This window comes from Styela clava, chromosome 2, assembly GCF_964204865.1.
Source record: "Styela clava chromosome 2, kaStyClav1.hap1.2, whole genome shotgun sequence".
Lineage (NCBI taxonomy): Eukaryota > Metazoa > Chordata > Ascidiacea > Stolidobranchia > Styelidae > Styela > Styela clava.
In genome coordinates, this window is record NC_135251.1 from 18,929,501 (window position 1) to 19,073,679 (window position 144,179).

The 144,179-nt window shown below is 34.7% G+C and overlaps 9 protein-coding genes and 2 long non-coding RNA genes across 15 annotated transcripts; 6 read left to right on the forward strand and 5 right to left on the reverse strand.

Annotated features, from left to right (window-relative positions):
* Window positions 1-1,511: 1,511 nt before the first annotated feature.
* LOC120336300 (voltage-gated inwardly rectifying potassium channel KCNH7-like) lies at window positions 1,512-32,611 on the forward strand. 4 transcript variants are annotated; one of them, XM_078109969.1, is made up of 27 exons: window positions 1,512-1,530; window positions 2,723-2,855; window positions 12,513-12,613; window positions 13,052-13,184; window positions 14,114-14,287; window positions 15,476-15,633; window positions 15,714-15,884; window positions 17,660-17,795; window positions 18,210-18,370; window positions 19,109-19,331; window positions 19,592-19,786; window positions 20,358-20,475; window positions 20,826-20,907; window positions 21,476-21,571; window positions 22,468-22,621; window positions 22,881-23,046; window positions 23,590-23,639; window positions 23,910-24,134; window positions 24,282-24,449; window positions 24,812-24,878; window positions 24,988-25,077; window positions 25,516-25,578; window positions 26,034-26,452; window positions 27,117-27,251; window positions 28,633-28,767; window positions 29,954-30,144; window positions 30,573-32,611. In XM_078109969.1, the coding sequence occupies exons 2-27, from the start codon at window positions 2,780-2,782 to the stop codon at window positions 31,551-31,553; spliced, it is 4,668 nt and encodes a 1,555-aa protein (XP_077966095.1). In that variant the 5' UTR covers window positions 1,512-1,530; window positions 2,723-2,779; the 3' UTR covers window positions 31,554-32,611. The 4 variants fall into 4 exon arrangements, with proteins under 4 accessions (XP_077966095.1, XP_039259883.2, XP_039259885.2 ...); XM_039403949.2 differs by lacking the exon at window positions 1,512-1,530 and having other exon boundaries at window positions 2,709-2,855; XM_039403951.2 differs by lacking the exon at window positions 1,512-1,530 and having other exon boundaries at window positions 2,709-2,855; window positions 26,034-26,383.
* Window positions 32,612-33,633: 1,022 nt separating this feature from the next.
* Window positions 33,634-35,997, reverse strand: LOC120336511 (uncharacterized). Its single transcript, XM_039404201.2, has 3 exons — window positions 35,851-35,997; window positions 35,277-35,406; window positions 33,634-34,236 (listed from the first exon to the last, which is right to left on the reverse strand). The coding sequence occupies exons 1-3, from the start codon at window positions 35,948-35,950 to the stop codon at window positions 34,149-34,151; spliced, it is 318 nt and encodes a 105-aa protein (XP_039260135.1). The 5' UTR covers window positions 35,951-35,997; the 3' UTR covers window positions 33,634-34,148.
* A 2,474-nt stretch (window positions 35,998-38,471) lies between these two features.
* LOC120336083 (uncharacterized) lies at window positions 38,472-43,705 on the forward strand. Its single transcript, XM_039403684.2, has 8 exons — window positions 38,472-38,719; window positions 38,926-39,002; window positions 39,381-39,557; window positions 40,809-41,000; window positions 41,395-41,505; window positions 41,671-41,817; window positions 42,026-42,119; window positions 42,929-43,705. The coding sequence occupies exons 2-8, from the start codon at window positions 38,960-38,962 to the stop codon at window positions 43,452-43,454; spliced, it is 1,290 nt and encodes a 429-aa protein (XP_039259618.2). The 5' UTR covers window positions 38,472-38,719; window positions 38,926-38,959; the 3' UTR covers window positions 43,455-43,705.
* Window positions 43,706-48,434: 4,729 nt separating this feature from the next.
* On the reverse strand, window positions 48,435-50,081 carry LOC120346997 (zinc finger BED domain-containing protein 5-like). The gene has a single exon (XM_039416797.2). The coding sequence runs from the start codon at window positions 50,079-50,081 to the stop codon at window positions 48,435-48,437; it is 1,647 nt and encodes a 548-aa protein (XP_039272731.2).
* A 1,956-nt stretch (window positions 50,082-52,037) lies between these two features.
* LOC120335262 (membrane-bound glycerophospholipid O-acyltransferase 2-like) lies at window positions 52,038-77,159 on the forward strand. The gene is made up of 16 exons (XM_039402747.2): window positions 52,038-52,376; window positions 54,333-54,472; window positions 55,939-56,016; window positions 56,632-56,733; window positions 60,768-60,823; window positions 61,424-61,478; window positions 62,785-62,911; window positions 63,620-63,655; window positions 64,309-64,399; window positions 65,304-65,405; window positions 67,840-67,946; window positions 68,896-68,960; window positions 69,537-69,672; window positions 71,358-71,509; window positions 72,048-72,190; window positions 73,652-77,159. The coding sequence occupies exons 1-16, from the start codon at window positions 52,308-52,310 to the stop codon at window positions 73,738-73,740; spliced, it is 1,548 nt and encodes a 515-aa protein (XP_039258681.2). The 5' UTR covers window positions 52,038-52,307; the 3' UTR covers window positions 73,741-77,159.
* Window positions 77,160-79,485: 2,326 nt separating this feature from the next.
* On the forward strand, window positions 79,486-84,002 carry LOC120336225 (uncharacterized). 2 transcript variants are annotated; one of them, XR_013474289.1, is made up of 8 exons: window positions 79,486-79,768; window positions 79,908-80,038; window positions 81,236-81,314; window positions 81,384-81,453; window positions 81,547-81,658; window positions 81,975-82,097; window positions 82,784-82,837; window positions 83,562-84,002. It is a non-coding gene; the product is annotated as an uncharacterized LOC120336225 (long non-coding RNA). The 2 variants fall into 2 exon arrangements; XR_013474290.1 differs by lacking the exons at window positions 79,486-79,768; window positions 79,908-80,038; window positions 81,384-81,453 and adding an exon at window positions 80,396-80,838 and having other exon boundaries at window positions 81,972-82,097.
* A 24,199-nt stretch (window positions 84,003-108,201) lies between these two features.
* Window positions 108,202-114,549, forward strand: LOC120348164 (uncharacterized). Its single transcript, XM_078110150.1, has 5 exons — window positions 108,202-108,941; window positions 110,560-110,727; window positions 111,128-111,563; window positions 111,654-111,951; window positions 112,085-114,549. The coding sequence occupies exons 3-5, from the start codon at window positions 111,368-111,370 to the stop codon at window positions 112,185-112,187; spliced, it is 597 nt and encodes a 198-aa protein (XP_077966276.1). The 5' UTR covers window positions 108,202-108,941; window positions 110,560-110,727; window positions 111,128-111,367; the 3' UTR covers window positions 112,188-114,549.
* A 2-nt stretch (window positions 114,550-114,551) lies between these two features.
* On the reverse strand, window positions 114,552-119,423 carry LOC144419921 (uncharacterized). The gene is made up of 3 exons (XR_013474378.1): window positions 118,154-119,423; window positions 115,589-115,662; window positions 114,552-114,840 (listed from the first exon to the last, which is right to left on the reverse strand). It is a non-coding gene; the product is annotated as an uncharacterized LOC144419921 (long non-coding RNA).
* A 6,215-nt stretch (window positions 119,424-125,638) lies between these two features.
* On the reverse strand, window positions 125,639-128,923 carry LOC120335903 (uncharacterized). Its single transcript, XM_039403523.2, has 3 exons — window positions 128,580-128,923; window positions 126,616-127,367; window positions 125,639-126,066 (listed from the first exon to the last, which is right to left on the reverse strand). Exons 2-3 carry the CDS (start codon window positions 127,339-127,341, stop codon window positions 125,911-125,913), a joined length of 882 nt encoding a protein of 293 aa, XP_039259457.2. The 5' UTR covers window positions 127,342-127,367; window positions 128,580-128,923; the 3' UTR covers window positions 125,639-125,910.
* A 1,550-nt stretch (window positions 128,924-130,473) lies between these two features.
* Window positions 130,474-133,880, forward strand: LOC120335869 (5,6-dihydroxyindole-2-carboxylic acid oxidase-like). The gene is made up of 9 exons (XM_039403489.2): window positions 130,474-130,774; window positions 130,989-131,201; window positions 131,312-131,439; window positions 131,657-131,791; window positions 131,870-132,009; window positions 132,089-132,266; window positions 132,581-132,749; window positions 132,949-133,103; window positions 133,526-133,880. Exons 1-9 carry the CDS (start codon window positions 130,500-130,502, stop codon window positions 133,717-133,719), a joined length of 1,587 nt encoding a protein of 528 aa, XP_039259423.2. The 5' UTR covers window positions 130,474-130,499; the 3' UTR covers window positions 133,720-133,880.
* A 468-nt stretch (window positions 133,881-134,348) lies between these two features.
* Window positions 134,349-137,370, reverse strand: LOC120335907 (lactadherin-like). The gene is made up of 5 exons (XM_039403527.2): window positions 137,010-137,370; window positions 136,388-136,423; window positions 135,931-136,128; window positions 135,406-135,590; window positions 134,349-134,731 (listed from the first exon to the last, which is right to left on the reverse strand). The coding sequence occupies exons 1-5, from the start codon at window positions 137,326-137,328 to the stop codon at window positions 134,576-134,578; spliced, it is 894 nt and encodes a 297-aa protein (XP_039259461.2). The 5' UTR covers window positions 137,329-137,370; the 3' UTR covers window positions 134,349-134,575.
* Window positions 137,371-144,179: the final 6,809 nt, after the last annotated feature.

Consider the following 144,179-nt stretch of genomic DNA (forward strand, 5'->3'; position numbering starts at 1 on the left):
TGGTAAAGTATCCAGAAAATTTTTTTGGGGTCAAGGATCTGGAAAACGTATATCATGTGAACAGTAAACTATCATTTCTGCCGTATATAACATCCTAATCGTTTTGGTTGAATTTCTGCATCGCTTTATTTAACATTGTTTTATTGATTTACCTCGCATGCGGATGCTTGTTTAAGAACTCCGAGTTACCAGCTTAATGAGTGGCGCCTGTCAAATGCTTATTGATTCTTTTCTAAGAATACTTCCTGGAAACATCGATATCTATCACCGCTATATTTGCTAGTTAGTGGCTGTCAAAATTTACTCCACACCATTGGTCAAAGGGGCTGAATTAAAATTTCCGAAGATAGAAAATCAGTAATTGAAGACGAGCAAAGTTTATATTATTTATGATTTATGGGTTTTTTAAATTCGAATTTGCGAAGGTAGTACAGGTATTTCGAAGCACTGGTACGATTTTGTGGAAGTCAGTTTGCAAGGTTCCGTTGAGAGCAATCTATACAGGTGAAGAGCTTACTGCAGTGAAGGTTTCCAGGCCGTTGATGCTAGTATTGGTGTTTTGTTTTGTCAAGGACATGTCTTTTTGCGCGGTGCTTGGAACTTGATCTTCATACTTGTGATGTTAAATTGGATAAAAATATGAATGACGTTTAAAAATGAAAATACAAGAATGCAATTATATTACATTAGCGTGACGACCCGTGTTAATAAATAAAATAATATTTTCGACTGAGCAGAACAAAACAATTAGGAAACATACAATAAACATAATTATGAATATGTTAAATTCTTTTAAAAAATGTGATGAGAACCAAAACAGTTTCGTAAACTGATGCATTTATTCAGGGCAGCAAATTTTAAATACATTTAAAAAAATTTGGGTTTGGTATGGTTTATGGAAGAGTAGGCTTTCGTAGTTAAGGAACTCGACTTGATAAACATCAATTTCGTTTCCTCTACAAGTCTCCAAAGCAAGGTAGACCTAAATTTAGTTAAGATATTTTGTAATCGTCGGATTCGTACAATAAAGGACTGTTTGTCTCGGTTACACAATATCGTATCAACATGAACCGGAAATAATAATAACGAAGGTAACTGGATTTTTAATTAAAGTAATATAAAATTTAGCTTTCCACGACAGTACGTTTAATCCTACATTACGCAATAAATTGTTTTCTCATTTAATTAATACCGTTTGACATTTGACTCTTACGTAGATCACCGGTTACAAGATTTTTTCCAATAAGAATTAGTCAGTTTAAACTCATCAATATAACATTTTATGGTCATGTTTTTGAAAAACGATTATGTGACTAGTAATTGATGAACCACATTGCAAACTGCTACAAAAAGTTGTAAAATCATATATTTTGGATTGTAAATTAAAACAAAATATTTGCGGCAATGTTCCAAAATAGCTCACTAACATAATTGTCAACATTGGGATACAGGGTAATTTGTCTAATGGTACACCAATTTATCGATGGATTTAGTGAAACGAGCGAAATTACGGATAACACAATTTTTCAGGTAAATTATATGCTACTTTTGTTGAAAAGTGCTAAGATTAACTTCAAAATTTAATTATTAGTTTTAACTGTGGATTGCAAGATTATGTCGAGTGTATGAAAATTCTTTGGCCAGACGCTAAAATAGCAGTTTAAAAAAAGTGCAAATTTGAGTTATTGTTTGGTGAAAATTGGACGTAACTTTACATTATTATACAATTTGGGAGGGCTGTAGTGCGTACTGCATTAGTTTGCCGTCGAAATGAGAGATCATAATGAACTAACTAAAAATAAAATAAAACAAACAATCAAATACAAAGTTGTAACTATAAAGACAGGAACTATGTGAATTTGTACGCACAACTGGTAATCGATTTCTTTTTTTCATGAAGCTTTTCACGCTTTTACTTGTGATGAGGGGTTACGGCAAAGAGCCATTGATTCGCGGCGTTCGGTATAGTTCAGTTCGGTATAGCCTAAAAATTGTTTATCTTTTAAGTAAACTGAAGTTCGTGAGTTTCGAACACGAGATATCTTAATAAAAAAACACATGTTAATACTAAACAACCATTTGCCGTCGATTTCAAACTGACACATGCTGAAATTTTATATTTTGTTAACGATATTAAAAAGGACTGTTTTGAAATTACGAGGTCTATTCAAGTTTTCTATTTATTGCTTACTTTATATTCTGTATTTTCGTCATTTGTAGTTCCCCTATTGCGATATGAAGACGTTTCACTGAGACATTGATATGTTGATTGGCGGTGATTTTAAAGCTGTTTTGAATTCAGCCTTTTACTATAGATTGGAATATACCTGCTTACTCTATCATAATAAACGTAATAACATTGATTTATTCATGCCGAGTGTAGTATAATCATTAGGTATTTGAATCATAGTTGGCGAGTCGAATTCTTTGTGACGTTTGGGCCCTTATGTCTGACGCTGCCCAATCATAAATGAGGTGAAATTTCATGATTTGATAAATACGAAGTTAGTTATTTGTATGAATAATTAATTTATGTATATGTTACGACAATAGTGACCGACTGCCATATTATGAATATTGGTCCAGGCAATAAAAAAATGACAAGAAAAACTAATACAATCTGTATTCTTGCGTCATATTTATACGTACTGTGAACTATACCTTTTTTAATTTTTTGCGTTTTAGAATTGTAATTTAATATATAACAATAACATATTCTTAGGCTAGTTCTATAGGTTCTTTACTCGTCGCGTGATACTACCGAGAACAATCATTCAATATGCGGGGAAGAAAAGGCGTATTGGCACCGCAGAATTCATTCTTGAACACGATAGCAACTAGGTTTTATGGAACCCGTGAGTAAATTTGTACATATGTACTCTCGTATGACAAATCGATATATCTGTTGATTGTCAAAAATGTATTGATATTTTCTGGATAAATTAGCTTTGATTTTTTTTGTTAAAATGACAGATTTCTCGTGAATTTGTTCATTCACATTTTATTCGGTGGTTTCATAGTGAAAATTGCGGGGATTCAGTTTTGCAGTGATGATCCGTATCTATTAATCTGCTTTCACTGGTTCAATAGGTATCGTAATCAATATTCATTTTTTCAATTAAATTGGCCACTTTGATACTCAGAGATTCTATTCACCTTAGACTAGATTTAGAATCTTGTTTATTCATTTTCGTTACACCTGAGAGCTGTTCTGTTTTTGTCCCACATTTTTGGCCCAACATAATCCTTACCTTATATAGATTTGTTTTGTCTTGTTTTTTTATGATAAGTCGTTGTACTCTTGAATTGGAGTTCTATTCTTGTATAGTGTGCCTTGTCATCATCCATAAATAAACATTAATACTATTTTGTTTGGTACTATGACATGAAATGTGCTTTGTTTGATATACAATGCAATTGACTTGTGGCGTAACATGCCATAAATTTCAATATTAACATGTAGATATGTTCGAAGCATTCAGAAATCTATCTCATATTCAATATTTTCGTCAATAAAGTTTAAAGAGAATAATAATGAAATTGTAATGCTGTCGTCATGAGAATAAATACCTGGAGTTCGAACCTCCCCACCACCGTTAGACGTCATAATAAAAAAAGCCATACGTTTTAATTCGAGAATGTCGTTATTTACGGGAGTATTACAGTGGGTGGACTATAACGGAGACCCTGATCTGGTTGAAAATATAGCAGTCCGTTGGGTATTGATGACATATCAAGAGTCTTGTTCAATATGATGCACCGCCATGCTTTCTCTTAATTTTGGTAATCATAAATGACCGATTTTAATAATTCCTTAAAATCGTCTTGATGATGGGTGCAAAATCGTTTTTTAATTTTACATAAAAAAGGGGTTTTAATTTTGAAGATGAGCATTGAAAATTTAAAACACTTTACTTTAAATTAGACTTGACTTCGCTTTGGAAACGTTTCGCTAGTAGCGATGGAAAATTTCTTTGAGTTTGAAATGAATTCTAAAGAGTATTGTTTTCTTCGCACACGGCGCTTCGAGAAACAGGATAAAGTACCTAAAACATTTCGATATTCACGCCCATGGTACGAACCCATAGTATTTACTGATTCCAGATATTACGTATTATTACTGAGTGAAGTGTGTTTCAATGAAAAAGAAACAAATTAAGAAGTATATTCATAATTTATGAGCATAAACAATGACACGATTATGTCATATCGCCACACGCACTGCAGGGTGGATGCGTCGAATAGAGGCGTCAAATAGTTATGTAATATACTGAGTTGCTATTAAAACAAAACTAAAATTCTATCGATTTTCACGTAATTTCAATTACTGACATGTTCTGTTAAAAAATGCGAGGTATTTACTGTTTTTTTGGGGTTATCCAATCTGATTCACAACCCACAAAATATATTTTAACAGTCAACAGATCCTGTATGTTGGCCCTTTTACCACCTTCATGTGCGTTTTAGTTAAGAATATTTATTTATTTAATTTGTATTATTTTACTACGATTGAGTCACCCGAGTCAAGTTGTCCACTAAAATAGTGTGAATTTACTTTTTTTTCTATATTGTATTAAATAAAATTGGATTTCTCCGATCCATACTCAGACAATTTGATGCTCAATACTTGTATCCAAGTTAAGCCTTGTATTCATAAATCTAATCCCCCTTAATCCTAGGACATGAAAAGTGTTTTTCCAAATTGATATTTTTAATTCGACAATAAACTTTACGTGGTACTTTATAAAGTATTACCCTCTATTGAAAATAAATGGATGATGATGTACAACGATTGAAGTACTTTAAATTCAAGTCACTGTTAGAATTTTATTCGATACAATAAATGTCATTAATTCGTAATATTTACACAATTGACGAAGCAGCATAAAAAAATATAGGAGGCACTTATAACATAAAATTTTGAAAACGCTCATTATGAAACTTATATTTTATATACACGAAGATGAGGCATTCGTTTCAAACATCTTTAGGCGGCATTAGGCTTTGATGAGCAAATATTAACGTTAGCGACCACCACCAATTGTACAAAAAAGAAGTGAAATGGAAAAGGATGTACTTCGTTTAGTTGGCTTAAAACTTTGTAGTAAGCGTTCAGAAAATTTGCGCTGACGATCACCGCTAAGGTGCTTATAAATTCGCAAAAAATAAACCGTATAAATATATATTTCCTCCTATCAAACAACTTCAGACTGAGCAATAGACGACGATACCTCCGATTCACCATCCGCGACTCAGAACAGGTCTTATGTCGTCACGTGTTCTGGTACAACGAGATGTGGTATTTATTGTAAAAACTCTGATGATGACTTCATGTTGAGACGGCCCAACTTTCAATTGGCTTCCCAACGATCCTTCCCGTTTGTGGCACCATATGATAAATAATTAAAATATGCAAATGCATTTTTTATTTACCATTATTTCTCGGCACTTTTAAATCTCCAATAATTACTTGTATTCATCAATATCTCCCCGCCTAAAAATAACTCAAACTCTAAGAAACAGAGTCATAACAATTGAAAATCGATGTTTCTCATTAACAATTGTCAGTAAAACTTTAAATAGTTTCCCACAAGAGTTGTGGCGCGGCCTACAACTAGGCTACTTATGAATAATAAAACAATGAAAATAGGATAAAAAAAAGGAGATGGATACTTCCATAAGTAATGACCATTTTATTTTTATGCATTTGGTCTATTATTGTACGGTCCATTAATAATAAAATTTCATGAGAAATAAAATGCCATTATTCATTGTCTGAAATGACTGGTTTTATATAAAAAACATCAGACGACTCTAAATGCAAATTTCAAACGGCACGAAAAATCCAAGACCTAACCCGGCCCTGTCATAATTGTAAGATTAAATCGCTTAAAACAACGAATACAAACTTGGGGGAAAAGAGGGCTAAAAGCAAAGCGAATGCATTTTGTAGTATACATAAGTATATATGATGATCAATTTTGATGAGCTTATTCAAAATTTAATGTTATTTCTATTTATAGATACTTTTGTTAACACACGCATATAAAATGTGAAGTAAAAATTAATTTAAAAACTTCAACTATAAAGTGTTTCATTGCTACAACCTGAAGATATTCTTGTCTTGTTTTTGCATACACACTTTTTTCAAAGTCTAGTGCAAATTGGCGAATGTTTTTTTACTCTAACCTGCAACAAACAAAAGAAAACGTTCAACCAAATATTATCTAATCACCATAAACTTGAAATTGATAAGTGGATCTGTAATATTCGTGTTTGCTGTTTAAGGAATGTATTACAAGACTCGTGAATATAAATATGAAAAATTGTAGCGATGTTTTACACCATTGGATTGCGCTTCTGAAGGCTGCGTGTCCTAAAATATTTTGATGCGCTGGACCGTGGCAATAAATCAATATACCTTTACCAGTTTATAATGTTATTGAGATAAATTGTATGTTATTAAATTGTTCGGATTGTTTTGTGAATTTAGTCGTTTTCAGTTCACTGTTCGTCTTTTTAATTCCAACTGACATTACACAAAGCAGCTAGTGTGAGCCCATGCCCTAATACAGTAACATTTTATACATCCTTTGAAAATAGAATTTTTATGTTCAACCATAAAATTTGATTGTTCAAATCGTCTTAAAATTAAAAATTTATGCGGTTTAATCGAGTATAAAATATTTTTTTATTAGTTTTTTTACATTAACTGTGTTATACATCAAAATTAAACTGTCTGAAAAAAAAAAAATGAAATTCATACTTTGGTAGTTCTGTACAGAAAAGCAAGATATATGCGTTTATAGATTTATATTTCTAGCCATTAATCCCACGTCAAGAAATTAACTTTAGTGTGACCAGATAAAAACATTCTATACGCAAAAGTATTTATTAAATCGTATTTCCACCAAATGTTAATGGTTTTGAACGTAAACATCATTTGTATATACTATCATTCAAACACAAATAGGAACATGAATATACGTATATATAAAATTGGACACAAGAAGGGGTTCTCATATAGCTTCCTTTCATAATATTTGCTATGATACAGACAATGCCGACATTTATTCAACATTACCTAATCTTTTAAATACAATGTGAAAATATACAGTGATTGTCGTATGTCCATCGAATAATTGATTGTGCCACTATATGACCGCCGCGCTTATGTCCCTTGGGATCGATTTCGACTTTTATAACGGACCTGAATTTTAAATTTAAGATTATGAAGCCTCGAGAAAATCACAAAAAACTGAATGCAGATAAATGAGATGATGTAAGTTACTTCAGTGAATATTTCACAATTGTCTAAGAAGATGAAAAATATTTTAAAGATATTGAATATTATTTAATTTATTTTCTTATATTGGTTTATCGAATTAACAAACTCAAATCAGGCATAGAGGTTTTCGTTCTTTAGTTTCAACAAATGCAGTTTGGAATTTCGTATTTGATAATTAGCACTAAGTAGGCGAATTGTATGTAGGTGATCATTTTTCAGAAATATCATACCAACTATAATTCTGTGAAAAATCTTTAAATCACAAATTTGAATTTATTTTTCATTACCCATTGCTTTTTAACGGACAACAAATCATTTTATAAACCTGGTATCGGGTAACATGAATTTTAAATAGTTTTGAGATACTTAAGTTTAACTGTATTTATCCACAAATAAAGTGTGGATAGTCTTCACTATCAACGATCCTAAATATCGACATTTTGTTAAAACCATTGTTGTATAAACGATGCCCAAATCGACCTCTGGTAAAGAAAATTTTCAAAGTAAAATCGATGGCGATAGGAACGGGTGGTAAATTCCGTTTTCGCTGTAAAATTGCTATTGTTACTGATCGTTCTAACTGGCATTTGCATTAATTATTCACCGCCGTGAATCAATAAACATACCACAAAATCTGGTATAGATAGGTAATTGTCTTAACTATTGCTTTACATAACGTCGATCTTTAACCTCTACACACTGGTATAGAAAATAGGTGTGAGGCACCTCTGGGAGGTTTTCCTAATTCGGAAATAATGTCAAAAACTCTCCCGTATACAAAACTGCAAAGTTGGCGGGACCGCATGATATTGCCCCCCCATGATCACTCTATCAAATGTAATAACATGACAGCAATATATTCCGAACAGCTCCCAACATATCACCGACTGCTGTCCTGGCAGGTTATCTCAAATCAGTATAGTAAGTATAACAGTGAGTTGTAATCGACTCCATAAAGTATACGCTATGCGTGATGTCAATCGTTTGATTAATATACGACTCAAGTAATCGTCCAATTCACAATTTATAGTTATAGAATATAAATCATTATAAACGTGATTGAAAACGTAAGAATTTGATAATTCATCTTCTTCGAGTTTTTTAAAATTATCAAAATAATTTTTCATTTATCTCATTGGTTTTTCAAAATAGGAACTAAGAATAACATGGATATTCTTGGGTCACAAACACGTGTTTTTTATCACAATCAAAAATTTCATGACAAAATATGTTCGTGATATCAACTCTACAATAGTTATTTATTATAAAAAATACATAGGCGGTGTTCACGATAAAAGACATGGGGCACATCTGGTACATCACATGGGTAATTACCGGAAAACGCGGTGTAATCACGCGGAGAATAAATTGTAGATTCATAATCAAAAATAGAAGCTTACGAGGCTGATGGGGAAGTAATCTTCCTACGGAAGAAGAATAAAATCACCGTGTATACATAGTTAACCAACGAAATCATGAGATAAAAATAACCGAAATATTTGATATCAGGTGGGAATTCTGCCGTCATTTGAGTACTCCATAATAGGTACAATATTAATTCAATTTGAATATTTCTTGTTTGTCAGAATGTAATTTTAGCTTTCTCTGATCAATTCATGATTTTTCAAAGTAATAGCGCGGGGTGCGATCACAGCGCAATATTTTTCCAGAGTAGTGATTACGATATTCTTGTCATTTATCAAAATCTTAACAAGATGCTCATGTGCAGCATACTATGACGTAATGACCTAATCAGTACGTGACGTCATAGTATGGAGAAACATTGAGTTGTGAGCAACTGAATACGTCACATTCTTATGAATTTCACCCAAATTTAAACCTGACTGAAATTTTGATTAACTTGTTTACGATACATGAATTTTTATATTAATGGCCGTGAAATGAATCATCAAAAAAGTGTTTTTATGTTTATGTATGTGCTATACACGTTCCTGGTACTAATTAGTTTAGTCTGAAATTTGAAATACTCATTTTTCGTTGGGTTTTCAATTAGCGCCTATTAGGTGTACTTCGCATTAGCTCACTTAAATAACGCCGTTTGTGCAATCAACGGAAAAATACATTACTTCGTGTGGAAAATAAATTAGACCATTCACGCTCGCTATAATTGCCTTTATTGTATTTTCGATTTGACTTCTCTTCCCTAGGGCTTATATCAACACAAAGGGAGGGATATATAAACTGATTGTTTTTGGTTATTGTCGACGAAATGCGTTTCTTTGTTTGATTTTCTTGAAAAATCGATCAAATTAAAATCCTAAATATGTGTGATTTCCCCCTGTGGGAGATTATTAGAAGCGGGGTGACTGCATTTGAGACAATCATTGACAAAAAAAATCTATTTTACTGAAGTCGTGTCGTTAAATATTATTACTGAAATTGCCAAGGTTGTTTTGAGGTTATAAGGCTTATAATATTAAGTCTTTTTTCGCAACCAATGGACTAACATAGATTTCACTTTTTCGATACCTAAAAGTAGAAAAAATTGCTAGAAGTTCTAGTCTCGCATTCCGCCGGGAATTTTGTTGCTTTTTCGTATAAACGGGCACATACGAAAAATTTTTCAACATTAGCCTGGGATTTCCACGAACATAGGGGCGTATTAGTCATTTGGCATTCGTGTCCTTTTATTTGAGCATTGCTATCTTGTTATTATACACATAACATCAGGATTATTAATTCATTTAATATTTTTTGTTAATTCAGTGATCTTCCGATAGAAAGGACGAAATTCAAATACTGATTTTCATAATTATGAACTAATGCACAAACTAAAAACACGAATAATCGGTGACGTACATTTGAACCCATACATTTGCACCCGTATATCCGCGGGTTCAATTTATATGAGGGTGCTAAAATCCATGGGTTAAGGTTAGTTTGGGTTCAAATATCCATAGGTGCAATAGTATGCAGGTGCAACTGTCGGGGGTTCAAATTACGGATTCAAATGTACGTGGGTTCAAAAGGAATGAAACCGAATAATCGAATGGTCACCATTATACTTGTTGGTGCCACTTGTTGCACAAAATTGATTGATTATAACGTTGTTTTTTCTTAATTTAACCAGGTTTAAAGTTAACACAAAAGTCTAACCCAACCTAAAATTTCTTTGTAATCTTGTATCAAGACGTTGAAAGTATTGCACCGTACAGGAGGGGGTGTGTATAGCAAATATTCCATGGTCTAACCCAGGGGTTCTCAAACTTTTGATGTTGCGGAGCCCTTGAAAAGGTTGACCATTATTCACGAAGCCCCAAAATAAATGTTAAAATTGTTACTTTCCAATTAATATTCCTGAGTAAGTTAAAAGTACTTTACTTAATTTGAATGCAACACCTTTTTAATAGGGTTAATACAAGTCATAAATGAATCTAAATTTCAAAGATAAATTATATATACTAAAGCTATAAATTTGACACTTGACAAACATATTAATAAATTAGGGGTCGAATCTTTTCCCTTTTGACATTTTTGGAAGACTTAAAAGGCGCTAAAAACGCGCGCGATTGCATTTTGTTACAATCGCCGATTGTTTTCGTCAGTATGGCGTGTTTTAAACCTTAAACCTCTTTACGCCGATGTTTATTCTTCCTAAATCAAAAATTTCCATTGACATATACGTGTATTGTTCCACAATGACAACGATAATTGCTTTTTTGTTCTCGTGGGGAATTATGAGTTCAATGTAAAAAAACATGTTATCATATTATAGTCATCGGCGACGAAATACTAAAAATAATAATTAATAAAGAGGTAAATCCGCAACTCGAATTTCTTGATTGGAAAGCGGCATTCTAAAATATTAAAACTGAAACTTAAATGGGAGATAACACTATAAGTGTTGTTTCAGCAGACTTTTATAGACATTGTGAATCACAAAATTTAGTTTTATGTTTACTTTGGTTATTCATCGTAGTAACTGCGAAATCGAAACACAGGCAATTGTGCATGCGTTGTACCTTTTAGCCGCATGCAATAAAATAAATTACAATCGTTCATATTTTGCCCAGACCTTGGGTATTTTATGTTATTGGACACGTTTAGTGGCCATAACGATCGTTTCAATATTATGTTGTTGTTGTTGTTGTTCTTGTTCTTTGACACGTTTATAAAAAATCGCTTTTCTCTTCGAATACTGGACCAATTGCTGTGAAATTTTCAGTGGTTAAAGATTAATTTCTTCGCTAGAAGGCTATTACTTTTATTTATTTCAAAATTTTGCGTGAATTCTATGAAATTTGATATTTCGTCTAAAATTTTGCTGTATTATTTTTTATCTATGGGAACACGGATTTTAGTCAGTGTCATGACTGGCTGTACGTTTTGATTCGGCAAAATTCTTGCTACTGGAAATTCAGAACTTTTTTGAGGGTACCGGTAGCGTCAAAGGTACCGGTAAAGACTGATTCGCTCTGGTCTAACGTGTCCATATATTTATGCGTAGCTCTCTTGTTTTAGAATAGTATTCTTTCATTTTAGTAATCTTAATAGTAATCTCGAATCAAACGTGAGTGACGATGAGCACAATTAGAATTATTACGACAAGACACTTTAAATGCAATTTAAATGAAGAATGTTGCGTAGAAATTTCCAATTCCAATTTTGAACCCCTCCCTCTTAAGAATCCTGGCTGTGCTCCTACTTATAAATAATGTCATTTTTTAATTCCGCCTTTTTGCCATATTTCGAGGCTATATTGTTGTCCAATTTTATCAAAGCTGTTATTGCTTCTTTGAACCGTTACAAAATTAGCCAAGTCAGTATTTTGAAAAGTAACCGAATAGCTCGCGGAGCCCCTGGGTTTCTCTCGCGGAGCCCTGGGGCTCCGTACGGAGCACTTTGAGAACCTATGGTCTAACCCCGTCATTTTTAATACTTTCTAACAATGATAATAATATAACCAGCAATTGAAGTGACATTTCATAGTACCAAGTACCATGCCCTGATTTTGACAACATCGCATTGATTTAGCTAAGAAGCGATCAAGCCTTGGCGCTTGACAAGTTTGTGAAACTTGTGTATTGGATACTCGAGAGCACAATGTTATGTGTTTAGGTTGAACTTCCAAACTACTATACTGCGAGAATAAAACTTAGTTAGACATATTTTTAAATTATATAAAATTAATTTTTATTGTCCAGAATTTCCGATATGCTTTTGAAAACTTCAACTGAGGGTGACTGGTATTTTTGCGTTTCAGAAAGTTGTTTTATTCTCGGAAGTGCACAGATACCTGGTGTATATCGCATCGTATATTGTTCAGATGGATTCTGCAAACTAACTGGTCATCCACAGGCGCAGGTAAATATATAAATTACTTACTGTATTTAAAATGAGTAGCAAAATATGTATGATATGCATGTTATGTATTGGTGTCTCAAAAACGTCATGTCCCACGTGTCCCCCTCGTACCACTTCTCACACTTATCCCCCCTGTCCCATTGGGGCAAGTGGGACACGACAATTTCGAGACCGGGTATGTATGATACAATTTGATGTCGTGAGGAAATTTGCCCTTTGCTTTGTTTAAATGAGGAGCATTCTGCTGCTTGGGTGGTTGAATAAGATACAATTACGTTATAAAAGTCATATGATTTGATTAATTCTCATTGTAATTTGGATAAAAATAAGCAATTGTTATCATACTATCACCTCCAATTGCAAATATTATAATAAATGATTATGAATAAAAACGTCAAAATATTGCCTAAGATGTAATATTATTTACCTGTATTGCAGGTCATGCAAAAAAGTTGCACTTGCAGTTTTTTGTACGGAAAAAAGACGAACGATGATGACAAAAAAGCTATTTGGGATTCATTGAATAAAAAGAAGGAATTTCACACAAAAATAATGCTTTATAGAAAAGATGGTAAGACTGGTAATTGAAAACCTAGCTTTCGTTTCTGGATTTTCGGCGGTTTCCTACTTGACAACCGAACCCATCGATTTCAAATGTTCAGTAGTTTATCTCCAAAATTAATCTCCATATTTTGACAAACTTTTTTTCTTCGCGGGTGAGCGAGTTTTGGATTTTGAGAAGACTGACGCTACTACATCGAATTTTTGCCAATCGAATTTGGCTCAAAAACTCGACTCGGTTTTTGTACCGTGTCTATTTGTGAATAGCCCTCTTGTCCAATGACTTATTTTACAACGACGCTTATTAATGTTGGTTTTACCTTATTGACAATCTCAAATAAGCATAGCAAATCACTCGGCATTAATCAAACTTTCCTGCTATTCGTTGGCTTACGTCTGATTCCATCAACATTCACCTTCAACAGCGACAGATAGCCCTGTATGTGGGTCTAACGTCATTGCATCACTCGCATGACACCTAGAACTTACATTCAACCGACACACAACCCATATTCATAATTACTCGGTCGGTCTGGCAATATCTTAATTGTAACGTCCTTACAAGTTAGTCTAACGTGGCGTGCCATAGGTTGCCGACCACTGATATTATTAAGCATCTACTAAAACAACATAAATCTTTTGAATATTAAAAAACATTTTTCTTTAAACGATTATGTTTTTATTTGAGATATTTTGTTTAACAAAATGTTTGCAAGGCTGGAAAAAATAGGAGACAACCTGACTACCCCGCACAGGTACTACGGTGGCGACGACGCTGGCCCATCACATCAGACTTTAGGATTTATGCATGTTATATAATTATAATTTATAATGTCTCGATATAGCGTTGGATAAAGCTGAAGATGTATGATATTGTTAACCGGGGTTCGCAGATCAACAATTTTTATTTTAACGTCTTAACAGTTTTATAAATTACAGGATCCATGTTCGAATGCTTACTTGATATCGATCCAATCCGTGATAAGAGCAAAAATGTTATTTGGTTCATGGTGTGTCTTAAAAACCAGAGTCCTGAAAAAGTTACAGAAGAAGATGCATCGGAGCTCGAAAAAAGCCTCATGGAATCGTCGAAAACTTTGTCTAGTCTTAAAAGTATGGCTATGGTTAATTGAACAGCTACAAATCTTTATCCAATGAGTTTTTGGGAAGGATTTTTTCGGTATTGGTTAGCGAGATCAATACATCAAAGATTTCGAATTTTATTCTAGTATGAAGCATTTTCATTAATAATAATGATTTATATATTGCACATTATATATAATACACCGTTCATTGTGGACCCGATAAATACCCTGAGGATTAGTGAATATCTTCCCATGCCTGCGATTAAAATTCCCATGGTATTAAGCGTGGTGAACCTTCTCTCTTTTCTCTCTCAATATCAGTTTGTTCGGTTCAATTAACTTATATAATTCGAACCGAATCCACCAATTGTTGCTTGCCAATCTTGTCTTCGCCACTAAGCCGTATCCAATATTGACAAGTATGGAATGGATATGGTTTATTAAAATAGACGATGCTGTTTCGATTCCAATTATTCGCAGAAGGAAAATTTTTCGATTCATGATATTTGTTCGGTGTATAGATATTAAAGTTTGAACCACGATTTAACATTTCGCTAACTCTGCTATCGATCGAATTACTACGGGACTAATTACTTATCCTTCTTCCATTCTTTTGTGCCGGTGTATGCATATAATATAAGGATGCTGATTAAGAGTAACTTTATATACTAAGCGATTTAAGAGTCTTGTTGTAAATTAACACAAACATATTTGTCACAAACTCTGCATGGTGTTTTCATTCATTCAAAAAAGTTTTAGAATGAATTTTATTGAATTTTTATTTTTAGGAAAATTTAAAATACTAATTACATGGCTTAAAACATGCAGAACTAATACAACTGATACTGCAGTAAATAATTGTCGACCTAGAAAGTAGAAACTACTATATCAATTTGTATACGATAATATCACATTCCACATTATTGCACGAAGGAAATGTGCAGATCGTTTTGCTATATTTCTTACGGTAGTTATCCTTGTCGTTTGAAAAAAAAATACTTTTCTCTAAAACTAATAGGTCAATCGATTACAGTAGCCAAAGAATTCTATTGCTTGAATTAACTTTTTTTTTTCAATTTACCATGTCCTATTTTACCAAAGATATTTGTTCGCCGATTATTTCAGCAAACCCTGTCCTTTCAGGCATTCCGTACCTGTACCATTTTGCGACCTTAGTATCAATATATTTGAGTATTGTATTTTTATTGATTCGCAGAAGATTCTGATTGCACTTCGTTGGGAGAAATTGAAAATTCATCATGTATGCCTCATCAGAGACGACGAAGTAGAGCAGTTCTTTATAGTTTATCAGGCCATATTGAAAGAAAAGATTTGACCTCATCAAGAATAAACAGTTGTGCGTCAACTAGCAACGTATGGATTTTAAATCTTCCATTTATTTTTCTATCTTTCCTATTCTGTGATGAATTTAATGTTTTAACATTGTTTTAAAGCTGTTTACAAGCAATGGACATCGTGCTTTAGAATATGAAGCTTTCACAGACATCAAAAAGTCGGTATTCATCGTATTGCACTACAGTATAACAAAAATATTATGGGATTGGATTATTTTTTTATGTACGTTATACGTAGCAGCCACTGTTCCGTACTATGCAGCGTTGCAGGTAAAGCATTTAGTTGTATGTTTGCCCCGCCCCCCTTTTCACTTATACGGTAAAAGTTATATTAAGGTGAATTTGAACCATTATGGTATATATAGCTCAGCAGTTGATGATTGACCGTTGAAAATATTTATGTTCAATAACAGTCAATCAGGTGTTTGTGACTCGTTGAATCCAAATCCCAAAGTTTCAAATTCATATAGCCTATTGCCTTTTGATATATAAATTCAATGCATTTGAGGGATTCTATTATGCATAATTACTTATCGATTTTAATCGGTAAGTATGTTGATAGGTATTTGTCTGTCTGTATGTGTGTTTGTCTGTTAGATGCACGCAATATCTCACGAAAGCGAGATTGAATCTGCTCCAGATTTTGCATGTGCATTCATCATATCTCGGACCAGAAGCATATTGATTTTGGGTGAATTATGTCGTATAATTAGCGAGTTATTAATTAATTAGTGATGGGACACAAGGTGTCACTATGAAGTAAGAGCGCTGTTTTGGGGGATCCCCTAACTTTCGATCGATAAGTCATCGGTCTCTGACCGATATTCTCGTTTTATATTTATACGCGTGCTGGTTTGCTAGTTGTCGTCTCTAGCACACATCTCACTCCAATTCATTTTCTCATAATTCCTGCCCAGTTAGCGACATATACAGGGTGACCCAAAAGAAAAACAGAACCCAGGTAATTTGGAACATATTCTAGAGCAGGGTCGGTCAACCTTTTTGGCCGACGGGCCACATTTAGTTTACTAATATTTGCGCGGGCCACTTAACATGGTAATTATTTTCTAGTTTTGCTACATTGACTAAAAGTTGATGAATAAACAAACAAAACCCTCGCATCAAACTTTCTCAATAATAAGAACAATAAAAAAAAAAACGAAGATACTGTAGAGTCAACGAAGGTCCTTCTACGCGTAGATATTTTGGTGTGAAGTTTGGCAAAATTTCAATATTCGCTGAAATGGACGATGTAGCAATGCGAAGCCAATTTTTCATATGACTGTCAGAAATTAGTGATCTCACAGGGGATTCAAAGCGCCAAAGCAATCCAAAGTTGTCAACTCATTAATATTTTGCTTCATTGCCAAAACATCAAGGATTTTATGCATGTACATACCACGCCTAAACACATAGCATTGGCAATTATCATTTATGCCCCCAGCAGATTTGACCAAGTAATATTTGGTTGGTGCTACATTTGAACGAAAGACCACGTGATAAAATAAAAGAAGATTGTCTCACAGATGAGATACAGTTAAAGAGAGTAGTAGAAGACCCAAGTGTGTAAGCGACTATTTAAGTATCGATATCTTCCAGTTGGTTTCGATTCAAAATGGCACTCATCGCTCGTTTGAAAGGGCTAGCAGAGCGCATTTCAGGAAACTGAATAAATTTTTTGTATCAAATCTTTATATTAACTACATCACTTGAAAAATAGAAGTTTTACGCACTTTTTTTTTTTATTTATTTCCGAAAATACAGCGCGGGCCACTCGAAACTCCTCGGCGGGCCACATGTAGCCCGCGGGCCAGGGGTTGGACGACCCTGTTCTAGAGAGAACATAGCTTCTGTGAAGACCGTCCTGGATTATTGAAACGTTTGGGTACAATCATATGCGAACAGAAGCTAAAACATTGAATAAAAATGTTTCATTTTTGTAGAAGTAATAAAGAAATGATGGGTTCTGGTTTTGGTGGGTCATTCTGTGCAATTTTCCGAAATTTCTAACCTTAAACGAATAATTTGTATTCCCATATCAACAGACTTGGCCAGGACTTCAACACTTATCAACGAACGCAAGCAACAATACCAATGGAACCATCACAAATTCATACAGCATACACGACCACTGTCCAACTTACGTATTTGACGTTTTTCTAGAATTTATATTTATATTTGGTGAGCAAATAATTCATTTTTTTTTTCATAATTTTTTTAATAATGTTTCTCTTCTAATTATTGAAAACGATTTGGACCTATACATCAGTGTGCTAAGTTGTTGTTATTTTCAAAGACAAAATCCTTTTTCGCTCAAGCTACTGGACCAATTACTGTGGGATGTTAAGTAGGTAAATAAGGGTCAGTTTTAGAGCTATATATAAAATGCTATTCCATTTTTACATAATAAAACGGAATGTCTGCCGTTGCTCAGTTATGGTATTTTACAAAATGCTCAACATTGATTTTTATTGACTAGTTTTTGGCGAGCAAGTATGTATGTTTTTGTTGGTAGAACCGGTGCTACCTAAGTGTTTTGTATTCGAGCATTGCTTTCTTCTACCACTTCAAAATTTTTTCAATTTCTATTTTAAGATATACTTTTATCTTTTCGAACAACCTTTGTGGACAAGATGGGCCAGATCGTTTCTCTGCCAAAACAAATAGCGATTAACTATGTGAAGTCAACTTTTATTGTGGATTTAATCACAGCTATACCTTTTGACTTTATAAGTCATCTTCTATCTACCTCATGGGTAAGTGGGTGGTGGAAAATTTCCAAATATTTTATTATTTAACCAGTAGATGTTACGCGAGACCAACTCCGTCTTTGTCAATGCTTTTGCGCTAGTAGTTCCGCAGTCGTATAATACACGGTTGCTGCAGCGGGATTTGACATGACCAGATTATGCTATGCTTGTCTGCTGAAATTTGACTTTAGCCGGAAGAAACGTTACAGAAACATTTGTGTTAGTGGGCAGCATGACTCTTGAATTGCTCGTATTCAAATTTGACATTTGTAACAGATGTGGCCGATTTTTATCATCACGTTTAGTCATTTTCACTATTGCATTTTTATCGTATGCATATGGATTTTTATTCGACGTTTTTATGCGTCTATAGGGCCAAACAAGGCTCTCAACGCAGCCTTTGCTAAGTAAAGATTCCCAGGTTTATGATTATTCCAATTGGCATCCGTCACCCAATTTATTATAGTGTGTGAGATAATGAGCATTGGATTTGAGCCGGAGATTATTGACCTGTGATGCAAACATATAGTTACGTCCAACACTTTAACCACAAGGTCACACCTTTGCTACAAGTTTATTTTTTTAAGCTCAATATTTTTCGTCTCATGTAGACAGCAGCTTTGTCATTGACAGTTTGTCTGGTGTCTTGTCTATAGAAAAAGTGTGAAAACATCACATCCGTATATGCATTACATCATCTAAGTTTTTCCCAAATCTGCATTAACATTGTTTTATTCTGACCAGAAGATTTCAGCTCGAACCCCAATTGCCATGTTGAAAACTGTGCGACTTGCGAGGGTTCTCAAACTTTACAAAAAGATTGACAATTGGTCTCAATATCGAATTGTCGTTTTGTTTATGCTAATGTTCATGTTTGGCATGGTGGCACATTGGATGGCTTGCATATGGTTTGGTATAGGATGGTCCGAATTCCAGAATCAAGAATTTGTCTCTTCTGGAGGGACAGGTCAGTACTCCTTCTATTTATGAAATTATTCAATTTTTAATGTTATTCGTCATATTTTATTACTTGTCAACTTTTTTAATGATGAAAAACCTAATGAAAAGCTATTGGGATGAAAAAAATTCAAGTTTCAATTTCATATGTACTAATTTACTAACAGCTAATAATAAGTAAAACAAGTTTTTAAACAATTGATGAATTTATTTCATTTTGTTTAATTGTATTCAACATGTTGCTTTATACAACATATTCTTTACTCACAGGTTGGGTTTATGAATTGAGCGACGCGATGCATTTACCTTTCTATGCAAATAATACGGGAGGTCCTGGAGTTCAAAGTGCATATTTGACTTCACTGTATTTTACATTGAGCAGCTTGACAAGTGTCGGATTTGGAAATGTTTCAGCCAATACCAACGTGGAGAAAATCTTTTCAATTTGCGTCATGATTATCGGAGGTGTGAGAAAATTTATAAAATGAATCATGTAATGAATATTAATATATTTGAGCGTAAACGCCAGTTGACGCACAAATTTCATGCACTGCATACGAATGGCAATCTGATACTGAATAATGTATCTCGCTTCCGTTTTCTGAGATTAGGCGTCTTATTTTAAGAAATTGTTTATGCAAAGCAGTTTTCATTCCAATGCATCCAAAACGTGTTTATTTATTATACCACACGCGCAAAAGCATAGGTCGAGATTATCATTATAATGAGCGATTGTAATTCGATATTAGCACTAATGAAGCCACAATAAAGCACTTTACAGCATCTCTATCGATTGTATAGGAAAAAACAAATGTCTCACTCATTATTAACTCGCGTACGTGACAACACAACGATAGTTTATTATACAACAGTACTGCATTAATTGTGTGGTAATTATGCACTTTTTAAATACCATTTCAGTCGAAACAAGAAGATATTGAATTCATTTCAATGAATGATCGATTGCAGTAGCTTTTATAACGTGATCTAATCTAAGTGATCTAATCAGTAAAATATAACCATTGTTATATAACAGCAATCATGCATGCCGTCGTATTTGGAAGCATCAACGCCATAATTCAACGTATGTACGAAAAACGATCCGAGTACGACAGGAACGAACGAAATTTGAAAGATTTTATCCGCGCGCGTGGGTACGTGGGCTATAATATTTTTTTCATGGTGTATAATATTTTTTATTATCATCTTGTTGTTTAAGTTACTTGGTCACTGAGATATAGAATACCTACAAGGCAAATTTACGTTCTTTGTAAGAATTTTCTAGAAATGTTTTCCATTTATCTTATAAACAGGAATCCAAGCTAGACAACCATGGTGTGTATTTGGCCCTTGAACCGAATACCTGCATTCTATGGAGAGAGCATTGCCTGTCCCAAGGTTGCCAAACAGGTTATTGCTAATGTGCAATTGTATTGTAATTTCCCATTACAAATCGTTTATTTATATGATATATATAGAAAAAATTACAAGTGTTTGTTTACAGAATACCGAAACCTCTGAAAACGAGAATGATTGAGACATTCCAGGCAAAATGGGCATTAAACAAAGGCGTCAATGAAGAACAGGTATAAAAATTTATATATTCAAAATCTAACAACAGTAAAGTTTGTAACCAGTTTAACCAACATCAAACTTGTGAGAGGTACATCTCATATGATTTCAGGTATATAATATAATACTTTGTCACAAAAGTAATGTTGTCGCGCTTTAGATACATTGTAAGGTCATGTAATTCGTATCCAAACTCCTAAACCCCCTAAATTTTTTGAGTGCTTGTAAACTTGATTTGAGCATATTCGAAAGCAATAAATTGTCCTCAATTTAGTTCACTTTCTGAGCGCGAACAATCATTTAAACATACATGGAATGTCTTCATTATGATATATATTTTGGCCGTTTGCAAATGTTTCAATGTTGTCGAGGGCTTAAATGAGATGCTAAGATGTATATTTTTATTTAATCCGAAGTGTCTAAAATATCAATTTTAAGTGCAGCCCAAATCCTTGATCGATATCAAGGGCCGGACTTCATAAATAATGTTTTGGAGTAAAGAACTCATTGAAGTTTATCTTTTTTTTATTCAATCAATGATTGTGATTTGTTAATTTTGTAATTCTTCTGTATTCTTATTAGGTCATGAAACTTTTGCCTGATAATTTGAGAGCTGATGTGACAATGCATTTGCACAAAGACTTGCTGAATTTGCCTGTGTTCAAAAATACGGACCAGGTAATTGGGTAGTTTGTTTTACGTTATTAGCAGCAAACTACCGAAAATTTCAATTCATTTATTTGTGTTGATACCACGGTGTTGGTCCCATTAAATTGTGTCCAGTACAACAAATATGACTGGCTGATAGAGTGAGTGGCGCTAGCATGAAAAAGCTTCTGGCTGAGGCAAACCAGTGACAGCTTTATCTCAAGCGATGTTCATACAAAATTCTATAAGAAGATTATTATAGCTTTCACAGTTGAAATTGAACCCATATGCTATATCCTATATAAATATAACCTATATAATAAACAAGTAGATTATATTTTGCAAAAGATGGGAAAACAGAAAAATTCGATTATACCGTTTATTCCCACATGTGGTATTTACATACTAAACAGCGGATATATTGATTAGATTTCAACATAAAATAAATTTTGTCCATTTATTCAGCCATAATCATTCAAATTAAATCCTCTTTACCGAAAATTATTCATAAACCAATCATTAAACAAGAGGGCGATGCTCAAATATATCGAAACAGAGGTGAATGACTGATTTGACGATTTAAATCAGCTATTCTCCTATTTCAATCACTGTAGCTGACCTGGCTGAGCACGCGGGTTTGTCAGATGCAACACGTGACACGTGTGAGCACAATATACGCAAACCCGAAAATTTGGGATGAATTGTTCGAATTTTGAAAAGATTTTTTAGCACTTTTCCAAACTGTCAAAGGACAGTTTTTTATTCTACTTAAACAACAGCAACTTTACAAACCGATCCATATATAAAGTTCGTTTCCAACAAGTAAGCAACAACAAGATTGTAAACTGTTCGAAAGCTCCAATCGATAAAAATTTTACCACCTATATATATATATATATTAACGAAAAAAAAACTATTTCTTCCAGGGTTGTAAAAGATATGTATCACTCCACGCAGGCAGAAGATTCATTTCTCCTGGTGATACCTTTGTACACGTTGGAGATCCACTGGAATATGTTTATCTCCTATGCAGTGGATCATTGGAAGTTTCTAGAAATGACATAGTTTCGGCAATTTTGAGTGAGTTACCTGCAGTCAGTAAAAGTCTAAAATGTGTTTTCAAACGATTTTGAAGATTTCATCTACACAGAAAATAGTGCAATTGTTTTAGCGAAAATATCATAAAATAACGTATACTGTATATTATCGGAATACCTCCAGTAATGAAAACTGAAATAAAATTTCCCTCCCATCTTCTTTGAGAAGAAAAATAAATATAATTCATGTTATTACAGAAAATAATTTTTTTTAATGAGCATTTGTTATTTTTTTCGTGCAGGTAAAGATGATCTTTTTGGTTCTGACATTTTGAACGATAAGATACTTGTGTCATTTGCTAATGTGAAAGCTTTAACTTTCTGTGAAATACAATGTTTGTCAATAGAGGGGTTGAGAAAAATCAAAGATTTGTATCCAGAACACTCAGACATCATTGATGAATTGAGGTAATACACAAAAATTATTGTATATTTTTTGCATATAATATAAGCTATGTAATTTTACAGCTATCTTCCTATCCTAATTTTTGTGAGCACATGTTTGAATTTTTCAAAAATTTGAATTTTTCAAAAATTGGACGTATAAATATGAAAGGTAACCAATATGAAAAATATTTGGGGACGACTAATACCCTGAATAATAAAGAAAATCGAGCACTAAAAAGAATATTAACAGCCTGATTTATTTGAATGAAAAGGCTTATTGAATCCAAATTAAAATAACAAGGTAATCGTAGCTACTTATTCTAACCATGGCGACATAAACTGACGTCGAATCGTATACGAAAAAGGCAAAAGGCGTGAATCCATCCAAAATGAACTGCAGCAATTCCATAAATACCACAAAATATAAATGTCATGAGTCCCGTCATCATAGGCGGACACATGAAGCTTTTGTATTTCAAGGCCACTGCTGAGTACAAAAATACAGAGTTAGATCGAGAAATTGTATATTCGTCAAAATATTTGAAGTATTTTTTCATTTTCCAGGGCTGAATTTTCGTGTCAACTTTGGGAGGAAATCATGCTGAATACAGAGGGTAAATTGTTTGTCTAGGGTTGAGGGTATTTCCGAATGCATTGGCTAAAACAGCGTGTCTTACCCCAAAATATTTTACTAGAATCTTTTGAGTAAGCTCCAATAAAACAGCCAATAAACAATAAATTCCAACATGCTACTTCAGAACGACCTATTTTCACGTCACAAAAAAAACCTAAACATTCCTTGTTTGATTTTTAAATAATATATAATTGCTCTAATATATAACAATATGATATATTGACGAGAAACTTCTTTGAAAATTTTTCAGAAATCGAGCGTCAGACAAAAATTGAGAGCTGGAACCAACATTACAGCTCTCAAGGTGATGTTGAAGATGACAGTGATAATTCATCCTGCGTTTTTTATCCAGCTGTTACTATTAATTTAAAGACTGATATAGAGAAGGACGTAACTGACCAGAAAAATGCATCGCCATTGCATCAAACTGAAAACAAAGAAGACGAGGAGAGTGAAGTGATCGACTCTAAAATAGGTATATTGAAACGTTTGGCAAGATTAACTCTCGACAAATTATATAGTGCATATTTGATTACATCGTTAATTGCATTGTGAAGTGGTATTCAAAAAAAACTGTGAGTATACTTAAGAGAAATACGCAATATCGTTTTCATTTTTATAGATGAAATGGAGCCACTGATAAATTCAAATACAAACCCTACGCCTGCATCGGACGCACTGCCCAAAGACCAGAGTCTGGCAGATAAACTCAATACACAGAGTTTAAATGCGGGAGTGCTTCAAATTAAACGAAAATCATTCCAGAAGCATTCTGTAACGAACAATGATGGTAACTCGATTATTAATAATGTTTTATAGTTTTATTAATATAACCTTGTCAAGTAATATTTTTCATTAAACCTCAGTGTCGTAAAGTTTAAACAAAATTGAAAACATTCATCTTTTGAAAATTATTACTCTAACATACTTTTAAGAGCATAGAAAATTTTATTACTTACGGTGAACCTAAATTTTGCAATGGCCTTTTGGCCGCTAAAAAATACCCTCTTAAAATAAATTCGCTTCGGTTACACTGTAGCCCAATATCTCAATTTTGCCAGTAAAAAAGGTGCATCACTGTTGGACACTAAGAACATGGTGGTATAAAATATTAAAATACAGTATTTTTACATAACTTTTAATATTTTTCAGCCATAACACCAGCATTTGGTTCCCGGTCCTGTTTCACGAAGAAAAAACAGAAGAAATCGGTGAAAAAGTAAGTATATTTAATTTACCAATTTCTTAATAATACAAACAAACAATATTTTTTAATTTTTATACTTTCGAAAGTTACATTTGAATTACATAGCTATACTATTTTTCAGGAGAGTCAGTTTCCACGATTGTATCAGCGAAAACAGCGCGATTGATATTTCAAGAATAAGTCAGCTCTTGGGTAAAACTGGAAACTTGCGGTTAGTATCAGTTTGAACAAAGTGCATTGGAAAAAATCAAAACACTAAATGTTACAATTGTGAACATACTTGAAATAACAGCTTTGAATAGTTTGGGAAAAGAGAATTGAAGTTGCTGTTCAGTTAGCTTAACTAAGTTACCATCACTTGTTCAATATTTCAAGTCATATTCAGTCAATGATCCGCACGATGCTCACGTTATAAAATAGCAATGAACTGTATTGAATATGTGAACTAGACAGATGAATATGGTTTCACACACAGAAAAAGCAGGTGTCTAAGTGATGTCGTAGGATAATGTTGGGCTTTGTAATTAAATGAGATGTTGTATCCAATACCTTTCGTGGCCTTTCATCATCCTCATTAAAAATATTTTTATGTCTGTGGGTGCTTACACTATTCGCATATTGATTGATTTTGTAATATAATCATATCTAGTGATACCATATTCGAGGAAGCTTCAACAACCGGACAACGGTCTGAATGCAATGGAGCTGTAAGGTATGTTCGACATTGAATTTTATATTGCTTATTTCATATGTAAAAATTATCATATATTATTGCTGTTTTATTTCAGCACAATTCTGAGTTGAAAAAGAAACAAGACGCAATTTTAACTCTCATATATATTGTAGAAAATTAGCACATTTGTGTTCAATTATGTCTCATAACTATTTACCATGTCGCCCAATCAAATTAAGTAATTTGTTTTGAACTACAGTCGATTCACATGGGCGTGATGGCCTAGCTGTTAAAACGGTGGGCTTCAATGTGTTGGCCGTGCAGGTTAAACAACTCGAGTTTAATTAAACCCCAAATCCACGATCTCAACGAAGGTGTGATGAATTGTGTATTGTAGGCAATCCCGAACCGGAGAGGTTTCGGTGCTAGGAGGATTAGTCGTGAATAAGCATCGTATAGAAAATATCACTGCTGATTTAAGATATATTTTCTAGAAACCCAGGTGCGTTTCGTCCAACTTTAGAAGAAACCTGTCTGAAACCCGGGGGCCAAGGATCGAAAACACGATCACCCCAGATAAAAAGACGATTGAGGATACGCACTACAAATGACTTGTCTGACCTATCAGATAGCGATCGAATAAACTTCTTGCCACGAACCGTGAGATACATACGAGACATGAAAAAACATAACGAGGACATTGCACATGGGGTCGGAAATTCACCTGCAACTGCAACAGAGGGCAACAAACCTTTTGACATTCCCACTTGTACTTCGATCTCCAAACCAGCTGGAACAGCTGCATTTACACAATCTGAACCAGACTCTAATCTAATATGCGAAGGTAAAGGATTTCATACTCGGATAAACGAAGTCGAGACAGAAGTAGTAGACGAAATAAATGAAAATAAGGGTAATAATTTTAATTTTGATAATAATGAGTGATAACAGGGAAACAATAACTGGTCTTTGAGTCTGGGTGTTGTCCCCGGTACGATTAAACGTACTTAAGCCTTAGCGGAATAAATCCCAACTGAACTCTATCGGGGGTAAAAAAGCATACACTAGATCGCAATGACAAATCTTCCTGTATTGTAAAGTTGCGAGATAGAATTGAATTGTTCCAAATATATAGCGAAAGACAAAAAAAAAAACCTCAATACAGTATACGGCTGAAATCTAAATTACGAGATTAAACTAGAAATAATAAAACAAAGACGAGCAACTCTTGAGCGACAGTAGAAAATACGGCATCATCTTTTTCGCATTAAACATTGCATGAACATTCGGGCAGCGACTTTAGTACAGGAAAATACTATTCGCTATTAGCAATAAGAGGTTAAAAGCATTGAAATACACTTTACATACCCTCATTTACTAGCTAGAATATACTAGCTATAATACTTAAAAGTTTATTATAATACAAGGTTGTAATGAAAAAATTTCTCAAATATCCTGATTTCAGAAAAAAAAAACGTTACATTAACAAAAACAGTCGTTGCAGGTTACATCCATCACCCATGTGATTCTTGTCATGTCCATTACGGTTTAAAATATTCTTGCTTATTGAATTGAAGGGATCGTAAAGACATCGAGTGCCAGTCCACCGTACTTTGGAACAATAGCAGGTTTGAAAAAAAGAAGACGCCGTAGGAAGGTTACTCAGCGACAATCTGACAAGGATGAAAGTTCAACATCTGCCGTAGAGGAAGGTTTGTAATTAACTAAAATGGCATAATAATGAGCAATTTATGTATTGTAGAAATTGGCAGTTTGCCAAAATTTGTATTCACCAACAGTACTCATAGGTAGAAAAGGTATTTAAAAGTATTGCCATAAGCGACCACTTTTATAGACACAGAAGGCTTCTAAAGATATTAAAGGCTATGGTACTACATAACTACGGGCTCTGCAAAAAGATGCCAAGAAGTGTTAAAGCCAAGAAGAACTAACTATTTGCTCGATGACGCTGACAAAAGTGCCAAAAAACGTAATGCTTACCACGGCATTCATCTTCTCGAATGATGCTTTTTTATATATATATATATTTGTAGTTTTCGTCGATAGGGTTGGTAACGGTCCATACATATACTGCCAAGAATATGCATATACCGCCAATTCATATACATAAACAGTTAACCAAATATACATATACTGCCAAACACATATGCATATATAGCCAACCCAATATACAAATACAGCCATTTAGGTGGAGTACAAGTACTGCCAGATCCTTTCATAAGAATGCAAGATATATATATATATATATATATATGTATATGCGGTTGCATCTACGAGTTATATGCACATTACGATACATAAAATATCCGCAGATTCAAGCAGATAGACAGATATATGGCAAGTCGCAACCAATAACATAATACCCCACAACAGCTGGTCGTTCAAATAATTAGTGCGTTAAGACATACAACTGCCGGTGCGCGTGGTTCTTGATAGATAGATGGCACCAATCTGTGATGTCATTGTACACCTCAACAGCTCATTTTGGATAAAATGAGAAATGGAATGCTGGCTGAAAATCCTTTTTCAGTGAAATATTCTTCGGCTATTGGCTATAAACTGTCCACAAACTAATCAAATTAACGTTTGGCGGAAACAATCATTGCACCCTTGCAGTTTGTTACATTCAAAACGCGTCCGCCATAGTATTCTATTGAATGAGGCTACTCTCGTTACGCTTACAGAAAACCGCTTTTGATTGAAATATGAGAAATGACTTGTAACAAGCCTAAAGAATATGAATAAAATATCATGATATAAGCACCATTCGGCGGCAAGCCTACCTTGGTACAGGCAAATACCATTCACATTAGTAATAAGTGGTTAAAATGATTGAAATACACTGTATGTATCTTCATATACTAGCTACAATACTTTTAAAGTTTGGGGAATGGATGCAACTTTTGTTAAATATCATAATACAAAGTTGTAATGAGAAAATTTCTCAAATCTCCTGAATTTCAGAAAAACGTTACATTACAAATTACATTTGTTGTAGGTTTCATTTATCACCCACTGTAATTCTTGTCATGTGTATGACTTTTTAAAATATTCTTGCTTATTGAATTGAAGAGATTGAAAAAACATCGAGTTCTAGTCCACCGTACTTTGGAACGATAGAAGATTTGAAAAAAAGAAGACGCCGTAGGAAGGTTACTCAACAACAATCTGACAAGGATGAAAGTTCAACATCTTCCCTAGAAGAAGGTTTGTAATTAACGAAAATGTCAGAATAATGAACAATTATTTAATGTAGAAATGTACGGTTGGTAACGTCCCATACATATTATACTGCCATGAATATTATGCATATATCGACAACTCATATACATATACAGACAACCAAATATGCTGCCAAAGTCATATGCATATATCCAACTCAATATACAAATACAGCCATTTAGGTGATGTACAAATACTGCCAGATATTTCATAAGAATACAAGGTATGTATATGCGGTTGCATCTACGAGTTATATGCACATTACGATAAATAAAAAATTCGCAGATCCAAGCAAATAGACAGATATATGGCAAGTCTCAATCCAATAACATAATACCCCACAACAGCTGGTCGTTCAAATAATTGGTGCGTTAAGACATAAAACTGCCGGTGCGCGTAGTTCTTGATAAATGTACAATAGGCACATATCGATGATGTCATATTACCCCTCAACATTTCGTCTTGGGTAACATGAGAAATGTGCTGGCTGAAATTCTCTTCTCAGTGAACTATTCTTTGGCTATTTGCAATAAACTGATCAAACTAATTAATTAACATTTGGCGAAAACTATCATTGCCCATCTTGCAGTTTGTTTAATTCTAAACGCACCGCCATAGTATTTTGTTGGATGAGGCTACTCTCGTTACAGCTTGTGATTGAAATATGAGAAATGACTTGTAACAAGCGTAAAGTAGAAGTAAAAAAATTTCATGATTCAAGCTCCATTCGCCGGTAAGCCTATGCATACTGTTTGCGCAACATAAGACATAAAAATCGTCAGTGAGCGTTCTTGATAAATGTCACAAAAGTTCTTGATAAATGTACAATATGTACCAATTTATGATGTCATAATACCTCACAGCAGATCATCGTAGATAACACGAAAAATGTGCTGGCTGAAAAAACTATTCTTTGGCTGCTGGCATTAAACTGTCCACAAACTAATGGCTTTGTTTAAGAGACAAATTACTTCCCGACGCAGATAAGAACATCAAGTTGTTGTCAAACTGGGTTATGCCATGACGACAAAAATGGCTGTAGCAAATTGGTAATATAACGTGGTTTAGCGTGTGTAATTTCTATGCTCATTGCTATTTGCTACATAGAATACTTTGAAGTGTTTTTTTATTCCATCATATATGAGTGACATACCTTATTTACGCAAAGCAGATGTACCGGATACGGCATCATCGCACAAAGTCAGAAGGCCATCAGTGGTTGAAATGAAACATACTCGCGAGAGAAGTCCAAATAGTAGGAAACAACAGCAAAGACAAAGTTGCTACGACGAAATGTGTTCGCGACACTGCAATTCACAACTCGAACAACTGAAAGAGAAGTTCGATGATTTGCAAAATGTGGTAGGGTTCGCTTTGAAACAAAGAACATTTTTATGTTCATCTGTAATTGTTGCATATTTTATTTCGTCCTCTCTGTACTTTGTTCTTCTCAGGTGGTTCAAATGAAGAAAATAAAAAGTACAATACCTTTTTAGTCGTCATAATCATTTTATTTCTTGCAATTCGACAAATTACTATTTTGTAAAGCAAAAATTTCGTAATGGTATTGAAAAGTTAGTATGATTTTAGAGCCCTGCAATAAAGGCTCTCATTCCATTTTTTCAATATCTCTGAACAAACTTTGAACCCAATTTTACTAATAAAAAATTCCATAGAATCTTCGAATTTAGATTCTCACGTAACGTGAATGGCATCATTTCAAAACATACACCGTCACGAATATTGCGTATTTTATATTATAGTATTTGTATCTAATTCAATTTTTCCAGGTGATGCAGATTTCAGTCAACATGAAAGAAGTGTTAACCACTGTAAAGGAAATGACATCAAACAACCCCGATGAGAGATATATCAGAAATACAGCCCCGAAAGAAAAACGAGAGATACAAACTGATGAAAATTTATTGGTAGATCAGCGTCTACAATATGGTTATAGTCGGTCACATTCCAGCCACAATTTGCGTCAGTCAGGTTTTAAAGGAATGACGCCATTGCCCAAATGGTCATCAATGGAAATTATGAAAATACCAATAAAGTCTGAAAGGACACCATGTGAATATTACCCGCAATCCAACGTACGGCGGCACAGCACAGGTGTTTTTAACAGAGAGTATCCGATTGAACGTTCGAAAGATCAAGGTTGGACACAGTATGAATCGGCAAACTCCTCATCGGCTTCACGACGTTCCAATCATATTTGCGCCAATTTAAGGCGACTAAATGGCTTCCAACACGTAGAAAGGCCGTCTCAAATATCTACACAGGCCGGGGGAGCGCACGCATTGTCTCAAGAAAACACTTCGATGCCGGAGTTTCTTCGGGCGACCAGACATGATGAAGCAATTCTGCTTTCACCGACTTGTTTGCCACCGCCATCTTATACTTTACGGTCATCGTCAAATACAAATTTTTTAGGCTCGTCATCACATGAGATTAATGCAACAACAACACATTATGAGGACAATGGTAATTGCCGCCACATTTCATCACCATTGATCAACGACTCGTTATGCTCGTTTCAAACTGACCCATCACGATGTCAATATGGTATTCCTATTCCTAACTCCATCCCGATGTTGACAGTGAGCACTTACAATAACACAAATGAATGCAATCCTGCTCTTCCCAAACCACAAGTAGTGCAGCAAATACCGGGTAATCATCTCACTATACCCATGACACAACTAGGTGGAGGATGTGAAAGTGGATACAATACATCGAGTCCTTCCTTCGAAATGTGCTTCCCATGAGTTTTCAGATAAGACTAAATTATTGGACACGTTTAGTGGCTATAACGATCGTTTCAAAATTTTGTTGTTATTGTTATTTGTCTCCGTCTCCATTTTTAAAAAATCGCTATTCTCTTCGAATACTGGACCAATTGCTTTGATATTTTCAGTGGTTAAAGATAAAATTTTTCTCCAGAAGGCTATTACTTTTTTTTCGCTATGACGTCATCAAAATTATTGCCACTGGGTGGCGCTACGTGTCCATATATTTGAGCATAGCTCTCTTGTTTAGGTAATAACTTTATCCTCGTCCCGACTGGGTTCTAATTATGTGAGGTACATTAACACCACTTAAAAAAGCTGATTGACAAGCAGCTTGAAAAAATATTTTGCGCCAAATGGAATTTTCTCAGTACGGCATTGTTTACAGAATTCGTTTCGGCATGGGTGAAGTGTTAAGCCTTTTTGAGATCTTAAATTTGCAATGCCATTATAGAAATATCCAGCGCATTTTCTTCGTTCAGAGTTATTATTGTTTAGGGGATATAGCGATAGTAACTTTGTTTACCTTCACACTGATGTAAACGGGTGTCGTTATATAGCGCAAATACGACTGGAGGTTCCATTACATTTGAACCCACGTACATTCGAACCCATGACAATTGCACCTGCATACTATTTGAACCCATACCAACCCTAACCCATGGGTTTTAGCACCCGCCTATAGATTGAACCCGCGGATATACACATGGGTTCAAATGTACGTGGGTTCAAATGTACGGTCACCACGACTGGAGGCTGGAAAGGTGCAACGACCAAACTCTAAGCATTTCACATCAATTTAACCCAATCCTAATAGATTCGAAACATTCTTTTAGCAAGCGAATGTTAGTAGAACTCACAATTGTTTGTCCGTCTTGTGTTTTTTTACACCAAATGAATAAAAAAAATTAAGTATATATCTATTTCTCCACTTTATTTCACTTGAATTATTTGTGATCTTGTATTTGCACCTGTATCTATTTTGCACAGCACTACAACATTAAATTTTGTTTAAATAAAAATTATTTCATCCTAAATATAGCCTCTGTCTACATTTCGTAGTTACCAGTATCACAGTATCATGTTTACTCTTGGTAAGTTTACCAGATTCTGTAGTCTACTAGGTCAACGACGTTGGACGGATAGGCCTACAGGCCGGGCAGTGGTTTGTATCGTGAGGAAATTATTGGTATATTATAAAGTTTCCACTCTCGTTCAGTCAATCAGATCATTGGGAATTTTTTCAACTTAGAGTTGCTGTTTTATTTTATATTTTCAGCGAACACGTCATATAAATCCAATGGTCCCCAGTCCCGCGCAACTTTTAAATGACGACGGCTGCGAAGAATACCACGATTTTGACTAAATATTCGTCACATTGTTTCGACTCAAACATCTCTTTTGCTAATGCCCCCGGACTAAAAAGAATTTTATTACGGGATATCATATTATGTGCACAAATATTCAGAGATTCAATAGTTAAAGCAGCGCACACAATAGTCCCAGAGCGTGACATTGTAAATTGAGTAAGATTCTGATCCACGCAGTCCTCGTCGGTAGCGGTGGCGCAGAGAGGGGAGGGAGCAGCCGCAATCCAAACAAACCGCCAGCAAAATGTAGGCCAGAAATGCCATAATCTGCTAGTAAAAGGGGTGAAAATGATAGGGAGTCCAAAGTTAAGCGATTCTTAAAAATAGAAATCAGCTACTAGCCCGTAGGCAGCTCAAGTGAAAGTGAGGAAAAAATAAACAAACAGTCCCCCGGGTGATAGTGAAAATACAGCAGATGAGGAAAAATGCATAGAAATCAGCGACTAACCCACGAGGTGATTGTGAAAATACAAGTCAGTAACGAGCCTCAACTAGCAAGCAGTCTAGGCAAAAAAAATAATAAATAGATGAAAAAAGGGATCGACCCCAACCGCGAGCAGACGGGACACAATAAAAAAAAAAAACGCAGCGAAGTAGCGGAACGCGAGAGAAACAAAGTTAACAGTCATCATCAATAAAGAACACGTACGTAACACTACCTAACTCGAAGAAACGAAGTTGTGAAGTGTGAAATTGGGAAAAGTGTAGAAAAAACAATTAGAATACCACAAAGCAGTCGAAGGTAATGTGAAAGAAAATTCACCGAGGCTGCTGGGCTGGTGCAGCAATAAATTGTTTGTTTCCAAATAAAATCATGCAGAACAACATTTTTGTTTTTCTCACTTTTATTATCTCATAAAATAAAACGCAGTGCCGGTTGCCTATGCGACTCGCATATATATATATATATATATATATATATACGGAAATATGTTGAGCAGTAGCACCGAGTTCGCAAAATCAGAACGTCACGCTCAGTGGAGTAAAAACGGTGTTCCCATTAATAAAAATCAAAAAGCCAAATTTTGGATAAAATATCGCATCTCATAGAATTCGTAAAAAATTTAAGAACAAATAAAGTAAGTGTAATAGCCTTCTAGTGACAATAACAATCTTCAACAACTGAGGATTTTGATAAATTGGTCCAGTAGTTCGCCGTCGCTGGTATAGGACACAGCTCTTAAAGTAGAGTTCACGTAGCGCTTCATTTTCTATAATTGCTGTTTGGGTTATTCTCATAAAAATTCATCGCGTTTTCTTTTGTTGTAATAGTTTGAGATTCTGATTTTCTTCTGCAATATAAAATTGATTGCAATGAACAATGAATGGAAAATATTACACTAGAAAAAGCCTTGATGAAATATAAAAAAAAAACAAAAAATTGTAAAGAAAGAAGGTGCTATCCATTTAATCTGGTTACAATACATTTAGAAATAGATTGGTAAAAGAAAAAAACTTGAGAAACTGGTTTTCAAACACTTGGACTCTTTTTCAATGGTGGATGGGAGTACCCATGCTTTCAATTTTTGTATAGCGTTAGAATTGGGTCTGTGTGCGTGTCTATTTAGTTATATTGATAAAATAAATCAAATTGGAGATGCCTAGATTGAAACACATTGCTACGTATATCTATAACGATAAGTGGCTATCTATAATATTGAACTGTGAATTATTTTTTCATTTTATAATATATTATCTGATCATTCAAATTAAACCAGAGCATCGGGATCGGTAAGACTGAGCTAACGGCCGAGTCTGTTGGAAAAATGGCGGATTAGCCTGACGATCGAGCGATAGGTTAAAAAATGAGCAAAAAAACAGCACAGTGCATAAGAGGGGTTTTAAATGTAAATTGTGGAAAAACAAGTTTTTTGAGTTGTAGAAAACTTTGTTTTATGACCCGAACTCTACCAAAGGGTTCGAAAATTGACGTATCACCATAAAAAGTGTAGGTAAAATCCGAAAGCAATGACACTTGGCTTAGTGACATGTAGTCAATTGATTATCACTCCCGACTTCTAATATGTTTTGCACTTCTGTAGGATATGGACACATGAATAATAATTGTTATTGCTATAACTTAACTGTATAGTCTCTTAAATATGTGAAAGGACATATTTTTTTTCAATTCGCACTTTTTGAGTTGAGGTATATAATATTTTTTTCTCAACAGATTTATCTGGGATATTTCAAATGGAAATGAGTTTCTTTTCAGCTTCTCACACACTAGCATATTGAAATATTTACATTTGTAAACTTAAATACAATCCTGAACCGTAGGTTCAAATATTTGTTCAAATAAGGCAAATTGCAACATAAAAAATGAACGTACTTTCTTTTGATAACCAGACATCCAACGATAGTTATAACCACAACAAACACCAACATCACCATCAGAAGTCCAATTACTGAAGCCCATTCCGGAACAGTTAGAAAATCTTCTTCCGACATTGTGGTCGCATCTGTTGATGTTAGTAATTTGTTAAAGGTGTTCTAATGAACTTTTATTCACCACATCGCCAACCACACTGGCCAAAAATGTAGGCTTCGTCATAATGTTAAGTAATGGTATCGTCCTTTTTTAAATATGTATACGCAGCAAATCATATCATATTTATCGTACGCCACTAGATATGTCCCGCACACTGGACAATTGTTCTACGCGCTAACTTTTCAAAAACGTTTGCACTAAAACGACCAAAAATTTTCCGAGGTCAATGATGGTTGACAACAATAGCCCGTCCAATTCAACTGAAAATGTAGAATTTTTTAATCATGTCCTCCTTATACACGACTTTACATCTGAGTCCCAACATAGATCTGAAAATATTATTACTACACTGCTCAACGTCATCAAAAATATAGTATGGTGCTATAAATGGTGTGTGTTGGAAATATGTTGTTACCTTTTTGATCGTAAACTACTGTTTCTGTTCTTTCTAAATTATAAATTCCAGTTTCTTCAGCAGGGTTAGTTATGGCGAAAACAGCCATCCTCGGAATCATGATATACTTCGCTGCACCCAAAGGAAATAAGGCAGTAACTAACGGAATCTCAAACTCTCTAAATCTAGTACGTCCTGTTCAATACGATAATATTTAACCAAATAAGAATAAATTTCTAGATTCCGAATTATTATTGGATGGGGCGCGGCGATTATTGACTTGGCATTTTGTGGACGTTGACCCTTATGATTCAAACTCGTTTTCGAAATGACGATAGCATCTTACGTACAAGATGTATCCAATTATATTGCGTCGCTAGATATTTTTTGAAACATGTGTATTGTGCCATATTGTAACTTGTCAAACGTGCTACGATTACGTTCGTAGGAATATACTGTTAATTGAATTGTAAGTGTAAAACTAACATTATTGTCAATTGCACGCCATTGCGTCCGGAACAATTTGCCTCTATATCGCAAATTTACCTTGCCTCATCCAAATAAAATCCCATCTGTCTTATTCTAAAGCTTTTTATTGTCATCATAAAAATAACAAGAACAACATTTTTACCAATTTAATTTAAAATTCGCGTCACTCACATCTTAAACTCAAACATTGTAACACATTCAAATAACGCACTAATGCCGTCCGAAGAAAAACGAAGACAAAGGCCCAATTTGATTATATTTGCGCTCATTACACATTCATTTCGTGCGGTTTGAATGGATATTATAGACTTATGAAGTAAGATTATTTGTGAATGTTAGAATCGACGAACGACGTGTGTGGAAATTGAAAGACAGATGACACTATATCAGCGTATCGACGTATCTCAACAGTTCAAAGTGAATCACATTATCGACGTATTATGTGTTTCAATAATTATCCACAAATTTAAGCTTGGAACGAAAAATTGAATCCTATAGATGGCAAATCTTTTTGCATATATTATGAAATGTAAGATTGAATTAATTCAAATTTCCAGACTTTTGAATAATGAGACTTTCGCCAACCGATATCAAGTTATGTTATCAAAAATAAACAGGTATTGTTGATTTTACCACGAAACCGGCTAATTGAAATCCAACAACTTATTTGATCTGACGCCTTTTCATTAAAGCTATGTACTTCTAGTCTTTATTAGTAATGCATTAAGATAATAATAGACAACCAAAGACAATAAATTAGATAAATAAATAAATAGACAATAAATATAGATTTTTCAATCATTGAATTAAACTACATCTCGGCCTAATTTGATTTTTGATATCGTGTCTCCACGTCTGGCCAGATCTTACGAGTCTCCAGATACATATATACTTCTCACAGTAGCTTAACAATTGACGGCCAATTATATTATCAGCGATGGATATGTGAACGGCGAATCATACTTGCATTGTGTAGACTGTAGATACTTCATAGCAGTTTTAGTACAGATTCTGTAATAATTTATTACGCACATAATCAAAGGAATTTTAAAATGAATACATGTACTTATGAATATTGTACTGTTTTTCGGGTATAATATAGGAGGGTTTTACAGCTAAACTGGCGCCCGATTATTACCTAATAAGGATATTCCAAATAGGAAAAAGCATCAAACAATGTCGTTCAATGATCAACTGGTTATCTTATTGACTCAGGTTTTGTTAAACTGTTTAATATCGAGTACAAAGTTCAATCTGGATGATTCAAACTTCGAGAAAGTAGAATCGCATTAAAAAAATGGAGAATAATTGTGTAAAAAGTACCGAGGAAATACGTCAGAAACATTCGTCATGTGGAATACAATTCTGCAAGTCGGAATTTTTCGTATGTGTGAGTGGTTTGACACTTTTCAACCGCTTTTGCAGTTAGATGAGTTGAAACTCTTGTTGTTATTTCCGATATAGAAATGCTAGAAACTGCATTGCTATCTCAGGCTGAGTTTTCATTGGATAAAACACACGTCGTTGATAGGTATACGAGTTAGAATGTGGTTTCAGAAAGTAATCTACGGATCGATTATTTTAAACCAAGGGTCGGCAATCAGCGGGCCAGTTTGAAACTAAATTTATTTGGGCATCGTTATTCAAAAACTCATATTTTACTAAACTTGCGGGTCCAACTCAACTGTAAAACGCAGTCGAATTCTAATGTTCGATATTTATTGACGATAAATTTTTTCTTGTTGACCATTACTTTACGTAAATTTGTAATATTTAATCATACCGTGTTCAAATTATGTTTATATGGTCTCCGAGATGAATTGGCGCTAACGGTTTGGCAATGCACTGCTTTTCGATGGTTACCGACCACTGTTTCAACTACGTACAAAGCTAGAAATATATTTGACTGGATTTTTATATTATCATCGTTGTAATATTGAAAGATTATAAAATTGGAATTTGATGAATTACGCCAGTGTGTCTAAATATCTATATCCTCCAATTGAGACAATAAAAAAATATTATTAAAAATGTTTGATCTGAATAAATCTCAAATTGGTCGACAACAAGAATTTTCCGATTATATTGATAGAAATGCGTATACTATGCGTTTGCTATGCCACTCGTATGCAGGCAGGAGACGCTGGAGACGCATGTCATTTCATTTATATAACACACATTTCATTTATATAACGTTGACGAACAGGTTCCATTTGTATTGTTTAAGATAACAAAATAATATTATCTTATCATTCCAATCAGCCAGAACTTGAGATTTTTTGATATACAAAGAAAGCAAACCGACTGCGATTACTCGTACGTTCTTTCAACTATTTCGATTCACATGACGGTGTCTTTGTAATCATTTCCTGTGTTTGTTAGGTCAAATCCAGAATCAAAGGTGAATAAAGCGTGTATCCAAAGTCAACGCATGATTTCGAATAAAACTAATCGCTGACGAAAATCCCCTCGCATGAAATATTTATCCGAATAAATATTTTTGGCCTCAAAACAAAAGCACTTCAATAATAACGAAATAATGGAGACTATAATCACAACGTTAAGCGATATTATCGTATATTCAAATATATGATGTTTTGTTTTCAGTTAGCTCATCAAATTACAATTGAATGAAGTTATTATGGGGATTGTTTTCTGGATGAAGATATTTTTAATAGCACAAGGTATGTAATACTTGTTATTGTTATCAACCACAGTGTGTGTTTGTAGATCGGTAACTTGGGATAAGATCATTCACTTTCAGTTTCAAATAGAACCTTAATTTCCACTCCGATTCTAAGAGTCATGTCAGGTCGGGAATTGAATGGACTTTGTCTTGGTATTGAGGAGATGTCTGTTTCAAGTAAAGAAATACTTCCAAATGTTAGATATATTTCCACGACATATATATATAGGTCATAGCATCATTGTTTTCCACAAGCATGGCGCTTTTCTTTTGTAGATTGCTTTGATGAAAAATGTGTGGGAGCTATTTTCTATCAGCGTTAGTAATCAGATCAAGGATGAAAACCCTACTGCCATGAAATAATGTTTTTTTACAGGACTGACTTCTGGACATGCGAAGTGTCTGCAAAAAATATCTTCTACACGCATAGAGTTGTACACAACTGACAGATCGAAAAACTGCATTTGGTCCACTAAGATAATTGCTTCGAATGACAAAGTTCTAAATATAACTATAACAGAACGAGTTGGAGGAAAATCGTTGGTTCTTTTCGGTGAGGAAAAAAAGATCGAACAGTATTTGCAAATATGTTCTCTGGCATCGAATACAAAAATTAGTTATCTCTATGTTCGTAACAGGCAATTTCTGTAAAGAAATATGCCGTTTGTGTTATATTTTGAAGAGATGCGGATAAAGATGTCTTTTCTATTCTATTGAAGGGTCTTGCTGCACACCGAAACAAATGTAACACACATGTACACGGAATTACATTATGTTAGTGTACAGCAAGACTCATGAATTAAATAGAAGCCTTACATATAGGAGTTGCCACTTGCGCATGGCTTTGTTTGGAGCGAAGGCGTACGACGTTGTTAGAATATATATTGTTTGAGGATGTATATAAAGTAAAGTATTGTTAGCGGGTGTTCAATCAGATTACGGAACTAGTTTTACGGATGCCATTATCACATTTCCCACGCTCAAGTATAGGAAATGACATATGTTATCTTGTTACACTTGACCACACGATTTAAGCTTTCTATGGATATAGACTGATACTTGATTAGGCATTTAGTGCGCTTGATTTCTCTCCTATTAGTTTCCTAGTTCGAATTTCAATCAGCAAATACAATCAATTATGCATGACGCACTATTTCACGTGGCTAGTGATTTGTGCAAACTTGGGGCCAAAGCTTGAGTCGACGCTCAAGAATAATTATTGATTTTATTGAGATATGATAATTTTTTTTATCACATGGGAGGAAAACAAATATTTTGACAACACTTTTGTCTGTTTGGCCTCCCAAATCGAGTATGAAAATAGTCAAACGATTGATTGTTCCAAATGTATGGGTGTGGATGGCAAAAGAGAACGTTTCTTTATTATTTATAAAATTCAAACACTTCAAAAGCAACGATATTGTTTAGTAAAGATTTCATGTTTGAGAGTTGAACTCGACAAAATGGACCCAACCTAAGTACGAGAAGAATAATTTAATTCTGGAGTTATTGTCTAAAAAGTAATTGAAACGGAAATAAACCTATACGGATCTATTAGATCGAAATATTTAGTGGCTTTCAATGTTTGCAGCCGCCAGGAAGTTATTATAATTTTATTTATTGAGTGAATATAGGGCCCATCATTTCACCAAAACTGTTTCTCTTGTTTCAAATGATGATAGTTTATAAATGCTTGTCTGGGAATCTTGGTCAGACTAAGGGTCGAGGAAATAACATTGTGTTAGTTCGTACAAGATTTTAAATCCCTTTTGTAAAAATCGCTTTTATTCCAATTGCTCCTCAGGGAATCCGATGATAACAATGAATAAACGATGCTTCATCGTCACTCCTCCCGGTACCCGCTGTGTCTTTACGAATACAACCTCATGTGATATCTTGAAGAAAAAAGACAAATATATCTCTTTTCGTACGGCAAACGTTGGGGACAAACTAGTGTTGCATACCGAACATGTTGATGATTGTCAGAAGACGGAAGGTATATTGACTTTTCTTGTGTTGTATATGAATCGCGAAAAACAATGTAAATGTAAATACTATAAGTAATATTGAGTATAAAATCATTATGAGCGTCATTAGAAAACGAGTATTAAATATAAGATCAGACAGTTACAATTTGCAGAATTATCTCATAGCAGGATAAGTAAAAATGTTAGATTCAGTGACCGTTTGCAGAAGTATCCGAATGAAACGAAGTACGAGTATCGGTACGCACTCATTGGCGACCATTGGAATAGTCGGAATATTCAAATAAAAGTAATTTGCTCGCTTTGCTACGTCTGCACCGCCTTTGTGACTATGGATCAGTCACACACAGACCTTAAGTTTGTACAACATGAATGAATATTACATTAATGTTATTATTATATCAGGTACAAACACAACTATTAGTTCATTCTTCACCAGTCTCCGTCCAACCACAATGAGAATAAAAAGCACAAGACATCAAGAAACAACTGCAAAACAAGTCAAGGACAGTTCAAGTAAGTTTCCTCTTTCAACCAGATATCAAGACGCTGATTGTGACTCTTGGCCTAATTATATGTTGATGATCGAACTAACCTGGATTTACATGTACCAGAGTCTACATTTTGGGGGCATTTGTCGGTACCAACCATAATAAGCCCCACTTTATTTTCATTAAACAGCAAAGAGTTCTACAACGAAACATGAGGAAAAGAGCATGATGAATATTCCGGAAATCAAACCTCGAATAAATCCACACAATGTAGTGACTCAACGTGCTTTCTCAGAATACGACACTAGCAATGCGATAGTTCGAATGCCAGAACAAGGTAAGAAGATAGCGGATACATGTCCCCTTGTCGACATTTTATTGCAGTATTAGTCACGAACAACTAAATGTAAATGATATGAACTTCATACTACAATGGTCTATTAAAAAGGCCTTAAATATCATTAGCAAATAATTGAAATTCAAAGGAGTTTTTTTGTTTACATTCCGCGAATTCATTTTTACTAATTTGTCTTGATATAATTTAGGTATTTCAACAATGACTATAATTATATTATGCGCTGTTGGATCATTTCTCATCATCATCGGTGGACTTATTGCCGTCTGTATAATTAAACAAAGGTAAATTTGTAAATGTATTTTTTGCTCGAATCTGATATGATCGCAGCTAGTTTAATTGCGATCAAGCATTTATAGGCCCAAAGCACTCACGACTTTGGTGCCTTACATACAAAGAATCATAGTAAGAGGAATGTAACTGGTTTTCCGTGTTAACTGAAATTGAAAGGGTAAGTTTCAGTATATATTCATTACTGATTGATGGCCAAATAATTCATTTAGATGATATTTTACCCCAAGCCAATACCTTCAGTGCAATCGAATATCAATAGGATTGAAATTATGGTGAAATGCTATTTAAACATTAAAAGGCTGACGCTTTTTAACAGTATTGAAGTTACGGTGAAATGCCATTCAACCGTTCAACGACTGACGTTTTTAACAGCATCGAAGTTATTGTGAAATGCCATTTGAAGTTTATCGACTAACGCTTTTAAACAGTATTGAAATTACTGCAAAATGCTTTTTAAACATTCAACGACGGATGCTTTTTAACAGTATTGAAGTTACGGCGAAAAAATGCTAGTCGAACGTTCAACGAACCGATGTTTTTCAACAGTAATGAAGTTACGGCGAAATGCTATTTAAAAGGTCCAAGGCTTGAGCCCCCTAGGCTTCAACCTACCTTGACTAATGGTAAACACGACCTGGTTCAATTTTCTATATATATTTCATACATTCCATCTGATGCCTAATACGGTTTCATGCAATTTCCTTTACCATACCAAGCGTATACCAAATAAAGTCGCACACATTTATATAGAATACATCTGTTCGATATTTTTAACAAGTGCTTCAATGGTAATTTTCAGGCGACAACCACCTAAATGGAAAAATAGAAATCCACACATTTCGAGAACTACTTCAATTGCTTCTGTGTGCTTTGCACCGGAGAATCCTGATCGTGTCTACGAGTCAATTCATTCTAAAAGGAATCGAGAAAGAAATAACACCGATGCAAGTACTCAATCACAATCATTATATGTAGAAATGGCGGCGACAGGATATAAACAACGAAATGTATATGCCAGCGTGAAATTGTACTCAACACCATATGAGAATATACCGGAAAATCCATCTCACACATCACACAGACTCGATTCAGGTTACATCATTCCAGAGTATCACAATGATACGTCGTTACCTTATATAAACATGGGAATTGTTATAAGAAACGAACTCACTCGACAATCAACATATGTAGATATGTCGCAGACGTCTGTGCCGAAGTCACCTAATTCATCAATTGTCGAACCGCGATATGTCAACTTGCTGTCAAGCTCAAGCGCTGATAAAGCTCAATCTAATATTTACGAAAATTCTAATTCGAGCAAATGAAAAATACAGAACTAAGCTATAACGAGAAAAAAAGATTGAAAGTGTCTCATCCAGTCTATTCCGTAGTAGACGAAAAAAATAAAAGACATTCACGCGTTTCCTGTATAAAAAAAGTATATATTATTATTATTTATTTCATGTTAGTTAGCAGCCTATCTGACTGTTGCAGTCGAAATTGTTTTTTACAGTTTCTTAATGCAGACTGTAACATGCATATTATTCTTGTGTGTAAGTAAAATTATCTGATAGAAGATGTATGTATCCTACGCCGAATTGCGTAGAAGAAAGAAGTGCAAGTAAACCAGTTAAAACGTTGAAAAAATGAAACATTTTAGGTCGGATTTATGGTCAGAATTTGGCCTCTAACATTTTTCTAGGTAATAAGTTGAGAGTTTAACTTAACTGATAGGTGTGAGCCAAGTTTGGAATATTCTTGATAACTTCAAAATGCTTATATGAGTTTTCATTGTAGTCATCGTGGCCACTATTCTCGATGATGTTGCGCCGAGTAAGATTCAATAAATTTACCCACCATCTAACAATAGCCAACAAACTTCCGAAAAAGTTGTCGCCGATTTTTATTTGTATTATCTAATTAAGCCAGAATTGAGCAATAGCCATCGCTAGTCCTGACCTAACCAACCTGAGAAGCGATTGAAGTATTTTAGAAACTATGGTCGTCGGGTATTGTCATTGCGACATGTTTCCCAATCTAACCTGATAAAATTAAAAGAGCGATGGCTTGCCTTTTGTTTGTCATTGCTTATTCGTTAACGTACAACTCAACTACAACACATATAAATTAACACCAAGCAAGCAGAATCCACTCACCTAACCCGTAAATATATGCCTAACCTGGTCGTCCAGGCGATTCGCGAATGTTATGAGCCTGCTTGTCATTTCAACCATGATTCCTTCAAGCTTGAATACCGTAGACTCGTAGAGGATAAAATTATGTGCGCGTTTATGTCTGAGTTAAATTTTTGCTGATATTTGAATTCGGATTATGAGACTCCGGTCACTCACGAGTTGCGAGTAATTAATTTTTTCTCTCTTCTCTGCGCCCACTGAGCTCAGCCTTGGATTATTTTTTGATTGCATCAGTTGTTTTAGCATTTTCAACAAATAGTCTATCCGGAATTCCGAATTTCCTGATCAAATAAACCGTTTACGAATAAACCACAGGATTATCACACGTAACCATGACACTAGTTCTATTTCCATATCTAACATGGTTGGTAACCGCATGACAGGGCCTGGTCCTGGTCCGGCAACACGCGACTTGACGCCTCTTCCCTTCCATCGGGATAAATGTGAAATCTCATCTGAAGGAGTGCACCAATGTGACTTTATATGAAGTGTGAACGACTATTTAGCTATGACTAATACGCGATCTTCTACTCACAGGAACGTTCAACTTGCGGAGGATCGCATTACCAGTCCTAATTCGTGATCAAAGTTGTTGGCCCCGGGCCACAAAACTATTTTTGCATTGTTCGCGGGCTACAATAGTGTCTAGAATATGTAAACAGGGCGATACAAAACAAACACTTTCATTGTGCAAACACATTGATCAGTATTTGTCATTTATCAAGCTAAAACATGCAAGAACCACTCAAAACTTACTAAAACCTGCGAAAGTCTTTCTATATCTACATTTAGTGTACGATTCTAAATTCTTCATAATGGAAAGTCTTCCGCAAATGTAAGTGCTTTCGAACATGGTTTTTCAAAGCAAAATCTCAACTTTGGAAAATGTTCATTGCTCACAAGATTCTAGAATTTTTTAATTATATTCTTTTGTCACCGACACAACTTGCCGACATATCAATCAAGCATTGTGATATTTTGCCTCCCACATCGAGTTAAAAATCTGTTTGAGTTCGTCTGCTTTGATTGGTTGATACCCAAATGTGAGATACAGGAGGGTAATTACTAAATTTTCTGTCATATAAGCAGCATTTTTTGTAATACTGTATAGGCTGGTTGCAAAAAACACCCGGCATGAATTATGTTATTAAGCCATAAAATTAATATTTAGTTTATATGTGATCGCCAGAGCCGCAATTTGCATTCTGTAATAACACCAGGACCACACCATACCGTCATTCGCATTTAATGAAAGACCTATTTTAGTTAGTGAAGGTAAACTTTAATTGTAGTCTATTCACGTTTACGTATTTAGTCAGATCCACTTTTTCTTACTACCGTTACTGGCTCTGCGCATATCCTACAGGTACATCGATCGACCTTTCTCTGAAGGCATGCTGACATGTTTTTCAACCTCGTTAGATACCGGTACTGTACCGTTGTTGACCTAATGTAATAGAGCACAGTAATAGTTTGAGGTTATTCATATTTTCGTTTGTGTACAACTTGTCCTACCTATTGGCTAACATTTCAGTTAGGATTTAGTTTCTAAAAACATCTAGAAAATACATCTGAATATGGGGTCGTTAAATCTAATGAAAATCTACGAAATAAGAGCGTACAAAGTTTATTACATTACATAATATTAGATGTCGAAGAAGCTAACATCTGTTGATGTTGATGCTTCAGAGGGATTTTTATAAGTTTTTGTTGTACCTATTTTCGTGACAATCGAATTAGCAACTTATAAGAAGTGCAACATTGTTTTTTTTTCGAATCAACTTTTCGAACTTTAATAACCAGTATTGCATTCAGTAAATCTGTCTTCATGCTGTTTCTCAGTTTATTTTCTGCATAGTTCATAGCGCTAAAAAATAAGAAAGACAATTTCAATAACACTTAAATAATTTCATCATTTCAAAATCCTGGAATGAGCAACTTGAACTACACAAAATATTCTCACCACTTGACAACAATACATTACTAAGCACAGACTCATCAGACCAACATCGTCCTTTCTGTTTAATTAAAACGTCACATGTTTTAAACACGTTTAGTCCTTTATTTGAATGATTTAATTATATATGGTGCCGGTAGAAGGTAGACGAATACAATAAAAATGAGTCCTATCAACCTTACATCAATATATTTAACTTACTTCTGAGTAATGAAATAATATTCATTCACATATTACATTAGTATACACATCGCTTTATATATTTCCCACTGGATAATATTCGGAACGTTAGAATAAAAATATCTAGATTTTATAGCTAACATCTAAATTCCAAATTTTACATCTAGATCTTAAAAAAATATATATTTAGATCTAGTTATAAAACATCTAAAGCAGCCCTAGTTGGCAGAAATTGTTTTGTTTATGTCACTTTTTTGCGCGTGGCATGGCTTTCGAATGACTAAGGTCCATTCAGTGACATCGGTAATGTAATAATATGTCAAAAGATTTTTCTGGTTAATTTTATGACGGAACAACACCACATGCGATTTTTTGATTACTCTCCGAATTCGACGCGTGATATTATGTTTATGTCTAAATTATCTCATACATTAACATCCTAATCATTGATTTCCACTCTACATATATATTTATGCTTTGCTTGCGTTTAGAAAATACGAAAATATTTTAATCTTTAAAATCGAACTTTTTTCACTGCTGTCTCGAACATTCAAAGACACTCTCCTGTACATCACAACAGGAGTTATATAGATAAAACGTTAAAATTCGCAACTCACAGATCAACCAACGGCTAACATGCACTGAACTGATAATATATGGAACGATCTTCTCTCTCGTTTTGCGTTTTCTCGCCGCGGGATCATTTGATCGCCGCCATCTTGGCATTTATGCTTCCAAAGTTTCTTCGTGTTGAATATGGTTTTGGTCAGTTTTCGTCTATTTTACTACCCAGTGAGCCGCATATGGATGTATATGCGACACTTTGTGCCCTTTGTGGGTATTCGAATACAATTGTATTCGAGTTGTATTTTAAGAGCCTGATGTGGATCTCGTTCCTGAAAAAATTTGGTTGTTCAGGCGATTGCACAATAGATATGAGTGGAAACAATGGTTTTTGCCTGGTATCATAAAAATGCAATAACCTCCACGGGGAAGATTTCACCTAAGTCTTCAGTATAGGACTAAGAGAAGTTTAGTTGATACTGCCGTAGTCAGTGTACCAGGTTGGGGTTAGGCCATAACTTTATTCCGACTTTTCTTATTTTAGTTCTATTACGAGTTCGGGTACTGTGTGTGTTACCCAAGTGAATAATACCCTTCAGTCCCTTTACACAACTTGATGTAAAGTAGGCGAACGATATTAATTATCTCCATATTGGTACCCACACTTCTGGAGCGCCCTCTAGGACTATTTATATGTATATCTCGGGTAGGCCACTACGGCGCAAGGCCACGCAAAATACTTGGGAATCGATTTCGATAAACCAGTGGTTCCCAACCTTTTTCATATCGCGGCACACTATTTAGCTCTTTGAATAGTTGCGGCACACCTATCACAAAACTCGAACATTTTATACTCATAAAGAGCGCGATAGTCGAACGCGAACAAATGGTTAATAGTTACCGACATTACAACTGTTTTCTCACATTAATGTAAACTAGTTACTAGACTACTAGAGCGTCTTCGGAGCACCTCACATTATTGTAAAAGTTGCGCGGCCGCACGGGTATTACGTGGTCTTCGAACGCACCGCCGATTACGCGCTTCGGTTTTGATCGCCTTCCCCCGTTCCACGTTACGCCCTTATTATTATCACGTGTATTCTCACTTTTTCACAACCTAATTCATTTTTGTTACAATTCAATATGTTTCTTTCATTGCCAAATTCATCCTATAGTGCAGTGTTTTTCAACCTTTTTCGAGCCACGGCACCCTTTTTCGATTGAGAAAATCCCGCGGCACACCAACATCTGAAAATGTGGCAAAAAGACCTAATATTCACAATATGCTATATTGTTCATGAGTTTTTTTAAACATTAAAGAAAGATGTCGAATTGGACATTTCCAATATTAAACAAATAAAAACAAGGATAAAACGTATTTCACAATCGTTCATATTTATTATTCTCACTCAGTGTGAAACCTGGGGCTGTTTGGATGAAGACAGAGCAGATATCCTGGCAGGAATCGATGAAAGGCACACACGAAGCTCTCCATCAACAGCTCTAAGTCTTTCTCTGTTTTTAGTTTTTATAGCAGTCAGGCTTGAAAAGCTCACCTCACACAGATATGTTGTGGAAAATGGGAGCAATGTCAAAATAGCTTTGTGGGCCAGCATGGGGAACTCCTTGGCAGCTGCCAACCAGAAACTGTCCAAAGGTAGATCAGCAAAGCTTAGCTTGAGACAACGATCTTGTTTCAGTTCAGTTAGTTCCTCCTGCTCCTGCAAAGTCATGTCCATTCCAAAAGCTAATGCTGAGCTGAATGGATCCCTAACCCAGTCAAGGTACTCTGTGGTGACTGAAGAGAAATAAAATGATATCTTCTGCTCAAGGATCTTCAAATGTTTAACTATTACCTCACACAGTGCAGCAGTATTAACACCTTGACATTTATTGGTGAGTGGGAACATTTCAAGATTGCCATTTCCCACATGTCGCTGCCAGAGTTGCACCTTGGAACGGAATCCATTTATTTTATCTGTGCTTGTAAGTAGGTTTTCATTTCGGCCTTGCATTCGTGTGTTCAGTTCATTCAGATAATAAAAAATATCTGCCAGGTATGCCAGTCTTGCACAACACTCTTCACTTGCAAGCAGTTTCGTGTACTCGCACCCCTCGTTCGTCAGAAACACTTTAAGTTCCTCTCGTAGCTCATACACACGGGTCAGCACCTTGCCGCGCGACAACCATCGGACCTCCGTATGAAACAGCAAGGCTTTATGCTCCGCTCCCATTTCTTCACACAAAGCCGCAAATATGCGAGTTTTCAGAGGTCGTGACTTTACAAAGTTTACCATACGCACAACATCATCCATCACAGGAACGAGGTCTGCCGGTAAAGTCTTGCCTACGAGGGCTTCGCGGTGTAAAAAACAGTGAGTTATGATCACATCTGGGTTTTTCTCCTTCACTCTGCTTACAAAACCTTTGGTGCGCCCAACCATGGCTGCAGCTCCATCAGTGCAGACACTCGTGCAGTTTTCCCACGTAAGTTTTCCTTTTTCTAGATATTCTGATGCAACGCGAAAAATTTCCTCTCCCGTTGTTTTTTCTGGCAAAGCCTTGCAAAATAGAAAGTTTTCTCTGATTGTGTCTCCATCCACAAACCTCACATTAGCCAAGAGTTGAGCATGCCCACTAATATCAGTAGACTCATCAAGTTGCAAAGCAAATTTATTACCGATAGGGATCTTGTCCAAAACAACACTTTCTATGTCTGCAGACATCTCATTGATGCGTCTGGAAATTGTGTTATCCGAAAGAGGGACTCTGGCTATTTCTTTGGTCGCTTCTGGCCCGAGCATTTCAGTTACAATGACTTTGCAGGCGGGAAGTATTAATTGCTCTGCCACAGTGTGGGACTTTTTTGATTTAGCCACAAGTTCAGCTACGTGATAGCTAGCTTTAAGGGCTTTCGCGTTTACCTTTGCGGTTTTTCTCATGAAAGTGGCCTGTTTCTTTGTCTGATCACGCAGGCGAACAAAATAATCCACATTTTTGTTTTGAAGTAAATGGTGTTTAGTTTCAAGATGTCGTTTGAGCTTGCTTGGAACCATAGCACCGTTGGAGAGCGTTTCACCACATACCAAGCACAATGGAGTCGGTGCCGTTGCATCTCCGGTACAAGTAAATCCAAATGAAAGATAGTTTTCGTTGTATTGTCTTTGCTTTCTTTTCACCTCCACTCATACTAGGGCCCGGATTTTGTCCAGGGTCCAGTACAATGTCCGCATTTTTTCTTTTCAAAAATTTCTCCATCACAAATGCAAAGCGCAGCCAGGAAGAGCGGGAATGACCTTGAGTCTGAGTCGGTCGAATGCGGCTCGTATCACGTGACATCTGTATGACGTCACAATTACCTGCCGCTGCATCCATGCTTGCAAATCGCCACCTTTTGATATTGAACAGTACTACATGATTATTCTACCGGGCACAACACCTCATATATATACACACAAATTGGAGAATTTCCCACGGCACCCCTGACAACATTCTACGGCACACCGGTGTGCCGCGGCACCCCGGTTGAAAAACACTGCTATAGTGTAATTTTTCGGCACTTGCGATATAAATGCAAGAAGCAAACAAACTGTATTTCATTACAACAATTAAGTATTATTGCTAAAAACACTAAATATGCTTAAAGTTGTTATAAACAATTTTCACCGCTTGACGTATCTTTTTTCGTATTTCGTGCATGGCCCGAGCATATTTGATGGTAAAGATCATAGATAGCATTTATTATGTCGAAACGCTTATTCGACTTTTCAGACCACAGAAACTATCCGAAAAAGATAACCTTTTTTGTGTTCGAGATATGAAATAATCGTCAATTCCACCACGCTTTCATGAAGTAGTGCAATTTACCAAATTTATGAAGGTTTTATGTTTCATTGCATCAGTGTTTGGACTACTACGCGTTTCACCAGATTACTGGCGTGATTACAGATGGCAAGGGTGGGCAATATAGTATATATTTATATAGTATATATATAAACAGTATTTAATTACAACAATTAATTATTATCGCGAAACACTAAATAGGTTTAAAGTTGTTATAAACAATTTTCACCCCTGGAAGTATCTTTTCAAGTTACGAATTTCGTGCAAGGCCCGAGCATAATTTGATGGCAAAGATCATAGCATTTACTAAGTCGAAACGCTTATTCGACGTTTCATCCCGCTGAAACTATCTGAAAAAGATAACCGTTTTTGTGTTCGAGATATGAAATAGTCGTCAACTCCACCACGCTTTCATGAAGTACAGTAGTGCAATTTACTAAATTTATGAAGGTTTTGTTAAGTTTTAAGATTTACATCCTATTTTTATCTTTTGGGTCGGGTTTGATCTTTCTTTTCACCGTTTGTAAATCAACTATCCCAATTTTAAGCTAAAAATATTATCATTTCTGACGCCGGAACGCGGATATTTATGAAGACGATAGTTGACCTCCTTGAATTTACTTTTCTATTGTGGCTGTTTTATTTACGTATCAAATTGTGAATAAAAACCGTGCACAGTCATTGCGTGAAATCCGCGAATTCCGAATGCCATTTTGAGTTCCCACGGCACCCCTGACAATATTTTACGGCACACCGGTGTGCCGCGGCACCCCGGTTGAAAAACACTGCGATAAACCATCTTGGCTGGTATTCTTTTTTTCGCCTTTGCTTTTAACTGATACGTTGGCCATATTATTAACCACGACTTACGCATATTCATATAACAGCATAAATTAGACCGTATGGTGGGCAGAGGTATATTAGCGTTTGGTATATAATGAGAAACGAATCAAGAACATGCGAATATGCAAAATAATTGACGCAAATAATTAATATTTGTCAAGTCCCATAAGAAATGGTTTGCGCGCATCGGAAAAGTTGGAAGCATATTGTCAAAACGAGAGAGGCTTCAAATGATCCCGCGAAAACGAGAGAGGAGCACATTTTATATTTATATATATCCATTTGAACCGGATATAATAATATTGACTCCATAAACCGCCAAAGCACGCCCCTTCGAGGTGTTGGTTGTTTTGTAAATGCAGCGGAAACGCGGTTCAGCGGTTAAAGGCGCTTTTGGTTGCAGACCTTTGGATGCTGCTCTGTCAATTCAATATTGCATCGCGGGTATCAGTTGTTCAGGCTGTTTTGGATGGAGGTAAAGGCGAAGGAATAACACTCTATATCGAATTGAAAATTGAATAAATTTAAGAATATCGCAATCACATTTGGAATTTACAAGGATTCGAAGGAAGATCGTAAAGTAGCAACCAAGAATCATGGGTCATAGCGCAATTTCTTTCGGAGTTTCTCACGTCAGCGAAATTACTGGTCTTAGGACGGAACAGGTCTGTTGTTTAAAGTGTTTCTTTTAACTGTTCCAATTTACTTTTAATGTCTGAATGTTTTTGTGTCCGTTAATCGGGTCTCATGTAGTTTCGTACCTAACATACCGTACTTCTAGTGGGCGTAGCATAACAATTTTTTCATGTGTCAATCCTAACCCCCACCTGACCACACCATCCAAAAATTACGTCACTACGACGTCACAGTGACGTAATAGAGCCCTTCAAACTATGCGAACTGTCATCCAAGACGCACAGACGAGAACCCGAAATCGAACAGCCATTTCTCTCGTTTTCTTGTTGCAACGATCCCGATAGGAGAGAGATCACTGACGTTAGTCAGTTCTTTATCGTTGGCGCCGATGCCATTTTGGGCGATCGTACGAGAACTTGGCAAGCTCCATGACGTGATTGTGACGTCGTAGTGACGTAATTTTTGGATGGCGTAGTCAGGTGAGGGTTAGGATTGGCATATCAAAAAATTGTTATGCTACGCCTACTAGAAGTACGTTGGGTAGGAAACTGCACGAGACCCAAACTTTTGTACAATTTGCAATTCCTGAATTCATCAAATTCATAAGATCATTTACCCAATTTGGCATCAACTTTGTTTATTGACACGAACTGCCAAAAGACTTAAACTACAGAACTAGGTAGCTATGTTAATTCCATAATTTTCACTTGGTAGTCAGCTACCGCCTGACCGTAGTTAGACCGAAGTTTATCTTACACCTGTGCACGATTCACTTACAGACTTAATAATAAATTTATATGTCTGTATGTCCCAGGGTTAGAAAATAGTCAATAATATAATTAGATTCAATGCAGCATGAACCATCATACTGTAGTACTACTGTACTATCTTAATGTTGTTACTATCCCTCTCTCGCAATTTCATAATTTTTGTAAATTATAGTGGTCGCAAAATTATAGATAAAAAATATCTGACCAATGATATCAATCAAAATCAAAAAACCCTTCTTTTTCCCTTTAAATAAAGATATAGGAAACTTAAAAGATTAATAAAAGATATATTACTCTGATCGTTTGCCAAGTTTCAACTTCTCATCCATATCATTTCTTTATTTTTAACAACTTCCTAAAAGAACTTCCAAGTTCACAGTTGTTCTTGTTAAGATTTTGTGACAAAGTTGTGGCAGATATTGCATTAAGTGATCAAGTTTATACACCCAGTCTTAACTTTTTCAATGGGCCTTTTATTCATGTTAATGGTTTTAATGATCGCAAATTTGCTGTGATTGTATAGTAGGTAAGCGACTTTACTCCACCAGTAAGGGTCCATATTACCTGAAAACTGCAAATAATCTTGCCACATCTAAAATACATACAGTGATTGACAAGCTAAAAGTTACCTAAACATCGGAAATAATTGTTAATTGTTCCTGCCGTTGTAATGAAATATTTATTTTACTATATTTCTTGTGATGTGTCTGTCATTATCTTCGATAGTCCATATTGAGTTCTTTGCATTTTATCACCATACTTATTGCCTGGATAACCAAAAGATCTCTATTACATAAGTGGGCACAATCAGCTGTATCACGATGGCTTAAATGTTGAATTCTTCCAAGATAATTTTCAACATAACTGAACAATTTTTTTTTGCCAGATTGGATTGTTTTTCACTCGGAATTTTTATTATGCTCTGTTTATACACTGTGAGACAACATTATTAAATCTAGCAACTTGCATATCTTACTTGCTTATATTCATTTTATTAATATTATTGTCACATTCTGAGAACAGGATTTAGGAAGAATAGCAGCCCCTATCACCTCTAAGGGTCCCTGGTGTAAAGGAGTGAAAATCTTATATAGAAAATCTTATAGCAACCTCAATTCTCTTGTATTTTCAATTGGTTCACCTGTACTATTCTTTGACAATGAACATTGAATAGCCTATGTAATTACACTGAAATTTTTTAACATTTATTTTCAGATATCATTTGTCGTTTGTATTTTGATGTCATTTATTGTCGCTTACATATTCCGTCACAAAATACACCATACAAACACAAATACAAGATTATTAATATCGGGTTGTTTCGGTCTCTGGCTTCTGTATTTCGCATGGGGTTGGTGAGTATTTTTCTGAAGTCCAGTCTATGTACTTGCCTAGTTTATTGTCATTCTGACTTCTGAGAATATTTCTATTAAATCTTTTGTTGTTACCATGTCACTTTCTTTTATGATAAGTTCAGTCTGTTACAATTAAACAATATATTTCTGTAATGTCTCGTCTGACGAAGGTCACACTTCCTCAGACACATAATTTGACTACAACAAGAAAAGTGATTGCATGCATATTCTAACCATATGTGTTATTTGAGAGTGAGAGCTATTCATGTTAATAAAGAGTTAATTACCAATGGTAAACTAAAATAATAGGTTATTGAAGAGTATGTTTTATGTTTAGTAATTAAAGTATAGTTTGAACTGTGATATTTTGTTGGTACATATATTTGACTATATATATATATATATATATGTAGTCAAATATTTTAACAAAATTCCATGAAGCAAAATAACATCACCCAAAGTAAAACAAATAAAACATTTGTATGATTTGAAAATAACTTTTTCGGCTAGAAGTCCGTCCCCTGGTTGAGCTTTTATATACTTGATATAAGGCCGGCTATATACCAGTTATTGGATTTGGATAAAATTCATAATAAAATCACATTTTACTGAGTTTTTCTAATATTTTTGAAGTAAAATTTGCTAATATTTGTTTGCTTATCATTTACTTATTAAATTACTTGAAATTGAAATCAAAAATTTAACTAATTGGGATGGGTCATAGATTTGTATCAATTTTACTTTTGTTTTCTTGGATGTTTCTTAAAATGTTTGATCGCTGTTCTGACACATTCACACATCGCACACATACACGCAGGAAGTCAAATTAATTTGTAATGCTTATCAATCACCAGATGTCAGATTTCTAATGCATAGTTCGTTTGTATTCAATTGCAATTGAATAATTTTAAACTATTTGGGATGGGTGTAGATTTGTATCGATTCTACTTTTGTTTTCTTGGACTGAAGCATTTATCGTTCTGACACATTCACACACATACATGCAGGAAGTCAAATGAATTTATGATGCTTATCAATCACTAGTTGTCAGTTTTCTAATGCATAGTACGCTTGTATTCAATCGTAATTACCGTAAATAATTTTAACTATTTGGGATGGGTCATAAATTTGTATTTGCTCTACTTTTGTTTTCTTCAATCAAAACTTTTGATTGCCATTCTGACACATTCACACCCACACACACAGGAAGTCAAAAGTTTCCTAATGCAGAGTTTGTAGTCAATCGTAATTGAATATTTTTAAAAAAATATCGTGATCATATTTACCATGTAGAAATATAACGGAACCTATATTTATATTATTCCATAGGTATTTTTAAACTTTTTATGAAAATGAAACTATGAAGTAGGCTAAACTAGTATCCTTCTCCATATTACGAATATTCCAATTTTATTTAGATCATGAATGTATGCTACATTTGATTAACTTCTGCTTGTATATTTCAGGAATGTGATAACCTCGGTCACTGACACTGTTGTGACATATTTGTTACTGAAGTATTTGAATCCAAAATATGCATATAAGTAAGTTAACTTGTGTATATGTACATACTTTGAATATTTGATTAATTTATCAGTGGCAAAAATAATCATACCACATTTTTTAATACACTGATAAATGAATGAATTGTTGAATCACTATTTTTAGTTACTTTTTGGAGCCTGGCATTCAGCATTAATAAAATGATCTAAATTTTTTGATACTTCTAAGATATATGTATGAATCTGGATTTTGTGTATTTGTTGAGAACTTTTGTTAGGAAAAAATTTTGCCATATATTATGCTGAACATAAATATGATCATGATATTTTTTTAAAAATATTCAGTTACGATTGACTACAAACTCTGCATTAGGAAACTTTTGACTTCCTGTGTGTGTGTGTGTGTGTGAATGTGTCAGAATGGCAATCGAACGTTTTGGTTGAAGAAAACAAAAGCAGAACGAATACAAATTTATGAGTCATCCCGAATAGTTAAAATTATTTAATTACAATTGAATACAAGCGTACTATGCATTAGAAAACTGACAACTGGTGATTGATTTGATACTAGCTTTTTAATGCCTAAGTTTCTGAATTAATATTTTTTTATTTCAATTTTTTTATTTTTTTCATTACCCTGTTCACTTATTTGTTTAGAGTTACGTTTGTTTTTTCAATGGTGTTTTTGTCAACAATTCATTTTCGTCGATTAATTTCATTCAATTCGGAAGGAGGAAGAACTTCCACAGACTTTACAGGGTAAGTTGTTTTGTCGAGGCTTTTTTGATTATTTTTTTCATGGCTCTGTAAAGATATATAGGCCTAGGTTTGATATGATCGAGCAAAATCAAATATGGCAAATATAGACAAGCTATTATCTATGTCAAAAAAATATGTTTCGGGGATAGACAATTTTTAGTCAAAAATTCTATTTCAAGACTGCATTAAGCTAGTTTTAAGCTTTTCATTCCTCATATGTTAGGTTTTATGCATATAGTTAATAAACATTCTATTTGATAGTATTGTTGGTGGAAATCATTAAGAAATGCTAAATCTCATTCTCATATCTCATTACACATTATTTATTTGTGGGCGTATTCAACTTTTACTTTGTGAAATAAAGATTGAAGTCTCTACTACGAGTCTCCTTTCTCTATTCTGTGCTCTCTTTTTTCTATTGTTCGAGTTTTTGTTTCAATATTTACATAGTGATGGTAATAGCAACCGGTATTTACTTGGAAAAGAAAGGGCTTTTCTGGTTGGCCAAATCATATAACCACACCTAGTCTCACTTGATCAATCACAAGCAAATAGACGTGTGATGTTTCAGGTCACTCTAAGTCAGCCGCAACGAAATATCAATTTTTCACTGTTTGCATCCATACCATCAGGACCATAATACTATAATAGGTGAAATTGGTCCCACAGCAATTTTTTCTAATGTAATCTATTAATTTGATCTGTAACTGTAATGCAGTGAAATTTAATGTTAAGGTGACCCATATTGAAGTTTAAAGCGGGTTTTCAACCTTCATTCTCTCGTGCCCATTTTCAGCATCGAAAGAAATCTTACGCCCAACAAAGCCTTTAATAAAAATTTTGAGTATCATGGAGATATATTTTTTTTTATAGTTTTGTGTCTATTTATCAGCTTGTCAAGTTAATCTTCCAAACCTTAGTTCAACCGCAAGCGTAAATCTCTTTTTCGATTTGTAATTGATTATGTTACCTTGGGACCTATGTTAAGCCCAATGAAGGGTTTAAAGTAATTATTCCCGTATGCATCAAATTTTTTGCACAAAGGTAATCTGAACTCTAAAATCTTGAGTTTTATAACAACACTGGAAGTTACAAAATTCATTTTAAAATGCAATATTTTGGAACCCTTGGCACATAATATGATTGTATCCATAAATAGATATATTTATAACATGAGTGTGACATGCAGGGATGGCCAATTCGAATAAAGTATTCGAATGTATTCGAATATCTCGTTATTCGAATATCGGAATTAGCGTTCATAAGAATATCGGATATTTGTGTGACGTCACACATTTTCGACGCCGCTTTGAAGACGTTTCCGTTGAATGAAAACATTCTCGATAAAAACTTGCGCGTGATTGTTTTCATCGCTCATCAGCGTAACTTGTTATTTAGGCCGTAAACGCCTTTACGTTTGTGTTATTTTCTCTAAAACGAAAATTTTCCACAAATTTGTTCCACGATAACGATGACAATTATTTTATTTTTGTACGCGCACGGCCTTGGAATCTGTTAAATTCGTTCATCGGCGGCGAGTTTCTAAAGACAACGCAACTTTTTGATTGAAAAGCGGCAATTTAAAATACTGAAAATAAAACCGTAAACAATATAAATTTATTGAGGCCCGCGAAAATTAAAAAAACGCTCTTCTAGGCAGTAAAACCCGCAAAATTTCGTGTGCCTCTGGCACACATTATGTTTGGTCGGCGTTTAGAAACATATCGTCACGAATTGAGGGCGAGATTTGCCTGATTATCCATTACTTTAAATTGCCGTCAAATATTTTCGTGTTAACATGATACGAGGTTTAAAACGCGACTTTTTCCCGGGGTTTGAGGATGTACCGGTATATAAAATAATCAATCTTAAAGTATATTCAATCAATTTTATTGTGATGAAATAAATTTTACTCTGAAATGTTACAGCAGATTTATGGATTTTTTGAACGGTTTTATCTAAAAATAATCAGAATGGCAGCATTTCGATTGAGCGGAGTCACTGTTAACAAGTACATCTAAATATTTGCCGAATTCGCAAAATATGGATCAAAACATTATTCAATCCGGCAGTTTACCACACGTTTTTATTTTTATGACCGCGGATTGCAATGGTATATAAGAGTGGTGAGGATTTTATTTTGTCGACGCAACCGCAGGTTAAATTGAAGACAATTAAATTAATAATGAAGCAAGACATTTTAAATATGCCCGTATCGGTCACGAATTCATCACTTTGCACAACAGAAAAATATATTGTTATATTATTTGTTGTAAAAGTCGACTCTTTTAACAGGTAGCATAATCGCGGCGATGAATACGTATTTTCAATTTACTGCTAAACTTTATATTTATATTCATTGTATGAAATGAATTATACTCTACACTTAACAGGTTTTCATATCATTATTTGAGCTTTTTCTAACGGCAATAACGAGTTGGCAAGATTGCAAAAATAAGTATTAAAATTAAATACATCAGGCAGTTTATCTCGTACTTTTAGGTCACAGATCGCCGTGGACCGAATAGTAATGTTTTATTTTGACGTAAGAAGAAGCAACCGCGAGTTACGTTGGACACATTAAATTAATATATAAAGATATTTTAGAAACTCGTAGTTGTCATTGATTGAATATTTTACGTAACAGGATGATCATTATACGCTGAAATCATTTATCCTCTACTAATTTATTTCTAATTTCAAACACAACAATATGTTACACATAATAACAATATGGTTCACATAAATTAATATACAAATATACTGGTAGGTAGTAGAATACTCTATGCTTAAATATTAGAATTTGTAAAGGCATAATGGATTTTCGATTGTTGTTGCTTGTTTCAGTAAATTTTATTACTCTCAGAAAATATACACAATTATCTGAATACAAGTAGTATTTTTGTCAACAGACTTGACTATTATCATAATATCATGGTACCAGAAAGCGTCAGACAACTCCTTGGCTATCTTTTCATATGGTCATTTGTACAAAGTGAATAATTTTAATAAACTGACTGTGTCACAAGTTGCTATTATTTTTTATTGATAGCAATAAACTATCAATTATCTTGTGTACATATATTGTTGGTTTGTGGCGCTATTCTGATATTTTTATTGAAGCTTATTTCCTAATTTACTGGGTTTTAATAAACTAAACAAAAATGTGTTATTTTCGATTTTAGAATGTATTCGGAATTCCAGATTCGAAAACATTATTTTAGAATGTATTCGGAATAGTTTAGTATTCGGAAATGGCCATCCCTGGTGACATGAACTTACTACAAATATTTATTAAAAGTTTTCAATTTTTTTCTGATGTCATTAAATATTTATCTTTATTGCTGAGTTTGATTGCTTTGAGGTTTTACTAATTTCGAAGATCATCTGAGTTTTTTGACGTCAATGTGTAAATTTGTTTTATGATGTTATTGGCAGGTTGTTGAATAGGAATAACTTGAAAATAGTACCGGTTATTGCATATTTTTGATTTACAATTTAGTATGTGCCATTTCGTGATATGCTTTTTAAAAATAGTGTAAAAAAAACTGGGATCTTTATGTTTTATTTTTTCTACATTTTACTTTTTCTACGAGATATTCTCCTCTGTCTTTACTCCACTCTTTCTGCTGAAGAGAAATGAGACTCAATTTATGCAATTCCAAGTGACAATAGTGACAAAACTCAATTAAGTTTTACTTCGTTAATAAGAATTTTGCCTATTAAGACTTTCTGATTTCAGTGGCCATCTGTAATTTTCCTTAGAGATTGATTCATTGAGTTGATTGAGTACGTGTTACCTCCCTTTGAGAAAATTTAGCCTTCAAAGCACAAAACACTTTGGCTAGGCCACCTAACTCCTATCAATATTATATTACTGAAAATGACTGAAAGAAAAGTCGAATGCACATAATTATGATCTATATATTACCGGTAGCTAGAATGTCGCATTGTAAGTCTGTTCGTTTGTAAATTATATTCAACATAATATTTTTGTGAAAATAATGTATTTATCCACTGTTCTCTAATTACAGTCCGAACATGATTCTTACCCAAAGGATAACATCAATTGCATTTAATATTCATGATGGTATGTATTTCAATAGGCTATATTGTTTTATAATATCTGGAATATTTTCATCCCGGGTCAGATTAAAAAGAGGGATGTCCAAAAAAACGAATCGATTGGTTGTCAAATTGAATGTAGTTGGAATTAATTATATAAAATATTTTAAATCCACGATTTTAGAAATAATTTACAATGGTTTCATTTGGAAAAATATCATTTTGAGCAATCAGAGACCCACAGTGTAACCAAAAGTTTTGAGTTGTTTTTGAGTTCTGAAATATTTAAAATATAGTTATTGGGTTATCTCATCATTTATGCTTTTCTAAATTCTAACTCTTTAAATATAGATTGAATTTTACATGTTCTTTCAACATGCTCAAACTTTGAGTAAATTTGATAATCCATATTCAAAATTAAAAAATTATTTAAGAATGTGATCAAAAGTATAGATTTATTATTTGTCTCGTCCATCAAACTAGACATTATTTTTGTACGCTAAAATGTCTTATAAATCATAATCAACTGTGTCGTGTAACATGTATGCATAAAATAAATGTAAAATTAAATATATTATATAATTATTAGGTGAATTTTTATATATTTATGTTTCAACTTTTACAGGTCTTCATAAAAATCCTAAAGATTTAAGCGAAGACCAAAAGAAATATGCTGTTAAGTGAGTTGTTTATAAATACAATGATTTAATATTACTCGTCAGATGGGAAATGCGTTTTAAACAAATATCATAAAATTGGCTGTGCTTTAAATGCGGCTAGTCTTTGAATGATGTGATAATAAGGGAGGAATAGTCAGAATAAAACACTCCAATGTTATTTGAAAGCAAGATTGTAGCCAGGAAGTTTTTAATTGGGGTTACTAGGATTTCTAATTGCCAAGTTAGACCGATTCAGCTAGCGGGTTCAGCCACCCCCTCCCCCGCTTCTCTCTTCTGGCTACGCCCCTACTTGAAAAATTATTAACTGTTCCATTGTTTAACATCTAGAAAGCTATATTGATTATAGACTATAGCTTGATAGTCTAGTTCAGAGGTGGGCAACATACGGCCCGCGACGAGATTTTGACCGGCCCGCTGACTGTATCCAACTACACTTTGTAATGTGGTCCGACGCATCATTCCTGAAAGTTGCCGATCGCTCTACTCTCACCGCACTGTCAATGCGAGCTGTGAAATAAACAATTGCCTTAGTGAACAAACAATGCGTTAGCACACTTTTTAAGCAAACAATATAAGGTATAACAATAAATCGTGTTTCAGGCCAGTGTGGTCTTGTGCATACATCCCGTCTTCAGTAATGATAATTTATCTACGCTTTTGTTGCTTTTACGAGACAAATAAACATACATACATACAAGGTCAAAGCAGAGATCGTTGTAAACATTCATGTAATTATCCGGCCCACCGAGGACTTCATTTTTCCACATCCGGCCCGCCGACTAGAGAAGTTGCCCACCCCTGGTCTAGGTTATATTTTTAGATAGGCTAGTCTATATTTATGGTAAAACAATGTCTTAGCTGTAATTATACTATCATGTTGTCTCAACAGTATAATATGAAGCAAATAATCACCGTTTATAGTGCTAAATTTCACCTTTCTTGTAATATTACACTGAATTTGCGTATAGGATACATTAAACCTTTGATTTTAAGACATTTTCGGTGAAGGATTTAAAGTTGTGGGGTTCTAAAATGATCAAAAAAGAGACAACTAGAGTAGACAAAAAATTAACCTTAGCGCTAGTGAGAATGAAATATCCTCAACTTATACGCTAAAAAAAGGGAGTTTTTAAATTATTATTTGTAAGTTACAGTAAACTACCTCTGTTCTTCCTTACTATATCTTTTCTGCCGTTTTCGTTCTCATCAGCAACCCCGTAATTACAATTCATCTTTTTTAAATATGATGACCATTGTTCCAATTGTATGTATGTGCCATTATTTTTTTTTTTTTTCCTTTTTTTAGAAAGTTTCCAAGTTTTCTGGAATACTTCAGCTATTGTTTTATGTTCACGAGCGTACTAGCTGGACCGTTTGTTTTCTACCAAGATTATATTTCTTTTATAAATGGAACAAATTACAAATTAAAAGACGTATGTATAAGCCTTTTTTCATATTCTTATATCTATTAAATAGTAAAGGAAAGATGATTTCTTATTTGAATGGCAAACAATACCATTTTTCTTTGGGCCAGGTATGGAAATATCCTGACTGTTTAAAGTTCCAGAGACATGAAAGTATAACTGGTGTTCATCCAGTCCTTTCACAATCCCTATTTTGTTATGAAGTCTGTTCTCAACCTATATCTAAACTAGGTTTGTTTTATTTTAATTAGTGTTTAAAAAAATCGCACTTGCTTTGAGATTTTCAGTGTTGGAAGATTTGTATTTTGCGCTAGAAGGCTCTGCTCAGGGCAATCAGGAGTGTGATATCTAGTATACTTCTATCACTTAGTTGCTTGTGAGTGATCACTGGTGTAATATTAGCTCAAAACAAACTAGCATACTTGAAAATGAACTTGTCAAGGTCATCAGTTATTGATTTACGACTCGACGACGTTCTTGTATAAAAAATGAGAAAATTCAGTTTCAGTTTCAAAAAATTAATTTAAGCTACCTTAATTGCTCATAGTAGTACTGGAGGCAGTTCCGACCCAATTTGTTACATCTTATGTAAGCATGGGATTTAGTATCTCAGATTTTATTTGGCGATGACATCACGGCTATGTCTAACACTTTATTTACCACCAGGTCACCACGGCCACACAATAATCTTTATTTGACTTTTATTTTCTCTTTCAGGATGAAAAGCCATCCAATGTTCATCCACCATATTTGGTTTGTTCTATTTTTTCTTTTCTATTATTTTCCTATTATAAATAGTATTATATTATTAATAAGCAAGCATAGGTGTTCTCAGGGCGTTTTAAAAACAATACCATAACTGCTTTCCCAAATTTGTTAGCTGGTTTTATGAATTATTGAGATATAGGCTGAGGTTGGCAAGAGAGGTCACATTTGAATTTTAATGAATTTATATTACCGGTATTTATTTATGCAAACAATTTCTTCTTTATTTGTCTGTGTTTACATACTTAAAAATACCTTTGCCTGATATTTATCGTTAAGCACTGTCCGTCACTGTAAGAAATACATTTATAATCGACCACGGCAATATATTTTTTGTGCATAATTACATTATCATATATTCTATATGGTTGTTGAACCATAGAACAAAGTCAAAGTTGTTTAGTTTGTTTGATTTTTTATCTCTATTAAAGACTCCATGTTCACTAAAATTAGAGCAATACACTTATTCTTAATATTTTATTCATTAGCTTTGCTATTTTTCGTATTCTGCTCATTTTTATATATTTCCCATGTAAATCAAAATTTGGAATCACAGATTATGTAAAGTTTGATCTCATTCCTGAGTCACGTTAGTCATATGTTTCCTCTCACTCATTTCTTTGTTTATTTATTTAACTCAGGCCAGCGCACTGAAGAAGCTTATTTTTGGCATTATCATGGCAGCCTTCTTCATATATGGTTGTTCGGCATTTCCGTACTTGAGAAACACAGGTAAGACAGGTTTTGTTTGTTACTTGAAATTCCTTTTGACTCAGTTGAACACTCACAAATGTTAATTGTCATATAATCATATTTCATAAATTCTCATGGCTATGTTCTCAATCTGCAAGTTGAAATACTAACTTAGTGTTTCAATGCCAATTTTACAATTTAATCCATAATAAGAAGGTAAACTGAGGTAGCTGGAAAATTTCAAACTGAAATTGAAAAATTCGATAAACTTATTTTTTTTCAACCCAATATCTCTATTGTGTAAGTCGGTGGTTCTTGATAATTTCAAGATGATTTTTAGTTTGGTATGAAATATCAACCCATTTTCTAAAAAATATTGAGAGAGCGTAATGAAAAATTGAAGAAGCAGGAATCTTCAGCTTGGCATTACATACCCAATTTACTATACCCTGAGTAATGTGGTGGTTGGCAGGGGATTCAAACTCGACATTTTAAACTGCAGTGCCACCATAGCTTGGTGTTATGTTTCTAATCACTAGGCCACTGACCCACTTCGGTGAGAACATGACACAAAACTAATCAAATCTATCAAAATTAACTGAGAGAGAAATATTGGTGCTCCAGAAGGATGGGCACCAAGATGTCGCACAACCTGAATCCTAATCGGTACACACATACTATGTTCAGGTTGTGTGCCATCTTGGTGCGCATACTTCTGGAGGTCCGAAATATGACTGGGTATATCGACAATCCGCTGCTTTGATAGTTTATCCGCACTAAAACAAGCTCATACATTGAATTGGTTAAAATGTGCATATATTGTAAGAAAATTCTTTGCAGTACTTTAATGCCCAATGCATTGTGATTTGTATGTGAGTTTGAAAAGTTGCCTGATAATGTAAGTTATAATAGGCTTGCTTATGACTGCACTTTTTATTTTTAGATGTGGAATACATGCAAAACACAGGATGGATAGAAAAATTAATTTTTTTGCAAATGTCATTGTTTTTTGCTCGAACAAAATATTATGTTGCATGGTTCCTGGGTAAGTAGGTTGCATTGTTATTTTCAAAAAGGCGGTTAAATTATATTGTTTTCCTAGTATTTCCAATTTGTATTAACTTTATTTAATGTTTCTATCTTTTTTCCACTGCATGGAGATCTGTTGCCAAGTTTATTATTAGTGCTCCATTCATCATAAACTAGAGTTATTTTGCCTCAGGGTGCTTACTTAGAAGCCATCATTATTATGCATTTGTATTGCTATTGTCATAATGATGTCTGTGCCGGGTTGAACTGTTTATTTTGATGGACGATGGTTTCATTTTCAAATGAAATGACATAATTCGTTTTTCGTGAATTTTATGTTTGTTTATTTCCCATGTTTTGGGGAATATATTAATTCAAATGTTGTGTTTTTTGTAGAGATGTGAACTGATCAGGGTTAAATATATGAATGAATTCGGAATTTCTTTTCTTCAATTCTGTATATTCTTGATTTCAGGAATAATTTAGATTTTAGAATATATGCTTCTGAAAAGTATTCATTTCAAATTCTTTCTGACACAAAGCTTTATGCAATCTTGAATCTCACTTCTTCATTTGTTATTTAAGCCTCTTAAAAGTCGGGCAAAGAGTAGCTAATAATTGCTGAATCATCAATATTGTTGCTCAGTCATTTGCCAACAGCTGAATATAGCAGATCATGTCGCTTGAATTCCATAAGTTCCTTCAATTCCCCAAAGAATCGAAAACCGACAAATAACAACACATCAGATGCCAACAGTCCTTTCATCTCTAGCAGCCTTGTTGTTGAATTTGAATTTTTTTTTTTTCCTCTTGTTATGAATATCAATTGGCTTTACATGGAAACAGTGGTGATCCGATTATTAAAATTGGTTATATTTAATAGTATGGTTAGTAAATATATGATTTTAGAAGGAATATTTCCATTAAAAAATATATGCCAATTTTGCATCAGATGGTCAGGCAAATGATAGACATAATGTAAATTCTGAAACAGCCAATTTGCAATTATTTATGAGAATTTCTCTTTAGAAGATTTCTATGAGACTCGTATTCACGCCTTTTACCCAGAACAAGGCCCTATGTCAGAAACCACTAATATGCAACTACATGTATGGACCGAAGAGTCTTTCCGCTTCAGCTTTACCTACGCAAATTTATTTAACCATGTATGAGATGGACAGAATGGGATTAATCCTAGAGATGTTTAATCTGTGATGTATGACTGCTAGGGCCTTTTGTCACCTGCTTAAAAGTTTTAAAAATTGTGTTGTGTTTTTTTCAACAATATCACCCCTATTTTGGTAACAATGACTCTGTGGCTTGTGTTAAAATATAGAACATTTTTTCTACTATGATTTTAAATTTGATTCAAAATCCATGCCAACCTACCTCCCTCCCCCTGCATGTAATAAGATGGGTAGGTGATGCCGAATTGGAAAGATTCTACCAAAATATGGTAGACGTTACGTATCAGTGGTACTTCGTACAGAGCCATTGTGTAAAAATACCCTATGGAAGCATCAAGCATCCAATGTACATGTGGTATTAACTTGATTTGAAATTGATTTTCACTCCTGGGTTAAAAGTTCAAAATGTGCTTCCAGTAATCCCCCACATTTCCCTGTGGTTAACTCCGTAAGAGTTTTTAATGAGGTCAGACAGTATGCCTCTTTAATGATAATTTACTTATATTATCCTCTATCCAATTATATCAGTCATGGAGCAGCAAAACAATTTTTGTCCTCTTATTAACCGTTGAAGCTTGTACTCCCAATGAACTTTATGGTGCTCATTTATTGTAAAACGAAATTAGCAAATTTTTTTCATATAATCATCTAATATGACGGCTGCCCGTGATTATTGGCAACCAGCTGTTTAATATCTAGTGCAAGATTTTATATTGCACAGCGAATGTCAGATTGTCATTTATTGTAAAACGAAATTAGCAAATTTTTTTCATATAATCATCTAATATGACGGCTGCCCGTGATTATTGGCAACCAGCTGTTTAATATCTAGTGCAAGATTTCATATTGCACAGCGAATCTCAGATTGAAAGTCGGATTCGTTCTTTAGATTCAATTTTTTTTGTTCATACCAGTGGTTTCTAAACCATATATAGCCTGTGGCCTCTTCCAGAGGCTTTTAGCAATCATGACTCCCCTGTTTTTTATTCCAGCGGTATTTATAGTGTTATATTGATTGGTAGATTCCGAATCCTATTAGATTCCGAGAATTCATGCTCAACAAAGTGAAAACACCCTTTAAAATAACCTTATCAAGCAATGAAAGAAACTAGGTTGAGAAATGCTGATTTAGTTCATACCAAATTTAAAATTACCTCAGTTCATAGAGGTATTATTTTCTAGTTCAAGGAATATAAATTCCATTTCTCGTTGTTGGTAAATTTATCATTTCTCGTAGTAAGATAATAATTCTTTGTTTTTCAGCTGACTCAGTTTGTAATACAGCAGGACTCGGATTCAATGGTTATGATGAAAATAATGGAAAACCACGATGGAATAAGTTTTCAAACATTGATTTTTTTGGCATTGAGGTAAAGTGGATGACATCAATCTCTGAATAAATGTTATGTGCGGCTCAGTATGGATGTTCCCCAGAGTAGGGATTTCGTTGTTTATTTCCTCAACAATAATCAATCAGCAATAACTTAATAACAATTGCAATTTGGTTTTGCGAGCTATTTTTCAGTTTTCAGTTGTGTTTCCAAAAAATAGTAAATCAATTTTCATTATGTCTCCCAAGGAGCTTTAGTTTAGTCACAATAATTGAAAATAAGTCCGCCCAATCGCTGCGATAGACCAGGCTAAAATTCGTTTTTAGACACAGTTGGTAAATAATTTTAATTAAAAATGATGAATTTGAACATATAAACCAGTTTTTAAGCGCCAACTCCAAAATAAATTAAAAAAAAAAACATAACAAATTTTGGCAAAGTAAAGTATAGGGAGAATTTTCCAAGGTTAGGGGGCGGGGAAACATCCTATCAAATATTGAGTGGTTGATTGATAATGCAATTTATGGGTGATGTCCGTGAAATTGGGTTTTGTGTAGGCTGTTATGCTTTTTGGCGACTGAGTAAGGCATTGGTGATTAAGTAAGCTAGACATTTACCGAATAAATAGGCTTTTTGGCGATAGAGTAAGTTAAACATTTGGCAATTGAATATGCTTTTTGACGATTATGTAAGACCGTCACGATTAAGTAAGTCAAAGCATTCAGCGATTAAATATGCTTTTTGATGATTCAGTAAGGCAGTGGCGATTATATAAGTTGAGGCAGTGAAGATTAAGTAAGGTTAGGCATTCAGCAACTGAATATGCTTTTTGGTAATTATCTGAGGCGGTGGCGATTAACCAAGTTAAGGCATTCAGCGATTAAATACTAAGCGATTACTGAAGTTACAATAAAAATATATATTCCACTTTGAATTGTCAAATGTTACTCATTATGTCAATACCGTAATATACATATATATATTTCAGATGGCTACAAGTTTCAAACTTTATATTGACAACTGGAATATGATGACTGTGAAGTGGCTAAGAAGGTATTACTTGGACTCTTCAAAATTAAAATAGATGTTGATAAGGGTGTTCAAAAAGTTTTGATTTATAGGGACAGTATATTGTTTATTGGGCCCATGCAAAAGTATTGGATGAGGGTGACTGAAAATCAAACTTCTATTTCAAATTGTTTTATGCTACCTCAAAGACTGAAAGGCCTTTATACTAATGATATAATATATCCATTATTACTTATCGATCTTAAGATCGGTGTTGATAGGTATTTGTCTGTCTGTTTAGCTGTGTGTTAGATGCACGCGATATCTCACGAAAGCGAGGTTGAATCTGCTCCATATTTTGCATGTGCATTCATCATAGCTCAGATCAGAAGCCTATTGATTTTGGATGGATTATGTCTTATAATTAGCGAGTTATTAATTCATTAGTGATGGGACACACGGTGTCACTATGGAGTAAGACCACTGTTTTGGAGGATCCCCTAACCTTCGATCGATAAGTCTTGGGTTTCTAACCGATATTCTAGTTTGTATGTTACTAACTTTATACTCCCAAAAATGAATTCTGATGCACTGGAACCACTCTTTTATATAATTTTCTAGAGTATGTTACGACCGAGCACCATCAGCATACAGAACGCAGTTAACATTTTTATTATCTGCTATGTGGCATGGATTCTTTCCTGGATATTACATGACATTCTTCTCTGGACATATCATAACACTCACTCAGAGAAAGGTAAGAGGATGGCCTCTTTGGGGATTTTTCACAAAAAACTTGCATTTTAAGTTCATTATTTAATAAGGGTGACAAAATGCTTTGTGGTTGAAATACTAAACTTGGTTGGGTCTAGGGCTGTCCAAAATCGAATAATTTTTCGATTCGAATCGAATATTTTCGCTGAATCGAACCGAATAATCGAATATTATTGCGCAATCCTAAATCTGTCTCTATTATACTATAAACGCCTGCCCTTTGATGTTGTGGTAACGTATGTGCAGTCACATTTGACTTACTGCTGGTATTTTGCAATACAATGTTTTCAGATTTATGAAAGGAGATCACACGCTTGTATAAACTGGTCAAAAAAATTGGAGGACTCCAAAATTTGGGTTTCGAAAACTGTTGAGTGTTAATTAAGAGTAAAAATTGCACAATTTAAAAATTGCTCTCTCAATTCTAATGGATTAAGTTTTAATAGGGCATGTAAAGCCTGTAGATGCTATTTTAATCCTATTATCACTAGTCTCATGTTTTTTTGTGTAATTTTCAGCAAAATGATACCAACCATTAATATAGATAAAACTGTTGCTCAAATTCAAAATTGCAAGTAACAAATTTGAAGCTAGTTCGATGACAATATTATTTGATGACTATAATATTGTTGCCAACATTCAATAGTGCAATTAATTGTCTTGGTATATAGATGGGTAATACAGCATTGCCATCATGGGAAATTACAAATTCCATTGAAAGAAGGTATTACCATCATAAGGATCCCACAGTACCCGTTTCAGCTTTGAGTTGCCTGTACCATCTTACTATGATAACTAACTCAACAGCTTCAAATCGATTCTATTTATAGAACTATCGTTTTCTAAATTGCCCTTTTCTCCTTGTTCTCTCTCAAAAACGTCATTACCGATTATAACTTTTAAGTTATAATCACCATGCATGAAATGGCTAAACATGTGCCACCGGGCATTAGGAATGACATGTTTATCACAAAATGAAGGAGAGAGAAATTTCGGGAAACCAATTAAGCCGGGAGCGAGAGTGGTCTAAACTCGAAGCGCCGCCGCTTGCCCGATGAAAAACTTCCTGCCTGCAAAGGTTGTTTTCGCTTTATGTACCTAATTTTAGCGATTCGAAAATTAGCTGAAAAATGATTTGAATAATTTGCGATTCGATTTCGAATATTTGGTTCGCTTGGACAGCCCTAGTTGGGTCTGCATTACACATCAGGGTTGGTTGGTCACAGAGAAAATGCATAGAGCACGCTTAATAGTTTTGTTTTAGGTATTTTCTAATTTATAACATATTTGCTAATAAATTTGTACTTGATGTTAGATTTTACTTATTTACTGTTGATTTAAGATCTTTTTTTAAAAAAGGTTGGATTTTGATTTTTGACTATTTTTTAGAAGATTTATTTGATATATACAGGGTTACCCAAACATGACGAATAAATTTCTCAATTACATTAATAAAAAAAAAAATGTAACACTTGAACTCCTGTTTGTGTATGATTCAGTAATGGAGTTTCAGTAATCTATCATGCGTTGCACAAAAGTTATTTTCTCTCTAGAATATGCCCCAATCGACAAATTGTTTTATGAGGTTACCCTGTACCATATTTGACAATATTGTATCATTGTCATTTTCCACTTTTTAAAATAAATGTCCAAACTTTTTTTTTTCAGTTTCGTTCCACAATTCGTCCATTATTTCAGACTAGTGAAAATTTGAAAGTGATTTATGGAATATTTACTTGGTTTGCAACACAGCTCGCCATCTCATATATTGTAATTCCATTTGTTACTCTCGAATTTGAAGCATCTTTCAGGTTTTACACGTAAGTGGATTTTGTTTACTTTTATGATCTTCTGGATGATCTTCTAAAAAATCACTCATGTTCGCTAAATTTGGTTCAGAAAATAAATAAACTGCAGCTTGTGAAATTGCATCAAGTAGTCTTCTATTGTTACATAACAGTTGCAGTTACGGCTTCCTCCTATATCATGTTCATGTATGAGATACAAATAACCGGTTAGTTAACTAATCCCATAATTGACATGATCTGGTAATTGAACAAGATCGTGATTCTTCATGTGGTTGAGTTGTCTCATCCACTACCTTTCTCTCCCCCCAGGAATATATGAAAATATTAACCTGTGATTCTTTACTATAATCACAATACCAGCCTGAGCTAGACACTGACTTACAATATCCACATAGATAGGCACCAACCCATTGCTTCAGAGAGATGAAATCCTAATTTAATAAGAAGTTAAAAAATTCCATTACTCCATGATTTTGAAATTAAGTTTACACTGTAGATAAATCAGTTATATGAACACGAATGAATACATTTATTATTTTGTTGATTGCAGGTCTTGTTATTTTTGTGGTCATATCTTCTGTTTTGTTCTAATATTTCTGTTGCCAAAGTCGAGAAGAAAAGGTAGAGAAGAATTAAATGGACATACTGAATCTGTTGGAATAAATGGAAAGCTGAAAAAGAACCCTTATTTGGGTACAGGTTTTATTTGTTATTTTGCAATTTCCAGGAAATAATTGAAAAATTTGAGATCAGTGAATAACATGCGCAAAAGCAAAAATGATTGCGAACTCCTCTTTGACGTAGAGCAGTGGTTCTCAACCTGTGGTACGCGTTCCACTAGTGGTACGCGGGAGCTTTTTAAGTGGTACGCGAGAAGAGTTGAATTATTGCAACAATTAACCTTCCAGCTGGCTAAAATATGCCAGCAACGCTTTATGTTCCTTACTGTATGTATTTGCTGAACAGCGTTTATAGATGTTTCCCCAAGCATCAGTTTCCCTGTTTATTTCCGTAACTATAACCAATCAACAATAAGTCAATAATGACGCAACACGTATAACAATTGCAATTTCTGCACTCAGCCGCTCAGACACTTCTGTCACTCAAACAGATATTCTAGCATGGTTGCAAACATTGCCTCGTTTTTTTAGTTTTGGGTGATATTTGTCAGTTTTTAGTTGTGTTTCAAGAAAATAATAGTGAATTAATTAACTTAATTGTCATTATGTCTTCCGCGGAGCTTTACTTTAGTTGCAGTGATCGAAATTGAATCCCGCAAATGCTGCGATGGACAAGGCTAAACTTAGCTATATCAGTACCTGCAAACGGCACATGGTTGATTAATTTTAATAAAAATTATGGTTTTAAACACGTAAACCAGTTTATATGCGCCAACACACCAAAACACTCTCAGAATAAGCATAAAGTTTGCAATAGTAAAGTATAAGAGTAATTTTTCTGGGGTCAATGGTCGGGGGAACGTCCATAGCTCTGGTGCGCTATCGGTTCTTGTCTTTAGAGGTCGCCCTCGCCCGCTATTGCTCACCTTAAATGAAGCGATATGGGAATGTTTTTGTTCGTTTTGCGTGTTACGCCACAAAGAATGTAGTGCCACATTATGAAATACACACATAGCATGTTTCTTGTGTTTTTTCCCCACGCCAAAAAAGAAGCTTTGTCGGTGGTACGCGGCCATAGTAAAAAACAGTGAAGTGGTACGCGGTCATTAAAAGGTTGAGAACCACTGACGTAGAGTGTTTTGCATAAACACTGGTCTCTCATTACGCCTTTCCTCGTCATTCATCTGCAATTCTCAACTATGTAACTATTCCTATACCCGAACAGGACTGATAACTAAGTGAGATAGGCTGTGCTTCGCCATAAGATCAATGTTAATTTTTCTTATTGCTTCCCTATCAGGATTAATATGAAAATTCTGCACTGACGGCACTAGAATTTATCTTACGTGTGAGCAAAATTTGGTCATTTCAAAATCTTTCCTTACATTTGAATTGCTTGTAGTATAGAGTTTTTTAAAACAGTTATGATAGACTCGTATATCATTTAGATCTCACAACTCGAATATGTTAAATTAAGAAAATCGGTACCTATCAGTAGAATTCTGATACGTTTCAAATAATGTTTTTTCTGCAGACAATCTAAACGGACATGTTTGGAGGGAAATGGGAGAAGGATTGGCAACAGATACCAATAATACAAGAGATGGTCTGCATCATAGATAGAAATGCCGTTTTACTGAACTAAACTATCCGTTTAGTATCCGGGCAGCCGTTTTATCTTATTGCTGTTTTTTTTAACATCGAGATTGTTAATTGAGTGGCCATCTAACACAAACGTCAATTTGACAAATTTTCATTGAAGAACTGTAATAGTTCTTAGTGTGCCATTGAATTGAGAGTAAAACATTTTTCTGTCTAAACATTATATTTTATTACTTTTTTTTTTGCTTCTTTTCCTAGTTACATGCATTCACTTTTTAAAATTTACCAAAAATTTGTTTGAATTTCGGGTGGAGGTCACCAGTGTTGTTGATTTTGTCCAAGTATTGGCAGTTTTTATCCGTTCTTTGTTATCAACACTTAATGTTACTAATTCTTTTGTTTATTTTATTCAAATACCACCACATTATGACATAAGAATTACCATCTTTAAAGTGTATGATTTTACAAGACTTTGTCCCATATGGTGTTTCATATAAAAAGCAGAAATAATATTACAGGCCCTTCTGTTTTGCATTATTTTATACTTGAATAACATGCATCATACAGATTCCTGTATTGTTTGTTGTTGTTTTCTAATTTCGGTTATCCTGTTCCAAATTGCCTAATCATGTGAGAAAATCCTAATATACAGGATGAATTTTTCTTGACTAGAGCGGTAGTTTGAAAATGTTATTCGAGCTGTCTCACACAATTTCCTGACAATTCATTTCACCAGCAGCTGACGTCTTGTTGATTATGACATCACTTTTTAGTTTTAATCAGGTTCAAACAACGCCATATCACTATATCACACAATTGATTGTGAAATGTTTCTATCCTTCCTATATGGACTTTATATTGGTAAGAGTCTTGTTTAATCATGTGACGGTACTTTTTCCTAACTTTTTTCTTTCTGCTCTTGCAGTTGCCAAAATTATGCTTAGAATAAATTGCCTTATGTAATTTCTTTAGATGTGATCACTATATTATATATATATGAGTTTGACAAAACATAGATTATGAAGCTTTGTATACTTTAGCTGATGTCTGTAATAGGTCCACACTCATCACCAGTGGTTCCCAATCCATTTCATATTACTCGATTCCAGTAAGATTCATTGTGCACTCTACCCACCTGAGCACCACAGATGACTAAAACCTACTAATCCGAATAAATTCTAAAATAATATGACGAATATGGATTACAATTTATTCTAAATTGATCATGTTCGGCAAAGGTCATTAAAAAGTCAATTATTATCCAATGAGTGGAAATGTAAGAAATCTAAGATTGACAATGATTTGATTGGTTTTATAGTTTTCTGAAAATTAAATGTCCTTTTTTGGTTACATTTTGAAACTTAAATTGCTCAAAATGATGATAATAAAGGCTTACTAATTTATTTTTAGATTCATATAATATTGAATATGACTAATTTCGATTTGATTTTTTGGGGATATCTGAATCTATATACCGGTATATCGAATATTATTTTTTTACGAACTGAATTTTGGAATTTACTACGTTTGACGACATACCGCAAAATTAAGTGTGTGGAAGAGTGAGTGACTTGGTCTTGGTGGAATCCATAAAAACAACTTATTCAGTTTATGGGGTTAATCGAACCCATATTGGGAACCATTGTTTTTACATCCTGATTTGTAGTACTGATAATTGATTAACTATAAATATTATATTAACGTACAGTATTCATATATTATGATAATAAATGGTGAAAAAGTGAAGATGATTATCTTTATAATTGACGCCATCATAATTTTACCATTTTTCGAAATCGGAAGCCTTCTGTATATTCAGAAAGATTGTGATTACAATGATCACTGAAGCTTTTTGACCATCGAACTCTACCTATCTCGAAAGTCAATCTTTTTTTTTTTTTTGTTTCTGACTGTCGTTTTTATAATCAATCTTTGCTACCCAAACTGGTCCAAAATACTAACTTTTTGTATCCCGTGTTTATAGATAATAGTTGAGTATTTTTTATTTGTTTTTTTGCATCTATCACACTAGAAAAATTTTTCGCAGTTTTTTTTTTAAATAATTGTTTTATAACCATTATTAATAACTTCATAATCAAGAAAGTATATCGACAAATTCATTACTTCATGAGATTGAATAGTAGACTAAAAAATAATTTTTATATCCTATCATGCATGATCACTACATAGGTGTATCCTTATCTCGGCACAAGTTATGTTTGTATGCAATTGTATTATTTATCATTAATTATTTTCAATATAATACCATTGCTTTTGTGGTGGTTAATTATTTTTATTTTTTTTCCGACTGGATGGACTTTTTTGCATGCTTATAATTTTAAAAGTGAATTATGTTTATTTAAAGTCTTAAGTCTGCTTTCTATTTCCCCCTGTTTAATTAGGTAATAAAATGGCAATCCATATTACAATTTCTAATCTGTGTCAACTTTCAACCAGTTATCTGCATCATTTTCTCGTAAAAATCTTAGGATTGGTATTATTTTCTCTATACTGATCATTGATTTTGTTGAAACAAATGTCAATTTATCTTCCTTTTTTGATTATGAAATTATGAGCTAAAGTTGCTGGAAATCCGATCTTTGGCATTTCATCATTTCTTGTCCGAGATTAATTTGAATCATGAACATTCATAAGCTCTTAACACAATTTTTTTTTTAGATATTAAGGAAACCCTAATTCAAAATAACAATTTTTAAAAATTTGGTATTACATGCAGTAGCCAGGGGCCGGGGATGAGGATCGGAACCCATTCTTTTAAAAAGTAAAAAAAGCATTTTTTATATCATACATAACAATTTTTCGTAGCATGAAACGTTTTTTTAGACACTCAAGACACTTAATAAAACCCATGTTTCTGGCCTCCGGCCCAACCTGCTAGCTGTAACGGTCTAACTTGGCAATTAGAAAATCAGAATCCCCTTTTAAAATTTCTGGCTAAAGCCCACATATTACTTTTCTTTTCCGAGACTCAAACATGAAACGCATCCATATTTGGCAATGTCCTATGAATTACGGATTATTCTTTACTCGGTATCAATAATTGCATTTGTTTACTACAACGGCAGATTGATATTTTTACAGTTTTGAATATCTCGAAAAGTGCACCGTTCAGTAAAATGTTTTGATTATTCATTCTCTAAGTACCTATTCGCAGTGAATCATGTTTCCTATTTTATGAATATTCATTTTGTGCCTTGCTTTTTTTTACCCGTCGAAGCCTTCTATGTTTCAACCTTTTACAGTGTATTAAATTGTACATTGAGCTATTTAGTGTTGGAATGCCTAGAATTTATGTTCTTGCTTATTTGTGGCTTCATTTTCTGCCAATGATACTATTGTTTATGGAGAGATGTTTACTGATTATTATTGGTACTACTTGAGCTATTCTTAATCCTTCTCAATAAATCTAGTCTTCAAGATTTTTTCTGTGATTTTTTTTGAATGTGAAGGGCAAAGGCTGATCTAAGCGTTGGGAATTTGCCTGCCACTGCACGTAACCGCTGGTCGGTTAGGGCCTACTTCGCATCTGAAACAAATAACCGGCTAACTAATCCTGTAATCTCATACCTGAAATGGACTGGTAACCGGACGAGAGGCCGTGTTTCGCCATATGATCAAGTCGGTTATCGGTTTTCCTCTCCCCCAGGAAAAGTATGTAAATTCTATCCTCTTTGCAGAGAACAAGGCTGGGCGTTCATTGTGTCAAGAAACGAAACCCAGCAGTATTTGGAGGGGTTCAACTTGGATTTTAAACTAAGCATAAAAAATTTGGTAGCAATCTTTGCAGAGAGGAAAAAAATTAAAAACTGAGAACGGCAACTGACAAGTAGCGCTACTGAAGCAACCCTCACCAAAGAGAGGGGTTGGCAGCATAGAAGTCATATTGGGGGTGTCAAAATAGGGCTGACGAAATGCGGTCGTTTCGTATCAAATTGGGGGTGACGAAATAGGGTCGTCGAGTCAAGTTAGGGGTGACGAAATACGGTCAGTGCGTGTCAGATTTAGGGTGACAAAAACAGTCGTTGAGTGGTGTCAGGTTAGTGGTGAAAAAATACCGTCGCTGCGAGGAAACCTTAATGATTTGATTTCCGCATGTTAGAATAGTAGCATCACGTTTTGAACTGGACCTATATAATACCAAACATAGCGTATATTCCGGCAATTTTATGAAAAATATCTATCTATCATAGTTAAAAGTGGTTTTGTATTCGAACTTAATTTACCACAATTATCTTTTTACTTTTTAGATCGATAATACAGTGATATTGGACGTCTAATACATTTAAAGCAAGTATAGGGGTGACGAAATGCGGTCGTTGTGTGTCAAAATGGGCGTGACGAAATAGGGTCGTCGAGTCAAGTTAGGGGTGGCAAAATACGGTCGGTGCGTGTCAGATTGGGGGTGACGAAATACGGTTGTTGCGTGGTCTCAGGTTAGGGGTGACGAAATACGGTCGGTGGTGGTGTCAGATTAGGGGTGACGAAATACGGTCGAGGAGTGTCAGAATGTAGATGGCAAAATATCACTGAACGTGTCAAGTTATCGTAAATCTGGCAGTAGGGTGTCGGTACGGAATCAGTGACAGCGAGCTGGATGAAATGAAGAATCACTAAAATTTGAAAATGAAATTCGCCGAGTATTTATATGTTTATTGTGGCAATTGAGCCTCTGTTAATTACTATCAACCTAAACAAAGATGTGAGGGGTATACCGGTAGTGACGCCAGGAAATATAGAATTAAATAGAAATTATTTATGAAATCGGCGATGACAAACCCTGAAAAGGTATTGGAACTTATGATTCATGAAATGGTGCATGCATCTGGTGTTTTATTGCATGAATGAGGAACCGGTCACGGACAAAATTTCGGAAAATAGCACGCCATATAGTAAAAACAGTCAACGCTCAGAGGAACAATCTTCTCTCGGAACTTCGAGCCCTAGATGTAACATTCAATGAAATTCAAAGAATCAAAAACGGAGGCACAGTTCGGAGGCCGACGTTATGAAATACATCTGCATATTTATTATCTTGTTGTACAATGTTGCCTGAAATAAGTTTGTGTTCGTCGGGAGCTTTGAAACAAGATATGAGAAAACGAATAACAGAATATTTTACAGTCAGTTGAATTTGTTTTAAGAAAATAGTGTCAAAACAATTTTTTCCTATTTCTAATATTTTATGTTACTTAATTATGCATAAAAATGACATGAAAAAACATGTTGTACGAACGACTGGGATCACTATGCATAAGGAGACTAAAATTAACAAAATCTCTCTATGCAAAGGGATCGAGTCGTATGCCAAATTTGAATTAAATCAAAATCAGCTAATTAAATTTAACTAAACATTGTAAATAATTCTTAAAGTTTCTTTCAAATTTTTTCGATTATAAATTTGAATAAAATTTTTAATGTGAAGGTATGTTTGATATATTATTACGATTTGCTCTTCAAGTCTTGAACATCTCGAAATAGTAACAGATTTCTCATATTTTAAGTAGAGAGTTTATTTGTTTTGTCAGACAGAAAACAATAACACGACAAAATATAATTGCAAGCAACAAATTCTCGTTATAGACTGTATAGCAACTGGTATCAATACGATCATGTGGACATCAAGAGCAGTTACCAGTACCACTCAATATTTATAACGTGAATAACAAGAGCTTTAGAAGTGATAAGATATCTAGGATGTGATATTGTAGGTTTGTCCGAGACCATCAATAACTTTTAATGGAATGATAATTTAGTTGGCAAGCGTTTCGGGATGCTATAAGCATTGATTAAATATATATACCTAAATATAAATTCAGACAAATTACTTGCTTGTTCAGTTATGATATTACCGAATTTGACATTTTTGATTGATGAATAAAATAATAAGAGAAGGCGTTTATGTGAGTGTATGGCATTGGTTACTTAAAATAAGTAAATGGTGAATGACTCAAAGTAACGTCTATATAGGGGCATCAAAACGTCACTGCAATAGTCAAGTTGTTCGAGTGTTAAAGTTCGAAGCAACAAAGTAGGTATAAAAAAAGCAATCATATCAAAATTGAGCTTAGATGTTTTCGTATGAATAAGGTCTCTACAAGCATCATGTAAAATATCAGGAAGAATACCCATGTTAGAATGTAATTTACACTGGTTTTTCATTCTTTTAGTTAGGAATTCTATGAGAATGTCTTCAACTACGTGATAACTTGATGTCGGACTCAGACTCGAATCGAAGCTCGGATGATCTCGACTTGATTCGTGGTTTGATAATTACCAAACAGTGTACAGCGCGGTATGGGTGAGATATCGTACTGATTTTACCACTGAGATACTTGGTGAAACGCATGTCTGTGACGTATGTGCATAAATGTGACTAAGAATCAACAAGATATTAAATGATGTTGGGTTAAAGGACACATAGGGTGTCCATGAGGCCTTGGACTTTTTTTAAATTGCAGAGAGAATTTATTTGACTTTATAACAAAATTGAAATTGTAATGGACATCCTGTATTGTTTCAATAGTTATGAGAAAAGCAAAAAATATTGTTGCGTTAAACGGTTAAAGTGTCAGGTTTGTATTATGTTTACCTACTCACTTACAAACATGAAGTGAAGTTCTGTAGAGTGTAGAGTGTAGACCATGTCAACAGACGTCGCATAAGATCAATTCCGATTATAATTACCCAAAGGAATGGAGCCCCGTAAACGTCACTAATGTCCTATTATGACTCCTAGAACATGTTTAGTCGAGACTGGGCTTATAACGAAACACAAATAGACTAACAACAAATAAATAGTTGTCTTGATAAAGTTTCCATGGAATGTGGTTTAATCAGGCAATCTTCTCAGTCACATCCCAAATAAATCTACGTTCTTTATTTTCACTAGTAAACAGCAATCATTGGTCACTGATTAGAGTGAGATAGAGATTACGGTATCTTTGTTTCTTTATTAAAAATGACAACTACCTTCCCTTATGTTTCTCTTTGATACTGCCCTTTTTTCTCTTTCGACCTTAAAATAATATTTGGCGCGCGTACCACATTTCGGTTCAGGGCGTGGTAGTGTGAGGTCGTTACTGTGCTGGTCTGAGCCAGGTATATTCACAGTTTAAGGCAAGGAAGGTCTAGATATAATCAGGTTAACTGATTATTCCCATTCTTCATGCATATATAAGCTTGAAATTGAATTGTATAAATAATAATCTATTTCGATACAATTGGGTAGCGCATTTTTTCAGTCATATTCAGAATTTTGAGTGTTATATGATGAATATATTTCAGCGAGTTCTTGTTTCTTTTCTTATATACCTTTCGAGTGTATTTATTTACGTGTTTTGCAACGTTTTTCTTTATGGATCAAGTCTTGTTTTCTTATCATATTTTTTGTGAGTTGTAATCAGCTTCAACGTGCTGTTTATAATTTTTCTACTTTGCACAAGAACTTTGTGTCATCGCTAAAAAGTAAGCCTTAACTATTATTTTTAAATTACAGGCCTGAAGTGAAAAAAAATCTACCGATATATGATGTTGGCATGATTGATGGTGGAGTGACGACTGATGTAGGTAGAAAGGTAACTGATCTAAAGTAGTTTATCATAACTTGCTTATGAAGTAAAGGCCTTAGAATTTTCTAATTACAGGGCTTTGCGAAGAAGGAAGATATTGTTACTGCTGGTGGTCGAGTGACGATTGGTCGATGTAAATGGGAAGGTAGGTAGTTGGTCTAAAAATGTTACAAAATCAAGTTTTTATCACAACTTGATTATAGAGCAAAGGTTTTATAATTTTTTAACTTAATTACAGGGCTTTGCGAAGAAGGAAGATGTTGTTACTGCTAGAGCAGGGGTGTCAACATGCGCCCCCAGAGAACTTCCTAAGCGGCCCTCGGACGCTTAAACAATAATTGTAATATTTTGTAAGTTTTTTTTTCATCTAATTGACACAAAAAAAGGACAATTTACAGAAAGTACTATTAAAAAATTGAAAAAACTTCCGCGATTGGCCCGCGAGCCGCGAGTTTGAGCCCCCTGTTCTACATAAACACACTTTGTGGTTATGCTAATGTAGTTGTGTACATCTCTTAACTTTTTACATTACAATATTGTTGCGTATTACAATTGTAAAGGTTGGAGAATAATGCTATACTGCCTATAATCTGTATGCTACTGACCTAAAACTTGCCTTCCGTCGTAAACCACAATATTCTTACATCAAATGCTTTTATATAGCAGGCATACGGATGCGAAATGAGGTTTGAAGAAACAAGATAGCAATGCTCAATATGGAGACGAAGCCGGAACGAAATATTTCACTCGTATAAAAATCATATCCTGGTCTCGGAATAGCTGTAGTTGGTAATGTATCTATTCCACTGCGTGTTGGGTCGTGCCGAACTGACATTAACTACTAAAGCTGGGCATTTTTGAATACTTGCTAATTTCATCACTCTGTCAGCTCACGCCGTTTTGTCACAATAAGAATTATGTATTGTCAATACCTCGACTAGTCACTGGGAAGAAAATAGTCGTCTGTCCATCACTAATAACAGCACACTACGTCAAACGGCCACAGATCCATTCCACTGCGTGTTGGATCGTTCTAAACGGCGCTCCAGAAGTAGGTGCACCAAGATGGCGCACAACTGATAACCTTAATCTGGTTGCACATACTATGTTCAGGTTGTGCACCAAGACCTGCTAAACTGGCATTAAATACCAAAGCCGGGAATACCCGATAACTTAATAATCGAATCTTGGTTATTAAGAAGATACTTAAATTTCATATTTAAACATGATTGTATGAAAACTTTTATTTTAATAAGTCTTCAAGGCATATAAATTACTGAAAACATAGAATCCATCACTCAGTCAGTTCGCTAAGTTGTCACTCACAATAAGAATCATGTTTCATCAATAACTCAATGGAAAGAAAACAGCCGTGTACCCGTCCCTCATAACAGCGTAAAATAGCCACAGATATGTAAATAGCTGTTATTCTTGTGAAAAAAATATGCATTTTTAAACTTTAACTTATCATTCAGATTCTGCCGGAAACAGCGAATCAAGGCGATCTCAATATTACAAATCTGGATAAAGTAAGTAATTATTCCATTTCTTCTTATAAAGGCGTGTAATATAGTAAAAAAAATTATTCAACCAATTCATTTATCGGTAACTTTAATATCCAATTTTAGTATATTCGCCTAGCGTATCCCCAAATCCTTTTTCAAATTTGGTATAAGGGGCACCATTATCGGAAACTCGCCTGGGCAGCGGAAAAGTTTGGCACCTCCCTGTCTATGGCTATCTCTATTACATCCCTTTAAGACAGGGTCGGCAACGCCCGCGGAGTAATATAATCCGGCCCGTAAATGGATTCAAATGGAATTTTTTGAGGGTCAATGCAATGAGGAAATAAATCTATATTCTATTCGATAGATGTATCACGGCTTGATTTTTATTATAAAAAGTATCATCCGTTGGGTAATCAACTTTCTAAAAAGATGTGCGGCCCGCCAATGATTTGCAGCCCTTAATTTTGGCCCACGAGCGACAAAAGGTTGCCGAACACTGCTTTAAGGTTATAGAATCAATTTGCGGAGATATTTCGAATGCTGTAAATTTTCGCTGTTATCGAATCCCAAGTGATGCCTTTTAAATTCAATCCCAAGCATATAGGTGTTTTACTCGTAATTTAAATTGCAGATTATGGAATTGGGGGTAGCAATTTTAGTCCAGAAGTTATATTTTAATTAAAATCATGGCGGTTTGTGAAATATTTCTTCCAACACCGTGGTAAACTCGTTTTATATATTTCAGGTGCGTACTGGACGGAAGTAAAAGATGATTAATCTCACATGAAGTAGACGAAGAATGGTAGTTTTATCTTTATAGAGTGTTTTAGAATTGTACCAATCGTATTTTCCATTTTATTTTAATCAGTTTTGTATCCGGGTTTTAGAGGAGGTCTGCGCTTGCTTAGCCACCCCAGATCGTGTGTCATGATAGGTATTGATTGGTTAGGGACACCGAGATTTTTTTGGTGATGTGTACATGTGAGGGCTGCCATCAAATAACTATCAGCTCGTAGACTGCTATCATAGATATAAACGCAAGATTTATTCGAATACGGTATCTTGTGAGTTGGCAAGGTTTCTGTACTTTGTCACAAATTTCGTCATTCTGTGCCTAGAATCTTTGCAGTTTTTGTTATTTTAACATTTTGCCAATCAATGGATATTAATAAATAAATATAACCGATGAGAAAAAATTGCTTGCTCGGAGTCTGGGATTGGTTTGTCAGGTTTCGAATAGTTGTTCGGGATAAACTAGCAATCATCGAAATGTAGAAAAGCCGTGTGCAACATGCGTATGACGTCACTAGTTTATGGCGTCACCCTAGCGGACAGCCATATTTTGGGGCAGGCCGGCGCTGGATCCGGGCAGAAACGACGCGATTTATTTTTATGTGTGGCCGACCATTGGCCGTAGATAAGTCGAGTGTAATTTACGAAATTTATCCACAATAATGTCTGATCATGCATGATCCGATATAAATTTCAAAAAATCTCCATTTTCCAAGGTGATCCCTTCGATTTTCTTCATTTTCGTTTATTCAGGGATTTATATTTTCTTATAAGTCTGAGCTTCCTTCATACTTTATATATCTGCGTAATGGAATTGATACGGTACAGTAAGTTCGCGGGATTCAAACTTTGGTCACCATGAACAAACTAAAAGTTTAGCAGCCGCCTTTATCAACTAGGCCAAGGAGGAACGTGAGAGCAAGATCTAAGTTCTAATATCTATCATTCACCATGAATGACTTTATAATTTTTTTTTACAAGTCCTTTGAGATGATAGATAAATATCAGACCTTAGACCTTTGTTTCTAAGTTCTTAATTGGCCTAGTTGGTAAAGGCGCTGGGTAGACCATAAATTTGTTCACGGTGACTAAAGTTTGAATCCCGCGAAATTTAATATCCGCTTGTCAAATGTGTGTCGTCACTGAAAGGGCGGCGAAAGATCTATATAACGAAGGAGAAACTCGAGCTGTGGACTACAGAAACCCCATAATAAGAGGAAATCGAAGGGTCGAGGACGACCTTGAAAAATAAAAAAAATTGAAATTTTCATTCGGATCATGTATGATCAAGCATGGTCATGTATAAATTCCAGCAATTATACTCAATTTATCTATGGCCTACGATCGGCCAGAGATAAAAAAAATCACGTCGTTTCGGCCAGTATCCGGCGTCAGGGCGCCCCATAAAATCGCGGCTAGCCAGTGTGACGTCATAACTGTAGTGATATTGCATATATTATGTTATATTAATTCAGTGCCTAAGTTCATGACCTTTCATACCATTATTATCTTGCTCTGGCCTGCCCCCAGTGTATAACATGTATAATTTTTTCTGATTCGTGAAGTAAACACAGTACTCTGAAACAACGAGTTTTATTCTGATAATATTCTACACTCCGGTATAGAAATCAAGGGTAGAGATATTATTACATGGTGGCAGCGGTTTGGTGATAAACTAAAACCAACAAAGAAACTCACATAGAAAGAAGAAACTCAGTAGTCTAATAGCTGCATATGCCAGTATTGGAGCCCGACGGTACCGGTAGCCTAAAGTTAGCAATATTAAAATTTTGTGTGACTAAGTGTGCCTGAGGGTAGACTTCAATTGTGATAAAAAACGAATATGTCGAGCAAAATGCCCATGATGGACTGGCATTACAAGCCACTTGCCGAATCCTTCAAAGCATTCAAAGCTAGAATGAATCTTTTCCTTGAAGATAATGAAGTCACATCAAATGCCAAAAAAGCTGTAAAAATATGTATTGCTATAGGAGACGAAGGAATGAGACGTGTGCTAAATTCTGGACTCACTGAAGAAGACAGAAAAAATTCAGATGAAATCTGGAACCTTCTTGAAAGCCAGGTTGACGCCACTGTCAAAATAAGCTATCGTGTGCACAGATTAGAATTTGCACAACTACGACAAAAGCCGGAGGAAACTATAACCGAATTTATAACAAGAATGCGGGACAAAGCTTCTAGGTGTGAATTCACAGTTGATGAATTAAATGAACGCCTGATAGAATTAATAATATTGTCGACGCCAATAAATGATTTTCGCAAGGAATTATTGTCTAAACCTAAAGGTCATTCGATTAAAGATGTTCTTGAAAAAGGAAGAGAATACGAAGCTGTACAATCATCTCAAACATCAATCTCAAGGATGGCGACGTCAGAAACTAGATTGGACAGAATAAGGTTTGGGTCGAAAGGTTGCTTTCGCTGTGGATTAAAGCATCAACCACGGGATTGCCCTGCTTATAATGACATATGTAATGCATGTGGAGAAAAAGGCCATTGGAAGAAAATGTGCCGCAATAAATCACAGCATACAAATCGATTTGTTAAACATAACAAAAATAAAAGTGTAAGTCATCACTACCAGAAGTCGTCAAAACAACGCTGGAAGCGAGATTACAAAAATAAACAAGACGAATTGAAATTGCAGTGCAATGATGACAACAATGATGATTGCCAAACAAATCAATTCAGTCACATCAAAATAAGTGATTTATCCTTTGAAAAATTGAATTCAAATGAAGCATATACAACAATGCAACTTCTGTATGATAACCCATATGTTGAAGGGCCGCTGAGATTGAAAGTTGATACAGGTGCTGGTGGAAATACTTTGCCTATGAGAGTATATAAACGAATGTTTGGAACACGTCCTACCAGACAAGTTTTGACACCAGAACCAAAGGTGAAACTTTCGGGATATTCTGGCGCAAACATAAAGTGCCATGGGTCGATACTACTGAAAATCAGAAAAGCAAAACAAGACGCTTATAGAAAACAAAAATTCTATGTTGTTGATGTATCAGGACCAGCAATATTAGGCCTTCCAACATGCAAGTTGTTCGATCTTGTGAGACTAAATATTGATCAAATTAAATCGAATATAAAGGATACCAAAATTGATATCTGCGGAAATAATATGCAGAAACCATCGAGCAAAAATATGCTGATGCAGACAAAAATTAACACAGTTGAAGATTTGAAGCTAGTGTATCCTGATTGCTTTGATAAAATTGGATGTTTCCATGGGGAAGAAAAATTGCATTTAAAAAAAGATGCTGAACCATTTATTGATCCTCCAAGAAGAAGGCGTGACAAAATAAAAGCAGAACTTGATAAAATGGAAAAGATGGGAATCATCAGAAAAGTCACCCAGTACACAGACTGGTGTTCATCACTCACTTATGCAGTGAAACAAGATGGAAGTCTTAGAATGTGTTTAGACCCCAGAAAGCTTAACCAGGCTTTAAAAAGATTTCCACACAAAATTCCAACAATAGAGGAAGTTACTCCTGAATTCACAAAATCCAAATATTTCACAAAACTGGATGCGAAAGCTGGATATTGGAGCATCAAACTTGCACCTACTTCACAAAAATTAACAACATTTAGAACTATGTGTGGACGATTTTGCTTTCTTCGACTACCATTTGGTTTGAATGTAAGCCAAGATTTATTCCAGAAAAGAATGGATGCAATAATTGAACAATGTGAAGGATGTGTTGGAATATCTGATGATATTGTTATTCACGGTTCAACTGAGGCCGAACATGACAATCGATTAGCGCACTTCATGGAAGTGGCACGAAAAGAAGGTCTGATGTTGAATTCACAAAAATGTGTGGTCAAAACAAACAAAATTTCATTTTTCGGAAGAATATACACCGATAAAGGAGTGTTTTCAGATCCTAAAAAAGTAGAGGACATTATAGAAATGCCAACTCCACGAGATAAACAAGAGCTACAAAAATTCATGGGAATGGCAACATTTCTGGCATGTCATTTGCCGAATTTATCTGAGAAATCTGCAATTCTCAGAGACTTATTGAAGAAAGATATTTCATTTCAATGGGATAGAGATCATCAAAAAGTATTTGATGAAGTAAAAGAAATGGTCGCGTCGAACTTTGGATTGCAATACTATGATCCAAAATTGCCAGTGAATTTGGAAGCTGATGGATCCACGAGAGGACTTGGAGCAGCACTTGTACAGAAGCATGGAGCTGTAGCATTTGCAAGTAAATCCTTGTCAAATACTCAATCTAATTACAGAAATATTGAACGAGAATGCTTAGCAGTGGTTCATGGTATCCAGAGATTTCACCACTATCTTTATGGCAAAGATTTTACTGTAATAACTGACCATAAGCCATTGGAAATGATTTTTAAAAAGCCAATTCATTCTGCACCACCAAGACTGCAAAGGATGATAACGAAAATCCAAGGATATGATTTTGTGGTAAAATATCGTCCAGGTAAAGAGATGATACTTGCAGATACGCTATCAAGGTTGCCAAACACTAAAAAAAGTGATGATATTGAACTTGACAGCAGAATAGAGAGTATCATATGCGAATCTTTAAATGTGGAAATTGATATGTTGAATTTTTCATTTAACAAGCAAGCTCAGATCCGAGAAGAAACTCTTTGTGATCCTGTTTTAAAATCCTTATGTCAGATGATTTATGAAGGATGGCCTGATGAGATAAAAGAAGTACCAAGTGCATTAAGAGACTTTTGGAACTTCAGAGATGAATTAACCATTGAAAATGGTATTATATTTAAGGGTAAGCAAGTACTTATTCCAGAACCTATCCGATTGTCAATTTTGCAACAATTGCACCATGGTCATCAAGGTATTGAGAAAACTCGTAGACTTGCACGAGATTGCGTATATTGGCCAAGAATATATAAAGATATTGAAAATATTTGCAAGTCATGTGAATATTGTCAAGAACTACAACCACAGCAAACAAACGAACCAATGATCATGCACGAACGACCATCACATCCATGGGTCAAGCTTGGTTCGGACTTGTTCGAAATCCAAGGTAGAAACTTCTTGATAATTTCTGATTACTACAGCAGGTACCCTGTTGTAAAAGAATTAAATTCAATGACAGCAGAATATGTGGTTTCCAAAACCAAAGAAATATTGTCCATGTTTGGAACTGTGAGAGAGATTGTGACAGACAATGGACCGTGTTTTTTAAGCAAATATGATAAATTTTGTGAAGCGTGGGGAATTACTCATACAACCAGTACAGCTAGACACCCACAGAGCAATGGTTTTATCGAACGACAAATTCGATATATTAAACCCATTATGAAAAAGTGTATTAAATCCGGAGGAGATATAGATGCAGCACTTTTAAATGTCCGTGCAACACCGATTGACAATGTATTACCAAGCCCAGCAGAACTTCTGTTTGGAAGAGGAATTTCTACATTATTGCCTTGTCATTCAGACAATACTGTTCCACAAATTTACAAAGACAGAGTGAAACATAATACCGATGTACAAAAGCAACATGCTGATCAACACACAAAAAATTTACCGCTTTTTCACAATGGACAAGATGTGAGAGTGTTTGATAAAGCAAAGGATATGTGGATTCCTGCAAAAGTGATTTCAAAGAAGAATGATCGTTCATACAACATCGAAATGAGCAATGGAAATCAGCTGAAACGCAACAGAATTCATTTGCGTGAAAGCTTGCCAGCTTCACCATATGTGGAATCTTCGAGCACAACCAATGTTGAGAACAATACACCAGCAACACCTTTGATGGAAAGAGAGGAGAATGTATTCAAATGGACCTCGCCTAAACCATCAAATACTGAAGAACGTTCAAACTCGACCAACAAACAAGAGATTGCTGATAAGCCACACAGCAGTAATCAGTCTGAGGGAAGTTTAAAAATTCCAGCCCAGACCCCGATCAAGCAAGAACCGACAATAACACGGTCTGGAAGAACAGTCAAAGTTCCTCAAAGATACCAGCATTAATTGAATGTTTAATAATTCCTTTTGAGTGTTATTTCTTGAACATTTAAGTGTATTGCAAGTTATGGCTTGATTTGGGAAAAAGGGGGATGTAGTGATATTGCATATATTATGTTATATTAATTCAGTGCCTAAGTTCATGACCTTTCATACCGTTATTATCTTGCTCTGGCCTGCCCCCAGTGTATAACATGTATAATTTTTTCTGATTCGTGAAGTAAACACAGTACTCTGAAACAACGAGTTTTATTCTGATAATATTCTACACTCCGGTATAGAAATCAAGGGTAGAGATATTATTACAATAACCTTGTGACGTCTAACATAAAATCCGCAGAAACCAGTCAAAATGACGTTTTGAGACGCTTCTTACACCTATGCTCCAACTCCCATTTTTTAATAGCCTTAAACAAAACCCAGTTCCCGTCAACCAATAAGCATGGAGAACGGATATTGCTTCAATAATTTTATTATTCTTCAAGCAAAAAAATAAACACAAATCTACATCTATTCTTCGGAAAAAAAAAAGTATGAGAAGAGGTGGAGAAAGTTGAGATATTAAAACCCTCTTACAGCGGGTAAGCTCATATGAGATAATTTTATGTTTACGCTAGCTTACTGGTAACAGATTCAGATATTTATTTTCGTCATGCAAGAATCAATAAATCAAAAGAAAAACATAGCAAACTAAAAACGGGGTAAAACGATTCATAGCAATTAACGCGGGATCGCGAAAGACTCAGTGAGTCATCCAGTCAGCGATACCAAATGCTGTAATATATAGCAGCAAATATAGCAATGAAGCAATCTGATAAAAATAACTATAAATTACACAATCATGGGAAAACAACAACAATAAATTTGAAATAAATTAGACAACAGGAACAACCATTATGATTCATCCAGAATATATAGCTTATTAGCGACATCTGGTGGTTTATATACGCATCACTGAATACAAAACAATAAAAAACAAGTACGCGGGGTGGCAAACCACTGTGAAGTGACTCACATGCCTTCTTCTATTCCTGTGAAGTGGTGCGATGAATCTCTCGTCTGTGTTCAGTGAAGGGTGGTGGTGTGAAACATGGGCGAGTCCTAAATTCAACACGGAGAAAATTCTCTCGAATTTGGGATATGAACTAAATACATCTCGATACAGTGGTTCTTGAACTTTTTCGAGCGCGACCCAAATCTGAATTTTACGAATACTCGCGACCCAATCCTAAATAACGCAAAATGTGTTTTTAATGTTCGTACAAATACAGACAACTATTTATTAGAAACAGTCCATTGACTCAGTGAGATTGATGAAACTGAAATTTCCTTTTCATTATATCTTCAATACACAGCTTTATTTTACTGAGCGCAATACGCAAGTTGTCATGGGAATCGAGGCGATTGCGAGCTTAGTTTTAATATCATTCAGTGCCAAATATCCTCGCTCGCACAGGTGCCTTGTCGCGAATTGTAGCAGAAACCTCGTCCACTGTCTGTCGCAAACACGACATTCTAGCTGGACTTAAGTATCTCTCGCAATATACAACTTTTTACTCATCAAATGTGCACACACTGATTCGTTCGCGGTAAATGGTGCCTCGAGATGAAGTCACATTTCTCTCTAGATATTGAATAATTTAATGTTGAGAAGCGAGATTTTTCATTGCATCGTCTATTACAATTTACATTACCAAAAAGACAGCCATTTTTGGTTATTTTAATCCACTAAGACGACATTCCTCGAGGTCAACACAACGACAAGCGACGTGCATGGTTACCGATGCCATAAAATAATACACGTGACTGGCATATCAGAATTGTGATGTAACAATGAGCTCAAGACAGTTCTTTCCGTGAATGAAACTTTATATTTCATTATTTTTAAATACCAGAGTTTAGAAGCTAAATTGAATCATTGGGAAAGCTGAAAATTCTTCCTTCTCCTCTTAGATTGCCCTTGCATTGACGACCTTGTCGCGACCCATACTTTAAGAACCACTGCGATAAGCGGTAAATTCAAGTACATTTTACGGTAACTTAGGAATAAGAATTTCAAGGAATATACTGTATTTTCCAAATATCTTATCAAAAAAGTATTCACCCGACTAACAAAATAAGATCTGAGCAAGTCAGTTAATAAGATTCGTAATCAAAGGAGTTTACTCTCAGAGAATATACCAATAATAATGCCAGTTCTACTATAACATGAGAACCACGTATCCATATACGACTTTGAAAATGTTTTAAAACCGGGACAATTACAGGCCTAAGTCCTATAGCCAGGGCTGCCATCCATTTTAACCCCACAATAAGGACAACAGGGAAACATAATCATAAGATAACAAAGAACGAATGTAATGAACCAAAATGTATTCATGCCAGAGCGACCAGGGTCCAATAATACTTTTCATTAGCAAAGATTTGCTACATGAGTTCTTTAGTCCTAAAAACTATAAGTTCCATCTCACTTCTAAGTTGTATCTTGCTTCTAGATAAACGAACTGATCTTGGCTATTGTGGCAATAATTAGCTGTTGTTGTTGCCACTAATGCGCCTAGCAATCAATAAGATTCTAATATAATTTCTGTCAAATCAATCATTTCAATTGCCCAACCCGAGCGCCCGGAATAAGAACCTCTACCCTTGAAATAAAACAGAAATAAGGACACATGTCAAAAGAGGATTTTATTGATTGATATAAAAAAGATTCATACACTCTACACAATACAATTTGAGTCGATGGGTACAAAATTTTAAAATTATGTGTAATCCATTGCTGAAAAAAGCCTATTTCGCCTATATCGTCATAGGTGAAAAATCGTAAATTTATGCACTTTTCAAACATTACTCACATGTCTTTCCGCCCAAGAGGGGCGAGATTTTATTGATTGATATAAAAAAGATTCATACACTCTACACAATACAATTTGAGTCGATAGGTACAAAATTTTAAAATTATGTGTAATCCATTGCTGAAAAAAGCCTATTTCGCCTATATCGTCATAGGTGAAAAATCGTAAATTTATGCACTTTTCAAACATTACTCACATGTCTTTCCGCACAAGAGGAGCGAGATTTTATTGATTGATATAAAAAAAATTCATACACTCTACACAAAACAATTTGAGTCGATGGGTACAAAATTTTAAAATTATGTGTAATCCATTGCTGAAAAAGCCTATTTCGCCTATATCGCCATAGGTGAAAAATCGTAAATTTATGCACTTTTCAAACATTACTCACATGTCTTTCCGCCCAAGAGGGGCGAGATTTTATTGATTGATATAAAAAAGATTCATACACTCTACACAATACAATTTGAGTCGATGGGTACAAAATTTTAAAATTATGTGTAATCCATTGCTGAAAAAAGCTTATTTCGCCTATATCGTCATAGGTGAAAAATCGTAAATTTATGCACTTTTCAAATATTACTCACATGTCTTTCCGCCCAAGAGGGGCGAGATTTTAATGATTGATATAAAAAAGATTCATACACTCTACACAATACAATTTGAGTCGATGGGTACAAAATTTTAAAATTATGTGTAATCCATTGCTGAAAAAAGCCTATTTCGCCTATATCGTCATAGGTGAAAAATCGTAAATTTATGCACTTTTCAAACATTACTCACATGTCTTTCCGCCCAAGAGGGGCGAGATTTTATTGATTGATATAAAAAAAATTCATACACTCTACACAATACAATTTGAGTCGATGGGTACAAAATTTTAAAATTAAGTGTAATCCATTGCTGAAAAAAGCCTATTTCGCCTATATCGTCATAGGTGAAAAATCGTAAATTTATGCACTTTTCAAACATTACTCACATGTCTTTCCGCCCAAGAGGGGCGAGATTTTATTGATTGATATGAAAAAGATTCATACACTCTACACAATACAATTTGAGTCGATGGGTACAAAATTTTAAAATTATGTGTAATTCATTTCTGGAAAAAGCCTATTTCGCCTATATCGTCATATTTGAAAAATCGTAAATTTATGCACTTTTCAAACATTACTCACATGTCTTTCCGCCCAAGAGGGGCGAGATTTTATTGATTGATATAAAAAAGATTCATACACTCTACACAATACAATTTGAGTCGATGGGTACAAAATTTTAAAATTATGTGTAATCCATTGCTGAAAAAAGCCTATTTCGCCTATATCGTCATAGGTGAAAAATCGAAAATTCATGCACTTTTCAAACATTACTCACATGTCTTTCCGCCCAAGAGGGGAGAGATTTTATTGATTGATTTAAAAATGATTCATACACTCTATGAAATACAATTTGAGTCGTTGGGTACAAAATTTTAAAATTATGTGTAATCCATTGCTGAAAAAGCCTATTTCGCCTATATCGTCATAGGTGAAAAATCGTAAATTCATGCACTTTTCAAACATTACTCACATGTCCTTCCGCCCAAGAGGGGCGAGATTTTATTGATTGATATAAAAAAGATTCATACACTCTACACAATACAATTTGAGTCGATGGGTACAAAATTTTAAAATTATGTGTAATCCATTGCTGAAAAAAGCCTATTTCGCCTATATCGTCATAGGTGAAAAATCGAAAATTCATGCACTTTTCAAACATTACTCACATGTCTTTCCGCCCAAGAGGGGAGAGATTTTATTGATTGATTTAAAAATGATTCATACACTCTATGAAATACAATTTGAGTCGTTGGGTACAAAATTTTAAAATTATGTGTAATCCATTGCTGAAAAAAGCCTATTTCGCCTATATCGTCATAGGTGAAAAATCGTAAATTTATGCACTTTTCAAACATTACTCACATGTCTTTCCGCCCAAGAGGGGCGAGATTTTATTGATTGATATAAAAAAGAATCATACACTCTACACAATACAATTTGAGTCGATGGGTACAAAATTTTAAAATTATGTGTAATTCATTTCTGGAAAAAGCCTATTTCGCCTATATCGTCATATTTGAAAAATCGTAAATTTATGCACTTTTCAAACATTACTCACATGTCTTTCCGCCCAAGAGGGGCGAGATTTTATTGATTGATATAAAAAAGATTCATACACTCTACACAATACAATTTGAGTCGATGGGTACAAAATTTCAAAATTATGTGTAATCCATTGCTGAAAAAAGCCTATTTTGCCTATATCGTCATAGGTGAAAAATCCTAAATTTATGCACTTTTCAAACATTACTCACATGTCTTTCCGCCCAAGAGGGGCGAGATTTTATTGATTGATATAAAAAAGATTCATACACTCTACACAATACAATTAGAGTCGATGGGTACAAAACTTTAAAATGATGTGTAATCTATTGCTGAAAAAAGCCTATTTCGCCTATATCGTCATAGGTGAAAAATCGTAAATTTATGCACTTTTCAAACATTACTCACATGTCTTTCCGCCCAAGAGGGGCGAGATTTTATTGATTGATATAAAAAAGATTCATACACTCTACACAATACAATTTGAGTCGATGGGTACAAAATTTTAAAATTATGTGTAATCCATTGCTGAAAAAAGCCTATTTCGCCTATATCGTCATAGGTGAAAAATCGTAAATTTATGCACTTTTCAAACATTACTCACATGTCTTTCCGCCCAAGAGGGGCGAGATTTTATTGATTGATATAAAAAAGATTCATACACTCTACACAATACAATTAGAGTCGATGGGTACAAAATTTTAAAATGATGTGTAATCTATTGCTGAAAAAAGCCTATTTCGCCTATATCGTCATAGGTGAAAAATCGTAAATTTATGCACTTTTCAAACATTACTCACATGTCTTTCCGCCCAAGAGGGGAGAGATTTTATTGATTGATTTAAAAATGATTCATACACTCTATGAAATACAATTTAAGTCGATGGGTACAAAATTTTAAAATTATGTGTAATCCATTGCTGAAAAAAGCCTATTTCGCCTATATCGTCATAGGTGAAACATCATAAATTCATGCACTTTTCAAACATTACTCACATGTCTTTCCGCCCAAGAGGGGCGAGATTTTATTGATTGATATAAAAAAGATTCATACACTCTACACAATACAATTTGAGTCGATGGGTACAAAATTTTAAAATTATGTGTAATCCATTGCTGAAAAAATCCTATTTCGCCTATATCGTCATAGGTGAAAAATCGTAAATTTATGCACTTTTCAAACATTACTCACATGTCTTTCCGCCCAAGAGGGGCGAGATTTTATTAATTGATATAAAAAAGATTCATACACTCTACACAATACAATTTGAGTCGATGGGTACAAAATTTTAAAATTATGTGTAATCCATTGCTGAAAAAAGCCTATTTCGCCTATATCGTCATAGGTGAAAAATCGTAAATTTATGCACTTTTCAAACATTACTCACATGTCTTTCCGCCCAAGAGGGGCGAGATTTTATTGATTGATATAAAAAAGATTCATACACTCTACACAATACAATTTGAGTCGATGGGTACAAAATTTTAAAATTAAGTGTAATCCATTGCTGAAAAAAGCCTATTTCGCCTATATCGTCATAGGTGAAAAATCGTAAATTTATGCACTTTTCAAACATTACTCACATGTCTTTCCGCCCAAGAGGGGCGAGATTTTATTGATTGATATGAAAAAGATTCATACACTCTACACAATACAATTTGAGTCGATGGGTACAAAATTTTAAAATTATGTGTAATTCATTTCTGGAAAAAGCCTATTTCGCCTATATCGTCATATTTGAAAAATCGTAAATTTATGCACTTTTCAAACATTACTCACATGTCTTTCCGCCCAAGAGGGGCGAGATTTTATTGATTGATATAAAAAAGATTCATACACTCTACACAATACAATTTGAGTCGATGGGTACAAAATTTTAAAATTATGTGTAATTCATTGCTGAAAAAAGCCTATTTCGCCTATATCGTCATAGGTGAAAAATCGAAAATTCATGCACTTTTCAAACATTACTCACATGTCTTTCCGCCCAAGAGGGGAGAGATTTTATTGATTGATTTAAAAATGATTCATACACTCTATGAAATACAATTTGAGTCGTTGGGTACAAAATTTTAAAATTATGTGTAATCCATTGCTGAAAAAAGCCTATTTCGCCTATATCGTCATAGGTGAAAAATCGTAAATTCATGCACTTTTCAAACATTACTCACATGTCCTTCCGCCCAAGAGGGGCGAGATTTTATTGATTGATATAAAAAAGATTCATACACTCTACACAATACAATTTGAGTCGATGGGTACAAAATTTTAAAATTATGTGTAATCTATTGCTGAAAAAAGCTTATTTCGCCTATATCGTCATAGGTGAAAAATCGTAAATTTATGCACTTTTCAAATATTACTCACATGTCTTTCCGCCCAAGAGGGGCGAGATTTTATTGATTGATATAAAAAAGATTCATACACTCTACACAATACAATTTGAGTCGATGGGTACAAAATTTTAAAATTATGTGTAATCCATTGCTGAAAAAAGCCTATTTCGCCTATATCGTCATAGGTGAAAAATCGAAAATTCATGCACTTTTCAAACATTACTCACATGTCTTTCCGCCCAAGAGGGGAGAGATTTTATTGATTGATTTAAAAATGATTCATACACTCTATGAAATACAATTTGAGTCGTTGGGTACAAAATTTTAAAATTATGTGTAATCCATTGCTGAAAAAAGCCTATTTCGCCTATATCGTCATAGGTGAAAAATCGTAAATTCATGCACTTTTCAAACATTACTCACATGTCTTTCCGCCCAAGAGGGGCGAGATTTTATTGATTGATATAAAAAAGATTCATACACTCTACACAATACAATTTGAGTCGATGGGTACAAAATTTTAAAATTAAGTGTAATCCATTGCTGAAAAAAGCCTATTTCGCCTATATCGTCATAGGTGAAAAATCGTAAATTTATGCACTTTTCAAACATTACTCACATGTCTTTCCGCCCAAGAGGGGCGAGATTTTATTGATTGATATGAAAAAGATTCATACACTCTACACAATACAATTTGAGTCGATGGGTACAAAATTTTAAAATTATGTGTAATTCATTTCTGGAAAAAGCCTATTTCGCCTATATCGTCATATTTGAAAAATCGTAAATTTATGCACTTTTCAAACATTACTCACATGTCTTTCCGCCCAAGAGGGGCGAGATTTTATTGATTGATATAAAAAAGATTCATACACTCTACACAATACAATTTGAGTCGATGGGTACAAAATTTTAAAATTATGTGTAATTCATTGCTGAAAAAAGCCTATTTCGCCTATATCGTCATAGGTGAAAAATCGAAAATTCATGCACTTTTCAAACATTACTCACATGTCTTTCCGCCCAAGAGGGGAGAGATTTTATTGATTGATTTAAAAATGATTCATACACTCTATGAAATACAATTTGAGTCGTTGGGTACAAAATTTTAAAATTATGTGTAATCCATTGCTGAAAAAAGCCTATTTCGCCTATATCGTCATAGGTGAAAAATCGTAAATTCATGCACTTTTCAAACATTACTCACATGTCCTTCCGCCCAAGAGGGGCGAGATTTTATTGATTGATATAAAAAAGATTCATACACTCTACACAATACAATTTGAGTCGATGGGTACAAAATTTTAAAATTATGTGTAATCTATTGCTGAAAAAAGCTTATTTCGCCTATATCGTCATAGGTGAAAAATCGTAAATTTATGCACTTTTCAAATATTACTCACATGTCTTTCCGCCCAAGAGGGGCGAGATTTTATTGATTGATATAAAAAAGATTCATACACTCTACACAATACAATTTGAGTCGATGGGTACAAAATTTTAAAATTATGTGTAATCCATTGCTGAAAAAAGCCTATTTCGCCTATATCGTCATAGGTGAAAAATCGAAAATTCATGCACTTTTCAAACATTACTCACATGTCTTTCCGCCCAAGAGGGGAGAGATTTTATTGATTGATTTAAAAATGATTCATACACTCTATGAAATACAATTTGAGTCGTTGGGTACAAAATTTTAAAATTATGTGTAATCCATTGCTGAAAAAAGCCTATTTCGCCTATATCGTCATAGGTGAAAAATCGTAAATTCATGCACTTTTCAAACATTACTCACATGTCTTTCCGCCCAAGAGGGGCGAGATTTTATTGATTGATATAAAAAAGATTCATACACTCTACACAATACAATTTGAGTCGATGGGTACAAAATTTTAAAATTATGTGTAATCCATTGCTGAAAAAAGCTTATTTCGCCTATATCGTCATAGGTGAAAAATCGTAAATTTATGCACTTTTCAAATATTACTCACATGTCTTTCCGCCCAAGAGGGGCGAGATTTTATTGATTGATTTTAAAAAAGTTTTCCAACTCTACACATTACAATTTGAGTCGGTGGGTACAAAATTTCAAAATTATGCGTAATCCATTGCTGAAAAGTGCCTATTTCTCAAAAATCGGCATAGGTGAAAAATCGTAAATTTATGCACTTTTCAAACGTTACTCACATATCTTTCCGCCCAAGTGTCACGTGATTTTATGGATTAATATTAAAAAAGTTCTTAAACTCTACACAATACATATGGAGTCGATGGGTACAAAATTTTAAAATTATGTGTAATCCATTGCTGAAAAAAGCTTATTTCGCCTATATCGTCATAGGTGGAAAATCGTAAAATTAGGCACTTTTCAAACATTACTCTCATTTCTTTCCGCCCAAGAGGGGCGAGATTTTATTGATTGATATTGAAAAGATTCAATAACTCTGCACAATACAATTTAAGTCGACGGGTACAAAATTTTAAAATCATTTATTAGATATTGGAGGGTAAAATGTTCCACCTGGTAGACATATAATCCTTGCGCTCAGTACGAACGACATCGATGGCCCTTGTTCAACGTATGGAAAGCGAAACGAGAAAGACTTGAACCCACTTTTGGATGCCGTGTCGCTCGTGTATCTGAGTACAAAGGGAGATACATCTTTTCGTTTATAGTTTTGCTGCTTTTTCGTTACATTTGACAACAATAGGGAACAAGAATTATCAAACTCTGTAAGCCAAGCTATTATATTCACATTGTAACTTGAAATGCTGCGTCAAATACCATCTCCATTTCATTAATAGATCAAGTTTATTCATTTATTTTAGGTTGTTTTGGCATTGGTGCTTCCCCAACCAGGCCGACATGCTCACTGTGTGCCAGAGGTCAATGATGCTATTTGTCGATTGGCAATAACTAAAAGATAGAGCATTATAAACTTAGAAGCATTAGGTCAGGGGTGGGCAATTACTTTACTGAGTGGGCCGGATGCGGATAATAGACCTGGTTACTGGGCCAGAGGATCCAAAATCAGAATGATCAAAAACGGTTATTTGTAAATACGTAGACATAACGATTATTAATGGGACGTTATTGCAGAGGATGGCAAATTACGGCAGCTGCACGAATAAAGTTTATAGAAAAAGAAGTTTGCAAGTGTTTTGGATAGTTGACACGTACAAACTGATTTACATCTCACCGAAAGACATAGTGACAATTTAAACAGTTCATTTACAACTAATTTATTGAAACACAACTAAAAATCGACAAATTCACGCAAAATCGCTAAAACTAGGCAATGTTTACATCGTAAACTTTTTGCTGATTGGTCATTGTTACGGATATAACCAGGGGGAAACATCCATACGTAGGGATTACGGTATTTACTTTAGCCGAAGATCAGTAATCGATATTTTCAATGAAATGTCATTTTAAATCATCGATACTTTGAACGGAAATTTATATTCATAAAAACCATAGTCATGATGTCGGCACAAGTGGGCCGGATGAAACACTTGGGTGGGCCGGATCCGGCCCGCGGGCCGTAATTTGCCCACCCCTGCATTAGGTGAATACTGGGGGAACTGGGCTGGGGACGACGTCAATCTTTCCGATATGGGGCTGCAGGCATTCGTCGTAATCCTGCAACAAAATGTTGATGCAATTTTTAAAAAAGGTTTGTTTGTCATAATTAATGACCTACATTTTATGATGTTTTTGTGCTCATATTGGCATACTTGAATAGTTGTTTGGAATATTTGGTAGGATTGTATGCTAGTATATATTCATATTTATCTCGAGGCAGATACAGAAAACTGCATAGCGGGATACGGTCTCCATATCAGATATGGGATTAGCAATCAGATAGGTCAAATATCTCATGGTTTGGTGTTGGGGATCATAGGTTGACTTCTTTCTTCAGTAGCATGAGCGCAACCGTTTTTAATATAAAATGACTTTTTCGCCGTTCAGAAGTTGCAAGAAATAGATTTTTAGTTCACGCGATGTTATTGATGCATGGGCTTTCTTATCAGTCAAAGATGACAAACGAGTACACGAGAAATTATGAAACGGCTTATAGGTTTTGGTTCTTTTAATTTTCTCGACCATATAATCCGATCACCACATTCAAATACATGTCACAATTTCGAAACCTTTTTTTAAAAACTTGTTTACATACTCGCTGAAATTATGGATTTTGTGCGATGTTGACGTTGGATGGTTGGATATGATGGGTGACGTAAGGTGACTAAGAGTTATGAACGACTTTTCATCTCACCGCGGATGTGATTCCTTTTTCTGCACCTTTTCAACTTGGAAAGAATAGGAATATTGATGACATTATAGCATCCGCACACCATAACAACGGACAATGTCTTGTTACAAAACGGTTGGTGCTTCGGTTTTTGCATGGTGCAAACGTTTTAAATTAGTTTACCACCGCATCTCCGAATGCGATGGGCAGGTTCAAAGATTCAAATCCTTTGGGATAATCATATGCAAGAGGACTGCTGGTCTCTAGAAAGTGGTTCATGTAATCCCCGGTCGATTACAACTTCCTCCGACGTCAAGTCCGCGCACCGGAATTAAATACCTGGTTGGCTATTTTTATGGACTCGTAACCCTGTCCTAAGGCCGTGTCGAGCCGTAAAAATAAACCATTCTATCAGCCTTACCTCTCCCCGTAATAAATAGGACAATTCTATCCAATATGACATAACTCGAATCTTTGCATTAAAATGGTTTATTGAACTCTATATTGAAATGTGTCTCGTCAAGAAAAAAAAGGCTCTAATTGATCAGGTGCAGTATCACCATATTCTGTACCGGTATTTTCCTTATCACTTTGTTGACTATATATTTGTTTTCGGCCTATGACACGGTGCCATAATACAAGACTAATTTCCTTTTGATGCTTGTTCTCGTACCACAATAACGATGAGTGTTATCAGATTATTCCACCAACCACGTTCAACTGATGTAAGTTGAAGATGTCAAGTTTGTTCAATTAGGGAAAGATTTTTAAACCTGAAAACTAAATTTCTGGTATATGTGTTAAGTTGTTCTGATGTCTTACTAATTATCAATGTACAACTTGTATTTACTGCTTTGTTGACGTATAAGATTAATGTTTTCAGAAAAAGAGGTAAAAATTGATACTAAACCAGAAGTGTTTAAATTCTGAACAGTAAAATGCGCAGCCAATCTTTCAAAGGGATAACGGGCAAACCACGAACATGCTGACAATCAAACCACGGGCATACTGTCCACATTTTATTGGTCTCGAGTCCGTGTAGAATTATATTAAATATTAATTAGTTAGCATATCACATATTTTTTTCAGAAGTTTAGTCAACACGAAGGATGGATGATGGCTCGTGGCCTTACTGTTGCCTGTTGGTGCCAGTAGAGAATGGAGCCTTAAGGCAGCTACATCGCTCCACTAGTCTGGGGGCTCACCCAGAAGTAACAGCACCCCCTAAACCTCCCTTACTGGCGTAACAGGTAAATTTTGTTCAGATAATTTTATCAATTTCTTTTTTAATCGGACATTTTGGATTTTCATTAGTGTAAATGCATCAAATGTGTTTTATTCATTATTAGACCATTAAACATGCTAAACGACATGCTCAGATATAAAATTATCAGTTACTGATTACATATATATATACGCAATGTATGTTTTTGAGATGTATGTATAGTGTATGTACCTTATTAATTAAATATAGCTCATTTGTATAAAATGATAAAATCTCACCCTGTTTGCGTGGATACATGGACTTCTAAATTTTTTGCATCTTAAATATGTGTATTTTAATTGCACCTTAGGCAAAACATTTTGAATTCGAAAGACTTATAACATGTATATATTGTATGTATTTTTGTATGTTTTATGTTCATTAATTAAACCAGGCTTTTTCTAGTTTAATTCTCTACGATTTGGCTTCCAAATTTTGTCTGTATAATATTAGGTCTGTTTATTATGTATCAAATATGCATTTGGGACTTTGAATAAATATGAATAAATCTCAAACTTTAAGAATATTTTGTTTCCTTTGTGTACGTCGATCGAATGATATATGATATACGATTTTTCAACTATGCCGAAATATGCGAAACAGGCTTTTTCAGCAATGGATTACGCATAATTTTAAAATTTTGTACCCATCGACTCAAGTTGTTTTGTGTAGACTTTTAGAACCTTATTAATGTCAAATAATAAAATCTCTCCCCACTTGGGAGGAAAGCGATGTGACTAACGTTTGAAAAGTGTATATAATTACGATTTTTGACCTATGCCGATATTTGAGACATAGGCACTTTTCAGCAATGGATTTCACATAATTTTAAAGTTTTGTACCTATCGACTCAAATTGTATTGTATAGAGTGTATGAATCTTTTTTATATCAATCAATAAAATCTCGCCCCTCTTGGGCGGAAAGACATGTGAGTAATGTTTGAAAAGTGCATAAATTTACGATTTTTCACCTATGACGATATAGGCGAAATAGGCTTTTTTCAGCAATGGATTACACATAATTTTAAAATTTTGTACCCATCGACTCAAATTGTATTGTGTAGAGTGTATGAATCTTTTTTTTATCAATCAATAAAATCTCGCCCCTCTTGGGCGGAAAGACATGTGAGTAATGTTTGAAAAGTGCATAAATTTACGATTTTTCACCTATGACGATATAGGCGAAATAGGCTTTTTTCAGCAATAGATTACACATAATTTTAAAATTTTGTACCCATCGACTCAAATTGTATTGTGTAGAGTGTATGAATCTTTTTTATATCAATCAATAAAATTTCGCCCCTCTTGGGCGGAAAGACATGTGAGTAATGTTTGAAAAGTGCATAAATTTACGATTTTTCACCTATGACGATATAGGCGAAATAGGCTTTTTTCAGCAATAGATTACACATAATTTTAAAATTTTGTACCCATCGACTCAAATTGTATTGTGTAGAGTGTATGAATCTTTTTTATATCAATCAATAAAATCTCGCCCCTCTTGGGCGGAAAGACATGTGAGTAATGTTTGAAAAGTGCATAAATTTACGATTTTTCACCTATGACGATATAGGCGAAATAGGCTTTTTTCAGCAATAGATTACACATAATTTTAAAATTTTGTACCCATCGACTCAAATTGTATTGTGTAGAGTGTATGAATCTTTTTTATATCAATCAATAAAATCTCGCCCCTCTTGGGCGGAAAGACATGTGAGTAATGTTTGAAAAGTGCATAAATTTACGATTTTTCACCTATGACGATATAGGCGAAATAGGCTTTTTTCAGCAATGGATTACACATAATTTTAAAATTTTGTACCCATCGACGCAAATTGTATTGTGTAGAGTGTATGAATCTTTTTTATATCAATCAATAAAATCTCGCCCTTCTTGGGCGGAAAGACATGTGAGTAATGTTTGAAAAGTGCATAAATTTACGATTTTTCACCTATGACGATATAGGCGAAATAGGCTTTTTTCAGCAATGGATTATACATAATTTTAAAATTTTGTACCCATCGACTCAAATTGTATTGTGTAGAGTGTATGAATTTTTTTTATATCAATCAATAAAATCTCGCCCCTCTTGGGCGGAAAGACATGTGAGTAATGTTTGAAAAGTGCATAAACTTACGATTTTTCACCTATGACGATATAGGCGAAATAGGCTTTTTTCAGCAATGGATTAAACATAATTTTAAAATTTTGTACCCATCGACTCAAATTGTATTGTGTAGAGTGTATGAATCTTTTTTATATCAATCAATAAAATCTCGCCCCTCTTGGGCGGAAAGACATGTGAGTAATGTTTGAAAAGTGCATAAATTTACGATTTTTCACCTATGACGATATAGGCGAAATAGGCTTTTTTCAGCAATGGATTATACATAATTTTAAAATTTTGTACCCATCGACTCAAATTGTATTGTGTAGAGTGTATGAATTTTTTTTTTTATCAATCAATAAAATCTCGCCCCTCTTGGGCGGAAAGACATGTGAGTAATGTTTGAAAAGTGCATAAACTTACGATTTTTCACCTATGACGATATAGGCGAAATAGGCTTTTTTCAGCAATGGATTACACATAATTTTAGAATTTTGTACCCATCGACTCAAATTGTATTGTGTAGAGTGTATGAATCTTTTTTATATCAATCAATAAAATCTCGCCCCTCTTGGGCGGAAAGACATGTGAGTAATATTTGAAAAGTGCATAAATTTACGATTTTTCACCTATGACGATATAGGCGAAATAGGCTTTTTTCAGCAATAGATTACACATAATTTTAAAATTTTGTACCCATCGACTCAAATTGTATTGTGTAGAGTGTATGAATCTTTTTTATATCAATCAATAAAATCTCGCCCCTCTTGGGCGGAAAGACATGTGAGTAATGTTTGAAAAGTGCATAAATTTACGATTTTTCACCTATGACGATATAGGCGAAATAGGCTTTTTTCAGCAATGGATTACACATCATTTTAAAATTTTGTACCCATCGACTCAAATTGTATTGTGTAGAGTGTATGAATCTTTTTTATATCAATCAATAAAATCTCGCCCCTCTTGGGCGGAAAGACATGTGAGTAATGTTTGAAAAGTGCATAAATTTACGATTTTTCACCTATGACGATATAGGCGAAATAGGCTTTTTTCAGCAATAGATTACACATAATTTTAAAATTTTGTACCCATCGACTCAAATTGTATTGTGTAGAGTGTATGAATCTTTTTTATATCAATCAATAAAATCTCGCCCCTCTTGGGCGGAAAGACATGTGAGTAATGTTTGAAAAGTGCATAAATTTACGATTTTTCACCTATGACGATATAGGCGAAATAGGCTTTTTTCAGCAATGGATTACACATAATTTTAAAATTTTGTACCCATCGACGCAAATTGTATTGTGTAGAGTGTATGAATCTTTTTTATATCAATCAATAAAATCTCGCCCCTCTTGGGCGGAAAGACATGTGAGTAATGTTTGAAAAGTGCATAAATTTACGATTTTTCACCTATGACGATATAGGCGAAATAGGCTTTTTTCAGCAATGGATTATACATAATTTTAAAATTTTGTACCCATCGACTCAAATTGTATTGTGTAGAGTGTATGAATCTTTTTTATATCAATCAATAAAATCTCGCCCCTCTTGGGCGGAAAGATGGAATGGAATGGAATGGAAATATAGGCGAAATAGGCTTTTTTCAGCAATGGATTACACATCATTTTAAAATTTTGTACACATCGACTCAAATTGTATTGTGTAGAGTGTATGAATCTTTTTTATATCAATCAACAAAATCTCGCCCCTCTTGGGCGGAAAGACATGTGAGTAATGTTTGAAAAGTGCATAAATTTACGATTTTTCACCTATGACGATATAGGCGAAATAGGCTTTTTTCAGCAATAGATTACACATAATTTTAAAATTTTGTACCCATCGACTCAAATTGTATTGTGTAGAGTGTATGAATCTTTTTTATATCAATCAATAAAATCTCGCCCCTCTTGGGCGGAAAGACATGTGAGTAATGTTTGAAAAGTGCATAAATTTACGATTTTTCACCTATGACGATATAGGCGAAATAGGCTTTTTTCAGCAATGGATTACACATAATTTTAAAATTTTGTACCCATCGACTCAAATTGTATTGTGTAGAGTGTATGAATCTTTTTTATATCAATCAATAAAATCCCGCCCCTCTTGGGCGGAAAGACATGTGAGTAATGTTTGAAAAGTGCATAAATTTACGATTTTTCACCTATGACGATATAGGCGAAATAGGCTTTTTTCAGCAATGGATTACACATAATTTTAAAATTTTGTACCCATCGACTCAAATTGTATTGTGTAGAGTGTATGAATCTTTTTTATATCAATTAATAAAATCTCGCCCCTCTTGGGCGGAAAGACATGTGAGTAATGTTTGAAAAGTGCATAAATTTACGATTTTTCACCTATGACGATATAGGCGAAATAGGATTTTTTCAGCAATGGATTACACATATTTTAAAATTTTGTACCCATCGACTCAAATTGTATTGTGTAGAGTGTATGAATCTTTTTTATATCAATCAATAAAATCTCGCCCCTCTTGGGCGGAAAGACATGTGAGTAATGTTTGAAAAGTGCATAAATTTACGATTTTTCCCCTATGACGATATAGGCGAAATAGGCTTTTTTCAGCAATGGATTACACATAATTTTAAAATTTTGTACCCATCGACTCAAATTGTATTGTGTAGAGTGTATGAATCTTTTTTATATCAATCAATAAAATCTCGCCCCTCTTGGGCGGAAAGACATGTGAGTAATGTTTGAAAAGTGCATAAATTTACGATTTTTCACCTATGACGATATAGGCAAAATAGGCTTTTTTCAGCAATGGATTACACATAATTTTAAAATTTTGTACCCATCGACTCAAATTGTATTGTGTAGAGTGTATGAATCTTTTTTATATCAATCAATAAAATCTCGCCCCTCTTGGGCGGAAAGACATGTGAGTAATGTTTGAAAAGTGCATTAATTTACGATTTTTCACCTATGACGATATAGGCGAAATAGGCTTTTTTCAGCAATGGATTACACATAATTTTAAAATTTTGTACCCATCGACTCAAATTGTGTTGTGTAGAGTGTATGAATCTTTTTTATATCAATCAATAAAATCTCGCCCCTCTTGGGCGGGAAGACATGTGAGTAATGTTTGAAAAGTGCGCAAATTTACGATTTTTCACCTATGACGATATAGGCGAAATAGGCTTTTTTCAGCAATGGATTACACATAATTTTAAAATTTTGTACCCATCGACTCAAATTGTATTGTGTAGAGTGTATGAATTTTTTTTTATATCAATCAATAAAATCTCGCCCCTCTTGGGCGGAAAGACATGTGACTAATGTTTGAAAAGTTTATGTTTTACGATATTTACTTTTAAAGTAATTACTCGTGCTGCATTTTTTTTGTTTAAAACTCATATTCATAAGCTGTTGTTTGATGATTCGCACTTTACATTTTTCTGGCACGCACTTATTGTTCCAATTTACAGAAATAACGTATATAACTTTATTTTCGTATTTTTATATTCATTCGCTTCCTAATTGCGTATGGAAATTTAGTCCCGCCTCCGATTCTGATATGATATTTGAACTTTTCGCTTGGTTGCACACAAAGGTCACCGTGAGAGTCACTTCACAGTGGTGGGTGGCAAGCAACGGAGTAGTTGCCGTACCTAGAAATAAGTTTTCACTAAAGTAGACGACTTCACCGGCACAAAAATGGAGTACCGTTATGCAGTATGCAAATTACAAGTGAAAAGTGGGACATGACAAGTGAAGAAAAAAATAGGGGTCTCGTGAAGTACACGCCGCAAGCACTTCTAATTGGCCTGGCTCAACAATTTTTGCATATGTCATTCCTAACCCTCACCTGACTACGTCATCCAAAAATTACATCACTGCGTAGTCGCAGTGACGTAATAAGACCCTCCAAAGTAAACGTGTGGTCGCGCAGACAATCATCCGAAATTGCGCAAGCTACTTCTCTCGTTTTCTCGCCGTAACGATAACGATAAGAGAGAGATCGCTGGGGTTAGTGAGTTCATTATAGTCGGCACAGATGCCATTTAGGACGATTGTAGTTATAATTTAGCAAGCTCTATGTCGCGATTGTGACGTCGCAGTGATGTAATTTTTGGGTGACGTACTCAGGTGAGGGTTAGGAATATTGTATCGTTATGCTACGCCCGGTAGAAGTACTTGACGGCGTGTACTTCACCAGACCCAAAAATAGACAATGAAATATTCACGAGATATGCGTATGGGAATTAGAATGGATACAGCTGGGCTGTAGAATAACATGGGTCGATGCAGGAGGCAATCTATATTGGAAGCTATGCTAGACACTTCACAGATAAGAGTCAAGCTACTGGAAACTATAAGCCTCCAGGTATTGGTTTTTCAATGAATATTTAAAATAATTATAATTTCTGGTCCGAATACTGCCAGGGAGTGAGTTCCATAACTTTACCCCAATAAACTTGATTGAGTGTTGAGTTAGTTTGGTAGAAAAACGGTTCACAAAATACGAGCACTTGCTAGAGGAACGAGTTCCATATGAGTGAACATCACTCTGTTTTAAAAAATAGTTAGTTAATACAGGGGTTAGTTTTTTGTTATGATGTTGGTGCATTATTTTTAAGATTTCTATTTTGTGCAAATCGACCATTTTAATTATACGAAGACTGTAGTAAAAAGGAGTTAAATGGGTGCGAAAACCGACGTTGGAAATAGCGCGAATTGCTCGATTCTGCATAATTTCAATATGATGCAATAAATTTTTATCGGCCGACCCCCACGCAGCAATACCATACTGAATATGGGACTGAACTAAAGAGAAGTAAATCATGCGTAATGTTGTTAATGATACAAAATGCCGAAGTTTATATAATATCCCAACTGATTTAGATAGTTTAACAGCCAGGTTAGAAATTTGAACATCCCACCTCATTTTGTTGTCTAGATATATACCAAGATATGTATGTATGTATGTTTATTCGCCTGTAAAAGCAATATAAAAGAGTAAGTAATTATAAATACTGAAGTCGGGATGTATGCACAAGACCATATTGGCCTAAAACACAAATGTGCGGCATACACCCCTTTTGATATATATAAATTATAATAGAGTTAATCAAATATGTACAATATGGTCCTTTATACAGGCAGTTGTGCAAGGAGGGTGAGTGGGTGTGGTAACAGGGATAAGGGTGGAGTGTACAAAACTGTTTGTACAAAGGAGTTTGTTAGACAAAACAACAGCTATAAATAGAGACACAGCACAACATGAAACACACTGCATATGAATATAGTAATAAAAAAAATTGGGAATTTGGATGAATGTACAACACCATTGAGTGATGATACCACATACTATAAAACGCGGGAATGGTCAAGTTTAAAGGGTGTGTACATATATGGTATGCACCACTCAAGGGCGATAGTGTCTATGGCTGTTCTGGCCAAAATGTGACCCTACAGGTTTTGGTGAAATATGATAAAGTTATGTATCAAATTACTCACTATTGTAAGGTTTTTTTTGAAATTCTGGATCCAGCAAAAAACGATGAGTTTTAAAAATTTTTTAAATGAAAGGCATTTCCACAAAACCTATTATGGTTGCATTTCAGCCAGAAGATTAGAAAGGTATAAAGGTGCAGTGGGATAGGGAATGATAAGAGAAGCCATTTTACCATGTCATGGATTTTCCAATGTAAATTAAAATAATAAAATTATATGGTATCCTGGGATGAGCAGTAGAAAAAGTGTGGTTTGGTGATAGGTAGCAACAATGGAAATAAATTGAACAGCATGCTACTCAAACAAAAACCATTGTCCCTACTCCCTACTATTTGTGCATCGCATTTTCAAGTTCTACATCATCAATTTGGACTACTAAACCATGTTGAGCTTTATTTTTGTGTGGTGATATTAACTAGTCTTTGATTTATCAATGTTTATTGTAAGTTTATTGGCCTTCATCCAATTAGCTACTTTTGCAATTTCAGTGTTCACTTTAACTTGAAGGGCTGCTGGAGATTTGTTGCTGTCGAGGAGAGTGGTATCGTCGGCAAACAATTTGGAAAATAATGAAGAGGAATGTGATATGTCATTGATGAATACTAAAAATAGAAATGGACCCAAACAGCTACCTTGTGGGACCCCGTGGGTCACTGGTAAGACTGGAGAACAATTTGTTCCCACTTGAACATACTGTAACCTTCCGCTTAAGTAACTAGAAATGAGTTTGTTTGCAAGCCCTCTAACACCATAATGACTCAACTTGTAGATCAGGATATCATGGTTAACTGTGTCAAAAGCTTTCTTTAAATCTAAAAAAGTGGCACTAACAAACTCTTTTTTTTCTAGTTTATCATAGATAAATGATATAGTATCTAAAATGGCATGAGATGTAGAGTGACTGTTTTGGAAGCCGAATTGAGATTTATTTATGACATCGTATTTTGTAAAAACACTACTAAGCCTTTTATAAATCAAGCGTTCAAAAATTTTATCTATCGATGAAAGGATTGATATCGGTCTATAATTTGAAACGATTTTTTTTTTTTTTTCCAGATTTAAAGAGAGGAATTACACGAGCAATTTTCAGAGATGAGGGGAATATGCCGAGTGACAACGAGAAATTGAAGAACTCTGACACGCATGGAAGAACTGTTAATATGAGGCCGTTAATATGAGAGAGACGGCAGACCTAGTTGGGCTTCAAGAGAAAAGCGTTAGCGTTTTGGAATTCCCCGTTCTATAAATAGAGCCGTTTCGAGAGACTCGATTCATATCATTTTTGACGATCGACATATGCGAAATATATATTACTATATTGTTATTATGGCTGGACGTCAATCGCGAGTTTTGGATGTGGATGTTTTGTGGCATCTAGAGAACGACGCATTTGTTCCCGAAGATGCATCGGATGATAACGACAGTATGGGAGTGTCTGATTTTTCCGAGGAAGAGGATATTTTAGATACTCAAGCTGACGAAGTTTCAGAAGGTTGGTACTAATTTATTTAATGTATTTTCCAATAAGATAAGATAAATTGATAACGTATCGGTAATATTGTATGATATTTTATTTCTACAGATGACGAACCTTCAACGTCTACTGCTCCGCCTCGGAGACGAGGCGGGCGTGCTACCAGGGCTGGGGCGAGAAAAGGGCACGTCGCTCGACACCCAGAGCGCGTGACGCCCAAGATACAACTGGACAAAGTCCTTCACAGCGAGGACAATTCGACCTTTCGGGGTTCAACGACAGGTGCGCAATCGCCACTTGAACCAATCGTCGAGTCCCGTAACGTTCTTTCATCAATTTTTCAATTCCACTGTAATTGGATTTATAGTGGAAATGACAAACCCCAACGCCATCAGAAAACTCCAAGGTTAGTTTCCGTAATCTTCGTTTTATTATTTGATTTAGAATAAGATTAAGATTTGTTTATTTTTTATCAAATCATTATAAGAAGTTACTAGGATATCTAAAGCTGTTTAGTAATTTTATGATTTTTTTTACAGCGGCGGCTGCCACGACCGGCACCGAGTGCAAGCAATGGGACTCCGTTACTACGCCGGAATTCCATTGTTTCCTCGGTCTAATCATACTGATGGGAATCATTAGTCTTCCCGTTGTGGATTTATATTGGCAGAAGAAGAACTGGCTCCTTGACACTCCATGCTTCAACGAAATAATGCCAAGGCAGCGCTTCAGAGATATTATGAGATACTTACATCTTTGCGATGAAAGTGACGCACTCGCTGCAGACAATCCAAATAAGGACAAAATGTTCAAGATTCGCTAATTTTTATCGATAATTTTACCACTATTTGAAAATGCTTATAGTATTGGCCGGGAAATATCCATCGACGAAACCTTGATCCCATTCAAAGGAAGAATAAGTTTCCGTCAATTTATCAGGACAAAGCGGGCACGATATGGGATCAAGGTATGGGTACTTGCGGAATCGTCGACTGGATATGTTTTCCGGCTCCAATTTTATACGGGAAAAGACCCTACCTCAAATCCAGAGGAGGGATTATCCTCAAGAGTGGTGAAATATCTGATGGAACAATTTGTCGACATGAATCACCACCTTTATGTCGACAATTTTTACACAAGCCCTGAACTTTTTTCATACCTATTATCTAAGGGGATATATGCATGCGGAACATTCCGCGCTAATCGCATTGGATTTCCGAAGGAACTTATGATAAAATCAATTCGAAGTTTGCAGAGGGGTGCGACCGATTGGCGAATGGCTGGGGACTTGCTAGCCCAGTCATGGGTCGATAACAGGGCCGTTTGTTTTCTAACAACCATCCATAACCCTGAATATACCAGCGACTATTCTGGCTCAAAAACCGCCAAGCGAAAAGGAGGCCGTTCTACATCAGACTTCGGAAATTCCATGCCCCCTGTACTCAGAGATTACAACTCTCACATAGGGGGTGTGGATCTTTCCGACCAAATGAGAAAATATTATAATTTGACGAGACGTTCTAAAGTATGGTATCGGCGCGTATTTTCTTACATTATTGAAGTGGCACTCCACAATGCAAGAGTGCTGGCCGACAACATCGAAGGCAAGCACTTGGACGGATTTACGTTCCGGATGGCAATTGTAACTGGCCTGATTGGGGGTCACAGGTCTTCTCGGCGGGTGTCGGGGTCAGGCACCGTTCTTAGACTGCAAAACGTTGGGCGCCACCTTCCATCGTTTGATGGAAGACAGGGTGTGTGCCCAGTGTGTTCGAAAAAAAGTAATTTGGCATCAAGACATTCTGAAGAAAAATGTTTTACGAAGCAGAGTGAAATGCGCCGAGTGTGATGTACACCTTTGTGTACTTGCAAACAAAACTTGTTTTGCTGATTGGCATACCAAACTAGAATATTGGCGTTAGAGAGTGAGTGTTATATTCTGTAAATATTGTTTTTTTCATTATTTTTTTTTTTTCTGAAGTTTTCTGCTCGGTGTATGTATTTTGGTTTGTTGTTATCGGTGTTTTTTTTATATTGTTATTGTTTCGTTTTACTGTACATTGAAATATATTTTACTTGACACCAGCCGAATAAAACTTTGTTATTGTTTATCAAATCTGTACAGTATCATACTTGTCCCAAATCAAATACAACATCTGTGTTGCGCTGTTATTCAGTACCAGATCATACTTATCACGAGTCAATTAGATTTTTTTTTGTGTTGCGAATCAATCACTGCAGCTGCTAATGCAGCCGTGCGCCGCGGGAGTAGGGCTGGGCAGTTCGAATCGAATAGTGAATTATTCGAATCGGTTCATAGCGAAAATTCGAATCGCCGCCATCTTGTTTTTTTCCTTGCCGCCATTGGTCGAGATAAATTTCTCAATTTTTTTTTTATTGGAGCCATATTTTTTCAACGGAATCCTGACATGAGACTCTTTTCTGTTTTCTGATTTGACTTACGCGACTGGTTCTACATTTATTTCGTGACAAACTAGGATTCCAAAGCGATAATAAAAGTATTGAAAGCCTAATTGGAAACATTTACCCTATACGGGCCATGGAATAAAATAAAATGAAAACAAAACGTATATATAAAAATATCGCTAATTTTCGAACAAGCGAAATACCATTCAATTCCTCACCCAGCAGCGACCTCTAGCGAATAGATTTATAGTAAACGTTTTACGCAAACTTTGAGTGACGCCTTTGGGGGTTATGGTTGGTGATTGGCGGGGGTTGAATTGGGACTTGTAAAATAGGCATGGGTCAACAGCTGGAAGAGGGTATGGGAATGCAGGGACGGATTGCTTATAAGCGAGCAACATTGAGATATCAAGCTTTTCTGCTATGATCAGACACGAAATGAAGAATCGTGAATTTCTTGGTGATACCTGGGCTCAGTGGCATACATGTATAGCAAGAGGGCCACTGCCCCTGCCACGGGCGCCATTTGGACGAGGGCGCACAATGGGCGAAACATCATTTTGATAAAAACTACCTAAATAACAAACCGTAGTTAAAAATTTCAGTAAACGATCGATCAAGAGGGCGCATTTTAAACATTTTCATAGGCGCCATTTCACGCGGATACGCCACTAGGGTGCCATTTCATGCAGATACGCCACTACTGGGGCAAGCTTTGATATCCGGCAAACTCGGATAGAAAGATGGGTATATAAAAAATTAAAATACACTGTTTATATAAACAAGATGGTACGACAATTATTTCAATGGTCTTCAACGTACGTGATCGGTTGTCGACTGTCCTTTGATCTTTCCAACCAGAACGCAGCTGAAATATTAATGCAGATTCAACATAGCACATGGCGATTATGGATTACATTTCACACCACCGATGGAAAACAGATCCTAAAAATTTAAACATCGACATGCACAACTCAACTCAAAAAATCATAAGATTCGAAACTAAGCTTTCAACTTGATCCATCACGATAGTGATGCTCCAATATATGGACACGAAAACCAAAACGAAGTAGTAAGAGTATGCAATCTGTCACAATAGACAGGGTGCGCAATATTTAATTTTGAATGTTTTAGTTAATAGAGAAAGGCGATTTTTTTCATCACATAAACAAGAAAAAGATTCCCAGTAATAACAATAACATAATAACAAAACGATCTGATGTCCACTTCATGTTTAACAGTTTCATACTCCAGGCCGGCAACTTAGTAAATTCTTCTGCAAGTTTGTGTACCTAATGCCGCAAATAGCAACAGTAACTATAGTTATTTCCGTGGTGTATTGAGGAAAAAACAGCAATGAGAGGCAAAGAAGTGCGTTTTCGCAACTGGAAAATTAGCTCACCAATATTACCAGAACTCTCTAAACGGAATAACTTGTGAAGTGGTAATGAACTATTGGGTTTTAAGACTTCGCCCAACAATGACAAATGCGCCTTAATTAACACTTTCAAGTACACAAGACTGCTAATTAAATGAAACGACATCACAGCTATAAAAGACTATAAAACAATATTATTAAATATTTTAGCTGAAACAATGCGTAATTATAAAAATACCTGATTTGAACAGACAGATGATTTGTGAGATCCGTTGTCGCCTCGATCCACTTGTTCCGCAATCCGGACAGAATCTGCATGATAAAATAACGTTAGATATCGGTCTTCAATAGGAATAGTTGCTGATCGTAAACAGCAGTGGCGATAACAGCAGTGGCACAAGGGGGGCGTAGACAATTTTTTAGATTGCGTTTAGCTAATTAGAAATATAAATATTTGTTAGATTGATCTTGCCCGCCTTATTTTGGATATATTTCTTTATTTTGGATATTCACTTTCCTTCGCGTATTTTAACATGTATTCTTGAATAAAGCATACTTTCGTTTAACTATCCGTTATTTGTAGCTTGTTAGCAAGTTATTTTTGAGGTGGGGCGCAAAACTTGACAAATTCTAAAAAGGGGCGCGGCTTAAAATGTTTGAGAACCACTGCTATAGAGTTTCGTTTGAAGAATATTATATGCTTGGGTAATGAGTAACTATTGATTTGCAATTCAATTTCTCTAATCCATCTTGTGGGTAAAAACTGGGGTTCTCAGTCTATAGGATAAAATTAGCCCCTGGGGGTGAATAGGGTAAATTAGCAGCAATCAAGAAATTTTAACGTCGAAAATTTGATTCAATCCACCAAGAAAAACAAAACGAGTAGCGAGAGGAAGCAGCGCTGGCAAAGAACTTATTTTGACACGATATGGACGATCACCGGACGAGAAGCCGTGATGTCCACGTAATCAAGCCGTCTTACGAATTTCCTCTCCACTGTGATAAATATGTAAAGACAAATATATCTATACTTACTCCAACAAACTCTCGCTTCGTGAGATTCGCTTTCACTTTATTCGCTTATCCTCGTAATCATGACATAACCTGCATGATAAAATACAAGTTACGGAACTATCGAATCCGAAATAATTCAGCCCGATTAAAAACGCCTTTATGATTTCAGCTAAAGCGAAATGACCTCCGCCAATATTATTTTGCATTCATTTTTATTTCACTTAACACATGAGTACCTATGCCGGTACAGATAGAATGTTTCGGCTTGGAATAAATGATAGCAATTAATTTCAGTGTGAATTGAATTCACTTTATGAAACACGGTCACTTGCAAAGAGTAAGAGTAATTTTAGAGCAGTGTTCCAACCTTTATCGTGGTGTGTGTATTATAAGTGTGGTATAAATATCCATTATAGTAATATTAATAATAAAGAAATACAGAATATTAGTAGCTGTATTTCAGCAAATACTGAGCAAAATTCTCCTCGTTTCGGAACGTTAAGGGAAATAAATTCAAAAGAGGGTATGATAAAATGTTAACCTACCTTGCTTGAGACACGCCGGAATGCCGTACCTTGCTCCACATGTTTTCCCCTTACATTCAATACTTTCAAGCACTGATTGCCAATTTCTGAACCAAAATAAAACCACTGTAGAAAACACTGTACGTTAAAAATTTTTGAAGGTAATTTCAATTTTCTTTAATTAAATTGTTGAATCCATACTTGTTTTTGTCTAAGACGCAGCGGAAATACTACATAAATTTCATAAACAGTTTTCAGCTTCCACTAAATACAGGACTAATTGCACACTACGATTTCGGTAACACAAACACCGGATTCTGATTATGCCCGTTAAGTATTATTGAAAAAAAATGAATTTTAAAGTTTGTTTCAAAAATAAATCATGATTCGAACTGCAAAAAATATAATTACTTGCATACTTTCTTACATTTGAGACGTATCGGGAAGTCACTTCTTCTGCTTCCCAAATGAAAACGTTTCATTTTTCGTTCGAAGAAATTCAATCACCGATTTCAAATTTCTGAAATATAAACAAAAAGAAGATGTGACAAGGAAATGAACATGAACAAAAAAAACAACAACAACATAATAGAATAACAATATGTACAGTTTATTTCCAATATTATTGAAACCAATAACAAGTAATTACCCCGTCTCTATCAGTCGTCACATGGGCTATATTTAATGACTGTGTTGATAAAAACTCACTTGTAGCTACCATGTCCAGCTATGCCGAAGATTCCGTCTACTATCCACTTTTGTCTGCACGTGCAAAAGAAAATTGGAAGGGTAGCCCAGTAGTGGAAAACTTCGCAATTTTGATTGCTATACGAGACAAAAAAAAATAGGACCTGGCATACTTCTTTACAAGAGGTGAATTACTTATTGCGTAAGACAGATTTTTATATTACTTATTGCCTTCATTAACAAAAACACTCGCAATGGTTGACAGAAATCTTACAAGGGTATTGGTTTTACAAAATACGAAAGTAGTGGAAAACTTCGCAATTTTAATTGTTATACGAGACAAAAAAAAATAGGACCTGGCATACTTCTTACAAAGGGTGAACTACTTATTGCGTAAGACAGAATTTTATCTTACTTATTGCCTTCATTAACAAAAACACTCGCAATGATTGACAGAGATCTTACACAAGGTTATTGGTTTTACAAAATACGAAAGTTACAAAGAATGAAACGACTTTAACCCGGACTGCAGATGCGCTGTCATTAATATCAATCTAATATTTCATATATACTTAAACTGGATAAATGTTCATTCAACCGCATTTCCTCCAGCAGATCCCGATGCCCAACAATTCCAGAATTTGTGATCCAATTCCACCACAGATCAATAATTTTGGGCCTAATATTAGTCTAACTGCAGAAAATATAGAAAATATAGGGGGCAACCCGCAACTGTCCCATTCAAGGATTCCCAATAGAACACGTATACCTTCTGATTAATAATTGCTTTATATCGGAGTCCAGATTCTAGAAGTCTAATAGAAAGTCGTAAGTAGTCGACGGGACTATCGGATAAGTACGCAGATAGAAGACCAGCAGCAACACAACTTTCTGCGTTACAGAATCAACAATTGTAGGTTAAACCTAGGTTTAACTGCATTAGTATAACTGTGAGAACGCTACTTGGGCCCACGTAAATTCTTGACATGACAAAAAAAGGTTTGGATATAAACAACCAAAGAAGTGACCATTGAAACAATTTAAAAAAATATTAAGCAAATAATATCACCTGTACTATATCCGGAACATCCCAACACAACTGCATCTCTGTTGAGATTTTAATTCATCAATGATGTAGATCTTATTTATGAAATGGTACAAACATCATTGCACAGGCATATCTTCCCAGGGGTCTCTGATTCGACACAAGTATATTTTCAATTCAATCTAGTGCTATATTATGGCCTAACTGTAATCCATAATTTAACGAATATTTGTTTAACCGTAGTTTATGTTCCACTCAAGCAGTTTCCGATGTCAACATTCGCAGCTTGTTTACCCTCAGTCAGTTTGCATAAACACGATCTGAAATATGTAACATGGCTAAGATGCACTATATAGGTTGAATAAAAGCTAACACAAGCTAAAAGCAAGAATAGGGCAATTCGTATATATGGAATATATCCAAAGCGTAAATTTGAATACGGTTTTAGGTTTCTTACTTGTTCTAACTTGAACATTTCATTGTTCTCGATCGCCTCCATTTGTTTACGCCGTCGTCTTTGATTCAATAATTACACACTAGGAATCCTTTAGTATTACGCTATGGGCTAACTAACTGAAAGCATGAAATTATCTCTAATAATCATTGCCGATTTAGATTATCTCACCAATTTCAGATCTTGTAATCTCAACTCCACTTTGTAGACATTTGAATCAATAATTGTAGGCCAAAGCTTAGTTTAACTGCATTAGTGCAGCTATGAAAAATGGCTAAAGATACAAGCCTTGGATTATGAAAAAATTAGCGACACATGTATGCACATAAACCATTAAACCTAAAAATTCACAAACATGAAATCAGTGCTCACCTGACGGCGTCAACTTTGAAAAGACCGATTGAGCGCAGACAAATTTTGACGTGGCAAGAAAAAAGTGTGATTATAATAAAGAAACAAAGAGGGTGGAGGAGACCGCAACGTGAAGCTTTTTCATCCGTTGTTAGGAATCACATGTCTAGGCGACGTAAGAAATTAGCGAAACGACAAATAAATGATGGAACATGCTGTTTGTCGCATTAACCTTTCACCACTACAGCCATATAATAACCTAGATAAATTTTTATTCTAGACAATATTTAATATGCTACATTATTGAGGAAAAAAAAAGTAATTGGCAGAAAGATATTCTACCGACGTTATGGTGTGGACAGCAGGAAAAATCACGCTGACCAAACATACAGCGATTATAACAAAATCAGACGATTTTTTTTCATATGATGCTTATTCAATACTTGTCGCTTCGAACAAGACCCTATGCAAGCATCCACAGATACCTCACGATATGCTATGAGTTACTTTAAAATTAAGTTTAATTTCTGGATCTATCATCGACCCGCCACGTCCCGGTCGATTGTAGATTAGAACTATTCCGTATTCGTTGAACATATTCGATAAAAAATGCAACTTTTCTACTCCTAGCAAGGGCGAATCTATGGCGCCCATAGCAAAGTATAAAATGCGCCTCTCTTGATAGTTAGTTGACAATTTATAGTGACTGTTATTTAAAAGAGATACATGTACGTTATTATTTGTGTAGAAATTCGAGTTTCAGTTATTTCCAATTCGAAATTATTCTATTAAAACCTTTTACGATAAAAACTTCCCGCTCTTTTGCGCCCCTGCCCAAACAGTGACTATGGCACGAGTCATGCTTGCCACACCCTAGATAAGCCACACACCCCTAGTTAGTTGGTTCGTATGTTAAAATATAATTGAGACGATATGTCGAGTAGCAACATTTTATCAATGCCAAATGGAAAGGGTTTCTCTGAGGAAAATCATTTCTGTCCGCGTTGTAGATTCTATTTTTGGCCTACAATTAGCTAAATGTTGCCACCCCCTGATTTTCACAAACTGAAAAGCTCCAAATACGTGCTCCCAAAAATTGAATTACCAGTACCACCCAACATTTATAACGTGAAAGACGAGGGCTTTAGATGTGATAAGACATCTAGGATGTGATATTGTAGGTTTGTCCGAAACCATCAATAACTTTCAATAGAAGAATAATTTAGTTGGCAAGCGGTTGGGATGATATAAGCATTAATTAAATATACCTAGATATAAATTCAGACAAATTACTTGCTTGATCAATTATGATATTAACGAATTTGACATCTTTGATTAATGACTAAAATAATAAGAGAAAGTTTTCATGTGAGTGTATGGCATTGGTTACTTAAAACATGTAAATGGTGAATGGCTCAAAGTAACGTCTATATAGGGGCAATAAAACGTCACTGCAGTAGTCAAGTTGTTCGAGTGTTAAAGTTCGGAGCAACAAAGTAGGTATAAAAAAGCAATCATATCAAAATTGAGCTTAAATGTTTTCGTATGAATAAGGTCTACAAGCATCATGTAAAATATCAGGAAGAATACCCATGTTAGAATGTAATTTACAATGGTTTTTCATTCTTTTAGTTAGGAACCGAATTCTATGAGAATATCTTTAAGAGATGAAACACTATTCAGAAGATGTTAAGTAAGTGAAACGCATTTTTTAGTGCAGGATGGTCCAACCTTTTTGGCCGAAGGGCCACATTTAGTTCACGAATGATCGCGCGGGCCACTTGACATGGTGGTTATGTTCTAGTCTTAACTACGCCTACTGCAGATTAATGAAAAACAAACAAAACCCGCAAACCAAAATTATAAGGACAATGAAAATACGAAGATACAGTAAAGTCAAAAGTTTTTACTACGCATATATATTTCAATGTCAAGTATGACACCGCTTTTATCCAATAAGTTTGTCAATGTTTGGTGCGATGGACGAGGCAGCAATGCAGAGCGAATTTTTCATTTGACATGGTTCATCTGTGAAAAAACTTGCTCGCACAAGTAAGTGCTGTCAAATATTGAGGTCATGAAAACTGCCTCTTCTAGCTTCGCAGAAAAATGACAGGAAATCAGATTGAAATACATGGCAGACGTTAAAAATAAATTCAAACATCTCTCTTCAGCAATTACGCCCACAAAGGGACATAAAAAAAGCTTTCGATAGCTGAGTGGCGCTTCTCGCGCGTTTAAACGACGAGGAATAACTTTTTATTAGAATGTCAATTATGGCTCAGATTTATGAAAAACATTGAGATTCGAATAATATCGCCCGGGCCACTCGGAAACCTTCGGCGGGTCACATGTGACCCGCAGGCCATGGGTTGGACGACCCTGCCTTATTGCCACCCATATATATTCCATCTGATGCATCTAAGAATGTACAAAGTCGAAATGAGAAAAAGTTTTTGAAAGAAATAGGTCCAATCAGAAGATTGCACTCGAAATGTTACGGAGAATCTTTTATATGTTTATGTGAATATGAAATGAGAAATATACAACTATGTGCTATTCGGTGGAAACTTTTAAATTAGTCTGTTAAATTCTAGATTCGCTGGATAACATTGGATGCCACATTTGAAATATACAGGGCGGTCGCTAGAAAAGCAGAAATTTGGAAGCTTGAATGAGATCAGGGATAAAATGCATTCTTACTAATTTCTTGGACTAAGATACTGCTCTGCACATACGACATTTTTAGCATCCATGAATGTAATATAGCAAATGCCTTTAATAATTTCGTTAAAGTCATTCTTTGTAAAAATTAAATGTTTGATAAATTTTCTGCTTTTATAGCGACAACCATGTAGTTCGCATAGACAAACAACAGTAGCAATAAATAAACTGTAAAACAAGTATTATGAGAATGATTGAATGATTAATGACTCGTTTTTAGGCAGGTTTTTCTCGATGACCTCTAATAAAGCCAACATTACGACATATTTAAAGAGAAAGGGAAACTCTATAGATTCGATTTCATTATGATGACAGAACAGCAGCATGGTTCAACATGGTCATATATAATGCCAAACATAGCGCATATTCAAATAATTTAATGAAAAATATACATGTATCTTAGTTTAAATAAATTATGTACCTAAATTTACTGAAATTATCTTTTTACTTTGATACTGAACGTCTAATACATTTAAAACAAGTATCGGAGAGTATAAAATAAAAAAAATAAAAATCATTTTACGCCACCTCGTGAATTCTTTAGAAATGTAGAAAAATTACAGTTTTGAATGAGCTATTTTTCGAAAACCTACTATAAAGCCAGCATTACAACATATTGGGAGAAAAAAAGAAATCTTGTAGATTCATCGAGTTCACCATGGCAGAATAGTAGTAGCACGTTTTAACTGGCCATATATAATACTAAAAACATAGTGTATATTCCAATAATTTTATGAAAAATATATAGTTATCATAGGTAAAAGTGGTTTTGTATTTCGAATAAATTTAATAAATAATTGAACAATTACCTTTTTTACCGTCTCATACACCGATACGGAACGTCTAATACACTTGGAATAAGGTTGGGAATGGTATACAAAAACTATAAACATTATATATACGGCCTCTCGTGGATTTTATTTTTTATTTTAAATAATTACAGTTTTGGTTGATCGATTTCTTGAAAACCTCCAATGAAGCCAACATTACGAAATATTAGAAAAAAGGAGAATTCTTCTAGATTTCATTTCATCATAGCAGAACAGTAGCAGCACGGTTTGATATGGCTGTATATAATAATCGTCTAATCTTCGAATTTTTAACAATTCGAAAAATATTCCAATGGGGTTTTGTGGTTCAACTCAAATTTACTAAACACTCGAGTAAATATTTTCTAAAACTATTGTCTAAATTCCGTGTTCTACGTCTAACAAGTGGTTGTAATTTGAGTAAATTACAATGTAATAGTAGAACAATTTTCGCCTTCTTGCGGATTCTTTCAAAAATTTTCGATAGTAAAAACAGGTCTTCTTCAAACAGCGATTTCTTAGAAATTTCGAATGAAGGCAACATTAGGACACATTGGGAGAAGAGGAGAACCCTTCTATATTCCATTTTTTCATAGCAGAACAGTAGCAGCACGGTTTCAAAGTTGAAATAAGATGCGGATAGCTTACTTTGAAACAACAACAAAAATTTCACGCCTTCCCGTAGACTCTTTTCAAAATTTTCAATATATCGTTTTTGGAATGGCTATATCTCGAAAACGTCTTATAAGGGCAGTATTATGACCCATTGGAAGAAAAGAAAAACCCTCATAGATTCCATTTCATCACAGTAGAACAGTAGCAGCACGTAATATCAAACACAGCGCATATCCTTCGATATTTCAACAATTCAGACGTAAAATATTTTGAATTGGTTTTGTGTTTTTATCTAAATCGATCAATGTCAACGTCATCTCGAGGAAAATAAACTTTTCCAAGAAGCGATTCTCGAAAGCATTTTCCTTAATATGTTACATTTAAACGCTATGTTTGGAAATACATACGGCCATGTAAAACCGTGCTGCTACTGTTTTGTCACGATAAAATCGAATCTATTACGTCTCCCCCTTTTTCCCATGTTGCCTTTATAGGAGGTTTTCCAGAAATCGTCCAACCAAAATTGTAATTTTTCAGGAATAAAAAAATTCACGAGAGGGCATATCGTCACGCTAATAACCGAATTGCGTAAGTCATTTTTGGCGATTTAGATTTTTTTTTTTTTTTATAAAATAGGTACTTATGTAATGCTGCGCACGTGTCTGTTAACTCAGATTTTATTTTAAGAATTCCGAAACCCTTAAAAATGGAGATTTAGTATGACATGCACATTTGTGCAATTGTTTTGCCATAATGAATTATCATTGTTACCGCTGGACTATTGTGACGTCACAAAGTCAAAATAGCCTCGGCGGAGTATTTTCGAGTTTTTGCATCTCGGGTTCTAGCTTAGCGTGTATTATTTGAATTTATACCACAGTATAGGAAGGCGTGCACTTGTGATATTCACTGTCCGAGTCCAATTCACCTTGATTGGCTTTATAATGGGTGCATTGCTGTTTTATTCTTTATATTTAATCTTAGTCTTATTTCGGTGGGTGCGCAGAACGTGTTATATTGATGCAATATAAATTTTTATACCTAAAAAATAATGCAATTGAAACTGATTAGCTATTTTGGGGATTATACATTGTAGATACTGAGAATTACATTTGTTTTTGGAATGTTTAGTTTTCAGGACTGGTGCATTTAGTGAAGTTGCAAAATTGCGTATGTCCCCAAGTCACAGACACATTTCTGCCTAAGTCACAGTGCGCCATTATGACGTCACTTAACTACGTCATACAAATGAACTTAAATCCGGCTACGATCAAAAAATTGAACCATGGCAAATTATTGACTCTCAATGGCATAACAATATCATTAGGAAGTTTTTCTTACGTTTTTCCCAAAACTGCTAAAAATGACTTACGCAATTCGGTTATTAGCGTGACGATATAATGTTTATCGTTATTTTATAATACCTGTAACTTATTCCAAGTGTAAAAACGTTCAGTATCAGTGTATGCGAAAGTAAAAAAGATAATTGTTCAATTATTTAGTAAATTTAGTTGAAATACAAAACCACTTTTAACTATGATACACATATATTTTTCATAAAATTATCTGAATAAACGCTATGTTTGGTATTATACTGGTATAGGTCCAGTTCAAAACGTGATGCTACTATTCTGACATGCGGAAATCAAATCTTTAAGGTTTCTTCGCAGCGACCGTATTTCGTCACCCCTAACCTGACACCACGGAACGACCGTATTTCGTCACCCCTAATCTGACATGCACCGACCGTATTTCGTCACCCCTAACTTGACTCAACGACCCTATTTCGTCACCCCCAATTTGACATGCAACGACCGCATTTCGTCAGCCCTATTTTGACACCCCCAATATGACTTTTGTGCTACCATCCCTGTAATCACCAAACGGAAACGCACTTGTATAGCATATTCAAAATGATTGTCATACTATGCCATCGCGCTCGTTAAAAAAGTGCAGTCTTCTGCTAACTTCTGTGGAGACGATTTGGCAACTTAAAATAATTGCCCATCCCTGACCCATTTTTTTTTATCCCACTTCCAAAATTGGGAAATCTGCAATATATTGAATTCGTGATTTATAGAAGCGTTGCACGTAGAAACAAGAACATAGAGAAACATCGAGTTAAGAATATTATAACAGTATAAAGCAATACGTTGCAAGGCAGAATAGTATAATTCGTAAAGCTTAACAATGAGAGACAAAATATTTGAAATGAAAGTAAATATATCTGAAGAAATTTAAAGAATGTACACAGTACAAACAAGATGCGCAGCAGGTACAGGTATACCTTTTGTTTTCACTCAACCAAAGTTACCTAAACTAAAGTAAGTCACATTTTCAAGTCGCATCATCCTTTGTCTCGTCGGTACATTTGCTCTCGTCTTCACCCGAGCTGGTTTCGTTGACCTCATTTTCACAACTTTTCTTTCGTTTTTCTTCAACCAATCCTTGGAGTGCTCGGATGTATTCTATTGCTGATCGTAATGTTTCTACCTACACGTAATTGAGATCACCCGTTATTAAACAATACAATATGCCACGTTTAGTTAACCCATCGGTCTCATCAAATCCTATGGTCGAGGCTATTACTATGCCCTGCACAGTGACGTATTGGGCGCTCCAGAAGTGTGTGTACCAATATGGAAGTAACTTTTTTTTTTCGCCTACTCTATATACATACATACTCTATACATCAAGTTGTGTAGAGGGACTGAATCCTATGGGTATATTTACTTGGCTAACACAGACAGTACCCGAACTGGTAATAGAAATAAAATAAGGGAAATCGGAATAAAATTATGGCCTAACCCGAAACTGTTAAATACACTACGGAAGTACCACGTATTTCTTTTGTACTAAGCGTAGATCTTTCATAAAATTTGTTAGACGGCGGTTCAAATTTTACCTTGAAAGGGGTATGGTCTTTTTTATTGTAGATACATTGCGAAGAAATACACGTAATTCTTAAAATAGTACGTCCAAAATAATGGCTCTAGGTGTTTAGATTTTCTATTTTACAGAGGAAACTCACAAGCCACTCACCTTGCTTATCTTATTTCCTTTACTTCCCCGTGGAACTCTCTTTCTTAAATTATCAAAAGCTTGATTAACATTTTTTATTCGTTTTCGTTCACGAGCATTTCTACGAGCAACACTTCTGGGATGCTTCTGAATGTCTGGTATGGAAGTTGATTGGTCGCAAATTTTCTCTTCAGAAACTCCAAAATTCGACGTCGTACTGCAAATGGAGACGAGAGAATTTATGACGTCACTTTCCGGAGACGAAAAGGCGTCATTGGCTCCTGATGGTTTGTAATGTTGATTGCAAGCTGTCACCCCGTTGCACATATCATAGTCAATGTGGTGCAAACGGTACATATTGTTTTGTGAAGTCATTTCTCTCAAGTACCCGTGGTTGTCATGTTTCTCTTTAATGAGTGTAACTTGATCTGCGGAGTTACATGATTGCTTGTAAGAATCATCAAAATATTTCCACGCGCATTCACGCATCATTGAATAATTGATTCTTGCTAATCCATGATAGCGTTCAAAGTCTGTAACTGATTCAGAATATCTTGCTGAAGTATCCATAAAAGATGAAGGCTCGGAAAAGTACGGCGGCGATGAAAATCCAGAGCAGGTACTGCTGTCTGCTGCGGCAATCACAGGTTCTCGGTCTCGAGCAATACGCATGGGAGAGGAATACCATTGGGAATCGTTGAAACGGCCATTTTGATTATAATATTGTGTTGTTGATGCTGGTGACATCGTAAACCCAATTAAAAATCTGCAAACTAGAATGAAACAATTGTATAAATACATTCAAATGTGACATGAACAACAATTCGTAAATTAAGTACAACTGATAAAACAAGGTTATATGAAATTATATCGGTAGTATTACTAAACAGCACGCTGTCCACAAAATCATTTTCTTATGTTGGATTAAGCGATCTAGACACTGTCGATAAAACTAACATGCGCTATGTGCTCTAATACATTTTAACATATGGGAATTAATCGCGAATTGAGAAGTATATATCGTCAAATAATTACTATCGCAAATATGCGAAATAATAGAATTTTCCTAGAAAGCGTAAAAGTTAATTGATTCATTTATATACATGGGTGTGTCGCGTGTCATTTTGTTTCCGAAATATAATATGCGTTAATTACGAGAAACCCGGTAATTAAATTGCAATCTAAGTCGGAAACGGAAGAACAGATGCAAAATTGGTAAATTAAAACCGTCACCACATTAACCCAATATAACATTATGCTTTGCTACATGCAACAAATTTTTTTTATGCAGTTTTCTATATGCGCAAGGTATTAGGCATGTTATTGTAAAGATGAGCTTTTGAGCCTAATTCTTCAATCTGTTTTTTATGCTTAGAAGTTACTAACTGCCGAAAAAGTTCACGTTACTTAGGTCATATAAAAAAACTGTGAATTGTAAAAACTTTGAAAATTTAGGCAGGGTTAGCTATAATGAAAAATTGGTTTATTCGTCAAGGTTGTGAATTAAATCCCCATATTACTTATTTAGATCTGTTAAGCAGCAGCAAAAATTTCACAACAACCTTTATCATCAAAATTATTCCTCAAAATTAATGACTCATACTAATGACTTGATAAGATTTAGTTTATCATCGATAAATACGTCATGTAATAATTTTATAGAGCATAGTAATCCCATCGAATATTACACCCCAATATTGTAAGCACTTTTTATGTTCTTTTTTGGTAAATATTTTATATACAGTAATCAAACATTTACAAAAGTTTTACAATTTTCAGTGCAGTTATAATCGTTAGATAAGTTGCTTCATTTTCTGACATAAATACATATTGACTGCGAATTAAATTTTATTTTTGGAATTGAAGAGTAACAAGATAATGCATTTAAAAATAAGATATAAACGATTATAACTTTAAATTTATAAATAAATATCATAACAATCTCAAATAAAAATTAGTAAACTCGATTCTAACTAGTAGCTTACCTTGGATGCGTTCCCCTATATATATATATTTTCCTTTTCTCTCGATTTGAAAACCGAAAAGGCGTTTTTGTTAGTATAACTAAAAAACAGTCACACACACAGTTCTTTGGGATACTAGTAGAAATACATACAATTGGACATATTTCAAGTTTGAACTCAGTCCTTTTAAAAAAGTAATCCAATATTTGTCATTTGCAATAAAATACTTTCATGAACTGAACTACAAAATAATTTGTTTTTTCCTTTTTCGAACTCAAGAAGATTTTTTTACTTTTCTACACTCAGATATCATTACACTCACAATTATGAGTTGATATATCAATGTCTAAATTTGCCAATGTTAAAAGACGAAGATTTGCATACGTTTTTTTTTCTGCCAGTTATTCCAACGATTTCTTATGACTAAGCTAAATCATTGAGTTGGGATTTACTCATTTTATCCTAAAATCCTACTGTTTATTTAATCTATGCCCAAATCGAAAATTAAATGACCAGATCCTATTGTGAAGTGAAATTTACCCAGGGTATTAATCATTTGTTATTTCAACAAAAATGTACCAATCAAATTGATCGCTCTAATGAACTTAAAAGAGAAATATTACACGCTTTACAGCTGCTTATTTGCGAACAGTAAATGAAAATGAATTGAATTTTCTGTTATTATGGCAAAAATATTCAAAAAGGTTGCGTTTATAGACACAGAAAATATATATACATAATATTTTCATGTTGTGGCCGCTCGTCGTATTCACTACAGAATAGTAAAAGTATCGGGTCTAGTCTGGTTCAGACGATCTGGTTTTCAATATTGCGATTCAACCAAGTCAGATCGGAGCAAAATTTAATGGTGTATGGGTAAATTCAAACATTTCCGAACAGAAAATAAATTTTCTAACATTATCGATGCCAAATATCAAGGAGTTGTCCAATGCCATGTCTATTTATACCCAAACAATCTCACTTTGTGAAAAGTTGAAAGACAGTAAAACTGCAGTGAAATTACGAATCGTTTCAAAGTCTTATAACACGATCGATGTCAATTTGTTCACAATGAAACCTGAATATGATTTGTAATGATTTCTCCTATGCCAATTCAATCATAATTTTAAACATCACCCCTGTTTAAATATATTTATCGATTCTTCAGATCCTTGAATAAAACAAATAAATAGACAGAAAAATGTATTAAAAAAGGATAAGCCGAATGATAGGTATTCATAATGTTTTAATCGTAAATATGAAGAGTAAGAGTCAACGTTTGGTCCTAACATTGGATCACAAATTAATATTTATCCACGGGCATATGCATATCCATAAAACCCTCAATGTGATGTTTAATCTTAACTACGGGTATTGGGAAGTGAAGTTCCTAATAGTTTCCCAAATCGTAAAATAATTAGTGCACAACGGGACCTTATACCATGTCATTTATCTCTCGTGATCTTTTCACAAGACTTCCGAATCAGCAATTACACCATGTCTCCCCCTGTAACAACTCACACATAAGATAAGTCGATAAATCTAAAACGTCACGCGACGTTTCCTGAATGGCTGAAGCAACCAAGTTTATATGATTTCTGTAATAACAATTAGGCTCATTATTGTGCGATCACAAGATTCAATATGAGAATTAAGCGGATTTGTATTAATTATACATAATGTATTACAGTAAATAAAAAAAAGGCGACTGATAACTAAACTATATAAGCGCACAAAGTTGAACAGAAATCATCAGTTCTCAAACGATGAATTTGTTCAGCAATGTCTTCAGTCTTGGTCTTTGCTTTGGTCCATTATGAGTGAAGTCTTATACTGAATGTCTTGCATAAATCGGATGCCTCATTCAAGAGCATAAACAATTTATGCCAATTCAGGACAAAAGCTTTCAATGACCTTATATTTATTTTCACAGATACCAATATGTTGTCACAAAATCAAATCGCCTTTACTGTTCTGGTATTAGTATGTATAGCTGGGAAATGTCAGTCACAATTTCCTAGAGCTTGTGCCACAATGGAAGCTTATCTTTTGCACGAATGTTGTCCTGTAATGAGAGGAGGTGGAAGCCAATGTGGCGAAGCAGAAGGCAGAGGCATGTGTGCTGATATTGTTGTCGATGAACAACCCTGGGGAGGCCCGTACACTCTATTCGGAATAGATGACAGAGAGAGATGGCCAGAACGATTTTTCAACAGGTTCGTTAAATGTTTGTTATTTTTAATACAACTCAACTCAATTTTGAATACACATTACAGATTATTTTACATTATTCTAATATATTTGTTAAAGCGTTTTAAATCATATCACAGAGGTGAAAAACTGAATTAATTCATATGTTTTCGCTATATCCAAAAATAATAAACTTTAAATTAATTAAGTGCACTAAATTAAACTCTTTTCCGTTGTTAGATCTTGCCAATGCTTTGGAAACTTCGGTGGATATGATTGCGCAAAATGTAAACCCGGTTGGAAAGGACAAAATTGCGATGAAGAGCGACCATTGGCGGTAAGAAGAGATATTGCACAGATGCCACTAGATGACGCCGTGCGATTCCTAGAAGCTCTCGATCAGGCCAAAACAACTATCCATCCCGACTATGTCGTTGCAAGAGACCATTACAGGTTTGGCAAAATATATTAGTTATTCTCGCATTGACAATGTTGTAACCTAGAAATATAGAAAATTTACTGTGATTTTAATGCCTTTTTGTAATAAAATTTATTTCAAACAGAAATCTGCTTGGAGAAAATGGAACATCAGATCCGAATTACATTGATATTACTATTTATGATTTATTTGTGTGGGTTCATTACTACAGTGTACGTGATACTCTTCTCGGACCCGGACAAGCATTCACAGGTTCGAGGGAAAATTATTTGAATAAAACTCCCATCATGGTTCCCATGGTGATAACTAGACGAGAGAGGCTGTAGAACACGACTCCACATTCTAACATTGTAACCTTTTGTCTCCCCCGAAATAATTCGTTTCTTCTTCTTAATTGTCAACAAAACGAATTCAATTTGAGCTTCAATCAATGTCGAAATCAAGTATTAATATTGCTATTATTCACCAGGTATCGATTTCTCACACGAAGGACCGGCTTTTCTCACCTGGCATAGAATGCATTTGTTGAATCTTGAAGAAGACTTGAGAGAAATGACAGGTGACGAGGATATGGCGATCCCATACTGGAATTTTGCTATTGGAGGTTTGCTAAATCAAACGCTTGACTAAATATATCATTTAATGTAATCATTTGAAAATTTACTCACGATGTACAATTTAGGTTCCGAATGCGATATTTGTACTGATGAATTAGTCGGCGATCGCCATCCTAACATACCTTCCCAATTGAGTCCTAACTCACGATTTGCGGACTGGGAAATCGTCTGCCTTAGTTTGGACTGGTTTGACGACAACATCAAGGTAAATAGAAACTTTAACTTTTAGTATCACGCATATTTACTATAAAGAATACGAATAAAGACAATATTTTCTTCAACAGCTGTGCAACGGAACATCTGAAGGTCCAATTATTCGCAATCCAGGTGGAAATACTGACCGTCCATTGGTTCAAAAACTGCCCGAGCCTGAAGATGTTGCAAAATGTTTAGGAGTCGAGAATTATGATACTTTCCCATTCTTTTCCGACTCTGACAAAAGTTTCAGAAACACTTTAGAAGGTTAGTACTTTCTAGTCAGGACAAAAGTGTTATGAAAGGCCCAACCAGATTTAAACACAAAAACAAAAGATTGAATTGGCGCCCAGCACAAAAAGTATCATGATAAAGTCCCAAACGTAAAAGCCGATATATTTCACAAAACTTATGACTCAATATTTTATTTAGCGCGAATTTGTGGCTTTCCAACTCGACTTTTACGGCTCTTATATATATATATATATATATATATATATATATATATATATGGTTTCCATTGCTCATTGTTGGTTGATTATTACCCTTATTAAAACTTATATATTTTTACATAATTTTAGGTTACGCTGAAGTCGATGGCCAATTTGCCGAAGGTGCAAGAACTCTTCACAATCTTGCTCATTTGTTTTTGAATGGAACAGGAGGACAAACCCACGCTAGTGCCAATGATCCTATATTCGTTTTACTGCATGCTTTTACAGACGCTATTTTTGAAGAATGGTTAATCAGGTAAATTCAAGCTAAACATCAAGTGTTCACAATTTGACCCAATACTATTCTGCTGCACTCAAAGATGTGTTGTGACAATAAATCAATTCGCGGCTCTTTAATCGGCAGCAATGGGCGCTTGCTCCTACTCTTTCAGTAATCTTTTTTATTTGGTTTACATAAAAATGACTCATATATTCAATAACAAAATCGAATTTAGAGAACAACCTTCGGCAACAGCTTATCCAACTCGAGATGCACCGATCGGTCACAACATTGACTATAATATGGTTCCATTTTTTCCACCAGTCACAAACCGAGACATGTTTGTGGAAGCAAGTAAACTTGGTTACAAATACGAGTTTAACATCCTTGGTGAGTTACAAAATTTTATTTATGCGACTTGAATACTTTTTCTCCGAACAAGGTTGGTAGTAGCTGATACGTAGAAAATTAGTATTTTAGTGAAAATCTTTTTCATACGGCATTAAATTAACTGCATCCAGAGTGAATTGTGGGCATGGAAATACCTCAAATTCCAAAATCTTTAACCATCAGGATCAACGCTCCATTTGTGTGAAATTTTGGTACTTTTTCAATTGAAATTTTTACTATCACCCCAACGGTACATATAATATAATACTTATATAGTTGAATAAGTTTGATTTGAATACAACTCCGAGGCAATTTGGCCGACGTAAAACATGGTGAAATCCACGAATCATCAAACCGCATTACCAATTCCCCTCTGCCTAACATTTTAAGGTTAAATAAAAAGCTTTTATTATTTATTTTAGCTGATTTGGAACAAAACTCTGGTCCTTCTTTTATTTGGGCGGTCATTGGCGTCATCGTCTTTGCTGCGTTTGTTACAATAGTTACCATAATGATCACTGGAATTCGTCGTCGAATGAAATTACAACAAGAGGAAGAATTATATCAGAGATTAATTGCTGAAGATTATGAAAGAGACGAACATTATGGACCATAGTGTGATTAGTACAATCACTGGCCAAAAAACATCTAACGAATTTTTACCTTGATATATGTACAGTCCCAGTTATGATTTTCTCCTTTTTTCTTATTTTAAATTATTATTTGTGCGTTGACCTTGTGAATTTTGTACATTGCAATAAATCTTTTAATTCAAAACTTCATTCAAAAACTTATTTTTTGAGAGTAAAAGTCGAATGAGTTGACTTCAACTAAAACAGTTTTACTCGTTGATATCACTACTTATTTTGTGTGGAAAGAATTTTACGCACAATCAACACTTTATCTAAGATTATGCTGTCTTTGAGATGAATTGGTACATTCTGTTTGCAAAAGAATCATTCACTCAAAATAACATAAATTATACTTAATTTGAATGCGATTACGCATAAAACCAGTTGAAACTTTGCCACACATGCGTGTGAGTCCTATTTACAGGTTTGTCGCAGCCTAACAAATTTTGGGTAGTAAACTCTGGGGTCATTGAATTTAATTGATAAATTGAGCCCTGCGTTTAACCTATTTTAAATTTAAGTACTAATCTAAATATAGTAATCTAAATCTGAACTAATAATAATAACTCATCCATCTTGCTACATGTATGTTGATGAAAATAACTCAACAAAACTATATATCTTAGCATTTTTATTATGACGTTGCAATTGTTAATCATTGTTAATCGGTAAGTAACGTTACACATTAATTATGATTTGGTACGTAATTTGCTATAATCAATAGAATCATCAATATTGATTCGGAAATACAAAATATTCATAATATTTTGACAATTGGGGTCGCTTTTGAGCCGAGAAGTGTTGTACTGTTGCAAATTATTTGTTTATTTTTTATTTTTTTCAAAATAAATCATGACATTCTCCACGGATCAATTCTAGTCGCATGCAAGGATACTCATTGTATGTTCGTGGGTAGATTCGGACGTAACGACAGGTCTTTGACTGAGGAAACATACCAATAACTTTTGAATTGTTGTCGGAATTGCCAGTGAAGATCTAAATTGAATTAATAAAATGGTTAGTATTGGACACGAAATGGCCTTGCTAAATTGTTGTTGTCCAGAACCTCTGTGTCAATATATATTTCCATGATGATTGATGGTATTCTGAGATTCAGGCATTCACATATAAATCAAATAGGCTGGCTATAAGTGTGTTTGAAAATACACAAAATCGGGTTTGTTGGGTTGAAGACCTCCCATATGAATTATTGAACAAGGGGTGGACCTATGGATCGTTTCGTTATTATGTCGTTGTTGTTGTTGTTTTTCTTTGTCGTATAATTTTAAATTCATGAAAAAATCGCCTTTCTATCTGATTACTGTACCAATTGCTTTGAAATTTTCAATAGTTGAAGATTATAATTTTAGCCAGAAGGGTGTTACTTTTATTTATTTCAAATATTTCGTATCTACATATTTGAGCGTAGCTTTCTTGTTTGAGCAAATGATCAACTAATATATTGGAATTTCATAGAGTTCTTCTTCATTTCTTTTATTTCCGAAGATAACCCTCTATTTCCACAACATGGAAAATAACAGTAAAATGTTGTAAGAAGATTTAGCAAAGAACTAAAATTAGAGAGAAGCGTATTTTTAACGTGATCCACGAGTCACTAAATGCGAAAAGATGTATCGCGTCAAAAATGTTATAGGTAACCAAATCCAAACCTTATCAACACCGTCTTCAGAAATGAACTCCATATTATCAGCTGTTGTACCACACGACACTTTATAAGTTTCAACCCAATGTTGATCGTTTTTAACAGTAACTGGTCTTCCCTGGGTTACAATTCCTCCAACTGACATCGAAGACCCAAGATCAATTTGAATCCACTCATTGGTAGGAACAGGATCTAAAACGGTAATTATCATTTTTGTGACACTACATAAATTTACTTGCTACCATAGATCATTCAGAATCAACTGTGAGACTATAAAAAAGACTAACTAAAAAAGACAACTAAAAATGCATGCCATCAAGTTTGTTAAACTGAGTCGACGACAGGTAGATTTAATTATTTAATATTGATTTAATCTTACACAGTGGTGAAGCCTTTAAAATCTGCATGTGAATACAAATCACAATTGTTGAGTAATGCAATCAAATTAACAAACAGAACGAAAACACAGAGCGGATCTGTTATCACGCATTTTATTTATGAAGCGTTTCCACGGAAACAACTGACCACGCACCTTTTGGTTTCGGGCACCAAGCTCCAACACTTTTTCTCCAAGATTCAGAGTCTGTCAATTCTCGATCGAGTAAAGATCGTTCATCAATTGCATCCAATCTACCAAAATATGGGGAATGCATGATATCGTAGTCGGATGATGACGTGATTGCATTTGTCTGGATTTCGTAATTCTTCATTCCCATTGAACAGTAAAGCACTGAAGTGTATGATTGTTCATTAGAGACAAATCAAAATTCATATTTGACGTACAATGTAAGCAGAATATTTATATTGAAAATTATTCAAGCCAAGATTACACTATAGGTAAAACCAGAAGTGCAATCTAATTGAAAGGCTACCCTTCCGGGAAAAATCAGGTAGGAGAGTTCATCAGGAACAAGTTCAATACAAAATGTGTCTATATTTATGAAGCAACAATCGAATTTTGTATAAAGACGGAATATAGCTGTACTTACACTTTGGAATAAGGTCGAATCTTTTGTCTAGTTTCTCTGAAAATATAAAAAATGACATTTAATTTATTGCTACTGAAGGAAAATTAATATATATATATAAATTGTATAAGGGTGATAAAATCCTATTTCATGATATTAGAAAACAACAATACCACCAGAATGTTGATATTATATCCATGTACACTTTTGGAACATTTGCGTCCCTAATAAGAATCGCAGAAATAGTGGTATCATTCTTCTTACTTGGTGAAGCGTTCAATGATTTCTCTTCAGATAAACCAACGCTAACTAAATATACTTGGTATGCCGTGTAACTTATTTTGAAACCCGCCTGTACATTCTATCAATCTTTATATCATATTGTTGCGAAATTGCATGAAATGAACGGTTTTCGTTTCCATAACACACGAATTAATTTACAGTAATTAATTACTTTTTCAATATTTTTGCTTACCAGGATAATCCTCGAAAAAAATCAATGTAAAATATTCGTTAATATCGTTGTCGGGTATCATGGAATATCACCAAAAATGTCAAAAGAAAAGCATATCGCAAGAACAGTATCACAAATCTTTCATAATAACTCTTGAAGTTATCAAAAAACGTATACAACTAACATTACCTTCAAGCATTCTGACTTTTTCTTCTAACGCAGAAACTTGTCTTGAATCAGCAGGTTCTCCCTTTGGTCCCTGTATACCCGGGTCGCCTTTTTGTCCAACCATTCCATCTTTTCCATTGTCTCCTCGAGATCCCTTCCGACCCGTTCTTCCTCTGCAAGCCGCTGGATTGCATACACCAAGTTTCGGAACTTTGGGGGATTTCGCAGTGCTGTCTGCTAAAACTGCAGAACAAAACTCGTAAACGTTAACGTTAGTCACTTCAGCAAAAGCAGAATTGACCAGCAGAAGACTACACAAGATATAAAATGCAGGCCCCATCTCAACAGTGCCGCCCGTTATTCGACCATGTACAACGGGAAAATAAACGACTCTCGCAATAAATCTACGTTTTTATACAAAAACAAGTTGCTCATCATTTTGATTGTGATCTACAAAGCCAATTTGTTTAAATTCGCTTCTAACCACTAACCACCACCTAATGTAAACTGATCTTTTACTGCGGTCGATTTTTCAAAAAAACAGTTTATCGCTATCAAAAATAGCAGAATATTAACATGTGCTGGGAGGTAATTAAAAAACTTAAATAGATATAGAAAACTATTTCAAAACTATGTCAACTTGAATTATGTGCTAATATTTGTTAAATAAACACTTTTAATATCTAATACAAAATTAACATACACACTAATGTTCAGCAAACATGCAAAGATTAAAATCGAATCCTAATTCTAAGAATCTTTTGCCTTTGGGCAGATGACGCCCAGATAATATTTCATTAGTTTGAAGTCGTTTGTGCAAAACATAATGAATCAGTCGTTGTTTGCTCTTCACTCGCAAAGATTTCACATTACATCATTTTTGTAGCCAACAATAGGTTGAGTGATTTATCACGGAATTTCAAGCCGTTACTGAGTAATCGTAATTCTCCCGGCAAGCCGGTTTTCCGGCTTGTTTTTCGTTTTAGACGGAATCAGTTTTATGCTAGAACCACGATGGGTATTCAAATAAATTTTACATTGCATGAAAGCTGGGTATTGGTACTATTTACACTGTAAATATCGATGCTCTATTATACGATATTTAGGGAAATTGGCAAATTGAAAGTGCGTATGAAATTATTATATGGCGACAAATAATAAATAAAAAAAATTTGATTTCTTGCCTAAATAGCCACATATTCAATCGACAATTTAGCTGGAGAATTTGAATCTCTTTCTATGGACACTTTCACGACGATTGTATGATGAGCCATTCAAATTTTATAGCCAAATATGTTTGATATTCTGTAGCTTTGACTGCGTCGCTATGTCAACCTGACGTTTAATCGACGTAATCGTAACAGATCGTACCGATATTTGAAAACACGTCACGCCGACATGCTATCATTCAATTTGTCCGTGCAAGATCATTAATTAACCCGATGTTACCAATTCCATGCGTATAGCTTTAAATTTGACCGTCAGCTCAAGCGCCATAAACTTGTGGCTGTACCAAAAGGGCTTAAACCAAATCAGGGTTTATTAGTACATAACAGAACAATGAAAATCATGAAACCATAATTGATGTCCTATCACGTAGTGCCACTTAACAATAATTCACAATGCGGTAGGAGTTGCAGTCTGTTTGCATGAAAAGCTGCCTTCTAGATTAGGCATAGCTTCCGAAAATGAAGATTGCCTATTAATAGTGCCCTAGTTGCCCCAGATTTGATGGATTTAGACCAGGGGTCACCAAACTTTTTTGACCGCGAGCCGGGTATGACTCAAACTGTGTTGAAACAGGCCGAACAAATATTTTTGTCAATGCAATACAATAAATTCACAAAAATTGGGAAATCCATTGAATTTATTCAACAATATATATTCTACATTTCTGAAGACTTGAATATTAAATTCTACAATATACAAGATTTCTATATATAGACGACAATCCTGAATTTAGCTGTTATCAAAACGTTGCAGTCATGAATTAGGAATGTTACAAAATCCGCTTTTTCGCGCCAAAATATGTACGCATCACGTCTGCTAAGTACCTTCACAGCCGTGTCGGAATACGGCTCATACAAACGACTATGGACTGCCTGCTGTAGCATGGAATTCCATAAAATTTCGAAATAATTTAGATAAAATAAACAACTATTATCTGGTATTCGATTTTTATTCATTAGAGCATAAATTTCCCAACATTCGGAGCTTTTAAAATTACGCTCAAGTTATACGTGGTGCAAATTGATGATATTGTGTATGGACACCAATAAAAATCATGTGGACGTGTGTATTTCTTTCCTGACTTGATACTTACCAATTTTTATGAAGTTTGTACAATCAGAACATCGTTAATTATTACCCACAATGGACCACTGTTAAACTAACATGCACAACTCCAGCGTTAATTTGCGACGATCTTTCGGCGGTGTCGAGACTGTTGCCAGAATAAAATTCTGAAATAGTCTCAATATTCCATAGATGTGACGCAGATCGAAAGATTAGTGATTGATATTTATCACAAATTACAGTTCTTATCAAAAATGTTATACAATGCTTATGGAAAAAATTGCCTGTCGTGCGTACTAAAATTCCGATATCTCCGTTATTTCTTGACCGTTTTTGATAAACTGGGTATTGTTTTCTTATTCTCACTCAGATCTATCCACTGGCGCAGTTTTTATTCAAATCGGATGAACTCTATTTTTTTTTGTAACTTACCTACATGAATATCTGCATTTGGGCAGTACAAAAATTAGTGTGACTTGTGAAATTGGAGCAGTACGCGAGGGATTACGGTACTGTAAGCGCAAAATGCACATTCGACGTTCATTTTAGCACAAAGACGTAAACAGTTTTGTCGAATGCACGCGAGTGCATCTTTCGCAGAAAACGTTTCGCACCGGTAGATAATTTTAGTCTTTTTGTCACAGCTATTTCTAGACTAATTTTTCATTACTAATATTGAAACTACAATTCCTAAAGAGGCAAATGATGATTGACTTATTTGATTCATACTTAAATTTCCCAAACACAACCAGAAACTAACGAATAGCATTCAAAATTGCAAAAACGAAGTATTGTTTACAACCACGACTGAAAATCTGTCAGGGTGACGAAAGTGTCTGAGCTAATGTAGGCTGTTTTCCAACGGTAATTTCTGGTTTTGTTGGGCGATTGCAATTGCAATATTCATTTTACGCATCCGGTGTCGCAAAGTTGACAAAATGAAAAGGGTTAAAGTTTGATCGAAGCTCGTCAGTTGATGTCCCTCGGAGAATTTGATCGCAAGCTTTTCCGTAATTGTTATCTTACGCTATTGGTGACGCAAATTGTCTCGACTGTGCGTAGTCGTACTCACAATCTCGTGACGCCAGTCATGTGATAGCTATTGCGTAGCTACGTAATCAGTACATCATGGCCGATTAACTTGCTCATCCGACACAAAAGTGTGGAATTGCATATTTCGGTATAATTTTAGTTATACAATAGCTACGGGAGTAATTGAAGAATCAACCGAAAGCATACAAAGAGCTGTATGTTATTGGTAAAATATTTCTCACCAAAATAGGTGATTTCGGATCATAACTCACTAAAAAATTAGAAAAAAAAATATGTTGCGACTAAAATGAATTTCTAACTTTTTGACAAACTCTATTCCGAAATGTAATATTTTATCTCACTGCGCAAAAAAATTTGCTTTCGTTTGAGATGCCCGTAAACCCATAATTGGTAAAAATTTGTAAACGTTCAAAAATACCAATATTTCGAATTATTCCATTGTCCTGCCAATATGGCGCCGTAGATCTCCCGGAGGAGAGAGCAACTTCGCTCAGAGACGTCAGGGTTCAAAGAGTTTCAAGATGTGTGTGTTGCAGTGTTTAAATATCAACTAATTTCTTGAGTCGTTCTTTTTTTCCAAACGAAAATAAATTTTAAATACTTGGATGTGAGTAACATTATGCTTTATTAATGCATTATATTCTTTCTCAAACATATACACTGACGTTGGACATCTATCTTATTAAAGAATACTACACTTATGTAGTGAAAAATCTCTCCCGAAAAAACAATATTTATAATCTGTTCAGTCCTTCCCGTCTGGGAAACGCCGTCAGACCAACCGATTACAATTTCCAGTATCCAAATACGTTCATGATTTATCAGACTCCTATCGGGACCGATATTTTAGGATGAATACCAGTGTCATCAAGATGAAATATTATGTATAAGCGTTTGACCTTTGAAATTATTACACTGATTAACATATTGGCTAAGTGTGTGTTACACAGGGCATAAAATATATTTGAAACATCTTACGTTCATTGGTTGGGCTTTCTGCTACTTTATAAAAACTTATGACCAGCCAGAATGGTGACTTCGACAAACCTGTTTCTTAAGTTTTGCCTGTGAAATAAATATAATGATGAGTAATCTCGATTTGAATCTTTTAGAGATGAAATTAGAGATGTCTGTGTACGGCGTACAAGAATGTTGTTGCAATGCATTACGTGTTTAAATATTTGAGCATTTGTCTTTTATTTATAAATAGTTCCTTGCGTTCCTATATATATATATATATACTTTTTTGAATGTGTGCAAGAAAACAAATAGAGTTAATATGTTTTTTTATATTCTCTAGTACTCATTTCATTTTAGTGAGAAAACAAGTGCCCAAAACAAGTTTCAAAAACTCAATAATTTCGCTTGTACACTTTAATCCTAAGTACAGGTTTTGTTCGCTTTTAACATTGATGTACCTCCTTTGTGCTGAAATAACGAGTGAAAATAAACTTGATAATTGGCATTTTAGCACATATATATGTACATCGCACGAACTCGCTTTTGTTGCCATCGATGCAATATATTATCTGAGGAAGTTTTACTTCAATCATACAAAACGTTACATAAATACATATATATTAGTGTGCAATAAAACTCTTGCATCATTTAAAATATACATTTCCCCCTATGCTGCAGTAACCTTGCATTGTATGAATATGAGTCAACCAGCGGAAAAGACAAGTTATGATAAGAAATTAGTCCCTCAAATCCAATCCATCAATCAATTTCTCAGTACAACTTGGTGTATACAATTTTTGTCATAGAATATTGTTTTGAGGAAATTTTTAATCAAAATAATAAATTCAAATTCTCGGCTTAATTGGATTGAAATCACATGGAACTTCGAAGCACAATATTTTTTATTACAACAACGCATTTCTGTTCCGTTTATATTAATGAGAGTGAGTGTATTATATTTAATTTTACCGGTACACCGTGGTAGAAAGGGGTAAGAAATATAGCAGCCGGGTAGAAGGAAAGCAACAGTGAAAATGAGAGTCGTTCTATGAGCATAAAAAAAAAATAAATTGAATACCAGCTTTATCGCGAAAATTCCATGCTGGTGTTTTTTTTTTATAGCATCTCTGATTTCTGTTATAATATCATAGCCCGAGGCAAGTGTACATCCTTATTTGGGATACAGCACAAGGGTCAGTTGGCAGAATTATTCTATGTATATAAGTATAAAGTTGCGTCAAGATGATGGAATGACAAATGGAAAGTACCAGTTATGAAACAAGATCTTAGAGTTACATAGAAATGGGGTTTTGCGCACGCAAGCAACATGTTTTTAGATTTTCATATTTTATACCTGAAGCAGAATGCGGTTGCTTTATTGCGCTTTTTATTGTACAAAATCCGATACGAACACATATAAGTTCTTGTGATTGGCCGCAGTTTTCCATATCAAAATCATTTTAATTGCATGTATATTACATATACTGTGTATATATATTGTAACGCTAGTCTGAATTGGTCACCGGTGTAGCCAACTTGTTCAGCATATTTTTTCTACGAAGCAACAATGTCATTTCAGAGACTTCTAGCACGGGGTAATCTCTCATGAGATTTCACTTCGTGATCCGAGCACGACGTCAGCAGTCTTTCGTACCTCAGTATGTTAATCTCCATCGACAGGTAATATTATCAAACGCATCAACAGGAGCAAAGGTCACTATTTAAAACGCTGAGTATAATATAATTTTTTTTGTCGAGATATGCTAACGAGTGGCCTTTAAGCAAATCTAATTTTACATGCCTTATTCATTCACAGCACGTAGATGTGATTATTCCACGTTATACCTAAAAAGCTGAACCGTTCCGCCAATTAACTCCTAAACAATCCAGGTTGGAAATGATGGTCAGCAGACAGCTATTTTTTCCCTTTTAGCGTATGCCCATTTTGGCGCACAGAGGCTATGCATGACCATTGTGATAAATACTGTTGGAAAATAGCGTTTTGTGGGTAAATATATATAAAATTTTTATATTTTTCGAGCCTCGAACTCGTAAGGATTAACGCATGAAAATGTCAGAACGAGGCGCAATGGATTGGATTGCACGTACAACCTACATATTAGAATAACATATCAGGATGGAATTTTTTAGACCAGTTGCGCTACCAGTTGAGTGTTGTAAAAATTTTGGAAGATGATCTAAGGAAGAAGTTATGTTTCTTCCCCTGTGATCCCTCCTGAAATCGATAACCATTCTCGCACTATCATTCTGAAAATTACTGCTTTCGTACGTGAATTTTTAATTTTTTCGTGCTCACACTGAAATACACAACAATAAACATATCGAATTCGCATTACATTAGAAAATAATTAGTCAATACAATATTATAAAAAAATTTAAAGTGGGTCAGTTGAAGACGAAAGTTCAATGACTGTTTTGCTAATATCAGTAATCAGTATTTATTTTATCACCAGAAAGAAAATAAACTTTATGCGAACAATAGAATGAAAAGACTTGAATATGGCATTTCAGTGTGAAAGGTTGTGCATCGTTAATATGGTATTGGGGATGAACTATTGAATTTATCTGAGTCATAATAGCTTCCCAACGTCAGTAGTTGAGGTTGAAATTTTACAGTTTCTAAAGTATGGAGGACAATTCAAAATGTGGCAATTTCTTCAATCGTAAGGTTGGTATTCCGGACTGGAGTATATGTCCATTTTCTAATGGCTTGGAGTTGTAGTCGAATGATAAGCTCTCCTTCCACACAGCCCATATTTTAGCTTAAGTTTGGTTTGCGTTTTTTTTTGGTGATTGTATGAATCAGTTGGTTGATATTTTATCGCCTTTGATTACGGACTTTGATATTCCTTGTATTGTATA

What these genes read in the sequence shown, in the direction of transcription:
- LOC120336300 (XM_078109969.1), top strand. Translation starts at nt 2,780, where the DNA reads ATGCGGGGAAGAAAAGGCGTATTGGCACCGCAGAATTCATTCTTGAAC. An exon ending in TGTCTCTTCTGGAGGGACAG is followed by an intron (nt 19,332 to 19,591) that starts GTCAGTACTCCT and finishes CTTTACTCACAG; the next exon opens with GTTGGGTTTATGAATTGAGC. An exon ending in AATCATGCTGAATACAGAGG is followed by an intron (nt 23,640 to 23,909) that starts GTAAATTGTTTG and finishes AAAATTTTTCAG; the next exon opens with AAATCGAGCGTCAGACAAAA.
- LOC120336511 (XM_039404201.2), bottom strand. Translation starts at nt 35,950, where the DNA reads ATGATTCCGAGGATGGCTGTTTTCGCCATAACTAACCCTGCTGAAGAA. An exon ending in AGTAGTTTACGATCAAAAAG is followed by an intron (nt 35,407 to 35,850) that starts GTAACAACATAT and finishes TAACATCAACAG; the next exon opens with ATGCGACCACAATGTCGGAA. An exon ending in TGTCTGGTTATCAAAAGAAA is followed by an intron (nt 34,237 to 35,276) that starts GTACGTTCATTT and finishes TTTATATTGCAG; the next exon opens with AAGAAAATCAGAATCTCAAA.
- LOC120336083 (XM_039403684.2), top strand. Translation starts at nt 38,960, where the DNA reads ATGGGGATTGTTTTCTGGATGAAGATATTTTTAATAGCACAAG. An exon ending in GATATTTTTAATAGCACAAG is followed by an intron (nt 39,003 to 39,380) that starts GTATGTAATACT and finishes GTTTTTTTACAG; the next exon opens with GACTGACTTCTGGACATGCG. An exon ending in ACAAGTCAAGGACAGTTCAA is followed by an intron (nt 41,506 to 41,670) that starts GTAAGTTTCCTC and finishes TTCATTAAACAG; the next exon opens with CAAAGAGTTCTACAACGAAA.
- LOC120346997 (XM_039416797.2), bottom strand. Translation starts at nt 50,081, where the DNA reads ATGGTTCCAAGCAAGCTCAAACGACATCTTGAAACTAAACACCATTTA.
- LOC120335262 (XM_039402747.2), top strand. Translation starts at nt 52,308, where the DNA reads ATGGGTCATAGCGCAATTTCTTTCGGAGTTTCTCACGTCAGCGAAATT. An exon ending in CTGGTCTTAGGACGGAACAG is followed by an intron (nt 52,377 to 54,332) that starts GTCTGTTGTTTA and finishes ATTTATTTTCAG; the next exon opens with ATATCATTTGTCGTTTGTAT. An exon ending in GAAAAAGAACCCTTATTTGG is followed by an intron (nt 72,191 to 73,651) that starts GTACAGGTTTTA and finishes TTTTTTCTGCAG; the next exon opens with ACAATCTAAACGGACATGTT.
- LOC120348164 (XM_078110150.1), top strand. Translation starts at nt 111,368, where the DNA reads ATGCGAAATATATATTACTATATTGTTATTATGGCTGGACGTCAATCG. An exon ending in AGCTGACGAAGTTTCAGAAG is followed by an intron (nt 111,564 to 111,653) that starts GTTGGTACTAAT and finishes TTATTTCTACAG; the next exon opens with ATGACGAACCTTCAACGTCT. An exon ending in CGCCATCAGAAAACTCCAAG is followed by an intron (nt 111,952 to 112,084) that starts GTTAGTTTCCGT and finishes TTTTTTTTACAG; the next exon opens with CGGCGGCTGCCACGACCGGC.
- LOC120335903 (XM_039403523.2), bottom strand. Translation starts at nt 127,341, where the DNA reads ATGTCACCAGCATCAACAACACAATATTATAATCAAAATGGCCGTTTC. An exon ending in AAGGAAATAAGATAAGCAAG is followed by an intron (nt 126,067 to 126,615) that starts GTGAGTGGCTTG and finishes AATTACGTGTAG; the next exon opens with GTAGAAACATTACGATCAGC.
- LOC120335869 (XM_039403489.2), top strand. Translation starts at nt 130,500, where the DNA reads ATGTTGTCACAAAATCAAATCGCCTTTACTGTTCTGGTATTAGTATGT. An exon ending in ACCCGGACAAGCATTCACAG is followed by an intron (nt 131,440 to 131,656) that starts GTTCGAGGGAAA and finishes ATTATTCACCAG; the next exon opens with GTATCGATTTCTCACACGAA. An exon ending in ATACGAGTTTAACATCCTTG is followed by an intron (nt 133,104 to 133,525) that starts GTGAGTTACAAA and finishes TATTTATTTTAG; the next exon opens with CTGATTTGGAACAAAACTCT.
- LOC120335907 (XM_039403527.2), bottom strand. Translation starts at nt 137,328, where the DNA reads ATGGGGCCTGCATTTTATATCTTGTGTAGTCTTCTGCTGGTCAATTCT. An exon ending in TTGGTGCCCGAAACCAAAAG is followed by an intron (nt 135,591 to 135,930) that starts GTGCGTGGTCAG and finishes TTACCGTTTTAG; the next exon opens with ATCCTGTTCCTACCAATGAG. An exon ending in CTGAAGACGGTGTTGATAAG is followed by an intron (nt 134,732 to 135,405) that starts GTTTGGATTTGG and finishes AATTCAATTTAG; the next exon opens with ATCTTCACTGGCAATTCCGA.